This window comes from Hoplias malabaricus, chromosome 1, assembly GCF_029633855.1.
Source record: "Hoplias malabaricus isolate fHopMal1 chromosome 1, fHopMal1.hap1, whole genome shotgun sequence".
Lineage (NCBI taxonomy): Eukaryota > Metazoa > Chordata > Actinopteri > Characiformes > Erythrinidae > Hoplias > Hoplias malabaricus.
In genome coordinates, this window is record NC_089800.1 from 10,643,256 (window position 1) to 10,764,080 (window position 120,825).

At 37.7% G+C, this 120,825-nt stretch overlaps 3 protein-coding genes and 2 long non-coding RNA genes across 9 annotated transcripts in view; 3 read left to right on the forward strand and 2 right to left on the reverse strand.

Annotated features, from left to right (window-relative positions):
• The window catches only part of LOC136702866 (uncharacterized), a 5,857-nt gene extending 775 nt beyond the window's left edge, over nucleotides 1-5,082 (forward strand). For both annotated transcript variants that reach the window (XR_010803975.1, XR_010803980.1), the window contains exons 2-3: nucleotides 3,512-4,060; nucleotides 4,271-5,082. This is a non-coding gene — a long non-coding RNA (uncharacterized lncRNA). The remainder of the gene's footprint in view (nucleotides 1-3,511; nucleotides 4,061-4,270) is intronic.
• A 2,459-nt stretch (nucleotides 5,083-7,541) lies between these two features.
• Nucleotides 7,542-25,471, forward strand: LOC136668829 (uncharacterized). 4 transcript variants are annotated; one of them, XM_066646576.1, is made up of 4 exons: nucleotides 7,542-7,743; nucleotides 8,304-8,402; nucleotides 23,612-23,656; nucleotides 24,198-25,471. In XM_066646576.1, exons 2-4 carry the CDS (start codon nucleotides 8,382-8,384, stop codon nucleotides 24,933-24,935), a joined length of 804 nt encoding a protein of 267 aa, XP_066502673.1. In that variant the 5' UTR covers nucleotides 7,542-7,743; nucleotides 8,304-8,381; the 3' UTR covers nucleotides 24,936-25,471. The 4 variants fall into 4 exon arrangements, with proteins under 4 accessions (XP_066502673.1, XP_066502658.1, XP_066502666.1 ...); XM_066646561.1 differs by having other exon boundaries at nucleotides 23,612-25,471; XM_066646569.1 differs by lacking the exon at nucleotides 8,304-8,402 and adding an exon at nucleotides 17,465-17,666 and having other exon boundaries at nucleotides 23,612-25,471.
• LOC136667735 (uncharacterized) lies at nucleotides 11,245-12,963 on the reverse strand. Its single transcript, XR_010795425.1, has 3 exons — nucleotides 12,881-12,963; nucleotides 11,511-11,577; nucleotides 11,245-11,430 (listed from the first exon to the last, which is right to left on the reverse strand). It is a non-coding gene; the product is annotated as an uncharacterized lncRNA (long non-coding RNA).
• A 4,121-nt stretch (nucleotides 25,472-29,592) lies between the features above and the next one.
• Nucleotides 29,593-43,663, forward strand: mppe1 (metallophosphoesterase 1). Its single transcript, XM_066646587.1, has 9 exons — nucleotides 29,593-30,334; nucleotides 33,158-33,266; nucleotides 33,837-33,940; nucleotides 34,165-34,245; nucleotides 34,374-34,482; nucleotides 35,308-35,385; nucleotides 38,971-39,093; nucleotides 40,027-40,167; nucleotides 41,957-43,663. The coding sequence occupies exons 1-9, from the start codon at nucleotides 30,093-30,095 to the stop codon at nucleotides 42,137-42,139; spliced, it is 1,170 nt and encodes a 389-aa protein (XP_066502684.1). The 5' UTR covers nucleotides 29,593-30,092; the 3' UTR covers nucleotides 42,140-43,663.
• Nucleotides 43,664-46,009: 2,346 nt separating this feature from the next.
• On the reverse strand, nucleotides 46,010-104,598 carry gnal (guanine nucleotide binding protein (G protein), alpha activating activity polypeptide, olfactory type). Its single transcript, XM_066676298.1, has 12 exons — nucleotides 104,292-104,598; nucleotides 103,923-103,995; nucleotides 102,299-102,353; nucleotides 101,979-102,098; nucleotides 80,831-80,928; nucleotides 54,046-54,100; nucleotides 53,285-53,358; nucleotides 52,345-52,403; nucleotides 51,344-51,464; nucleotides 49,435-49,565; nucleotides 48,862-48,929; nucleotides 46,010-47,110 (listed from the first exon to the last, which is right to left on the reverse strand). The coding sequence occupies exons 1-12, from the start codon at nucleotides 104,428-104,430 to the stop codon at nucleotides 46,964-46,966; spliced, it is 1,140 nt and encodes a 379-aa protein (XP_066532395.1). The 5' UTR covers nucleotides 104,431-104,598; the 3' UTR covers nucleotides 46,010-46,963.
• Nucleotides 104,599-120,825: the final 16,227 nt, after the last annotated feature.

Genomic DNA, 120,825 nt, shown 5'->3' on the forward strand with positions numbered 1-120,825 from the left:
GGTGCCACCCACATGATGTACTACACCTGTTATTTTGGTAAATTTAACCCTTACTGACCCGTGGCGATACATTTTTCAGTATAAATTTCAATAGCTTTTGAACCTTTGATGATATCTTTTCAAAACAAGTTGTATTTGATCAAGTGCCACCCACATGACGTACTACACCTCTTATTTTGGTAAATTTAACCATTGCTGGCCCGTGGTGATACATTTTTCATTATAAATTTCAATAGCTTTTGAACCTTTGATGATATGGTTTCAAAACAAATTTTATTTGATCAGGTGCCACCCACATGACATACTACACCTGTTATTTTGGTCAATTTAACAATTAATGGCACATGATGATGCATTTCAATGAGAATACATTTCAATAGCTTTTGAATGTTTATTGAAATTGCTCAGAAAGAACATGTAGCTGTTTGAATGAAGTAATGGTGGGGTAGGCAATAATTTGAGCAGCTTTTTTAACAGGTTTTAAAATATGTCTGTTTCTGGGAATGTCTGCTCCAGCTTTCTTCAAATGTATCCTGTGGATACACCAACATTTTGCATACACCTACTGTATGTACACCTCTGGCAAAAGTTATGTCTCTCATGAGTCAGACAACTTAATTTTTACATTGAAAGTAATTTTTTTGGATTATAACTATTGCTGTTGTTTTGTGTGTATATACTTACATTCTGCAAAATATTGACAGTTGGTCAATAAAAATATTTTAAAACCTGTTAAAAAAGCTGCTCAAATTATTGCCTACCCCACCATTACTTCATTCAAACAGCTACATGTTCTTTCTGAGCAATTTCAATAAACATTCAAAAGCTATTGAAATGTATTCTCAAAAATGCATCATCATGTGCCATTAATTGTTAAATTGACCAAAATAACAGGTGTAGTATGTCATGTGGGTGGCACCTGATCAAATAAAATTTGTTTTGAAACCATATCATCAAAGGTTCAAAAGCTATTGAAATTTATAATGAAAAATGTATCACCACGGGCCAGCAATGGTTAAATTTACCAAAATAAGAGGTGTAGTACGTCATGTGGGTGGCACTTGATCAAATACAACTTGTTTTGAAAAGATATCATCAAAGGTTCAAAAGCTATTGAAATTTATTTTCAAAAACCCATCACCACGGGCCAGAAATAGTTAAATTTGGCAAAATAAGAGGTGTAGTATGTCATGTGGGTGGCACCTGATCAAATACAACTTGTTTTGAAACCATATCATCAAAGGTTCAAAAGCTATTGAAATTTATACTGAAAAATGTATCGCCACGGGTCAGTAAGGGTTAAATTTACCAAAATAACAGGTGTAGTACATCATGTGGGTGGCACTTGATCAAATAAAACTTGTTTTGAAACCATATCATCAAAGGTTCAAAAGCTATTGAAATTTGTAATGAAAAATGTATCACCACGGGCCAGTAAGGGTTAAATTTACCAAAATAACAGGTGTAGTACGTCATGTGGGTGGCACTTGATCAAATACAATTTGTTTAAAAACAATATCATCAAAGGTTCAAAATCTATTGAAATTTGTAATGAAAAATGTATCACCACGGGCCAGTAAAGGTTAAATTTATCAAGGTAGGAGATGTAGCATACATCATGTGTGAGGTTCGTCACCTTCGTTTTTACTGTGTAGTGTAGTTTGTAAACGGTCCCTTAGCTCTCGCGGAGATGGCGGCAGCCCATAGAAAACAATATATTTCGTGTTTTTTAAATGGCAAACATTTCTGACATAAACTGGGTTGTAGTTGCTTGTCTTGCATCCCAAAAACAATACTTTGCAAGTATTAAGTCATTTGCATGCACCGTTTGAGAGCTATTGAAGAAAGAAATCTGAATATGCGAATATGAAACCAACTTTACCGGAGTTGTAAGTCGTAAGTATTTAGGATTCAGAGCACAATGTGTTCATTGCACAGTTCTGTACTGGACAGGTACTGCATGATATGGATATAAATTAAAATCTCTATTGTTTACAATTTTACTTGATTTTTTATTACTTGTAAACGCCAGAATTTGCTGAAGTATGTAAAGCTCTGCATAGAAACGTGAATGAAGTGCATTCTTATTGACAATTATGACACACTGCATGTAATTAGCTGTAGAACATTGCACTTTTTTATTTTATATTCCAGTCATCACCTTAACCCCTAAAGTTTTACAGTTTCTCATCAAAATAGCATGTTTTCAATAATTAAATCCCTTAACATGTTAAAAGCAGTTTAGATGTCCTTGTACAGCTTTGCCATAATTCAGGAACACAGCCCGAATGGGGCACCAGTTCTTCACAGGGCGACACACACTCACACATTCACTCACACCTAACGTGTGTTTTTGGATTGTGGGAGAAAACCCATGCAAACACAGAGAGAACACACCACACTCCTCACAGACAGTCACCCAGGGTGGGACTTGCCTCTAGGTCCCTGGAGCTGCATATATTTTAGTTTTGATCTGATGATGAGTTTTGTCCCATGTGTTCCATAGCTCTCCCAAAGCCTGAAATGCAAACTGACAAGTTTGGAAACCTGGAATTCACAGCTTGTTTGTTTCAGCAAAACTACATTTTTTTTTTATTTCCCTTTGACTTCATATTATTGTTTTCCTAAAATTGTCTCTCTCCACAAGTGTATTAATGGGTCCAGAGTTATAGGATATATTTCCGAGGCTACATAGAAATGGTTGTATGGTTTGATTGTGTATGATTTTTTTATGACCAGTAATAATTACAAATGTGTGATAATTACTATACATTTGACTGTTTAGTGCCAAGTACATGAAGACCACCACCCCCTATTCTGACCACTTCTGGTTCCCCTGTGTGGGAGGACCATACAGTTTTTGTTATTATATAATATTAATTTTTTTATTCGGTTAATGTTGCTGGTGATGGTTTTATGATTACAATACTGATAGGAACAATACCCTACATTATGTATTAATTATGTGAATTCAGTCACAACGCATTTTTATGTATTAATATTACAAAATGTGTGTTTTAGCAATTTTCCCACTGGAAAAACACATCTGGAACCATTGTAGTTTGGACTACAATGGTTCAAACCAAAATGTTACAAAATGCTCTACAAGGTATTCCTATTTAGGGAAATGGCCATATGTAAAACGTTGGATTAACGATGCTATTGTTACGATTGATACGATTTTTATTTCAATGCTAGCCACAGCAGATTGATTCTTCAGGTTTGTGCAAAGTCTGTCCATCTGCATCCATGTTTTTTAAGACTTTGGAACACCAGTTTCAAATCAGAAATTCTCAGCTGTGTTGGTTTTCACTGTAGGGGTCTTTAAATTCTGCACTGCAAATCTTTTACCAAAAGTGTTGCTAATATACATAGATGTTCTTTTCATTTTTTGAAAATGTGGCTCAAGTTAAATTGGCATTTTATCTTGTTAAAATAAAGGATTTGGATGTCTATAGATGAGAACATGCTACACATCTTTTATTTTAATCTGTTTCCTTTATTCATTAAGGTTAGATCCAGTGGGGCAAGAGGTAACCGATACACTACAGAGCCAAATATACGTGGACAACCCTTGAAATTAACTAGACCATTTCAGCCCCATCCACTACAAACAGGTGGATAGAATCAAACCTTATCCATTAGACAGTACAATGGTTCGTGCTGAAGAGCTCAGTGACTTTCAGCGTGGCACTATCATAGGATGCCACATTTCCAAGAAGTCAGTTTGTGAAATTTCTACCATTCTAGACATGCCCCGGTCAACTGTAAGTGATGTAATTTTGAAGTGGAAACATCTAGGAGCAACAACAGCTCTACCCCGAAGTGGCAAAGCACACAAACCTTCAGAGCGAGACCTCAAAGTGCTGGAGCGCTTAGAGAGTGAAAATCAATTGTCTCCAGTTGCAACTCTGCCCACAGAGCTCCAGAACGCTTCTGGAAGCAACATCAGCCCAAGAGCTGTTCGTCGAGAGCTTCATTCGTTGGGTCCCTGTGGTCAAGCAGCAAAGCCTAAGGCCACTAGGCGCAATGCCAAGCCTGTTGTAAAAAATAAGGAAAGGTGAGATGCTCAAATCTGCTTTTCTTTGATACACGTTCGACGTGCATTTTGTTACATCTGTAAGTCTTTATATTCAGGTACAATGATTCTGCGTTAATTTTTCCAGTTTGTCTCACCTGGGGCCTGTCTCACAAATCATAACTATACATAAACATAGCTTGTTTTGTCGCTTATATTTTACAAATAGTAAACTGAAAACCTTTTTCTAAGGAACTCCGGTGGTGTTGAAGAGGATCATGGACAAACCGACCCCTCAACCTCATCTGAGCTGGTTGAGACCCCAGAACAAGGGAATTCCTCCCCAAACAACAACAACAGTGGACCCCAAAGCTGAAGGCCTCCATCACATCCTGCAAGAAACGAAAAGTGAATTCAATGTCACATGTAAGCCCAGATGATAGGAGATATATGTACTTTATACTGTCTATAGATATTTTTCATATAAGCTCATTCTGACAGTGGAAGTAAGTTTAGTGCCCAGTTTTTGAGTCTTGTTTCTTCTCTCATAATATTATTATACATGGACCCAGATATTTATACACTTCATGGAGACATTTCCCATATTCTATAGATGTCATTGGGGCCCTGAGACAACAAAGTAAAGGATTAAAGGGGATGTCTACGATAGTGGGGAAACGCTGTTCTCTTGTTTGTTTACATTCAGAAGCACCATGTTTATTTAAGGTGGAACTGTGTGTTTGAGGGGGAAAGTGTCTGTTTGTATTTGGCTGAAGTTTAACTTGTCTAAGAATTTATTCACTGTTTGAATTACAACAGGAACTCATTTTTGTATTTGAGTTCAGTTATTTGCAAGATTAGGTCTGTAATTACGTTCATGTATTTAGTGATCTCTTGAATTCAGTTGCTTCCATCTACAGCAAAAATAAGTCATTATTACCCACCTATGGAACAAGAACAGAGCAAGATTATACCCCCACCCCCCATGGAGCAGGATTAGAGCATATTCTCCTCATCTCAGTTCATACTTTTCAATCCTCCGAAATGCCACATTTTTTAATTTTTATAAATTATTAATTATTTTTTTTAAAGCCCTTAAGTATATCCTTAAATATATTAGACAGGGATTATCCTAGTCCTGGACTACTTAGCCTTTGGAATTGTGACTTTCCATTTAAAGGCGTACATAGTTTAAGGCTTGATTTATCTCTGTATGTTTTAACAGTGAGTGCACTACTTGTATTATAACACATTACTTTGACTTATCTATTTTTACTATTATTTATTATAACACATTTTTATCTGACAGATGCATGTAGATGTTTGTTTCCAGGACTTTATTGTAGTTGGAGAATGATGGGTCCATGAAAGATGGTTTGACTTTATGTACGGGTTCGTTTATGCCCATCTCCAACATTTTTCTGGTAGATGTGGCTGTATGGCAAAGTGGGCTAAATCTGACTCTGGAGATTCAAACCCTTCTGTGTTAGAGAGCTATAAAGCCTCCATCTTTATTGATTTAGTTGTTTTAGCTAATCTCTGTATTATATAATGTATAGTATTAAACTACAAGGCTGAATTAAAATCAATATTCTCCACTTTATTTTCAGAAATGCTGTCTATTATTCCATTTACAAACCTGTTCCCCAAACTTAAACTTCTCTTAATCCAACGAAAGCTATGTTTATTGTTTGTATATGCAACAATAGCTAAAATGTATTTTTGGCTAACTCAAGCATCCACTGTATTTGTGAAATACACTCTACAGAATATTTCCTACTGTTCCTTTAACATTTGGTGAAGTTTTTAAAATACTCAGTGACACTGGTCTGAGACTAGTCCACCAAGAAAAAACATTCACCATTCAGCGTCCTCTGGACGGCGTCCTGTCTCCACTGATGAAGGACTAGACGACCAACACAAACTGCAGCAACAAAGGAGCTACTGTCTCTGACTTTACATCTACAAGGTGGACCAAACAAGTAATAGTGCAGTGAATGAACAGACTTTTTAAATTCTGCACAGAACACTCCATCACCACCATCAAGTCAGTGTCACTGCAGAGATGAGAATGACCCACCTTCTGCTCTGTGGGGGTCCTGACCATGGAAGAGTAGGGTGGAATGGAAATAAAGTATGCAAAATAATATTATCTTTACAGTGGGCAAATAGCAATTTTGAAGGCATTCTTTAAGACTGTCCTTCCAATAAGATTGGATTGTGGGAAGGGCTCCTGGGTGTGTTCCTGCCTTTCGCCCAAAAGTGGATAAGCAGTTACAATGAACGAATGTTAATATGATAGGCTAATGGTATTGATACCTGGTGAATGGTAGTAAATTGTCAGTAAGTAATGAATACTACTAGATCTCATTGCTAACTGGCTAACCAGTTAGTTTCACCAAAGCTGACTAAAATTATAACGTACTGGCAACTACTGATGATGAGAATACATGTAACAGACAGCTCCACTGTCCGAATGGTGGTTGCACTTGCTGATTGGTGGCTGACCAACAGGCGGCTGCAAAATGACTGACTGGTTAAACACATCAGGTGGGTGGATGCCATCCTCTGTATTTTCTATGTTATGATTAGTTCTCATTAGACAGGTTAGATGTTTTGTTCTTTTTCTTTCTTTGGCAGAGTCCTCAGTCCAACCTCACGTTTAATTCGTCACACTGTCCTTGACCTATTCATCCTGGGTGTTCATCTAAACCACAGTGTTTGTGGACTGCACATTTCCTTGAAACATTAAAAAGAAAAGCATTATTTACTGTTCTCCTTGTCTTTCCTTTCCATCCATCATCACACGCCACATGTCCCAATATTAGCATTAGCACACATGCAGGGCAATAACAAAGTAAATTTAAATGCTCCACACTCTGGCCTTAAGCGAGGGATAAAATTTTGATTTACATTGATCGTTTTTAGGTTATTTTGTTATCAACACACACAGCAAATTCTCCAGTGGTAAATCAACACTATTACTGTTAACTGAGTGTGTTAAATATTTACACTGACAGTGTTAATTTAACACTAATAGTGAACACTGGTGAACTTACTGTGCACATTCCACTAGGTAATGAATAAAAAAATTCCGCTGGACTATTTCATTCATTGTGATCTAGAATGTGTTATTGTAGTGTTCAGTTTATTTATATATATATACACACACACACACACACAGATGGAATAAAAGGGCACACGTTAAATAATGGCATATTACGGGTATAAATCATGTTTATTAAACGCTTAAATACCAACACGCAGTTCTGTCTGTCTATGACAACTATGTACATTTGGTGAAAAACTTTGGGGGGGGGGGGGGGGGGGGGGAGTTGGCGGATGATTTCACGAGTCTGTCTGCGTTCCCACACTTGACACGGGTTCTGGGGCGTCCGATACGTTTTACTTTCACTTTGCTTCTTGATGATGTTGTACGCATGCTTCGTTTGAAAAAAAAAAAGTCGCAAAATAACCAAAAATGTTTTAATGGGAAGCTTAAAGATGTTTTTGCATGTTACTTTAAAGCATTAGTTTTCAAGAAAGACATACCATAAATGTCAATATAGTGCTCTACGCTTTGTGTGGGGGCTGGGTTTCCTTTTTTGAGGAGCGGCTGCTTACAGCGTCACAGAGAATAACGGAGCGAAGAACAAGGTGGAGGCAGAAGCTGTTCCTTATCTACTAAACATGAGCTTTTGACACATTTGAAGGGCAAAAAAGAGGTAAGCAGACGTAAACAGCTGTAGACGAGTGCGTTACCGTTTTCACAGAACAATCTTTGATTTGGTTTGAGTTTTAAACAACCGTTAAAACAAACCTAGGGTATTACTGCTTGTGGTTTACCAAGGAAATACTAATATACAGTAAGGAAACGTGCCTCACAGTATACCAACAAACCAATATTTAATTTATTTTTTACATATATCAAAGCTAAAATTAGTTTAGTTGCTTACTGTCGTTGCCTTTTAAGTTTACTGTAGTTACCCAGCCAGTAATGGGTTTAACATGAGCAAAGATTCTCCCCATGTGTATGGGGCTCACATGGAGACCAAGTGTATAATTTCTATTTAAAGATGTTGTGCTTTTAGGTGGGCTTCCATTGTAAAGTACAGATGGACCCAATGTTTAACCATTCCTGGTTCCATTACTGACTCTGGAGAACATATGTGGGGCCAACATTTAACCTACATGGCTGTTTTGTCTTGATGGCATGATCATGTCAGACTTCATTTCGAATTAACAAATGTAATAGGTGTAAAATAATAAATTATTGTTTTTGTAGGGGAAAAAAATTAAATAAAAGTCTACTGCAGTAAAGAGGCAGGGTAACTAATCAGAAGAAAAATTGCTTCCAGAAGAAATGTCCAAAAAGAGGAATCAGGTAGGTTTTATTCAAGTAAATATGATTTAAATAAACAAATAGATAGATAGATAGACTAAATAATACATAAAAGGAAAATTCCACCATTTTTAAACCATCAGCATAATTACAATTATAAAAGTATTTAAATTATAAAAGTAATTAAAATGCAAAAATACACAGAGATATAACTGTAAGAAATGTCTTGTAAATGTTACAGTAAAATACTGGCAGCAGAGTTCCCAGCCATTTACTGCATTTTTACAGGAACACTATTGTATTTCAACTTTACAGAATACTACTGTAATTGCATAATACAATGTTTTACTGTAAATATTTAAATGTACAGTAAATTCTTTCAGCAGATTTGCCAGCCACTTACTGCCTTTTTCCAGAAACTGTAACTTTTACAGATGAGCACTGTAATTAGAAACAATATTTACATTACATTCAATTCTTTGTTTACTGAACAATACCAGCGTGTAATATTTTTGTAATAAGATTATAGTGTTACTATTAAATAAGAAAAACAATCCAAAAACTGCCAAGCATGAATACTGTAAAAATATAGCCATTACCTACACAAAAGTCCAAATCTACATTTAGAATTAAAAGCATTAATGCACTTTATTAAAACTAAATATATGCAAAATGTGGACAAATTTCAGGTACTACATAACATGTTAAACTCATTTACATTTTTACTTGAACGTTATATTTTCTGCCGCTTATATTTGAGTAGGTTTTTTTTTGTAACCAAAAATACTTCACGAAATCAAATTATATTATTGCCCTTGATGGATTACAAGGTGCCCAAATCTTTGTAGTAAAACTTTACATTATATTACATGACTTTTGATCACACAAATAGTGACCATAATACATCATGAAATGTTTAATAAAAAATATGTAATCTGGATTACTAAAACTTAATATTTCAAATATCATCATTGATATTTACTGATCAGCCACGACACAAGTCTGTTTTGTGTTTAACATCACCCTTTAAATAAAACTATATTCAAAGTCCATCAGTTTCTTTTAAAGTGTGGATACACACAGATGCATTGTTCAGGACTTGCTCTTGACGTTGGCCACCCCTGGGGATATGTGCCAATGAGGCATCTATTGCAAAACATTCCATGTGGAAATAAAGTAACAAAAAGATCAGATGGCATCATTTGCAGGACAATTTTTAAAACTAAACATAGCACAAACAGCAAGGAAATTTTTGTTTGGTAGATTATATTTTTGTTGTAACAATGCTTCTTGGAAATGAATCTTATACTGTTGGAAGCCTGTTAATTTCTCTTTTAAATGGTGCCACATTTGTAAGGAACATTTGTGGGAGGAGCAGTAGAGTATGAAAAATTAGCCCAATCCTCTTGGCCGATGCTAAACAGCTTATTCTGCCATTGACTCATTTGGTGTGTTGTGGCTGGCTGATTGAAGTTTGAAGAAAAAAAAAACATATTGGCAATTTAACAATTTATTCATTTAACAAACAGGAGCCTCAGTAGTGTGTGAAAGAACCATACACAGCCACAACAGCCTGGCACCTCCTCCTCATGCTGTTCACCAGCTTGGTTACACACTGCTGGTCACACACATGCTTGCGTTGGTCACTGAGGCATGAACAGCATGCCCAAGCTGAGCCCACAAGTGTTCAATGAGGTTGAGGTCAGAACTGCTGGCAGGCCATTCTATCCTCTCCACTGCCACATTCTGGAGGTAGTCTCTGATAAACACCACTCTGTGGGGGCAAGTGTTGTCATTTTAGAGGATAGAGTTTGGTCCAAGACTGTGGAGATATGGAATTGCCACTGGTTGCAGGATTTACTCAATATCTTTCTGCATTGAGATTGCTTCCAATGATGACAAGCCTCGTTTTTCCAGCAACCCACATACTCAGCTCTACTGCTCATCCCACAAATGCATGTTTCTTACAAATGTGGCACCATTTAAAAGGCAAATTAACAGTAATGGTATAAGGTTTATTGGCAACAAAGAAATAATCTACCAAACACAAATTTCCTTAATTTTTGTGCTATGTTTATTTGTCTGCAAGTAATCAGAGGAAACGTGTGAGATAAAGGGTGAATTACGTTGATAATTACAGTTAGATAATGCAGCATGTCCTATTTGGTGCTAAAAATAAACACTTATACTTTGACATTGTATATTGTTATGGCTTTCATAATGTCATATCGTATCGTATATCTCCATTTATTTTAGGCATATCAAGATATGAATTTTTGGTCATATCGCCCAGCCCTAGTTGTCGCTTGCTCACACTTTTTGTAGTGAAGACTTAGTCTGAGGAGATATATTAATACAAACTCAACAAATACATTTTTTTTTCCAAAAGTACTGCGATTTCAGTTTGATACCTGATCTAAAAGCCATGTAGACTAATATGCTATGAAATATGTCATCATAGTAAACAGAAAATCCTGTATTTGACCTTTAATTTCACATGCAGTTGTGAAATTGATGCAGTTGAATATATTGCACAATATTCAACTGCATCAAATGATTTCCACAATGACCCTGATTAGAATTAAATGGTTGCAGCAGATTAATTAATGAATGAACAGTAACTGCTCTTCATAAAAATTTAATAAAGAATTATCCAACAAAAACGGGTCAAAATTTCTAAGCAGTTACCTTCAGATAATTTTAGAAATTTTAATCCATTTTCATACATGGGGTTTCTGCATCAGTAAAGTTATCATAATTGAAAGCTTTTATATTTATGAACACTTTTTTTAACTACAGGTAAGATAACATGAAATAGAGGCTAGAGGCTAGTTTAATTCAGAGAAGGAAGTAAACAAGTAGAGAGAGAAAGAAAAAATATTCAACGAATGAAATTTTTTACCTCTGGATCAACTCAATTATACATGAAATTTCCTGTCGATATTGGAGATTGAAATGTTAGTACAAGGAGAATAGGGCTGCCTTTCCCGAGATTAATGGAGGCTTGAGCAAACATAGGCCACTTGTCCTTCCGCTGTCAGCAACCATCTTGCATTGGTCAAAAATTCCACTGTAATAATAATTTAAATGTTTCTTAAACTTTTGTCATTCTGGAGTATTTTGACAAATCTTGCAATTATATATACATACCCAGAATAAACATCTGAGGACTCACAGGCAGGTTAAGGGTTTCAAAATCAGCAGCTGTGGCACTTGCCTAAATGATGAGAATATAAATTATTTTAAGTCTTCACATTTACCTTTGCAGTTTTCAATGACATGTCAAATTAAAATATACATGATATAGCCTAGGTCTAGTTTCAGTTTTGCTGTTTTTAATGATACCTGTAAATGTGAGCCTTAAATGCACCAAACTTCCTGAAAGTCATGGCACGATGAGACTCACCACATTTAAAACATATACTACAGAGAAATAAGATGTCATTTCATATGCATTACATAAACCAACACACTACATGTGATCACTGGTAGCTCAGCATTTAGTATTTAGACACTTTGAAAGCAATACTCTAACTAAACACTTATAAACAATTAAAATGTACACACACAAACACTTAGCCAAACTAATTAATTTACTAGTTTTGCATACCTGGCTAGCAAATAGGTTCTTCCCTTCAAAATCTGACTATAAATTAAATAACAAAAATGGGAGTCTCAAATCAGATTTGGAATGGAGCTCATAATTCTGCAGCAAAACACAGTAACCTATAATTCTCAATAGTGCACAAAGTAAAATAAAAAAACGAACACTTATTTCACAGCAAAACCTCCCCCCATCTTTTTCCCGCCTTCTTCCCCCTCACACACCCCTGACACTCCAAATATGTATCCATAAACTGGAACAGAGTTTGTAATTCTGTAGCTAACATTACATGTTCTACGTTTACAATTCTCTATTATAATGAACGTAGCTAATGTGACCAAACTGACCAACGTCAACGACCAGAATCCCTTTCCATTTCAATGTATATATTTCCCTCCGTTCTCTTCTTTAAAATGCATTACTCTGCTAGCTAACTAAGCCTCGAATATTACTCACAGAAGCCCAAAACTGGAATTTGAGTTCACAATTGTTTGTACAGTTAAATTATCTTTCTCTACCTGGCGGTCTCTGTGATGGCCCACTAAGGCTCCACATGTAAGAATAAGGAATGCAGTGTGTTTAGGGAGTAAAGTATGAATTTTAATTGGTTCAGCAGTTCAGAGTACATTGTTTATTGTTAGGTACATTGCAGTAATAGCCCAGCTCTGATTTTAAGATTGCCCAGAATGTACAATAGTTATATTTACTCATTTTAAAGTTAATGTTTTTAATTAAAAAAATCCTTTAAAGTGATTAGCTCATAAAATGTTAAAATTCTGTTCAAATCCTATACTTCAGGTAAATGGTCAATAATTTAACATCTTTTAAACTTATCTTTGCTATACTAGTTGTGCACGCTAGTAAAGAAGAGTCAGACCATAAGATGGGACAGTTTTAACATTTTTATTGATCTCACCATAACATTTCTGCTGACGTCTTTGTTTAATTCCCAGGAGCCATATCTGCAGCGTGGGCCAGTGGGTGTTGGTTTAGAGGAAGTGCAGGCTTACTGAGCATGTCTTTATAGAAATGCCTGGAATTCTGGGCAATCTGGACTGTACTACTTGGAACCTTTCATGTTTGTACAAAGAGCTAGTTGGTATTTTTACAACATTATTTCCATTGATAATTAATATTGAAATATTGTGATGGTTAATGTAAAGTGTAAGATTGAATGTGAAGTAGTGATGTCCAGCTAAGTGGAGTTCTTCACATTCACTGTTACTGGGGAATGTACCTTGAATGTTAAATGGTTTGATCCATGGTGTTAAAAGAGGACTGATTGTGCTGTCAAGGATGACTTTTTTCTGTTCTCTCAAGCTCACAGGCTAGAAGCTGAGCTTGTTGCATAAACTTTACATTTGCAAGAGTCAATACATGTCTAGACATGACTCCTCTTAGCCTTGTTTTTGGTCACCCCCTGACAAAGCGGTGGGATGTGTCCAGACAGGAGGCACAGTATCTTGGAATTTTGAGGCATTATGGCACCAAAGAAGCCACAGGCTGAGCAGTTAGTGGAGTCCATGTTGCTTCAAGAGGAAATGAAAGCACCCTTGGGAGCTACGGGTGTAGAGTGGTTGAACAGCGACTACAGGAAGAGGAAGAGACAAGTGATCTCAGACAAATGCTTCGCCAGTTTCTAGTGGAACAGCAAGCGAGGGATGCTCGCCTGGAGCAAGAAGCCACTCAACAAGAGTACTGGTTCTGTGATCACAGAACCAGTAGCTTCACATTTTTTATTCAGACACTTTGAAAGCAATATTCTAACTAAACACAGATAGATAATTAAAATGCACACACACAAACACTTAGTCAAGATAATTAATTTACTAGTTTTGCATACCTGGCTAGCAAATAGGTTCTTCCATTCACAATGTGACTATGAACTAAATAACAAAAATGGGAGTCTCAAATCAGATTTGGAATGGAGCTCATAATTCTGCAGCAAAACACAGTAACCTAAAATTCTCAATACTGCACAAAGTAAAATAAAAAAACGGACCCTTATTTCACAGCAAAACCTCCCCCCATGTTTTCCCGCCATATCCATAAACTGGAACGGAGTTTGTAATTCTGTAGCTAACATTACATGTTCTACGTTTACAATTCTCTATTATAATGAACGTAGCTAATGTGACCAAACTGACCAACGTCAACGACCAGAATCCCTTTCCATTTCTATATTTCCCTTCGTTCTCTTCTTTAAAATGCATTACTTTGCTAGCTAACTAAACCTCGAATATTACTCACAGAAGCCCAAACCTTGTGGTCTCTACTGCGCTAAATATTAATGCTACGACTGACCTGTCCTTTCAACAGTAGCCTGTTTCAATTGGAGCAGACCCCCCTCTTTGTTTTCTTCCTGCCTCTTCTCTCAGTAGGCCGGCCAGTTCGTTCGCCAGTTTTATTAGTGACGTCCACTTCGCCAGCGGCTCTCCGCCAGTTCCTCGCCAGTTTTGTTAGTGATCTCTCCGCTAGTTTTATGCTTTATTGGTGATCTCCGCCAGTGATCCGTCAGTTTTATTAGTGATCTCAACTGAACCATTAATTACGTCCACTTCACCGCACCCCTTGTCTCATCAGTGCAACGCAAAATATACCTCTCAGTTAACAACTAATAAATTAATTTTAAATATCTATAAAGCAATCAATAATAGCGTTGTTGATTAAAAAAATAAAATAAAATCTGCAGAGCCTGTAGCCTGAAAATATGTCACAGCCTCAGCATTCATCTGGAGATATTTATTAAATATTTTTATTATTAATAATTATTGTTAAATAATCTATAAAAGTTATCTTTATGGAAGCGAATCTGTCATCAAACTTTGAAATATTACCACCTTTGAATTTGTAGCACTGATTTTTTTTTTTGCACTGAAATTATGCATCTGAATTTTGTTGTTTTTGAATTTGAGTCTTCAGATTTCCACCTGTGAATATTTTGCTTCACAATTATGCATCCGAATTGCTCTTGAATTAAACTCGTGAATTTTCAAGAACATGTTTTCACAGTTATCATTCAAGGTTAATATATTCAGATAAAAAAAATCAAGCTTAAAAAAATTCAGACAATATATTTTGAAGTTGCTCAAATTCGACAGACCGAATTCAGATACCAAAATACGAGTTACAGAATAATTCAGAACATACATCCGGGATACAAAGGATGAGCAATCGATTCATTAGGATTTTCTGTTTCACCTTAAATGGTGCAGCAGCTGCATTCTGTTGCCGCTAGATGGCAAAATACGAACATAACTTCCATACCATGGAAAAACTACACATTTAGCTTCCTTCCGCGGATATTATCTCTTTATTTTCAGTGTCTCAAAAATCTGAAAGGCTCACTAAAGGCTCACACATTCTATCATGTCAGATGCTATGTGTCACATCCTGGCACTTTCTTGTTTGTTTTCCCTTTCTATGTGGCTCTCTCTTTGTTGTTATTCCTAGCTCCGCCCTCGTTTCACTCTAGCTCCACCTTTTGTTCCGCCTCTTTGTCATTGTCCCTCGTTATCCGTGTCAGGTGTGTCTTGTTTGTTCTGTTATTTAAGCCCTCTTCCCTCACTTCCTGGTATCGGTTATTTTGTTTTCGTTGTCGTTTGTTTCTTGTTTCTGGTTCCTCGTTCGCTCTATTACTCCTTTCATGACCCTCTAGTTCGTTTGTGTTTTGTAGTGTTTGTTTCTCTAGTTTTTCTCGTTTCTCGCCTCGCGCTTACCCGTCTCTCTTGCTTGTTTCATTGCCCCAGTCCTATAGTGTTCTTTCGTGCTCTTATTCTATGTTATTTCATGTTTCTCGTTAAGTTCGTTTATTGTGTTATATATAATAAATCATCTGTGTTGTAGCGAGTGTGTCCGCCTCCCGTAAATCCACTCATCATGTCCCCCGCGTGATAGAATGACCGATCAAAATAAGGACACAGCTAGCACGGACTACCCGTTTAGGAGATGTGTTATTCGCCGGACTCCGTTTCTCACAGGCCCCAGAGATCCCGTAAAGGAGGCTTTAAGAGCGGCTTCTGAATGGAGTCAATGGCTCTAGAACATTCCCGGTGCGGTTCCTTTCCCCCGAACAGAAGACTCGATTCGTGAATCAAGGGATTTCTCCAGCGGGAATCGACGGAGCCGGAGGAGAAAGCGGGCTGGAGTCTCCCCCTCGCTGGAGGATTATCCTCTCAGGTCCGGGGAGATTCTTGGGGGGGGTTATGGGTAGGGGCTGTTAGCCTCCTACCTCAGGACAACGGAGGTGAGGCTAACAGGGGCCTTTTGTTCCGCCTCTTTGTCATTGTCCCTCATTATCCGTGTCAGGTGTGTCTAGTTTGTTCTGTTATTTAAGCCCTCTTCCCTCACCTCCTGGTATCGGTCATTTTGTTTTCGTTGTCGTTTGTTTCTTGTTTCTCGTTTCTGGTTCCTTGTTCCTCGTTCCTCGTTCGCTCTATTACTCCTTTCATGACCCTCTAGTTCATTTGTGTTTTGTAGTGTTTGTTTCTCTAGTTTTTCTCGTTTCTCGCCTCGCGCTTACCCGTCTCTCTTGCTTGTTTCATTGCCCCAGTCCTATAGTGTTCTTTCGTGCTCTTATTCTATGTTATTTCATGTTTCTCGTTAAGTTCGTTTATTGTGTTATATATAATAAATCATCTGTGTTGTAGCGAGTGTGTCCGCCTCCCGTAAATCCACTCATCATGTCCCCCGCGTGATACTATGTTTATAGGGCTATTATAAACTATTAAAATTCCACAGTAAAATTTATATCAATATATTGATAATATCAATAGTCTGTTATATTGTGTCTTTAGTAAGCCTTTTACATTTTTGTGACACTTTGAAAATAAAGAGATAATATCTGCGGAAGAAAGCTAAACGTGTAGTTTTTCCATGGTATGGAAGTTGTGTTCGTATTTTGTAGTTTTAGTTAAAAGTTTATAGTTAATAGTTAAATGATTTTAAATACATGGCATTACTCCTAATTTCACTGGGTAAAACTAAGCAATATGTACATATGAGAATGATGTGATGAGAAGCACATTACCCTGGCATTTCCAATTCCTGCACTGTGTGTTAAAAAAAAAAAAAAAATACAAACCTTTCGCTTTTTTCATTTGTTCTTTTTAAACATTTGAAAATGTTAAGTGCAGCATAATGCAACAAAACAATGACAAAAATCACACTAAAGTTTGCATTATGAACTTTCATAATCACCTACTGAAAAACAAGTCAGTCAAATCTAAAACATTAAGTTAAGGCTTTTTTTTAATGTCATAGAAGTCTAAATAAACACCTAAACTCTCTTACATGTTGACCCTGGGGTTCCCCTTGTCTGGACAGAGCAACAGGCTTTGTGTTTTTTGAACCTGGCCTATATGACAACAGGAAATTGAAGTGACCAAAGAACAGTGCCCACCGAGCCTGCCAAGAGTTGTATATAGGCGAGGTTCTTGTGGTCAGTCCAGACCACAAATGGGTGCTTGGCCCCCTCCAATCAATGTCTCCATTCTTCTAGGGCCAACTTAACTGACAGGAGCTCTGTGTCCCTAATGCTGTAGCTTTGCTCAGCTGGAGTTGGAGGCAGTGGGAATAGTAGGCAAAATGGCGAAGCTTTTTGTTGGGCCCTTGGCGCTGGGAAAGCACAGCACCTACAAATATATCTAAGGCATCAACCTCGACAACAAATGGTTCCTCAGGGTCCGGTAACCGGTAGCGAGGTAAGCCGGAGTTTTTATAATTATTGTATCCTATTTTAATTCAATTCTGGAATTGTTTCTGTTATGGGAAGGGTGGGTGGACCCAAGAGCAGAGGTCTAGGTTTGTTTATTTTTTGCAGGTAACTAGTGAATGTGAACTAATATATAACAAGGTATGCAGTGTAGTGAATGTGCTCGTGTACTTTCAGTGTTAAATGTGTCTGAATCTGGATTTGAATCAGTAACTCAGAACTGGAGTTCTGAGAGCTGCTCCCAGCTGCTCTCTTACTGCGCTGCCATGGCCCCCTGCAGGTGGCCAGCGGTATGGCTTAACCTCTTAGAGGACCCCCTCTAGGGACAGCCCCAGATGTCCCCAGGCCCACAGCACGGCTGTGATGGAACTTGCGGGTGAGCTCTGGTTGACTTGTTCAGTATGACCGTTGGACTCTTGGTGGAAACCAGAGGACAAACTTACGGTAGTCCCCATGAATTGACAGAAGGCCTTCCAAAATCTGCTGGCAAATTGGGGACCTCAGTCAGACACCACGTCCTCCGGCATTCCGTGTACCCGGACCACATGCTGGAAATGGAGGTCCGCTGTCTCCTTGGCCGAAGGAAGTTTGGGCAGGGGCACAAACTTGCAGGCTTTGGAGAAGTGGTCCACAATGACCAAGATGACTGTGTTGCCTTTGGATGGGGGCAAGCCCGTAACAAAGTCCATAGATATGTGGGACCAAGGTCGAGCAGGAATCGATAAAGGGTGGCTGAGCCCTTGTGGCCGAGATTGGGGTGCTTTGCTTCTTGCGCACACCTCACAAGAAACAATGAAGGCATGGACATCTGTCTACACTCCTGTCCACCAGAAGCACCGGCAGAGGAACTCCAGGGTTCTTGTGATTCCAGGATGCCCAGAGAGGCATGCCCCCAGTGAATAACCTGCTGATGAACTGCTGATGGGGCTTTTGGCCCGGAGGACCACTCCCAGGGTCAGGCTCCTGCCAAAGTGCCGCCTGAATGAAGTCCTCGATTCTCCAGCGAAATTGAGCTGGGATCTACGGAGTGGGAATGATGGGTTCTGGCATACTGTCAGGCCCTGGGGTTCCCCTTGTCTGGACAGGGCATCAGGCTTTGTGTTTTTTGAACCTGGCCTATATGACAACAGGAAAAGCGACCAAAGAACAGTGCCCACTGAGCCTGCCGAGAGTTTAGCCGCTTGGTCTGTTGTTTATAGGCGAGGTTCTTGTGGTCAGTCCAGACCACAAATGGGTGCTTGGCCCCTTCCAACCAATGTCTCCATTCTTCTAGGGCCAATTTAACTGACAGGAGCTCTCTGTCCCCAATGCTGTAGTTTTGCTCAGCTGGAGTGAGGCGGTGGGAATAGGGTGAAGCTTTTTGTTGGGCCCTTGGCGCTGGGAAAGCACAGCACCTACACCAATATCTAAGGCATCGCCCTCGACAACAAATGGTTCCTCAGGGTCCGGTAATCGGTAGTGAGGTAAGCCAGAGCTTTATGTTGTCAAAGGCTTCCTGGGCTTCTGTGGTCCAACGAAAGGGTCCTGGGGTAAGTGTGAGGACGGTGAGGTGTGCAGCCACAGAACTGAAATTACACACAAAGTGTCGAAAGAAGTTAGCAAACCCCAAAAATGTCCGGTTCTATCCCATAACATGAAAATGTTTAGTGCAGCATAATGCAACAAAACAATGACAAAAATCACACTAACATTTGCATTTTTAACTTTCATAATCACCTGCTGAAAAACAACTCAGTCAAATCTAAAACAATAAGTAATTTTTTGCACTTTATCACTGCTCTACAGAAGAAATGGCAAAGAACATGGAAAACCAACTCAAAAGGTAGCGAGAAAAAAAGCAGGAAAGGCAAACAAAGGAGATGTAAAATATTGGCATGCTCAAACAAACGGAAATGTTGTTAACTAAACCAACACAAAATAATCCTCAGGGACTGGGCTGGAAATACACATGACACAAAAGTTTTTTTTAATAAAAAAAAAAAAAAAAAAAAAGTTAATAAATAAACTTAAATCATAAGAAGCTGAACACCTCTTTCAACACCAATTATTGTGGTCTATAATTATTTTCCTTTATTTCAGCTATATTTTCTTTTTCTCTCTCTTCATTTCTTTCTCCGTTTGCAAAGTACTTTACCATCTGCCCCTCTACAAAGGTGCAGCACAGAGCAATGTTTGTGTGAGCCTTTTATGCAGCACCCAGGCAGGTGCAGGTGTTATGCAGGTGTGCCTGATTAGGCTTTTGGGAAATAGAGTTCTGCTCCCAGCTGCTCTCTTACTGCGCCGCCCTGGCCCCCTGCTGGTGGCCGGCGGTATGGCTTGACCTCTTACAGTTTTTGGTCAATTTAATAAATATTTTCATATCTGTGGTCTTAGGTTTGTTTGTATTTTTTAAAGAATTTTCTACGTTGCAGAGGTGTACAAAGGTGTGGTCCTCCATTATATACATGTTTTATGAATCACATGTTTATAGCTATAAAAAATGCCCTGTTCCTTCATTAAATAAAATGGTTAATAAAATGTAAAAATAAAAATGTCACTGTTAAAATGTAATCTTTTCTGATCCTGTCATGATCACACATGTTTTCATGTGTAAAGCAATGCCATTACAGTACAGTATTGAATTACCAGAGACACTCATTTGTAACTCGACATGTTTAGTTTTTTAGCACTTTCAGTAATGTAGTTAGCCGTCTCCGGAGTTTGGAGGCATTAAGGTGGCTCAAAAACCAAAAAACAAGTCAGTCAAATCTAAAACATTAAAGCATTTCCACTTTAAGGCGCTTTTTTTTTACATCATAGAAGTATAACTACATATAATGAACACCTAAATTCTCTTACATGTTGATCTTCAGAATTAATACAAATACTTAAAGAATAACCCCATAAACAATACATATGCACAGAGTTACAGAGTTTTTATAATTATTGTTCCTATAAAGTTTTGATTCAATTCTGGAATTGTTTCTGTTAGGGGAAGGGTGGGTGGACCCAAGAACAGAGCTCTAGGTTTGTTTATTTTTTGCAGGTAACTAGTGAATGTGAACTAATATATAACAAGGTATGCAGTGTAGTGAACGTGCTCGTGTACTTTCATTGTTAATGTGTCTGAATCTGGATTCAAATCAGTAACTCAGGGAACTGCACTTTATTACTGCTCTACTGGAGAAATGGTAAAGAACATGGAAAACAAACTCAAAGGCAGTGGTATGGCTTGTAGAGGTGGGCGGATCGATCCAAATATCAATAATATCGAAACCAACGCTGGTATTGATATTGACCAATACTCATGTAAAAATATCGATACTCAAGCTTTTTTTTTCTCCCGCACGCACTGACCGCTGCACACGCGGATTCATCAAAGTCTACTTTCTGTCTGTAAGAGTAGCTCTGCACTGCATGTTTGTCCCTGTCTTTTGTTGTTGAACCGTCACGTGGCTCAGCGGTGCCAGCCAAACAGCCATGCAGGTAGGCTCAGCCTTGCCCGCCTTTCTTTATTTAATTTTCACTTATTGTTTTTAATATGTTTAAAGCCAGAAGTGAACCGAAGGGAAGAAATTCCTTATTCTTTGTATTATTTTCTTGTATTGTTCGACTTGAATAACAGAATAAGTTTGAAACTGTACAGTATTTGTTGAGCTGTGTTAATTTTGTTGTACTGTGGTTCAGCTCTCTACCTCAGGAGATTTTGTTTTAAATTGTGAGTGATATTTTTTACACTCTGTTTATTTTAGAAAAAAAACAGAATTGCACTGAAAGGAAGAAAATTCCTTATTTTTTATTGTTTTTCCTAAGACAAATTCTATTTGAAAAAAGAAAGTGTCACACCTGCTTCTCAGGACTCCATATCCCAGAATGCCCCAGATGATCACATGAGTCTACACAGGTCTCATTCACCTGAAATCTCAACATGCACACCTGTTCACGTCCCAGTCTTTGCTGAGTATTGCCACTGTCTATCTTGATATCTTGTTGCCTACTCCTCGTTTGTCTTTTTGGTTTACGCCTAATCCCTTCAGTATTGGTTTATCCTCTCCAGTTCTGGACTCTGCCTGTTTACAACTATGCTTATTGCTACATCCCTGAGGTACTGTTTGCTCCCTGTGTTTGACCCTTGCTTGGTTTTTGACTTCTCTTTTGGACTCGGGTAAATAAACTCTTTTCCCGTGATCCGCAAGTGTTGGCTCTCTGCCTGGTCTTGACACAAAGAAAGAAAGGACTAGAAAAGATGTCTAGTGAGGGGAGAATTTTTATTTTATTTTTGTATAGTGGTTTCTCCTTTTCTACCTCAAAGACTTATTTTCCTAATATTAAGGCAAATTTTTGTTACTGTTCCACTGTTTCTAAACAAAAATGTTGATTGTGATAAAGTATTTTGTTGTCACATACAATGTTTGGCGAAATTCTATCTTAGGTTTTTTGGATCCTTTGGATCTATGAAGCTTAAATATTAAAAAGTATCGATGTCAGCGATACTGGCCCTGCATTTACTTGGTATCGGATCGATACCAAAATTCCTGGTATCCTACACCTCTAATTGCTTGACCTCATACAGTTTTTGGTCAATTTAATTATAATTTTTTTCTTACTTTTAGATATTTTCTTCACATTCACACTTTTAGTCCTGATGTGGCATTTGGGGGCACGGAATAACAAGTGACAGCATAACAAAAAAGGGCTGAGGGCTTTGCCTGAATCACAGCTTCTTCAGAAACCCCTCAACATTTTTTTATTGATTGTACTGTGATTGGCAGTGAAACACTGACCAAGAGACAGATTTCTGTTTAGAAACTCCTGTAGAGCAGTCATTATCACATGTTTTGTGGTTTTGGGACACAGTGGACACATCTGAGTGCTATTAGCTTTCTGACGAATTCACCACAGCTTTTCTTTTAGGATCTCTGGATTATTAAAGCCACAACACCGGAGAATGAGTGGTTTGCTCACTATTTTAGACAAAGTTGTGGTCCTCCATTATATACATGTGTTTTATGAATCACATGTTTATAGCTATAAAAAATAAGTAAATGTCCTGTTCCTTCATTAAATAAAATGGTTAATTAAATGTAAAATTAAAAATGTCACTGTTAAAATGTAATCTTTTCACAAATCTTTTACACAAGCATGTGTTACACAAGTTTTCATTGTGTAAAGCAATGCCATTACAGCACAGTGCAGTCTTTAGTTTTATGAACAGACAATACCAGGCTTTCCATGTTCAGATGCTGCACTGATCTACCTGATGTTTATGTATGTTTATATCACTATGAAAATTAAATAAGAGGCAGAGAACAAAGCTAAAAACTGAGGGAAAGGGTAAAATGGGGCAAAATATGAAGACCATCAGATGGACTATTGTCTGAATCATAGATTTGATTGATCATGTGTGTTAGTTTAAGGTTTAGGAGCAGAGTTAATGCTGATTTTTCACTCTAAGAAGGCATTAGGAAATCACTATATTTTAAAAATCCTGAAAAAGGTCTTTTAGTCAAATGTTTTCTAATATTTTACTAATTCATATACACTAGATGGTGGTACCTACTCTGACAAATAAATATAATCAACCCACATGGTGAGATCGTGATGATATCTTTGGCGTGATTTATAAATGTAGAATTAAAAAAAAAAAATTCGTTTTGACAAGAGACTTATCCGGGCAGCTGCCTGTGTCGCCCACTGAACTCAGAACACCACTGAACTCAGTTAAAGGCTACAGAGAAGCAGTAACCACGTATTGTCAGATATTGAAAGTGCCATTTTTTAAAATAGACACAACCATTGTTGGATATGGTTCTTTACATAAATTATTTATTAGATTTAGACTGTCATTTTAAGATTTCTGTTTAGTTAAACTTGTATGTACTCTTACATGAAAAGATTTGAATAGAATATAGTCATAATGTGAAACATACAATAATAATATTTTTTCCTTTATAGGTATCAAGCAGGACTGTGGCCCAAGATGAACAGAACACATACCTTGTACGTGTTTCTCGTCATTTTGATGGTTATTATTATTTGGCTTTTAAATAGAAACAGCAAATATGGCGAAGAAACATTATTACAAAGTGTAGACCTTGGCTCTGAAAAAAGCAGAAGTAAAATCTCACAGAATCCAATAACCCCCATTAAACACACAAAACATTTTATGGTGTCTGCCTTCATGGATCACAGATTCAACGAGGCAATACGAGTTATCAGCATAATCAGAAGAGACAGTCTGCAGCCTCTTTCTTGCATTTATTGCTATGATGATATCTGCCAAGCTGTGAATGCAGAAGTGGAAATACACAGTGATCATTTTGGCTTTCCATTTGGGGCTTCAGATATTTTGTGTAAAGTGGCAAAAACACAAACTGCAACACGTGTTACTATTTCAAATGGATCCAGCATGTTAGACATTCAAAATATGGATTTCCTGCCCATAAGGAACACAGTGGAAAAGGAAACATTTAAGTTCAACTTCACTGTGTGTATCAGCAACCTCTTTGGGGAATACAATAATGTTCTTCAATTTGTACAGACCATGGAGATGTACAAGCTGCTAGGTGTGGAACATGTAGTGATCTACAACACCAGCTGTGGTTCTGACCTAGAGAAACTTCTACAGCAGTATGTGAAAGAAGGATTTCTGGAGGTCGTTCAGTGGCCTATCAACCAGTTCCTTAACCCATCTTCAGGATGGAACTATCAAGTACACAAAGGAGACCTCCATTACTACGGCCAGCTGGTAAACCTCAATGAGTGTGTTTATCGACACATGTATCAGTCCAGGTATGTCCTCCTGAATGACATCGATGAGATCATCATGCCTTACACACATAATAACCTTACATTAATGATGAAGAGTTTCGAAGAGAAGCAAGGAAGTGTGGGTGTATTTCTAATCGAGAATCACATCTTTCCCAAGACAAAATTTGAGGACAGTGGAAAGTTCAGAAGACCAGAATGGAAAAATATACCTGGCATCAATATTATGGAACATATTTACAGAGAACCTGATAGAAAGAATGTCTTTAATCCCACAAAAATGATTGTCAATCCACGGAGTGTGGTGCAAACATCAGTGCATTCCACACTCAAAAATATAGGCGATGTTTATCGGGTCCCTTTTGATATTTGTCACATTGTTCATGTTAGAGTACCTCTACAGGGTCATCTTCCCAAAGAAAAGCTTTATGTTGACAAAAGGGTGTGGGATTTTGAGCAGGAACTGATACCAAATGTTAATAATACACTGTGTAACTCAGGACTTTTATAAATTTTGAATGAATATGATTTTTGCAGTTCCTATTTTTCTGTCCATTTTGTCTGTGTGGAAAATGTTTTAAGTGTTAACCATTTAAGCACTCATCCTTACAATTGTAGCAATGATGTTTATAAGGGAAAAAAAACAAGGAGTGGTGTGAAAGTGTTTGCCCTTCATGATTTTTTATTTTTTTGCATGTTTGTCACTCTTAAATGTTTCAGATCATCAAACAAATTTAAATATTAGTCAAAGACAACACGGGTAAAGACAAAATGCTGTTTTTAAATGAAGGTTTTTATTATTAAGCAAGAAAAAACATCCAAACCTACATGGCCTTGTGTGAAAGTGTTTCTTATTGCGTGTACCTACCCAGAGAACGCAAGCTGTCCTTTTAGGTGTTCTGTAATTGTGTAATGTATTAAGCAGGTTAAGGGAACATACACTGAGTATTATTCCATTGGTGGGGGTTGGCAGGTGATGGGGTGTGTGTTTATACAAAAGCATGCAAATGTTATTTTTACAATATGTCATCTTTAAATAAAGTTGCTTTCAATGATCTTTGTGTTCCAACTGTGTCTGTTTTCTCCAGAGGCGATTGCTCTAAGACTGCAAGGGAAGCTCAGCTTCCCCTAAAATGTCAAAAAAAAATAAGTGATCAAATATATACTGTTGTGTGTACATGTCGTTGAATAAATATGCACTCCAACGCGATTAACTTTTGTTCAGAATCAGCTTCTTATCACTGGTAAAGACGCGGCTTTCCTCTCAATCATTCCCGCAGCTTCACAGTGCTTTAAACAGTGTTGACGCTGAGCGTCCACAGAGTTCAATGTAGAAGCAGCGAAGTGCAGGGAAACGAGACGAGTGATTGGATAAATGGTGGGCTTTGTCCCGCCCATCGGACACTCGGCGTCTCTGGGGGTCTATGGAGCAGTGGGCTGGCCTCGGCTGGCCCGGACGCTCAGCTTCTGCATGATGATTGGATGATCTGTCTGAGGCTGAATCCCTTTTTGATTGACAGCGAAATGAGCGAATCAGCGACCCTTTGGTGTAAAGATCCATGGGAGCATTACATTTTCATTCTGTTCTGCGTTATACCAGACTTTCTTAATCCTCTTAGCGGCATTTCCTTTGCTAAAAACGACTAGCGACAAATCGAGCTTCTATTTCTGGTGGGGTTTTTGTAGCTGCTTGTGTTTGGAGACTGACTTCTATCACTCTTTCTGACTTCTATCGCAGTTTCTAGCGGGTGCTGCTGAGCCCCTCCACCGTCACAAAGCACTCACAGGCGGACACACTTCACATGGGCCAAGGCCGTTGAAGCAGCCTAGCTCTGCTGGCCATTGAGAGGACACTAGTCAAGTCCCTGGAAAAGACGCCTTGCTGGTACGACAGGGTCACAGATCATTTTCTTGAAAAGGAATGGAGGGTAGAATTTACGTATAAATAAACTGACACATTTTATGATGTAGGCCGAAAATGAGCTTCCCCTCCTTGAAAGACCAGCATCCGCCACTGGTTTTCTCTCTGTGTTGATTCAAAAAAATACATTCGTAGGTGGACTGACTGTGCACAGGCTTTGTGTGTGTGTGTGTGTGTTTGTTGGAGGGGAGCTGCTTTTGCTGTTTAACTCATGGCCTATTGTGGCCTTTGATACAGGACAGGATTTTCAGGTTGCCAACAATTTATAGCAAGATAATTCTGCTTAGCTGCATATTGTTTTTTCTTTCATTCACATGTATATTTACCCTTCTTCAAAGGTTATTTATTTAAAACATTATATATGCAGAAAACACAAACATTTACAGATGTTAAGGCTATATTTTTGATTGTAACATCTATTTACAGTAACTAGTGGAGACAACCCCTTCATTGGTGATCTATTGTCTTAAACAAACAAATATATAAACACACACACACACACACATGCATAGGCTGAGATTAAACTTAAAATACATTTATTTATTAATATAGGCTGAGATTATACTTGAGATGAAACTAGAAAACTGAGATATATGCTTGTTCTACTTAACCTAAGTGATACTTTAGACCACAGTATCCTATTGAAAATTAGAAAGCATGGTTGGAATCTAAAGGAAAAAAGAAATCACCTGAAAAATTAGTACATGCTTTTATTACATAGAGATAAGATTATCGCTATTATAGCTATTATCTACTGTCAGGATGCTCCAGCTAATTCAAAATACTGACACCACTGCTCACCAAGACCAGAAAATTGATCATATCAGCCCAGTTTAATCATTATAAATCACATAAATTCTGTATTGAATGCAAAACTCTTTTACTAACGTACAAAGCCTTGTATGGTATTGCCCCTGAATACCTGTGTGAGACCTCATCACGCACTATGAACCACTAAGATTATTTAGATAACAGGACACCGCCCTCTTACTAGTTCTCAGATTTCATAAGACTTCAGCTTGGGAAAAGCTTTCTCCTACAAATCACCTCCAGCTCTGGAACATTCTTCCAGCTAGTCTTCGGGACACAGACACAGTTTTAACTTTTGGTAACTGACATTTTCCTCTAGATTAAATTTTTTTTCGGAGGGTTATGGATGCTGTACTCTACGACACTGTTCTCACAATCACTCTTTCCAGCCAGTCTATTACAATCAGATCAGCTGGAGTCACTACACTAATGAAAATATTTACATTTATTTTCTGTTGCACTTAATTAAACTAATTCCTCCTCTTTACTGTTTTCTGAGAAAATGGCAGCCCACTGATTGAAGATTGTCTGCTGGGTTCTCCTGCAGTCCACCCCAGACCAGCTGCCAGCCTCGGACTACTCACCATTACGCACCATCATCAATTACACTGATGTAGAAATGGAATTGGATTAGCAACATACTGATTGATGCTTCCAACTACTGTAACTCTAAGTACACTATAGTGTAACGACAGACTTGACTGGTCATACTGTTCATTTCTATCAGTTTGATCAGAGGAGGATGGGTCCTCATGATGGGTCCTCCAGCCTCGAGGGAGGTTTTTCTTCGCCACTGTTGCCTTTGGCTTGCTCACATGGGGCTTTCTGATTTGCTTTGCTAGTCCTGATACTAATTCTGTGAAGGTGCTTTGTGATAACATCAGTGGGGAAAAAGCGCTGATTAAATACATTTTGGTTTGATTCGATAAAGGAAACGTCTTGCCTGGTTCAAATATTAACTAACTGAACATTATCAGTTTGTAAATGTAAAAGTTCAAAGTTAAACCATATGTTAGCGCCCGCCCTCTCCGTTCCTCAAAGGAGCGCCAACTAACACGACCAACCCCCGTACAGGTCAGTCGAGGCTATTCTCATCTCTGGTACCACGCTGGTGGAACGAGCTTCCAAGCACTATCAGAGCAACAGAAACCCTCTCCGCATTCAAGAAATCCTTGAAGACTCAGCTCTTCCGAGAGTATCTCTTGCACTGAAAGTGTTTCTTTAATGCACTTATTACTTCCTGGCATATTGCACTCAATGTAAGGTAATTTATATAAATGTTAGATCCTCATTTGTAAGTCACTTTGGATAAAAGCATCTGCCAAATGCATAAATGTAAATGTAAAAGTTGTACCATCCAGTTATGCAAACATAAGAAGTTCCAAAAAAGACTATTCATCTGGCTGATAGAGTAGATTCTTAACATCATGCTTGTCTAGGTACAACACAGATTGATTATTTTGGATTAATTTGCATTTAAAATGTTGTTGGAGAACACTTGAAATCACTGGACACAAGGCAGAAACACACCCATGACTGCAGTAGTTCATCATAGGGCATCACATGTTGAACTAGACACTCATACCTGTGAAAACATTTTGCATATCCAATCATCAAGATGTTGTCGTTTGTTTTTTTTTGACTGTGGGAAGAAACTGGAGCACCTGGAAGTAACCGACACAGACATGAGGAGAACACCAAACTCCTTACAGTCAGTGACCTTTTGTGTCACTATGACACTGCAGTGAAACAGTTATATTAGCTAGTATTGCCTGAAGCCATGTCTGGTGCTTGGCTCCAAGTATATGCAATTATACCTAATGTCTCTCTTCATTAACCACTCTGCTGCTCACTCACAGTTCAAATCACCAGCCACACAACTTGACAGGTTGAACTGCATGGGCTTATGATGTAAGGAATGCTGGCCGGTTTAGCTTGTCTGTCTGAGATTTGATACACTGCAGTTTCTAAGTGCAAATATGCAGCCATAGCACTGTTTATTTTTCACAAAGTACTAGTATAAACAACATCACATGGACATATTAACAAGGTTAATACTTGATTTTCAATGGAGGGGTTCTTTAATAATTTCAAGCAAGGTTAAAACTGATCAAAACACACTGGCCCTCTGTCAGTTGTCTCTACTGCAGCAATAACACAAAAAGAACATTATAAAATTGTTTTGTATTTATTCTATTGAAAATTATTTTTTATTATTAGCCTAAAGATGTTTACTTAACTATATGCTAAATCCTGGCTTAGGTGATGCCAAGGTTAGCTTGATGCTAAATGAGACTAGAATCCACATTATCTGGCTTAAACACTTAAAGAAAAATAAATTACAAAAGATCTTGCTTTATAGGTTGTGTAGTGACGTGCTTGCACATCGCAATGACTTTGTGACTGTATGTATATGGGATCATTTAGGACAAAATGACTTAGCTCCGATGAAGGCCACACGGTGGCGCTGGCCGAGACGAGGCTATGTGGCGTTATGTTACGGATGACATCGATTCACACATGAGGAACCGGGACTTGTTCAACGAAGCGCCTTTCTTGCTCATCCGGTTTTTCTGCATTTTGAACGTTAGTGAGTAAAAAAAGGTCTATTTCATTCGATGAGCCCCTGTGAGAGAAAAACCCTCTCGTGTGTCTGACTTTGAGAGAGAAGAAATGGATTTTGTGGACGGACGCCGGAGCTCCACCGATAAATGCCTCAGAATCGAACGTTTAACCGCTTTTCGTTTGTATTTTTATGCATGTGTTTGACTGAAAATGATATCGCTATGGTACTGAACCGAGAGATGCTCTACATAGGCTAAAGGGACTAACGGACCACGCGCGAGACCTCTTCACACAGAGGACTCGCGCAGCGGAAGGCGGGCTACTATCTTGTTTCTCCTCGCTTTGACGCTGAGTTGGACCCGGTTCCGTGTCATGTTCGGTCTCGGCGGCAAATGTAAGTGCAGCTTGGCTCTGTCGCTCGTACTCTCCGCGATCTGCGTGTTCCTCTTCTGTGAATTTGGCATCTATTTCCCCGCCATTCTGCGCTGTTCGTGGCCGCGGATGAAGCCGAATGAACCGAGTGGAGACTCGAACCCTCCTGTGAGGGCTCTCTTCTTATCAGACACCCATCTCCTGGGAGCCATCCGAGGACATTGGTTCGACAAACTCAGAAGGTAAGATCAGGGTTTTACAGTCAAAGACACTGCCCCGGGTCATGACCCCACGTGATACTGAACAGTGCTCTGCTGCCATTGTTTTCTGATCTGATCTCATGACTCCTTGAGTGACTGAAATGGAGGAGGCTTAATGTGTTGTGGGCTGCTCCTCGTAAACAGTGTGTGTTATGCCTGTATCAGCAAAGGGTGGACCTTCTCACTGGAGAAGTGCTAAATACAAATTTTTAGCCAGTGTGTTCTGCAACAATGATGAGCAGTCAGGGCTTTTCTTTCCTTTGACAGAGAAAGAACATTTAGGAACAATTATGACTGGCTAAGACGTACATACTATTAATTTGGCAAATGCATGCCTTATTTGGCATATTTAATAGAATGTTCATGATGAACTGAGAGGTTTAAATTTGAGACATAATCTGATGCACTGCAATAAATCTATTAATAACAGGCTGAGAATTCCCAAAAGCACACACTTGATTAAACTCGGGATCTTGTGAAATTAATTTTCAAAGATCAGTCCTGAAAACACCACATTATTTTTGCAGTTTCCACTCATCTTCCACACCTAAATAGTGCCTTTAACCTAAGCTCCTTGTGTAGTATGTGGGCTGTTTTACAGTTTAGAAAAACACAAATATGTGTAAAAATATTTGTAGATACATAATAAAATGAATTTTTTTTTAAATTTGTATGGACGTTTTTATAATAGAAAACGTCAGAGTGTTACAGAGCCATATCCTGGCCCCTAATGAGCAAACCACAGCTGAGAGTGTCAGGAGAAATACTACAAAATAACAAGTAAGAAAGTGAAAGGAAGTTGGACTTAGGCCTAATCCCCATGTAACGCCAGGCATTGAACTTGTTTTTACTGATAAATGTAGTAAAGGTGTGTGTGCTTAACCATGCTCATGCTGAGCCATCTGGATCATGCAGATCCATAAATAAACCAATGACTAATGTTAAATCAAAAAGAAAGATTCAGCAGACTAGTAATTGTGTTATAATTTGAAAAACTTTTATCTGCCTGATGCCTGAGTCAATATCAACATCACAGTTCCAAGAGCTGAAACCAGTTTTACAATACTCCACAAAGATGTTATTGTTAGGGAAATGGCATTATGTTTCCTCGTTCTCATTTGTCTGATTCAGTCCTGTCTGAGACACTGTCTCAATTCACCCAATTGTGTTTAGACCCCTCTGCAACTATCAGTTTGGTTTTCCCCTAAAGACACTGTTCTGCATTTACTGAAACATATAACTTGTTCAAACATGCTGCCATTCTGTTCAGAACAGAGCAGTTCTGTATTTTCATGTATAGAAAGCATTGTGCAGTTAGTTTTCTATTATTTTGTAATATATTGGAAGATGGTAGCTGCACGGTGGAAAGAAAATTCACAAAACAGTATTTTGACAGGGGGGCGGCATTTTGGTGGCACACATGGAGTGTAACTGCCACACAGCTCCAGGGTCCTGGGGTTGTGGGCTCAAACCCTGCCTGAAGTCACTGTCCATGAGGAGTTTGAGGAGTTGAGTTTTCTCCTGCTTTTCTGGTCTCCCCCGACAGTCCAAAAACACATGGTTGTAGGCTGAATGGCGGCATGAAATTGTCCATAGCTGTGGGTGGCTGGACAAGGGTGTGATTGCTTTGTGATGGACTGGCACCCTGTTCAGAGTATGTTCCTGCCTAGCACCCACATTTCTTTTGTTAAATTAGTCAGCAAAGACACTGAAAATATTTTTTTTTATTTTGATTCTAGTTTTTATTGCATTCTGGTGGACGATGTGGCCCTAAAATAATATCACCACATTTCAGGGTATTTTGGTAATAACGATATTCTTGGCAATATGACAAAACATTGAAAATAATTTTATTCATTTCAAGAACACACTATTGCAACAAAACTCATTTTATATTAATATAAATACAATTTTTAATTTCGTATTTAAATTAATTACATTTTATCTTAGTATAAATCTAACAATAAGAAGAACCAACAAATAAATGTGTAAACATTTGTGTATTTTGTAAACAACCGTAACTTACCAAGATTTGGACATTTATACAAATATTTATAAAATTCAGATTTTATATCCAAACCACCTCCACACGACTGAAGTCACTTTTCTTTTGGAGGAAGTATTTGAGCGCAGAGTAAACGTCGTCGTTCCTAAATGACTCACGTAATGAATGTACGCCATATTACGTGTAACTGCATGACATCATTACGTAAACAAGTCAGAATATCACGATAATCAAAATATTTATTTTTTTATCGTTTAAAATCATTTTGCGATATTATTGCACATCCCTAGATTCTACAAAATGACACTGAGATTTTAATGTCTGCACTTAAGTGCAGATATTCTCACATTGTATTTCTTTCATTTGGTTTGGTTTCATTGATTTTTTTTTTTTAAATCAGCAGTCTGATTGCCTGTCAAGAGTCAAATGGACAGATTATGTGGATAGTACAGTGCTGACACGCTGAACAGGATAGCATACTCTCATATGTGTGTCCCCTTGTTTTGGTGCTGGCTGTTCTACAGTTTTGTCCCAGGAGTAGTGAACTGAAACAGCTTCACTTTAAAGTGTTCCAGGACCCAGATTTTTGAGATGTTTGGCTTTATATGTGGAGAGGATTCGAGTATGAGAGGAGAACGCCCATTTAAAATGAAGTATACAAAATAAAATGTGTGGTCTGCACCAAACAATGGAGGTGTTAAAGCAGCCACAGGTTTCTTCAATTGTTGTTCAGGAAATGATGGGAGAACAAGACTCATATGAGAGAAATTCACACTAATTTGTTGTTTTTGTCCCAATAGGGAATGGCAGATGGAGAGGGCGTTCCAGACAGCAATGTGGCTTCTGAGGCCAGAGATGGTTTTTATTTTGGGAGATGTTTTTGATGAAGGCAAATGGAGTTCCCCTAAGGTAAGGCAGTAGGACTGACATGTCAGACAAAATGAGAAACAAATGTACATACTGACAATGAAGGCACTGAGAACATGGAGTAAGATTACCCTGTGCATGCTCATTTACATCTGTACATATTTAAAGTGTACACAAAAGTCTGTTTTCACACATACATTTACGAATGAAATCACACACAAAAAAGTTGAAATGCTGTGTGTTTTGTATGAATACAGCTTCAAAATGTGTACAATAACAAGATTTACACCCACGACTTGAATTAATAAGGGTATGACTTGAACACAGATCAAAAAGTGAGAAAATGGTGTCAAGAATATGTCACTGGACTCACAGGCAAAGATGACCAATTGATTTGATATAGTGCATATGCATGGTCTTGTTTTGAACAGGTATCGGTGGCAGGGTAGAGCAGCTTGTTTATTTGTACCCTGCCACCGCATTATTTTGATTGGGAAGTGTTGGCGAGCTTAAACCTCGACACCTCATTGGTCAATCTGAGAGGTCCCGTTTTTTAGTGGCTCTCCGCATTTTAAATGTTTTGTCTGTCTGTTTTTAATATTTTACATTCAGGACTGGGAAGATGATGTTAGACGCTTCAAGCAGATCTTCCGTCACCCTAGTGACACTGAACTTTTTGTCCTTATCGGCAACCACGATATCGGATTTCATCACGAGTGAGTTTGTAAACAACCAAATAAAATAAACATTGGATCAAATGATTGAAAGAATACAAATAAAATCAATTTTACTGATTTCACACAAGAAACTTATAGATTCTCGCCAGAGCATACTCATTAGTGCGAGTTGACTTTTTGGAGATGTGTTTTGTTATTTAATCAGGGAGTGTACATGGGGTCATATGGTGTTTCTAAATTCATACTATTTTTTTTTTAAACAGAATGACACTCTATAAACTGGAACGCTTTGAGAAAGAGTTTAATGAGACGTCTGCTCACGTCGTCACTAAAAGAGGGGTCAAGTAAGCCATTTTATTCTGAAGCTTTCTTTCATTATTTAATTACTTGCAGTTTAGAAGATACATATTAACCATCTTTTCTTTGTTGTTTTTTTATACTTTTAACTGTGTGTGTGTGTGTCTATTTAAAGTTTCTTGCTGGTGAACAGTGTGGCACTGCATGGAGATCACTGTCGCATCTGTCAGAGCGTAGAGAACGAACTATACAGTCTCTCACAAGCACTAAACTGCTCTGTACAGGTAACAGGCTCATCATAATCATCATAACCTTAGGTATACTAATGACATCATCATAATTATCACTATCACTGGATATATCAGCAACCCAGCCCAATGCAAACTGCTTTTACAAACATTTGGGTTGCCCTTAGGCGCTCAGTGAATTTCAGCGTGGTGAAAGGATGCCACACATGCAATACGTACAGTTGTGAAATTTCCTCACTACTAGATGTTGCACAGTCAACTGTCAGTGATATTATAACAAAGTGGAAGCCATTAGAAACAACGGCAAATCAGCTACGTAAAATGACAGAAAGGTGTCAGCGGATGCTGAGGCGCATAGTGCATAGAGGTTGCCAACTTTCTGCAGAGTCAGTTGCTACAGACCTCCAAATTTGATCTGCCTTCAGATTAGTTCAAGAACAGCGTGTAGAGAGCTTCATGGGAATGGGCTTCCATGGCCGAGCAGCAGCATCCAAGCCTTACATCACAAAGCGAAATGCAAACCATCGGATGCAGTGGTGTTAAGAACACTTAAGACGTGTTCTCTGGCGTGACGAATCACACTTCTGTGATTCTGTGAACAGCAAAGCTTTATAACAGTTACTGTACTATTTTGGAATAGTTAAAAAATATAATTTATAAATCCTGCTTATGTCATATGTTATGGGTTCTCAAAGAAATATCCTTTAAAAAGTGAAAAAGTACTTAAGAATAGCACTCCTCTAAGAAAACATAAATGCTAGAAATGGATAGGGAAGAAATGTCCTGTGTCCAGAAATGAATGATACATGCACTGTGTAGTGTTGGATCAGGTACCAGGATAAATGCTTCTGTATTCCTCAGAGCCTTCAGTCTGCAATTATGAAGCATCACTGCAAAGAAATGCAGACCTATGCATCAACTCCTCCCATTTTACTGCAGGTAAGTGTGTGTAAGGTGGAAAGGAGCAGGGATAGGAATTTTTAAAATAGTCTGGTATTGCTGCAGTGGTTCAGGGCACTTGGAACTGTCATCAGTCCACAAATCATGCGTGTTTCACAAGCAGGTTTTTCTTGTAAGTTAAACTAGGTCGAATACATAGGCAGCCCTTTTGTACTGAATGCTGTAATTCACTCTGTAAGTTACTTTTTTTCTGTTTTATAAATGAGTGTGCAAGTACATTAGCCATTGGCAGTTACATGCTGCACTCTTTATGTGAAAGGGGCAAAAACTGCACAGTAATACTGTCAGCAATCCCAAGAGCTAATCATACACAAACATTTATGGTATACAAGCCACAAATCACAGTAAAGTCAGGCTAATCTAATATTAAATTGAGCTTGTCCATTGCCTCAAACCTGTAGTCAGTGCAAATATAGGTTAGATTAAATTCAAGAAGTACATGTTATAAAATGACAGGTGCTTTATATAATGTAAAATAGTTTTCTGTGCTTCACCAATTATAAAGCCAATGCTGTGCAGAAACATTGCACAAATATAAATTATGTAACAAGTCGGTCCATTAGCTTGTTGTTTCACTTAGTGAGGTGTACATCTATTGGTCCAGCCAGCATTTTTTTATGCATCTGACTCACCAGGTGTGAAATAACACCTGCAGGGCAGGTTAATCTTTAATCTCAGATTTGCTGCAGATACGCATTGTTAATTTATTGCAGATTATTTTTTCCAAATCCCATGCCACCTGCTCTGGATTAAGGCAGCATGCATTCAGGTCCCACTGACCTTAATTTCTACATCATGATCGGAGCCTGGGTGAAAGCATGAATTGATTCATATTCATTCCGGTCAGCACCTGTCAGTCACAGTACTGTAAAACCCATGCACTTAACATGGGATATATAGAGGCATCCATTTATTGCTCTATGCTTTAAGCTTATAAGGTGCTTGATAAGCTCCAGAGTGGGCAGCAGCATTGGCACTTTCCTCTGGATATTGCCAGTTCAATCCCTGATAATGCCTCTGAAATCCAAGGCCAGGAGACTAAGAGAGTGCAGTTAGCTTTGCTCTGGGTGGGTAGGATGGCCCATTTTCTCCCTTCATCAAAGTGTGCTCTGTGCTAGTCTGTGTGGGTGTCTGTCAGCTTATGTCGCAAATCGGCATTTGGTGCTGTTCTCCAGGATGTGGGGCTGTCTTTGGCTATACATTAGTGGTGAGAAGAAGATAGTGTCCTGTTTACTGAATTCAGCCACATGCTAATGACGTATATTTGATTCCCATCAAAACAGCTGGAAATGGGATAGTTTGCTAGAGAGCACCAAGGTTCCATTAATCCAGAACAGAACTAGTTCAAGAACCATAATGGAAAAGGGCTATCAGTGTCACTGCTGGACTGAGAATTGTCCACCAATCAAACATAACCAGGTAACAGCATCCTGTACGCAGCATTCAATGACCACAGGTTAAGGATTAGAGGATGACCAACACAAACTATGCAGCAGCAGACTATCTACAGTCTCTGCAGTTTTACATCTACGAGATATATGTGTGTAATAGAGTGGACAGAGAGTGGACACGGTGTTTAAAAACTACAGCAGCACTGCTCTGTCTGATCCAGTCATACCATCACAACACACAAATGCATAATCCACATGCCAAATTATACCTGCTCTATGGTGGTCCTATGGGCATCTTGAATACTGAATATCAGTGTGATAGCAGGCAAACAAAGTATGCAGAACAACAATTGGGCTATGTTATGGCAATTGTATATAGCAGTTGCATCCCACTCTTACGTATCCCATCCTGTTGTTTGTAGTTTTCCATGTCCCTTGAAATCTCTGTATATTATTTCATTTCCTATATCCTGTAGGGAGCAAAAATAACTGCTGCACCCGCTGCTTCTTATATTTAAGCTTCCCCATATGGTTTTAGGGACAAGGAATAACAGGGAAAGCAAGTCAGCTTGTCCTGAGATAGATAGAATGCACTTGCAAAATCCCATTTCTCCATTCTCTAAAGAATAAATGTGCAGACTGGGACATGTATTAAATAAGACCAAATATAAAGAGCAATGTACTATGTGTTATCTTATTATTCAAACATTTAAATCATTATACATACATAAATGTGAGTAATCATTTAACAAGGACTTTAGTTAATGATTAAAGGCACTGATTTGCCTTTTCCCATCACAGACTACAGTCTGTAATTTGTGGAACTACAAAGTTCTGTAGGGCTGTACAATAATTCAGTATCTCTTTGTTCTGGGCATTTTTATTTTTTAAGACGTGTGGCTTTTATGATGTTTATATAGCTAGCGGAATTATATCCTATTGCCTGAAATTTAGAAATATATTGTGATTAAGGCGGCAAATATCGAATATTTTTGGAATCAAATATTTTGTCGATATATTTCATTGATTATTTGAGTAATCGGATAACGTATACTTTTATTTTATAAATAACTATATCAAGTGTGTTATGCAACATGAAAGTCCTCTTAAAATGAGCAAGCAATTTGATTTTATTCCTCACAAAAGGTTTTTTATTAAAACTCAAAACTTTTATTAGATCAAAGTTTAAACCTTTGGCTTACTGTCTCTAACTACGCCCATTTAATCAACCTTTCTGTGAAAGTTTTATGATGTACATGAAAGAAAAAAAAAACAACAAATATGAAATGCTAATTCATATTAGCCTATTTGTCCTTAGTTTTATCTTAATTGTATCCAGATGAGGTAGGCTCCAAAAAATAAATGCAAAAACTGCACGTTCTAACAAGCGCCAGTGTTCATTTTTTCAGTTAGCAATCGTAAAAATACGTTACCTTAGATGCTCCGCGTCTGCGTGGAAAAGTGCGGTTAACGTGAGTATGTTTCGGTTCAGGTGCGGCAGCATTGACTAAGTATTATTATGGTAGGCCAGGTCCGTTTTAGAGTGTACTACATTTTCCGCCTTACGCAGTGTAAAATGGTCCCACACTTTGCCATAAAGAGCCAATAAACGGCGCCGCCTTAAATTTTTGAAATGCGCGTCAGTTATAACGGTCCGTGTAAAACAATGATACCGGAGCTGCGCTATCGGCTACAAAGCGGGAGTGATACGGTCACAGACATTTAAAATAGATGGACTTTTGTGAGAGGAATTAAACGAAGCCTCGAGGCAAAGAATTTGCCTCGAACATTTTCTTTGTAATCGAATTATTCGAGTTACTCTAATAATCGTTTATGCATTTACATATGCCTTAATGTGATATTAATTTTGGCCATATCTTCCAGCCCTATGCTTCTGTAGGGTTATTGGACATGGTAGAATGGACACTGGGTCTAGAAATATGGAGATGGTCAAAAAGATATGGTGTGTGTGCGTGTATACACATACTGTTAAATTTTTGAAATATATTTTGTTGTAATTATGTAAATTTAAATAAATTCAAATATGTATAGCTAAATTAAGTGAATTATCTGTATATTCCAAGCAGATATTTGAATGGCAAAAATGGACAAATGACCCATAATTATGTATCTTGTTATTGTTCTGAAAATGAAGTGTGTGCTTGTTTTGCAGCATTACCCTCTGTATCGAGCCAGTGATGCTGAGTGCAGTGGTGTAGATGCAGCTCCACCTAACGAGCGCTACAAGCGCTTTCATGAACGCTATGATGTGCTTTCTCAGGATGCCTCAAAGATGGTAATATAAATACTGGTTTAATAACGTATACAATCAAAATGATGTTATTCTCAGTGCTCTGATATGGTGGGCGCATTGGTACCAGTGGATCAGACACAGCAGTGCTGCAGGAGTTTTTAAAGACTGTCCTCTCACTCTCTATTCCATCAGTCCACCTTGTAGATGTTAACTCAGAGACGGCAGATTATTTATTACTGCACAGTTTGTGTTGGTCTTCTTCCAGTCCTTCATCAGTGGACACAGGATGCTGTCGGCTGGGTGTTTTTGGTTTGTGGACTACTCTCAATCTAGTAGTGACACTGAGGGAGTAAAAACTCTAGCAACACTTCTGTGTCTGATCCACTCCTTCCAGAACAATACACACCAGCACACCACGAGAGATGAATCATTTGGCAGCCACAAGCTCAACAAACAATAATCAATACAATAAACATGTTTTCAAAGGTTATTTTCTCTAGCTGCCTTTCTCCCATTTAGTCTATTTAAATACAGGAAAGGGTGTTGGGGATGTTGCCTCGCCCTAGAGCCAATCAGGGTGAAGCTCCCACCTTCCAACACATCTGGCATTTAAAGCAATAGAGTAATGGGTTAGAAACAAGTAAACAAAACGAACAAAAAAAACATGCACATTTATGTTGACATGCATTCATTTTATTGGTTTATTTTTTGTCATTGTATTGGTACCGAGTAATACATTTCTGGTACCGTGACATCCCTAAACTGGACATTGTAGAAACAATGTGTTATTAATGTTATGGCTCATTAGTGTACATATTTAAGCTTTCTCAGGTAAGTCTTCTTAAAAATAATCAGTTGTAAACTAAAATCTGGCAGTGAACAGAGCATTCTATAGCAGAATTTAAAAAAAGTCAGAAGCTTTTCTAGTGTAGTAAATGAACACACTGAATACAAACTGTTTTTTCTATTCCACAGCTGCTTTGGTGGTTCCAGCCTCGCCTAATTTTGAGTGGCCACACCCACAGTGGCTGTGAAGTTCTCCACGAGAACCACATACCAGAGATCAGTGTTCCGTCTTTCAGCTGGAGGAACCGTAATAACCCCAGCTTCATCCTGGTAATGTCTCCTCATACTAATTTGATTTAGTAGATCATTCATTCATTCAATTATTCATAAATTTACAGTAGAAGGAAAATACCTAATGTTTCAGTGGAAATCAGTGTAAAAAGATTTTATTCCAAGTAATTTTGGAGCTTTTCTATTGGTCCATTCATGTAAAGCTAGCGTGGAATGGGGTGGGTCTGGGACTTCACTGTTGAGCCTTCGGGGGATGTGTCAAGGACTTATTTCAGTGAAACACAGACGAGGGTAGGTGCATACATGATGACCCCTGTGAAGACATAGTGATGCAGTGGGTGGTTTTTTTGCTTATGTGAAGGCTCAATGAGTAACTTTAGTTGTTAAGGATAGCTGGTTGCTGATCGAATCATAAACGGCCAACATAGTTGTTAGGTGTGGGATATAAACCGATATAAAAGTACTACACACTGAAAGTGAGTGTTAGACAGGGATACACATGGTTTTAGTATCTGGAATACAATGCAGTTCCTCTGGTTTAGAGGAGGGTTTTAAGGAGATGAAAGTAGGTGGAGGAAATTTTTGGTTGTGTTATATATATAAAAAAAATCACCTACACAAGGTGTAATACCAAGTGTCTAAACTGAATATATTATTTTTAAAGAAAGGTGAAATATTTGTTTGATGACAGACATTTTAGTAGTATATATTTTGAGATCTCAAACATTTTATGTGATTAATACTAACGCAAAAGTCTCAAATATACAAAATATAAGAGATTGTGGGCAGCAGTTAATAAAAACACATACAGGCATTTCAAATTTGTTGCCATGGAAAAGGACGCGTTTCTCAGCTGCATTTGAAGGAGCCTTAGAAAATGGACGTGCACTTCTGACGCACTTGATCTTCAAACGCAGCCTCCCATGGATGTGCCCAGTGTTTTACGATGGCCCTCTAGTGGCGAGGGGTAGAATAAGTCCTAAAATAAGAATTTCCCTGGGTGTAAAAAAAACAAAAAAAAAAAAACAGGATAAATAGCTTCATAATTTTTTCAAACTGAATGAAAAGATACAGGAGTGTCTCAGAAGCCTGACATTTCTAATTGAAATAAATGTACTCTACCGCTAGATAGCGCTCTTAAACAATTCCAAAATGAAGAGTGCTACTGTAAATAATGCAACAGCGCATGTATCGGCAGGGTTCACACGTTTCTCAAGGTTTTCAGATAAATCCTTCAGACTGATCTTCCGTGTGCTACTCAAAATTCTGGAGGCTCAACATTTACGTTAAAGTTGGGTATTTTGTTGGATTTTGATGGTTACTTGGATTTAGTGATTGTCAGTATGGGTTTTAAATTATTATTATTATTATTAATATTTTTATTATTATTAATTTTTTTTGCCAGATTTAACATAAGATCTTAAACAAAAAAAAACTAAGAATAAAATCAAATAACATTGTTAGAGTAGGTTGTGATATTCTGTAGGTGAATGCTTTGCTTTAACTCTTTCCAAATCTTTCCTCATGGCAGTCCAGTGTTATTTGAGGTTATCATTCAGTACCTGGTTTAATAAATGTTTCATTGTGTTAAATCAAATCCATATGAGGAAGGAGAATATCTGGGGGGGGGGACTTGCTCAGAATCCATCTACTATTTTTTTTATCTGTATTCTGTGTTTTTGAATTTGTTGTAATTGTGTTGTTTTAGACAAGCATCGATCGTATTGAGAAGATTAATTATCTAAAATAATATTCTTAGACTTGCACAATACTGTATTTTTGCTGTTAAATTTGAACAAAATGTTCATGTTTTTTCCTCCCTCCCTAGGGTTCTTTTTCAGAGTCTGACTATGCACTTTCCAAATGTTTCTTGCCGGAGGAGAGCAGTGTTATTGCAGTATATTGTGGTAGTGCCGTGGCGTTGGCACTGATCACACTGGGCCACCTCAGTCTGTTCCGGGGACTGCCCCACTCAGCGCATGTCCTTCTGGGAAAACAAAAGGCTATATGACACACACAAGCTGTACGTGTATACACTCCTATGGCACATCGCGCACACATTCTGATATCCTATGAATATAACTATAAAATATTTTATTATGTCAAATTTAAAAACTATGACTGTTCTAGAAAGGCTATGGGAATTATGAGATCCTTAGCCGTCAAAACATGAATATTGCTGCATACAAGGTACAAGAATGTGCTTTCTCCATTTTCACTGTAAGTCTAATTATAGTTTTCTATATCACCACCAGCTGGACACAATGTCTTTTCCCAGTGTGACTAAAGTGATAAAGCTGGTTTGTGTAGGGAATTACTGTTAAATTCAATCTAGATAAGGGTTCCTGTATTTAATACTGTGTAAAATCAGGGGGAGTTCTTGGACTGAATCATTGTTTGAATTGCTTCATTCCTAGCTTCAGTGTTCTGTTATTTTATTCACTTAAAACCTTTACACTATTAAAAGTTAAAGGTTCTGACATGAGCTCTTTAGCAAACTTCAAGGAAGATCCGCTTTCAGTCCCCTACATTCACTAGAAACATCTGTGTTGATTGTTGTAAGTTAAAACGCTTTATTTTGCTGCAGCTGTTCCTCAATATTTGCATTAATTATTTAAGGAGAATTTGTAGTGCTATATATGAAAATGTTATATCTGTTATTTATTAAATATGTAATGTCAGGAAATGTTACAGATGGGTCAAATGTAGAAAAGCCATTTCCTCAAAGGGGGATCAATAAAGGTTGCTCCTCCTTCCTCCTCTTTCTTCTTCCTCTTCTTCTTCTTGACGCATCCAAGCCAGGAACTTTGCATTTAGGAACCTTTGTTTTTAACTGTATTACACTGATTCGAATATAGGTGGACTCTCTTTTAAAGGAGAACTGTTATATTTTTACCTTAAAAATTACAGCTTAATCATTGTGATGCTGCACTGACCTGTAATGGGGAGAGTCTCTGTCATTGCCACTCAGGGCTCAGCACTGCATTAACTGCATTGTGTAACTTTTGAAGGACGGTACCACTCCCCCAAAATTTCAGGACAGTGCTAGAGAGTGAATTAAATCTGCCACTGTTGGGGGAGCGCTGGAGCAAAAATAACAAATCCTAACTAGTATTCCTTTAAAGAAATAAACTCGAACATCTGGATTTAACTCATGTTTTAAATCGAACAAACGCAATATGGCTGTTTCAGTCCGATTGCCGTCCTCGTTCTCACCTTGACGGAATAAATAAAAGCCATGATTTCTTTTAGAGGTATTTTATTTGCAAAATTACATTTCTCCCGACATTCTCATTCTAAACAAAGACAAAGGTCTTCTAATGTGCCTCTTTATTAAAATAAAAATTAAGAAACAACAACCAAAAAATGTTTTAAGTCCTTGAAGGCCAGACACAGAGTTTTTGTTTATTTTTTGTATTTTATTTTTTTCCCACTCAGTCATCACTCATTTGAACATGTAGAAGCCTCAGAGGAAAGGGAATCTAGCCTATATAGCAGTGCTGTAGTCTCACTGTACAGATGCTGAATCAACACACAGCCTCTTCCACTCACCTGGACAGGATAGTCTAAAAAAAAAAAATAGTGGACAAGGGTGCTTTGGAAGTTATTTATGGCACCCCTCTAGCACAAAGTTAAAAGGATGTATCTAAACATCTCAACCACAAGTCGTTCAACACAGTCTTACAGCTGTTTTCTTGGTCAAGTCTGAATCGTGGAATTTACCTCGAAAGTTCACTGCTCTCAGATGAAATGGTCCCGACACACTTTAGTGAATTAACACGGATGGGGGTGGCTCTGACAGGTTTGTATGTTTTATAAATACATAAATAAATGACATATTTTGACTTGTGATCAGCTAGGTCTATGAATGATTGTAAAAGGACAAGTGCAAACAGAAAAGGATAGAATTCATGGGATAGATTTTAATGCTTTGGAAGTGAAAGGAATTTTCAGTCGATGTCCTTAGAGGTTAAGGTGGCCTTACACTGGATGCCTGAAATGATCATGAGTAATGCTGAATTTGAATGAAAATATAAATAAATATATCGCAAGTAATACAAAGTGACATAAGAACAGGCTGTAAAACAGATTAGTGTGAAGAGACACGCACTGAGGGGGGGACCTGGATGCTAAAAACACCTTAAAGCCTAAAATGTTATAAAATAAAAGGCCTACAAATGTGGTTCAAAAAAGCATACATTGCCAGTCAAAAGGTGGGACACAGCTGATTGTATTGGTATTCAAACACAAAGCATGAGTTTATGTCCTATTAAAACATGATAACAATTAGTTTGGACTTAAGTCACGTTGAGCCTTTACTGCAATTTAGACTTAAAGCCACAAACTTAACATCATCCTGATTACACTTGTCCAAAATGGCAGCCAATTCACCTGTGACTCTTCTCAAATTGTACATTTTGGTGATGTAGCGTGAAGCGATTGCCAAGACAGGTCCTGCACAAATGTGGACTTTAGTTCACTATTTGTAATTGGCCTCTTTTAATGTTACTCAGTGGAACGTAGACCCGCTTTAATGAATTTCATCCCATCAGTAGTCTTGTGGCAACAGAAGGGTTTGGGCCCCTCCTGTGATACGGCACGGATCTTTTGACTGGTATTGTATGTAGTTACGTATTAGCGAAAGAGGAGTAATCGATTCAGTCTTTCTCTCAAACAAGTTATATATTAAATTCGATTTTTCTATTGACTACCGAATAATGAAGTGAGGGGTCAGGCAGAAGAGGCTGTGGGATGCTGGGCAGCTGTGAGGAGAGATGGTTAGTGCCTACACGTCCTGGACACACGCGCTGTCCTGAAAGTTTAAGGGACGGGCGACAAACCACTGATCTCTCACGTCTTCCTCCCATCCTTCCTTCTAAATTATGCCTATGTATACACACGTCTGTGCATAAACGACCTTGCTAGACATTCATAAATATGTATACGTGTAGGCACACACATTCTATGTATAATTGTACATATATATTTATAGAATATAGCTTCTTTTTGTAACTTTTTATAAATGTATATGTACACATATAAATATAAAAATGCAGATGTACAACGTCTGGGCATAACACAATGTGTGGGTATGTGGGTGTACACATGCACACATGCATGCAAGCACACGCGCACATACACACATTTTCCCCGCCGTAACCCCGTGTACACGCCTCACATGCACACACGCACGCACGCACGCGCACACATACACACAGTTCATGTCTAAAAAGATGCTTCCTACTCAAAACTTTAGCAGGCTGCAAGATAGGACACTTCCTAGGATTTTTTTTTCCCCAATGGATTTTTAAAGCTGTCAATGAGTTTTAAAAAGGGAAAACTAAAACTCGAAGAAGGAAAAAAATAAAAAAAAAGGCATGTACTCTATATATCTGCAACTTCTCAACATCAGCAAGTGGTTAATTTTGCATATTGTATACAAGATTTTTTTTTTTTGCCTAATTTTTCTTTTTTTATACTAAAGACCATATCGTTTGTCAATATTTATAAACCAGAGAAGAAAAATGTTTTTCTACAGAGACAGCGAGAGAGACAGAGAGAGAAAGAGAGAAAAGAAAGGGAGAGATTCCCCATCAGCAGGCTGTGCTGCGGTTAAGATTTGACATCAAGCTGTACAACGCTGTCAAAAATTTACTTACATCTAATCCCCATTTACAGGTACAGCTGTAATCAAAGGCACAAGGAGCTTCTACAAGTCAAAGTTTTTGTTTTTGTCTCTTTTTTCAGTGAAGTTGTACAAAATAGCATTACATTTTGCAGGCCTGTACAAGATAAAGCAACCTTGCACATTCCTCTGTATAATAAAACAACCCCACCCCCCCGCCCCCCACCCCCTTCCCAAAAAATATATTATGTATCCATTTATTTATATATATAGGACTAGCGCCCACCATATCGAGACACCTCCCCTTGTTCTAAGAGAGGCATCGATCAGCCAATCTGGTGTGGTGGCTCTCCTGAGGCAGAAAGCAGCTACTGCCTGTTGGCCAAGAGAAGCAGAGGACTACATGTCCCACAGTCCACCACTCCTAAGCGTAGTCTGTGCTCACTGGATGATTCAGAAACCCCCTGCTATCCCTGCAACCCTGCAATCTTGACAGTAAAACTAAGCAAAGAAAGGCAAAACACATTGAAATGAAACAAATAAAGGAAAAAAAACACTAGATAGGAAATGTGACGCAATAATAAATATGGCGGTGCTACATAGTGAATTACGCTTCCTGGCCTTCATTTAAGGAACCTGATGCAAAGTGCATTTATCCACCCCCTATGTCAAGTATTCTACTTAAAAAAAAAAAAAAAAAAAAAAAAAGACCTTCACAAGATTTGCTGAGGAGAGGTCATAGGTCAGACTACATTCAGACTAACGTGCCTGAAGTTACCACAGGTTTCCGTTAGGTTCGCTGGTCCACGTCCAACCACAGCTAGCAGAAAGTAAAAAATGGGAAAAAAAAAATCAAGTCTGAGAAACTGAACAAAAAAAAAGGAAACCAGGAATGACCTTTGAGTGATCAAAAATTCAATTCAAACAGCAACTTCAGGTGTGTGCTCACACACGCACACACACACATACGCACGCGCACACACACACACACACACTCGCACACGCATACCTCATTCTTTTCTCAGAAATACAGGCTATAAATAAGAAGATAAAACGGGGAAAAAAAGCATCAAAAGAGGAAAAAAAATAAAATCACATGACAACATCGTCACTTGTCAGTAGTTCACATAGTCCTGCTGCAATCTGGGAGTGGAAAAAAAAAGCGATCCGATTGGAGGAGTGGCCATCCGTGACTGTGGTGGTGACCAATCACAAGAGCTCGTACTGACGGAGGTGCATCCTCTGGATGATGTCACGACAGTCGTTGAAGACACGACGAATGTTCTCCGTGTCCACGGCGCAGGTGAAGTGCGGGTAGCAGTAGTGTTTGTCCGAACCACTCGCTGTGCTGATCCTCTGCAGGAACACACACACACACAGCACAAATTGCTTAAACAGCTTAAATCTTATACACAGAATAAGATGTGAAATATCCTTTGCCAATCCATTAGAGCTTCACACAGGGCCCAACCCATGCTCTTCCTACCTGCAGCCACACAATGTCTCAAATCCTACACTTAACCATGAAGTTTGCTGTGGCCATTTATGATCCGATCAGCAACTGGCTCTCCTTAACCACTAAGGTTACTCATGACCAAGACCACCCACTGCATCACTAGCTCTTCACAGGGGTCATCAGGTCAGCACCTTCCCTCGTCAATGTTTCACTGAATTAAGCCCACTACTCAGAAAGTCTTTCTTCCAAACTATGACCATCAACCTCTCCAAAAACCTCAGGTGCACACTTGTACACCATGAGGCCCTGGAGCAGAACTCGCATTTGCATGGTGCACCACATCTTAAACCTCACACAATTTTGGTGGGCTAACCTGGATTTGCTGTTCCATCTCCCCTAGTGGTGGAATATCTTGTGGCAACTCGAGCTCATTTGCTTTATTCTTTTCAATATACACACCATTACATGCTCCTCTAATTCCCTCACTCCAACTTTTAAACTCCAGGATTTCTTAGATTCATTTAGCATTCATTTCTATTCATTTTAGTGGAAGAAATAGTTCATATTTCAGGGGGAAAAAGCATCCAAAAACTGTGAAAATCAGACTGACCACTTAATGTCAACATGCTTAGTGCCAAGTGTCACCAAGAGGGCTATAAAGCCCCATTGCACTGGGCTGTGTAGCAGTGATAAAACAGCTTCCTATACACTTGGAATAAACTGGTAACTGGCTTCACTCTTATGCTCTTGTGACTGAATGCCAATAAATCTTTCAATACCTAGTGCAAAGCCTTTCTAGAAGAAGGGATGCTGTTACTTCAGAAAAGGGACTAGCTAAATAATACTCTCAATTTAAAAAAAGGTAAAGATCTTCGGCCATATTATTAGCCACAAAGCTGCAATGAAAATGTATAGAATCAAACTTTAGATATCCAAGTCATGTTTGATCAACTACATTAGTGGAAATAGTAAAACTATAGGGCACTATATAAGTAAACACAAAGCATGAGGGTTAATCCCATCCATTATCTGTAAGCGCTTATCCAATTCAGGGTCACGGTGGGTCCAGAGCCTACCTGGAATCATTGGGCGCAAGGCAGGAATACACCCTGGAGGGGGCGCCAGTCCTTCACAGGGCAACACACACACCTACGGTCACTTTTGAGTCGCCAATCCACCTACCAACATGTGTTTTTGGACTGTGGGAGGAAACCGGGGCAACCGGAGGCAAACTCACAAGGAGAACACACCAACTCCTCACAGACAGTCACCCGGATCGGGAATTGAACCCACAACCTCCAGGTCCCTGGAGCTGTGTGACTGCGACACTACCTGCTGCACCACCGTGCCGCCCAGGGTTAATCCCATTACTTAATTTTACTCCTGCTCCTTGTTTTTGAAAGTTATCTTTCCTATAGGAACTAAGTTACAAGTTGTAGTAGTTCAAAAAGACCAGCATTTCAGTGGTCCTAACCCTAGGACTAGAAAACAGAGAAACACAGACAAAGCAGACAAACCAAATATTTCAAAACACTTAATTGTAGAGCTTTCTCTTGTATTAACATAAATATTCTATCAAACATCTTGGGATAAGAGACACATGCGTTCTATTAGAAACAGATGACAAATGTTCTTTATGTATGGAGCCTACCAGAAATTCATCCCGAATGAAGAACTTGGCCCTGGTCACTTTTGGGTCCTCCCCAGGGTCAGGGGTTGCTGTGCATAATAGAACAAAAAGCAAAATTAGTTCAGTGTGACTATGTAGGAAACCTGTCCCGCATTTTCCATACTTAACATAAAGCATATGAATGTAGAAGCACTCTGTGAATGTTTTTGTCACCCCCCCCCCTCTCTAGCCACCCCCATTCCAACAATCACGTACATATCTATTGCTTCCAAACACCACTGTAATTTATATTAAACATTGTAATTCTTATAAAAAGGCAAGTTCTTAGTAAACAAATCAAAGTAAATAATGACACGCATTATGTATCTCATTCATGTGGCTTGCTGTGTCCCTTCCCTGCAACCTCCCCCAGCCTTTATCAAGCATCTAGCTGTTTCAGGGGTGCCATCAAAAATATTTGGGTGTTGCTGACATAAAAATAAAAAAGACCATTAAAAAACTTTATTGTGAAAATGCAGCTATAAAGTCAGAACAGTGATGTGGCCAGAAATAAAATTATCCCGAATCATTATGACATTTTGCTTATACCCTTACCTTCAGGCGGGATTGAGTAGCGAGCATATTCTGGGAAGTAATCTTCAAGTTTGGATTTACCAGCCAAAATCTTCTCTGCCAACATATCCTGTTTGTTCAGAAAGAGGATCACTGAAATAGTCCGTAAAAACCTGTAGGAAATAGACAATCCAGTCAGAATCTACCAACATACAAACAGCTATGACTTTTCTCTCTCTAGCACTGCTCAAAAGTCTCTTTTTGAAGAAAGAGTGAGTCAAAATATGGTTCTTAATATTAAAACCAAAATTTGGTGCTCTTGAGTGGCCCTAACATTGGGAGACTGTAATGGTGCTTTTCCATTGCATGGTACCTACTCCACTCTGCTTGGCTCAACACACTATTCCCGGGTCACTTGTTCTTTTGCACAGCTGCCCCATGAAATGTAGCCGGTCACAAATCCCCGTCTCTAGCGGGAACTGCAAGCTTTAAAATCTACAATGGTGGCTGTAATTTTAAGCACTGTTTATTAAGCACTGTCATGTATTCGTGTGTTTACAGATGACTAGTTTGTGCTGGAGGTCTGCGTTTCATAATGATTGACAAGTCTGTCTGGCCAATCAGCGCTTTGCAAGGTTTACATATCACTTATAATTTCGACTCGGCTCGTTTGGGACCTGCAGCGAGCAAGCACTAAAATAAAGTACCAGGTCCACGTACCAGGGACCAGATTTGCCTAGTGGAAAAGCAAAACAGCAGAGTCGGGTAGATGACATGCAGTGAAAAAGTTTCCTTGCAGTCTTTGAGGTCGTTGCCATCCAAAATTTGGGGAAGAAGAGTGTAGAATTAAGTGTATAATTACAATCTGAGTACGCAGGATGGCCTTTTTTGACAGATCCTAGCCAACATTTGTTAATTAATATGATCAAATTGGGTGGCTTTTGTTTTCCTCCACTGCATGGAACCTTCACAGCTCAGCTCTATTCTCTCTGGTTCATTTTGCACAACCTCAGCTCTCCCCCAAAATGTAGCTGTGATGTCACAAAACACCATCTCTAACAGAAACATTAAACACCATCTGTAACGGCTTTGGAAGCCACAGTGAAGGTGGAGTTAAGCGTCATTTACTCATCTTGTATTGTGTTTTTGCGACTGAACACGGCTTAAAAGCACAGGTTGAGAAAGACCAGTAGAGTTTTTCATTCCTTGATGTACCTTCCACCAATCCAAGGAATGTTTGAATCTCTTCAAAAAATCATAATAAATAGCACAAATGTACAAGCTGAGTCAGATAAAAACAAACTCGCTATTGTAACTGTGAGCAAAAAGGTGCCTAATGTAAAACAAATAAAAAGTAGGGTTGAGTAGAATAGTTTAAGTACCATGCTGTGGTTCAGCGGAATACGAGTGCAAAACCCCAAAGACATTGCATTTGATGTAGTTTTAAAATATGCATTGGCGGGCTGGATTTGTAAATGAGGAAGCATGTGTTAGCCTTCACTTTCCCCAAGCCAGCTTTTTAATATTGTGGGATTGTGTGAGCCCTAAAGGGGGAACAGATACTCTTTTCACCAAAGTTTGTGAAAGTTTCTTCAGCAACATTTCAGACTTAAGTGGCACTGCAAAGGCAGCCCGGGTTCTGTAATCAATATATCCATAATCCAAAAATCAGTTTAATTGTTAAAAGAACACTATACAGGAAGTGGCTTTTTGTCTCCGGAGCTCCCCCTACCTGCTGCTGAGTGTTATACACATTTACAGTAATGTGAAATCAAGTCGGAAGACCCTCACAATCATTCTGAAGCTGTCATTTTTAGGTAAAAATAATTCATAGTGTTCCTTTACTAACCACTTTCTATGTTACTGTAAAACAGTGGACATTGTGCATGCAAATACAGAAAAACGGAACAACATAAAAGAGGGAAACAAAGACAAAAAATTAGGGTGGAACCTGTTATTCCAGATGCTGCGGAATAGGTCTAGGGACTCGCGCAGACGATTAGTGCTGTTATCTTCTCTGATCACCATGTTGTAGCTGCTACTGGCTGCCACAAAGATGATGGCTGTCACATCTGGAGGGACATTCAACAGGAAAATATACCATTTTAGTTTTTTCATCTGAATTTGAATCTGAATGTTTTTTTAAATCAGACGTTCATATGTGGCAATGTGACTCTGTCTGAACAGCCAGAATTCATGTGACTTTTTATGTAACTCCAGTCATTAAGAATGATCTGTGGACTCCGGTCCAAAGCATTTTCGTTTTAATTTGAGGCGATTGAGATTAGTGACAATTCTAAATCCAGGCTCCTGTCTCTTATTTATGAGAAAATAAACCTTGTGGAGAACAGCTTCTTTCTAAGTAGTTCTAAATCTGTTTTATATTGTTCACGTTGTTATGAAGCTGCAAAAATGTGGATCATTGGAATATTAAACTCATGTTGGCACTTGTATCCTTCTCTTTGGAGAACCTGTGTTTTCGAGACATGGGAAATTTTCTCTTAAAGTGAAAGAAACTTCAGTTCACGTTTTAATATTTTTTTTTTTAACATAGAGCTCATTTGGAATAAAGGAAAGGAAGATTTTGTGATACAGCAGTCTGCTGCAATTCCTTCAATTCAAAATGAAAGTACTTTGTATGGAACAGGCAGACATTTCCTTCTGGTCAGAGCCTGAAGCATCATCTTTTGCGCATGCGGGTCAGTTTAGGAGCATGATCTGTACAGACTGATGTGAGATATAGACATATGGACAGTAGAGAAAAAAAATAGATTTGATCACAAAACATTATTCAATTTGATATCAATGTTTTTGTATATTTCCAGTATTTACCCTGTTTTGACTTTAATCTTCCTGTGATGATATATGTATTGTTTTGTAACATAAACACATCTCATCAACTGCCTCATTTTTATGTAAATCTGAAATGAACTACATATAAATTAAACTCACCATTAAAGCACTGAATCCACTTTCTCCTCTCATCCCTCTGACCTCCCACATCAAACATGCTGAGAGAGAGAGAGAGAGAGAGAGAGAGAGAGAGAGAGAGAGAAAATGACAGCAACACCCAAAGATTAAATCACGTTGGAAACAAATTATTTTAAAAACAGTTCCTCACTGAAAATCAAAAAAATAATAATATAGAAAATAATCCTGCAGTTGAAAAGGCACATAGAGAGAATAGAAATTATCATTATAGATATTATACAACAGCAAACCCATGTGATCAGAAAGGAAATCTGCAGTTGCATTATTCAATTAATAGTCCACTGAGGTCATGTTGTCATCTTGTAGTCATTAGGACTTCCAGGTCTAAACTGAAGGACAGAAATGAGTATCTTTGAAAACCTGATACTTGTTTCTGGTTCAGAAGTGTTACCTCCAAACATTCCCTGAATAACAAAGTCATTAAGAAGTCAAAAAACTCATTTTGTTATAATCTAGCTCACGCTGCATTCAATCATAATATATGTAACATATTCAAAATACTCCACAGACGATAAAGCATTGTGTAGCTTTTCAGATAAAAGCAGCATTATTTATCTTTTTAGCTGCCAAGTTGAGTCCAGTTACATTCAGATAAAAATAAAAATACATAGGACACAACGTATCAAATTTAGCACCAATATCTGTGATGTTTGGACAATCTATTAAAGTTTAGTCATAGAAAAATTAAACTTAGTCAAAGAAGTCACAATATGGGCATAATGCCAACAACAGAAGATAAGGCTTTTCCATCACGACTTAAAAGGACCACAGACTACACCTACAGGCTCTGACAAAACAGTGATGACATAATCACAATCCACAAATTAGAAATGTTACATATTCAGGTTAACCATCATTCACAAAATGAAAGGAAAGTGTGCATCAGTGCACTGCCACTTACTGAAAGTTGACTTTGTCTACTTGGAACCGTGTCTCAAAAATCCCTGAAGTCAAAACTCGGCACCTAAGCAAATCCTACATAAGGGGGCGTTGGGGAAGGGAAAAATAGTCATTACCTACAGTTTCTTAAACACACACAGTAGTGTTCATTTTCCTTTAAATTCAAGGGGCCAATTAAAGGGTTACACACAGACAGATTACTCTGTCTGTTCTTTGTTATAATAGTCATGGGACCAAATGCATAGGCTTCATAACGATTACTGATTAGATTATTAGTATAGGTATGATTACTGCTACTAACTAAAGACTACACCTGTATCACTTAATGTGTACATTGTCCTGCTAGATAAAAATAGGTAAATATCATTTTGAATTATGATTATGTCAAAAGAAATACTGGGATTAAGTAAATAAATCATGGCAGGATAAAGATACCAAATGTAATGCCATTTTGTTAATGTAACCCTGTTTTAGCCCGAGATAAAGAATATATTTTGCTTGTTTGCTTACCATTATGTTTCCTTTTTTTTTTTCTATTAATGCATGTAGCCTTTGTACAACTATACACATGCATTACCTTAATCCGGCACTAATATGTTTTTCCTTTTTTCTTCACAAAACAGTGTTAAGTGCCAAAAAAATGACTAGACACACAGGAAGCCTAACTGAAGATGGATACTGCTCTTACATGATTAAAAGGTTAATATCAGCATTAGCAAATGAGTATAATACATAAATACAGTAAATACACAGTGCCTCCACCTGGTCTGTTGGTGTGTAGTCATTCTGTCGTACTGAGTCGATTCTGTCCAAGAAGCTGTAAGACACAAATAAACGCAAAAGATTTTACAAAGTACAACTCAAAAAGCTCAGAGTGTAACAGAAGTAAAGAATACATACAGATGCATAATTTTAAACACCAACAGATAAGTTACCCAACAAAACTTTTTACCCTAGTTGGAACTCATCTGTGAGAATTAAATCAGCATTAAACTTCTGGACCACAAACACCACTCTCATCCCAGAGGTAATGGATAGGGCCCCATCACTTTACAATATGCAGTTCTACTGATCCATAGCTTGAGCTGGTTGGCTTTATACCCCTCTACCTGACACTTGGTCCCTGAGCATAGTGAATTTAGGCTAATGTGTGGCCAATAATACCCAATTAATACCCAATTAATACCCAAGAGCATCCCGATTATTTTATTCATACCAGTAATGGTAATACCTGCGGTCTCTGCATAATTAGACATCTGATTTTACAACGGGGCCCCCCAAAGTAGCTAAAGTTGACAATTAAAGGTGTGTCTAATAATTAGGAAAAATTGCGTTTACAACACATATTCATTAACAATGCTTTCTGTAAGTAAAACACATGTTTTGGCCATTCCTGAAGGAGAATTCCACCAATGTTGACTGCTGCATTTAAACATGATGTTTAAATGGCCTTCTGGAATAACCCCAAGGTGGGAATTCCCTGGAATTATGGGGAGTGACATAGTTATCTGGACCTACACACTGACCTTTGGACCCTTCCTCTTACACATTTACGCCTTCATGCTGTGTTGTCATGGTAGTGTGTTTTGTTGATATACACGGTGTATCTATGTGTGTAAGAACACACGGGCATGCTATACGACTCCTAAAATATATATATATACACACATTATCTGCTATAGTAAATCCCTTCCATCCATCCCTTCCATCCATCCATTACCTGTAACCGCTTATCCAATTTAGGGTCGCGGGGGGTCCAGAGCCTACCTGGAATCATCGGGCGCAAGGCGGGAATACACCCTGGAGGGGACGCCAGTCCTTCACAGGGCAACACAGACACATTCACTCACACCTATGGACACTTTCGAGTCGCCAATCCACCTGCAACATGTGTTTTTGGACTGTGGGAGGAAACCGGAGCACCCGGAGGAAACCCACACAGACACGGGGAGAACACACCAACTCCTCACAGACAGTCACCCGAAGCGGGAATCGAACCCACAACCTCCTGGAGCTGTGTGACTGCGACACTACCTGTTGCGCCACCGTGCCGCCCAAAACTGATATTCAATACATGACATTTTTTATGTCAATAGGGTGGTCTCACAGTGGAGGGATGAACAGAAGCACTACAGATCTGAAGTAAGAGAGGAGATAACACTTAAAGCTTAAATCTTTGTTTATCTGAATGTTGTAGTGTTCTGGTATATTTTGTCAAATATATTTTCTTTATTAAAAGTATTAGTTGCTGGTTAATTGACTATACAATGCCATTTTCCTTTATTTTTAAATATGTGTAATTTTAATAAAAAACAAATAAAGTGATTTCTGACTTTTCTAACATATCTTTTACAAAAATAAAAATTGCTGATTAAACTTTAGTTGTTCTTAATATTTCTATTAAATTCACGCAGGTTAGATTTAATACAAATATGGTTTCTCCCTCTCTGCTCAGCAAGGCCACCATTAATATCCCTCGTTGTTGCACTATTAGCACAGCTAAACACAGGACTGTTCCACCACCACCCAGCAGATGGGGCACACACACAAAACCACACAGGAGTTGCTGCCTGGCTGTAACAGAGGGTCCTAGTTGCTGCTCTGCAGTCAGATTTGCATGTGGTTTGTAAAAATAAAGGTTATAGTTTGGCTAGCGGTGGCTTTTAGCAAACATGTGAGGATACAACAGAGAGCTTTGTCCTCTCCAAGCTCCAGCCTGCCCTGCTGATCGGAGACACGTTAGGCATGGCCTTAATAACAGCCGCAGTCAGGATCTATGCAGAAAAAAAAATCTACACTTGCTTTGTCTAGTAAGGATCGGATGATATGAAAATTTAAATCAATTATATCATTATATCTTTTGTACGCTGCAAAAAAAAAACATTTTATCTATGAAAATTTTACTCCACTGCTGTGAAACACATTGTTTTTTCAGTGTAAATACATTTTAAAATTGAAAAGACTTGCTGTAGCACGTAGAATTTCAAGTCTAGTTCACATTTATAATCATCACAATAATATTAAAATCATAATCATACCATGCTGTCAGATTTAATGGTTGGTTCTGATGTTATGTGATGTCAAAGTCTTCAAGATACACTATAAAATATAAAATAGTAATTCCTAACAAGAACTAAAATGCATCTTTCTTCCACTGTAAGCAGTTATCCCTGAAACTCCAGTGTGTCCCCCTTTTGGACTTGTGTCAGTGAACTGTGGGACAGACAGTATGCCGACCCTTTCGTACAGCTGACCTGGTTCACCGGACCAGTCCAACCTTTATTAAAAGAGTGGTGCCTGTTAATTGGCTGAAGGGAAAGTGCCAATCAATACTTTCCAACTTCTGAATGCCCGTTATCATCAGAGTGGCCTAGATGCTTGCTGACACACAGGGCAAATAATTCACACAGGTGCAGCTTCCTCTTTTGAGGTACTGAAGTATTAGTATTGGGAGATATCTAAAGAAAATACGTTATATTACTGCTATAATCTCATTATCAAACCTTAAACTTTGCCCCAAGTCTTTGCCTTTGGATCTTTGCCCTCTATTAGACTGCAATCGTAAAGATAGACATGTTCTACGTTCATAACACAATGTACCAACAATCAAATCCTGTGTTCATTAACGGCCAAAAAAAATCTCCTGTCCGAACACAAGCTTTTCTTTTTCCACAAATATTTACATTATGCAGAAAGTTATCTTATAAGCAGATATGGCATAGACTACATCACTTATAGTCTGATGCTAAGGTCACTGTATATGGGCTTATGATTAACCAACAATTATATCCTTGTAGGTGCACTGAATAATCCATTACACAGTACATCTGATGTAAAAGTCTATAAATATTATGTAAAAACAATAAAAAAGTAACCCAGCGCTAGCCTAATATTTAGCGAGGTAACCTAACCAAGACAGGCAACGGGACAATATCTTACTATATTAGGATAAACTTTTGTGAGCCTAGTGTGGATATTTCAGTAGCTACAAGCTTTAAATCAAGCATTTTGCCAGTGGCCTATTATTAGTGTGTGGCCCTGGATATTGAAACTTCTCTTTAAATACTGTCAAAGTATACATACTCATCAGGCCAGAAATGTGTTGGTTTGTAGAATCTGTTCGGTCTGTATGCTAACTATTGCGATCCTATCACGGCATGAAAAGATAATTCATTTATTATTGAGGGATTGATTTTTTTTTTTTACTGTAATTCATATTTCTGTTCACCTGTTTAATTAAAAAGCTATGCATTATTTTGTACTTGTGAAATCATGTGTTTAGCAAAGCTGATTTAACAGTCAAAAAGGCCAGGATTAGTAATTGTGTTAAAGGGAACGTCTACAATTGTGTGTAAACGCAGTTCTCTCTGGTTGTTTACATTCAGAAGCTAATCACCTTTTAAGGTGGAACGGTGTGCTTGAGGGGGAAAAACAACTGTTGTTAGAAGTTTAACTTGTCTTTAAGCTATACTCGCAGAAACACATTTGTAACTTGAGTTGTTTAGTTTTGTAGCACTTTTGGTAATGCAGATAGACAATTAGAGAGAGAGAAAGCCTCGCATACCTGACTGAGACTCATTCACAGCCGCGGGGGCTTCGGAAACACATTAGACCGGTTTTCAGCACGCAAACAGACTGGAGAGCAGCAAATGGTGAGAAAATATTTTCTGAATTTTATAAGAAGTGTTTTTTGATTACAATCACGGATGTCAAATTTAACACTGGCCAACTCCGGGACTTATCACAAGCTAGGGATACTTCGGTACTACTTCAATACCAAAAGTCTGAAAATGTACTGGAGATTGTGATACCACTGTTAGTAATAATAGCAAGCTATCATTAGCTTATTAGCTAGCAAATAATAAAAAATAAGTATAAGTACTGTATTTAACAGAATACTGGGGACACAGAGTGCTACACACTAACACATGGTGTTAACAAGAGTGGATAATCACAGTGGAGTGATATGTCTGGAACTTGTTTAGACTACCAGTCATTTTACTAGGCGGTTAGCAAGCTAAAAGGAAAAAAAAACAGCATGCTGGTCAATCAACTCTGTCTGTCTTTCATAATCAATTTACAGTATAGTGTAAAAGTCATTGACCATGTGTAAAAGATCAGAGCATATGTACGACTACATGTACAGAAAAATACAAATACAAATCATTATAGTTATAGGTTTGAAAACAAAATTGTTTGTCCTATTTATATTACATTTTTCCTTTTAAAAATGTTACTGTAATATTATTCTGTTATTATTCTACTATAAAATTATTACCATTCTTATTACACCTGGCATTATTATTTATATTTAAAATTTCAGGCAGCTGGTCACTGCAACAGAAATACTGTCACCTTAAAGTGCATTTATTTATCGTGGCACAATAATGTTTTGTTTAAAATAACAGTTATGTCTTACTGTGTTTTTTCAAAAGAAGAAAAAATGGAGCATAAAATTCATTGTTTTATTTTAAGCTGTGGTAACATAATTGTATACACAATAATATAAATCACACAATTTTAGTGGTACTGGTTTGGTTTACAATATATATATATATATATATATATATATATATATATATATATATATATATATATAGACTGAAATAACCATTAACAATTTTAGCCACTCAGATTTCAATGCAGAAAGCACTGTAATTATGTACGGAAGAAAGTGCCTCCTGAGACAACAACTACTGTTACACGACAAGTATCACTTCCTAGGACTTTCCTACACTTTTATCTACCTACCCATCTATCTGGACATCTTTCCAGGAACACTAACATTTATGATAACATCTGTGAGTACCCATGTGATATACAGTACCACTACGTCCGCATTATGTTTTTGATGATCTGATATTGTGAGCAGTCAGTGGAGACTATGTTCAGTGGAGACGGAGAGTCACAAGTGTTCAGTGGTAGACAGTGAAGGAAAGTTCAAAGGCCATGAGTGGTATCTCAGTAGATCTTTTGTTTCAAATAAAACACCCTACTCTTTTTATATGATTGTTCGTTACTGGGCTGCCTTAAAAATTTGATTTAAATAATTCAAATAACTGATTTTTGTTCTGTTAACGTACAATGAGAATTATAATTAACTCCAAGATTTATGGCACTCAGGTAATTTTATTAAAGTAAAACATAATTTTCTAAAACTGTGTAAGTAGAAAAGCATGTAAACACAGTCTAAGTGTTTGAAATAAGGCTGACTGAGCAGGTTCCCACCAGAAAATTCCCACTTTCTTCAGTGAATGTACCCCTATACACGATAAAACTATAACTCAGTGGCTCTCAATCACAAGATTTATTATTTGAGATATCAATGATTCATTTAATAATCATTAATCAAGGGTCCAAACCCTAGCCTACCACTGCCCTGTCTGTTTTTAAGTTTTTTTCAGTTCCAGGATGCCTGGTCCAACTAATCGGCTCATTAGCAAACCGTTTCTGAGTTTGAGTGGGTGAGTTAAAGCAGGAAACACATTAAAATGTGCAGGGAAATGGTAATCCAAGACTATTCAGTCCAGGTATGCTTTCCGATGTGAAGTGGACATAAAAACAGAAACAAATCTAAAAATAACATATAATGGATGCTCAGTTAAAGAAAAACAGAGCTGCATTTGAGAATAATGTATCATCTTATACATAAATACACAGGCTAAACTAGTGCACTAAGCGAATGAACCTTTAAACTATTGACAACCACAAAGAGCAGTGTACACTGTTTTATTTTTTAGAGGAATTTTTGGTGACTGGAAAACCTGTCCCTTCAGATAAGCTAATAATTCTAACTCAAGCAGCCATAGTTCTTACATTCTCTCTCACATTTAGGAAAAACACACACATATTTAGTCGTGCATTCTCTCAGCCGCATTGACCACACAGGAGCACTTTTAATTCTACAGTTACAGACTGTAGTCCATCTACTTTCATATCCCCTTTTCACCCTGCTCTTCAAATATCAGGACCCCCACAATGCAGGTATGGTTCGGGTGGTAGATCATCCTCAGCACAGGTGGCATCCTGTATCCACTGATGAAGGACAAGAGGACAACCAACAAAAGCTGTGCAGCAAGAGGTTTTACATCAGACTTTACATCTACAGGATGGACCAGGGAGATAGGAGTGTCTAATGCCCCTTTCACACATGAACTGTAGAACATTTCTAGAGAGGCGTGGCACACAGCTCTTGTGCAGTATGTGCAGGAGAAACTCCGGAACACTTCCTGTGCCGTTCTCACATGTGCTGACTTTGACTTTACCCAGAACATTTATTAGGGCTCCAGGAGGATGAAGTCCTTTACACATACAGCCCCTCCGGGCAAACTCCGGAACATGCCTGGATTACAGTGCATGTGTGAAACGGGTGTAACAGAGTGGACAGTGAGGGGACACAATGTTTCAAAACATGAGCAGCACTGCTGTGCTAGAAACCTTACTTCAAACAATATTGGTTGGCCTTTAACTGTACTATTTCCTTTAAACATCTGTGGAGTAGTGTAATGAAGTGATGCTTAGAAAACAGCATAGAACAGTTAAACACTTTCTCAAGCAACTGTGAAAACAGATACTTTAAATCAGATTTTGGTAAAGCTAGTGTGTATCCATGTGTGTGAACATGTGGTTTGTTTTGAAGAAAACAAAGCAACTGAGGTGTCAATTACTTAATTCAACTACAATGAAAAAAGCCTTTGCAAAACAGTGTGATCAAGAAACTCTGAGGTGGAAGTCCGAACTGAAACTAGAAAAAAAAAGAAAAAAAGAAAGAAAAAATAAAACACATGGGCTGCAACAATTTCCTGTCACTAGTGCTTAGTCAGCAGTGACCAACCATATCGCAACACAATCTCAATCTGCTTTGCTGTTGTCTTCCCTGCTCTTTTCTTCTACTCCTCTTTCACTTTCTCAAACTCATCACTTCTGCACAGCTTCTGTCCCACTCAACCCTTTCTCTTTCCTTTTTCTTTCTTTGCTGCTCATTCCCTCAATACCCCTTCTTTGTTCCCCTCTTGTTCACGCCTTCTATCCTTTTTGAACTCTGCCTCTTTTTCTTCTGGCCCTGTGAGGATGGTTTATGTGAGAGGAGACAAGACCATTTCACATCCTGACAGCTACAATAAACAGACGAATCCAAAGCACCTCCGAAAAGAACAGCCTCTCTCTCTCTCTCTCTCTCTCTCTCTCTCTCTCTCTCTCTCTCTCTCTCTCTCTCACACACACACATATACAGCTGCAAGAGCTAAAAATAGGTCTGGGAATGGAGACACTCACACCAGTCCTGAGGACATAAACACACAGGCACCAGTGAAGTACCTGCCCAAGATGGCTGCCGGCCTTCTCGTCATCCAGCACTGCTGAAACTCTGTGTTTACAAGTGAAGGGCTTCGAGGAACAGATGCTCGCTTTTAGTCTGGAACTTTTTTCGAGGCGATATTTCTGGCCAGCCCTTGATCCTTTAGTGTATACACACTGCTGCTAAAAATGGCGCCGAGGTTTTTTTGGCTGGAGCTGCGCTCGATGGCGGGAGATACCCGCTGTTTTGGCCCTGAGGGAATCCAACTCAGAAGTGCAAATGTAAACCCCGCTATTGTAGCAGACTATACACATAGGCCTGGCCATCTGGATTTTACGATCTCATCAAAATACTGACAATTATTATGGTTTGTTTTTATTTATCACAAACAGCTGTAAATACTAGTTATATGGTAGAGTATGAGAAAAGGTCATTTACATCACTGACAGAGACAGAGAAAAAGAGAGGAACACACAGAGAGAGACAGAGACATAAACAGAAAAAAAGATGGAGAGAAATGAGAGAGAGCATGAGATAGAAGAACAAAGGGAGGGAAGAAAGGGAGGGAGAAAAACCTGAAGATGCAATAGAAATATGTGAAAGAGTGAGAAATAATGAACAGAAAAGCAGACTAACTTATCTTAAGATTTTAACATTAATTGGGAAATGTTTTTACAATAAGAGAGTGAAAGAGAGAGAGAGAGAGAGAGAGAGAGAGAGAGTAAGAGAGAATAAAGACAGAAAGAGGCCCATAGACTGTTCATGGACTCCATAAGTTATAAATGGCTCTTCCTGTGCATGGTCTGGGATAGTAGACTGTATCAGAGTGTATCTGGATCTACACTCGCTGAGCTAAATCTCACAGGATGAACCAAATGTGCAGCTGTTGAACACACAGAGAGGGAGAGAGCAAGACAGATGAGGGAGGAAATAAGAGAGGGCAAGAGACAGAGAGAGAGAGAAAGCAAGAGAGAAAGAGAGGGAGAGAGAGAGAGAGAGAGAGAGAGAGAGAGAGAGAGAAAGCAAGAGAGAGAGAGAGAGAGAGAGAGAGAGAGAGAGAGAGAGAGAGAGAGAGAGAGACTGACCGACCATGCTGGCTAGGACCTGCAGCTGGATCACCATGGTAACTCTAACTGGTGGGTCAATAGTCAGAACTCCTCCCCTTCCTCTCTTTAATTGGGCAAGAGCAAGAGAGCACCCGCTTCACACACACACACACGCGCATGCTCGCACACACACACACACACACACGCACGAACGCACACTTACACGGCATCCGGTTGGAGAAACCCTTATAAACATGCTCCATAAACTCATCTCAGCACTTTCACATTCTCAGCACTGCAGTGGGCGTTGTCCTGTGTCCACTGATGGACTAGAAGACAACCAACACAAATGTGTGCACCAAGTAACGAAGCTGCTGTCTCTCACAAATCTGTGGGCTACATTGTACCCAATGAACAAACAAGATATGTGAGTTTATTAGTGTGAGCAGTGTTTAAAAACCCCAGCAGCACTGCTTTATCTGATCCACTTAGCAGTGCAACACATATTTGCTCACATCATTACATCAGTGTCACATACATGCTCTGTGGTAGTCCTGACCACTGAAGAACATAATGAAAAGAGTGGGGGTTGGGGGACGAACAAAATATGCTGAGCAACAGATGTACTATGTAGTATTACTGAAAATGTGTATGTACGTTTGATACAGTACGTGATAATATACATCACATTTGCAAGAACCCCTTATTTCTCATAAAAACCTTCCCAAAATATATATATTAATATTAATGAGCATTCATGTAACAAAACGTCCATATCCATGCCATCAGCAACTATATTTTGCTTTATCAGACACTACCCAGCATTTTCCCCATGTTCTGCCCAATGTAGTTATTTCAGCTGTCACCCACTAACTAGGATTTCATCGGTCACACAGTGAAACCAAGCTGGAAGGCCAAAAGCCAGCACATGCTTTTTCTGGAACATATGAAGACAGCCATTTCTTGTTTTCAAGTTGTTGAACAGCCCTACATGCTTGAAGGAGAACACTAACTTCCCAGATCTGCTATGAGAACAGACCAGTGACCAGCGAACCGACAGCTACACTCTCTAGCACTGTGCTTTTAGGTAGAAAGGATCAGAATCTGTTATATATTATGGAAGCACAGAGCTTGAGTCGGTGGCTGGTAGAAAGCAGTCCTTAATACAGCTTTGTAAGAGCAGCTAGCAAAGTTGTTAATAAGGTAAAACTACATTATTATTGCCATCATAACAAACACTGTACAGCTGTAATATTCCAGATGGAAGAATGTTCTTGACAATTTTACTGAAACTAATTCTATTTTATAATTTCTATTTATCCATAAGTCATATTTTTTCTTTTTTTTTTTTACACAGTGTAATGGACTGCTAACATTTTCATATTAATTAAAATAGGAAAACCCTGGAAACTGGATATACACCTTATGTAGACCAGTAATTACAGTGCCTGACAAATATAAATTTTTTGACCAACAGTAACACATTTAATATATTAATGTGGTAGTGGCTGATATAATTCAATACAATCAAAATTGCTAAAAAAAATATCAATAGTTTTCTGTTGGAAGTCTACGTCGGAAAATATTATTAGCCAAACAGTATTTCAGTCAGGCCCTAGTTGCAATATATTGATACATAACATTATTATTATTTAGTTAATTTCTAAAGTAAAATGTCATTAATAATAATATGTTTAAATTATTTATAAACTTTCTCACACTCAGGGTGACTTTACATAAGTATAGACATAATACGCACATCAATATTCAAGAGAGAAAGAGGGAAATAAAACATTCAGTTGTTTACAGGAAGGAGCTGATGAAAATGTAGACGAAAAAAGGTGTGTTTTCAGTTCAGATTTAAAAGAGGAGAAAGCAGAGGAAGATGAGATTTTGAGGTAATGTGTTCCATAGTTTAGAACCATGATACAGAAGGATCTGCCCCCTGCAGATTATTAAGTGTAAATAAAACTAGCGCACACATATCTGGCTCCTCTATTATAAGAAGCACTGGGATCTGCCTCAGTGAAGTGTAATTTCAAAGTACAGACAGGATACCAAATAAGCTGTTCTCTAGGAAAATATTAACATATGACTGTATCATGTTGTTAATGTTGCAGACATGGGTCTTTGAATTATGATGAGTTTGCACCTTTAGCGTGATACGTAAAATGACATCAGTATTTGTGCATTATGCCTATTATTCATACTCCTTGAACACTCAAAACTTCATGTATAAAACTAATTTCTCACGTATTATAGAGAGCTAACCCCATGTAAAGACATTAACTACACAGTAACAGGCAGCTAACTGAATATCAGCCTATGATCTCATTGTTATACCAGTTTTTTCCTCTAATCTTTTGACTTTTGCACGATTTAAGGTCACAGCTGGATTCCACCAGAATCAGGGCAAAAACCACAGAATGAAAGCAAATGACATAAATGTGCACAGAGAAAAGATGCCAATATTCATTTATTGAAACAAAGAGACAAATGCTGATTGTAATATCTCACCTCAGCTAATGTAACTAGCCTAGTTTAAAAAATTCTATTTAAACTCTCAAAAAATATACATAAAGTATACATAAATCCTCCTACATCAAAATAACCGTAAAATTGTGAACAGTTCTGTAGCTGACACCAAATTCACTTGTCTAGAATAATGAGCTCAGTGTTGTTATTGTAAGGCACTACATAGTAGAGCTTGTGGAGCATTCTCGTAACAAGAAGTGAGTGAGTGAGTGAATTGTAAGCCTGTGTCATGAAAATGAGACAAGAGACAAGAGCCTTTACTGAAGAAAACACAGTAGTTGCATAGCTTATCACTAGAAGCGTGTCTGTGGCATCTGTCATCCCAGTGCACCAACACTTTCAAATTCCTTATTAGTAGTATAAACATTTTTAAATGAATTATTATTAAAACTGAGGTCAATTACCACGGTTTGAAAAATTCATGTAAAACATCAACAGTCTCCCAGAAGCAGCTGCAAAATTAATAACCCCAAGTGAGCAAGCCAAAGGCGACAGTAGCAAGGAAAGACTCCTTTGAAGCTGGAAGAAAAGTAAGCTCACTATGCTAACGTAGATGATGTTGATGCTTGCCGTTTAGCGTCTCTGTAGAGATGTACTGGTTTAGTCTTTTTTATTAATTCATAAAGTTGTCATTGTTGTTGTTCATCTAGGTCAATTTTTGAAATGAATACACAGTGCTGTGAATTTTAATTGTGTTGTTTGTATAAAAATTGCTGAAATGATTTTGGTATTGGTACGTTTTTTACTTTTCTGCACATTGTAATATGATAATATGATAACTCATGATATTAAATTTTCATAATCCTTCAAGTCTATTCAGCACAGACCTTAACAAAAGGCCTCCACAACTCAGTTGCTAACACTACTACTACTTACGCAGTTTTAAATTAAAGCTCCTTTGTTTATAATTTGCTTGTGAATTCTGCCTCCTCCCAAAGTTTCTTCCTCTCCCGGTTCTAGGGAGTATTTTCTTGTCACTTTTACCTCTGCCTCGCTCACATGCGGTTATTAATTTAGTTTTGTTTTAAATTTGGATATCTGTAAAACTGCTTTGTGATACCATCAGGTTGTAAAAAAAAAGACATGACGATTTTGGACTTGAATAGAACATAGACTTAACTAAGGACTTAAACAAGGACACTGGGTAAAAATGCACACACCTGACACCTGTGAACAAAAGCTCATGTGACTCAATAGGTCAGGTCATGTCAAAGTGAACAAAACAGAAACACCACAAAATCACAATTGATGACATAAATGTACACAGAGAAAGAGGGTAATCAAAATTCTTTATGAACTGACAAATTCTAATTGTATTTTCATCTCAGCTAGATTTCAAGTTTGTAAAGAGTTATTTAGCTGATACATAACTGATACATTCCCTAAACACTGTTGAATTTTATATTCCAATTAAATCAAATTAAATCAAATTTCAAATGAACTTGGGCTTGTTGTCCAGGGTGTCTTAGCCAGCTGCAGTAGTTGTTTCCTTCACTCTTAAAGTATAGGTTCAACAAAAGGTTCTTTGAGCAATGCCATAGAAGAACCACTTTTGATTCCATAAAGAACCCTTTTTGCTTTTGACTGGGTAAAGAACCTTAAAGGCTAAGCACCACTTAATGGACCTCCATGAATATTTCACATTATTGTAGTTACTGACATATATAAGTATGAATTAAAATGAAAATAGCAGCTTAATTTGCTTTAAAACTGACAATTTTATTAAATTGACGGAAAAACCCGAGCTCGCTACAGAAATTCTTGAACACAACCGTGACGTCACTGGTGGACAACAGCTGAACAACGCCGCGGTAAAACACCGTTATGACTGACTTTTATGACAGTATCTAGCTAAATAACCAACATTATTCATGACAATAGCCTAGCAATAAGCTAAACTCAAATTTAGAGGTACCGTTATTCTTGTAAATGTGATCGAAGTCGAACTTGAATTCATCCGACACTATAAACTTCCGTAATGCAGCTACGTAGCCGAGTATAATCTGAACCACCGAGTTTAGCAAGTCAAGCTAAAGTTAACTAACACCAACTAAAACAGGCGAAGTAAGTGTCCTGTTTACCTCCATGTTACAGAGGCTCTTGAACACCTTTCGTTGGTGTCCTTACATGCCCATATTGTTGGAAAAGCGCCAGTGAAATGAGCACTACAGATAACGGAGTGAGCGGATTGGTCCTTTCCAAAGTGCCCGTTTAAAGTTGACAAATTTAGTTAATTTTCTGGACATTTTGGGATCTTTGGGCCATTTGTGCACAGATGTCCCACTGTACATTGAATTATTGCAGCCAAAACAACACACCATTTCATTATTTTGCATTAAGTTAAGTGCAACTTCTAGAGTTGTTGTCCACCATCTACGTCAGAGGCAAGACGCCTATTAGAGTTTCCGAACACCGTTGGGGTGGGGGGGTAAGAAATAACATGTTTTCTGACTATCAATAAACACAAGTTAGGAACTCAAATTCCACTGTATTTATTTGTTTGACACTTTCATGTAGCTGGTGCTTAGCCTTTAAGTATGAGTGATGGATTTTTAAACCTTGACAAGTTTCTTCACATTCACACATCTCCTAAACAAACACGGTTCTTTATGAAACCAAAAGTTTGGGAACACTCAAAAACCCTTTGTATCACCTTTATTTTTAAGTGTTCTTGGAACTAGCCAGTCTTTGACTAGATATATAGTTTAGCTCATGTTTTTTTTTCTTTAATCTAAATATTTAAACATTTTGTGAGAAACTAATTTGCATATCAGCTATGTACCATTTCATTTATTACTTTTTTAATAATTTACTATTTAGACTTTAATTTTCACTATTCGAATACATGAAAAGTCGGACTGCTATATTTCTATATTTGTTTATATTTAACAAATATATGTTAGCCTTTGAAAACACAAATTATTTTCTTTTTATCTGTTAATTAAAATAAAAAATTACAGATTTTAGGTTTTATTGCATTTTTGAAAATCGTCCCAACTTTTTTAGAAATGTAGTTTGTATAACTCTGCAAATAGTGTGTACTGTGAAAATGTTCTGAATTGCAATGTTTATATATATATATATATATATATATATATATATATATATATATATATATTTGTATTTTTTTACCATGTCTGCGTATTTTATGCATGATGAATCATGAATCATAGCAATGCTCAAATCACTGGAGATCCACACATGCTTGTTTATGTATGTACACAAACGATTAGGAGGGGGTTGACTGGACAGGATGGTTGAGCATCTCTCTTTGCTCTCTCTCTCTCTCTCTCTCTCTCTCTCTCTCACTCTCTCTCTGCTGCTGACCTTCCTTTGTTCACTGGCCATTGGCCGGATTCTCCCTTTGATTGGACCAAGACCATGTGATCGAAGCCTGGGTAGAGCTCCACAAAGCGGAGCTAAATTTAGCAACGGCCTAGCCCAGCTCCACAGCTAGTTTACATATGCTTACAGAAGGAGGAATAGAGAGGCAAAGAGGGAGCGAGAGACAGAGAGGGGTGGGGGGTTAGAGAGAGATAGAGAGAAAGAGAGAGATCCTAAATTTAGGCTGAAGCAGTGTTTCCCTGTAGCTACAAATACACAGCCATGACAGTGCTAACTTTTTCCATTGCTTATAATGTTAGAATGACATTTGCTTAGTGAGTCCCAATGCCTTTCTGCATTCTCTTTCCTACTGCTTGTTTTACCACTCTCTTCATCCTCGATACAACCCACAAACCAGTAGCTGTCAAACAAAAATAGATGTAGCTGTTTTTCTGCTTGCTGTTTTAGCCTGTGAGACAGCATGCAAGGCTAGTTAACTCACTAATGGCCAATTCAAAGCAAGCCCTACTTTTCTGCAACTCTCCTCAAAATATTCTCCATGCCAGAGTCAAGAAATCAACCTTCAATCAAACCATGAGACTTTACAATATATGGATTGTTGAGCATTTTTGCAATATTGGCTTTTTACATCAGTATGTCAGTAAATAACTACATATTTATTGTTTGCTTTGAGCATCCTGAGCATTGTTAAAACACCATGAAGTAAAATTAAAAACAAAAAATTATATTAGTAACCTGCCTATTATTCATCACTAATTGAGGTTTTTAGAAATAATGTAAAAATAAATAAATAAATTTTAAAAAAATGAAATGCCAAGGGGGATTAAAAAAAAAAAAAAATCAAATGGATTTGAAAAACAAAATGAGATGCGTCCATTTACCTTCTGTGGATTTAAGAATGCTAGAAAGAGGTTTCCAACCAATGCTGAGCAAAGATATAGGCCAAATAACAAGCCTTAACAACTGTAAATACATATATATATATATTTTTTTTAAGTATGTAGCAGTTCCATCATTTGCAAGTATTATCTCTAATCAGTTTGAAAGTGCTCTTTTCAGTTGTTTCAAAGAAATGTGCTGGAATATAACAGCATTTGCTGAATTAGTACATTTAAAATAGTAAATATATCCAAATATCCAAAGCTTAACCATGATGAAAACTTGGTTTTCACAAGTTCTTAAAGACCAAAATATTTTCTATGATAGAAAAAAACCCCAAAGCCAGTTAATGGAAAGCAACAAGGGGTAAAGATTCTTTTAAGGCATTGGCCAGTGCTACAATAACTATATGTAAGACAGAGCTTTCCAAAGTGGTCCTCTAATCCCACCTTCTCACCCAGGAAGAGAACACATATTTAGGTACAAGATATTTGTGCAAATTTTAGTAAGAAAAGATTGATTTTTTTTTTGCCATCAGTCCAACACAAAATGTCCATCCAAGGCAAAATGTGCCCCTGGTATAAGACTTTATGACATTTTGGCTTTCTAAATAGATAATGGTCACAAATTTTTCACAACAGTTGGGCCCTAGCATAAATATGTCAGATAGGAGTGAATCATCTGAACAAAGCTTTAGTTATTCAATATCCATTTTTTAAATTAACTATTCTGTTTATTCGGTAAAGAAATATACAATTTTTTGCACGTTTTTTTTAGCACAAGTTTTTCTGAGGTATTCAAATGATCACAATCCTAATACATACATTCAGATGATTAATATTCATTCTGTACACATCTAGTTTGTGAGTATCTATGGCAGCAAGCTGTGTGTTTATTGTATGCCTCGTAGCTCCATTTGGAGAACAGTGAGCCCTCTGTAGTCACGGTGAGCAGAACCGGCCGATTATCAGCCTCCAACATCTACAATACTTCCTATTGAAGAGAAGTGCAAAAGGGAAACACAGGATTTTGCCACACTGCCATTCAGGGCAACAGAAATATAACACTCATAAGATCATATTAAAATGCAAATCACAGTCTGGGTGCTACTGAATCTTTAACTCTCAGAGTTCAGGACAGAACAATAAATGGAATAATATCATTCACTGTTATTTGAAGTGTACTGTTTTTGTCATTGGAAAACCTTAAGAATCTCTTAATCATTCATTATTTGAGAATTGCAGCTGTAATTTGAACTCTGTAAACTTTTGACACATTTATGTAAGCACACACTTATGTACACTGATTTGAATCAAATATATAAAACCATTTTGTTGCAGATATATATAAATTCTAACACTATGTTATTATTCTATTGCACAGCTTTATATATTCAAATATATTTCATATTCAAGAAAACGTTAGTTGTGTCCAAAAGCAAGAAGAGACGTGTAGGTAATTTTAAAATTAAAGGAAGAAAACCACCAAGAATTCAGTTATCACACTTATTTTTTTCTAACTGATTGTTAACTATAAAAGGAGAGAAATATTCCTAAAATAATCCAGAAATGTAAATGCATTTATTGTTTATAAATTAATACTTTTTAAATCTTCCCCATGGTTTTCAATTAAAATATGTACAATGTTTAATGTCAAGCATATTTTTGTTTACATCTAAGTTACTTTTTAAATAAATAGCAATAATAGTTTTTCATTTGTAAAATTAACATCCAAGAGATGTTTTGTTATACCAATTATTTACAATTAATTATTCTATATTATTTATCAATATTCAGATATTTAATTATAGCATACATGTCTATGTATATTCTTTTGCAACAGATTTTTAATAAATATACGCACAGAAAAAAATCTATACATGATAATGTCTAATTCTGAGCACAATACAACATCTATACAGAAACATACCTGCATTATAGATTAAATATTTAGAATCTGCATTTCTTACAATTTGTTCGTTTCAATGAGTTACAAGTAAGGAACAGAAAACAGCAGCAGTATTACATCATGATAATTTCTAAGAATTATCCATCATAAAAGGTCTACACCGAAGACTACAACTACTTCCTATAAACATGCAGTTATTTAAACTAGTGAAGTTAACGAAGGGCCCTGACGCGAGTGGTCAAATGAGTGAGTCAGGAGGGTCTATATAAAGCAGCTGAGGAGCCATAAGATGAGCTGAGTGCTGGAGACAATATCAAATGTGAATGAGTGCGTGTGGTGAGTACAAACGTAGCCCTTGGTCAAGCATTCTCCAGGCTCCTATGCCTTTTCTATTGCATTACAGCACATTTGACTTTGTACTCGGCATGTTCCAATGGCCTGGAATGTGCTGCCAAATATAGCCCTCAATCAATTCAAACACAGACACATATTCCTAGCCCTGAGAGAGAGAGAGAGAGAGAGAGAGAGAGAGAGAGAGAGAGAGAGAGAGAGAGAGAGAAAACGCAACAGAGATAGAGCGAGTGAAAACAAACTACAAGATACAGATTAAGTACAAAACAAAGAAGCACTGACAAAATGGAAAGAGCAGGATTTCAAAGAGCAAGACTGAAATAGCAAGGGAAATAGACACAGAGAAAGCATGAGAGAGGGAGAGTGAGTATAAGTGAGAACAAGAGAGAGAGAGTGCATAAATATTCTCTACTTGGTGACTATTGAACGTGTATAGGCCAGTTCGATATTGAAATGGACATCCTCTTTGACACAGCAACTTGAAATAATCAGCCAGTGTTTATTTCCAGGTCTCAATGATAATCAAGCTAAGATAATTAAAGTTCTTTCCAGGCCTGGCCATTTAGCCACTGACTGGACCAGGCCTTATTGGAAACACACACAGATTTGGGTTCTGCAATGTTTCACTGGCACACACTTACAACACGGACAACAAAAAAATGCCTCAGATCTCAACTCACTAAGGCAGAGTTGTTTATGCAATCACAGTGCTAAGAGAGTAAATCTACAGCTAAATTATTATTTTACTATTTTATTTACTCATTCATTCCTTGTCTCGATACTTGGAATTAAAATGTAGGGAGGGTTGTGTTGGCTTACAAAGGAAGGAAACAGTTAAATTACCTCCTTAGTTCTTAGCTATTTTAATGATCCACATCAGAGACACAGCATGCATCTGATAAAAGGTGAATACGTAATTGTATAAAATGGCATGCGATTTTACCGTACATTATAAAACACAGTTCTCTTTCTAAGAAGACCTCCACTTTATGAAATGGGGGGCTTAAAACTACATTTTAAAACCACATCTTTCAATATGTACACACCACATTCTTACATATGTAGTGAGGACACACCTACTGAAAATCTATCTGTTTATTTCAAGATTTAAATAAAAAATTGTTTTAAAATATTTCAGATTTTCAATACATTCTTGCATCTAGCTAAATGTATTTCATAAATGATATGTTCTAAATGTATGTTCTAAATGATAATGATTAATAAAATATCAACGATTATTAATTACTATTTGTGATTGCAAACTTTATGCTAATATTAATGAGTCTTGTTAAAGTTTATTCCATAACAGCAGTAGGCCTTGGACCTAAAAAACCTCAGTGTTTCAAGAGTCTGGCTGCAGAGGCACTGTCAGGTCTGGTAGCACAGTGGTGATGAAACTGGCGTAAAATATCAAGAGTCATGTGTCATTGTTTGTGGAACTTTTAAATCACAGAGTGCTAGCTCACAGAGTTATTTTCCACAATATTTACTGATCCCGGAATCCAGATGTGCACTGGAGCGTGACTGCAGTTTGAGGGCCACTAAATGTTAAGGTAAGGGAACTAATGTATAAGGAATTTAATTAAACTACTTCGGATACTGCATTTTAATAACTGATGTAATTATTTACACTAATATATTTAGCTCAGTAAAATCAGAAATCCTCAGTGGAAGATCTAATCACAAAAATATAATATGAGACGAAATTTAGGCCAAATTCAAACTTATCTCTCACACACAGCATCAGACCTTTCATATTTTAGCAATCTTCTCATACAAACCATTAACTCTCTTATACAAACACTATCAACCCCTCTCACACATACCCCCTTTGTTGGAGTTTATTAGTGAATGTGAGGGACTATGATGGTCGCATTTTCTGATTGGCCTATAAAGTTTAGTTTAAATTTTCTGATTGGCTTATATTCAAATATACCCCTTCCCCATATTCATTGGAAAATGCGGTAGAAGTGAATATCCCAGTCGCCTACGTTAAATAGAACCCAAAGCTCAGACCCAGATTAACGAGGCTATGGACTTGTTAACAAACATAATAAATTCACTCAGTGACATCTACACCATGCTAGATACGTTGTGACATCGGAAACAACCAGCAGCCAACGCAACTCTTGATGAGAAGACACATCATTTATTTAACCCTGCAGGAGGAATTAATGGTCATGCCTGAACAAACCAGATGCTGGGAAAAAAAAACAGCCAAATGCAAGTTTGAATTTTGGCCAAAATGGCCTCTCATAAAAATGCATTTTGTCTCTCTGTCTGTCCATGGGGAAAATAATAAACAACGTTGGTGTTTATAATTTTTCTTACAGAAATGGAAGAGTTTCAACAACAAATCCTTTTCTAGTTGTGTGAAAATATATATATATAAAAAGGCGTTTATAAATTGGCATTGATCTTAAATGCAAACTCCACATACAAGAAAGGATTCACATTTTGTTGTCTGTTCAGGGTCATCTGTGAAATGTCTTTTAAAAATGTACAATGTTACACATTTTTCTGTAACTAGTTGTTTTTGAATTTTATCAGTAACTTCAGTTTCACTCTAAACATTGATCATTAAGGTATTTGAGTGTGATTTATCAACTCTAATTTGGTTCATTTTCCTTTCAGTACATTTCAATAAAATTGCATGTGGTGTAATTTTACAAAGGAAAGAAACAACCTTCTTACATTTCAATGGAAGTCAATGTAAAAAGATTATATTCTAAGTAATTTAGAAGCATTTCTATTGGTCCATTTATCATGAAATGTTCACCCAGTGTGAAGGACAGCTGCTGTGTTCAAATGATGTAGTAAACTAAACATCCACAAAAATGGTGGTACATGTTTTTTTGATTGGACAGAGACTATATACATTAAATAACAAAGAAATGCCTATAGATTAAAGAAGTACTGATAATCAGATGTACATGCAGACCAGAACAAACGTGTAATAATTCATAAGCAAACACAATTACCTTAAAATTTAAACAAAGTAACAGTAAAAAATATAACAAGTTTATGTATATTCTGAATTTGCAATACATTTGTTTGTGATTTAGAGAAAACCTCAGCATTGTAAATATGCAAAAAACAAACTTTCCATTTATTTGATATACAAATTTTATTTACAGAAGCACTCCCAGAAATTATTTAATGAGCAAGCAGTCTGTCAGTTAGATGTTCAACAAAAACGTGAGGTGACACCCGACATCAAATGTCACATTTGTGACCACAGTGCGCCCAGCCCTGACAATATTTCTGCAGCCAGATTTTTCTCAAATGTTCATTAACAATGTTAAAATAGAATTAGCAGCAACAATAAGTCCATGGACTAACCAGAATGAACTATTTGCTGCATAAATATTAACACACAACATCAACCCAAACAACCTACAACCCAAACGCTAAGCAAAAAGATGATGCAAAAATAAACTGTGCTGGTGAAGTCTATTAGTGAGCCTTCAGTGTTCTCCTTCCATTCCCTACACATCCTGAAGTGTTCCCAGGGGCAATTGAGCTTTAGCAGGTGTTATTGGAGCACATCAGACCTGATGTAACCAGGCCCTTCGGGGAGGGATCCGAACAAACAACAACCCGGTTACGAAGCAAACACTGTAATCACTACAGCCCTCATGAGCCAGCTACTCTGTTACAATGGAAATAGCTAAGCATTTACTCAACAATGCACATGCAAATGTAAAAAAAAAAAGGCACTGAAATATTTAATCTTTATATTTTGGTATTCATTTATTAAGCAGAGTGGAAATTCCATGTTACAGAAGTGTGAAAGTTGTCCCAGTCTAACATAATTTAAAAATGCAACATCACCCAGCCTGTAAAGTAAATGCATGTGTTCAGGGCAGGTAACTCCTTCACATTCCTGGGGAATGTCCAGAACACTCAAACAGGACGTAGTCAGAAAGGACACAGAACAGAGCAACCAATGTTGAAAAGAGCAACCCATTTAATAAAAATGTATTTTTCAACTTTTAAAATGAACAAATGAAACAATCTGGCTGGAATCAATTTTTACTTTTTTAAATTTCAAATTCTATTGTCAATAAGACATTCTCCTCCAACAAATCAATAACATAATATCTTATACTACAAAGCTAAGAGGGTGAAGGCTAATACACATTTCCTCCAAAACAAGCGATGTGATGTTGTTTTGAACAAAAACTATACATACTTTAAGACATGGGCGAAAAGAAAAAACACAGCACCTGCAGACCGGTATAGTGATTTTACAATGCCAGGGTTTCCAGAGTTGACTCCAACTCTTGATTCCAGCAGTCAGGGTTGTTCACTGACTGACGTTTAGAAATGAAAAATTGCATCTTTGGGAGCTGACTCCTCAAGCTGTGGAAGAGCCACGCCTCAGCAAGCTTAGTCTTGGGTGATTGAGTCTACCTAATGGTTACTGGCAACATCATGAAATGTAATAAAAAATGAAATGAAATTAAAGAAAGTTAGATTTATTATTTCAAATCTGAGATTAATGCAATGAAGTGAGCTAGATGTTTTTCAAAACATTGTACTAATGCTAGCTTTGTAATAAAGACTGGATTTAGTGCTAGCATTCATCTTGCATTCCCGGAGCTCTATACTTGTACACAAAAAGCCCTATGACATCCATAGTCTTGTGCAAAATACTGGACACCAATGTCACATGCGGTATTGGTTTCTAAGCGAATATTAGATAACATGCTCCACAGGGAACGACCTTCTGCACATTTTAATGCACATTTACTGTTTATTTAGTGAATTTCACATATTGGTGGGGGAGATGTGGCCTGTGCAAATATTGGGGCAAGCTTAAAAAAATAAATAAATACAATTTAAACTGTTTTATGTTTTTCCCACTACATTGAGATACAAAACAGATGGTCTGCACTAAGAAGAACTTTCTAAAAAATACCATACTGAAATTGGTGCTGAGTAATGTTTCATTTTAAACATGGAAAACTGTCCAAATTTGTAGCTGTAACCTACAAAAAACACACATACTGTAGACTTCCTATTTCAGTTTTCCCAGTATTGTATAAAAGTAAAATGATAATAAATACATAGCTAAAAGGCTATGAACTGAATGAGGGATACAATTATGACCAAAGTCTAAGCTAAGACTTTCTGAAAACAAGTACTCCCCCTCTTATAATCTCAGTACTTGGATGAGCAATATATCCAGAGAGCAGTGTAGTCATAACTCTGGAAATGATTAATACATTTACACTGAAGAAGTCTGTTTAATCCTTGACCATTAACAGTTTATTGGGTTTGAGTTATAAGCATCCTTATTATTGATATTGGTGGAAAAATGTTGATATTCCTCGGGCGATAGTCTTAATTCATAGCATGGATACATACCATGTGTATGTGTCTGACTGTAAGTGTACGTCAACATTTGTGTTTGTTCCAATCTACATCCTCATAATGTGGAGCTTCCTGGGAGAAATGAGGTGTGACGTTTAACTGACGTCATACATCACAAAAAAAACACACAATCTGAACTCTTCAGCACCATGTCATAGATTAGGAGAGGACAGCCTGTGCATGTCTCATGGTCAGTGTGTGTGTGGGTGAGGGTGTGTGTGTATATGAGAGAGAGAGAGAGAGAGAGAGAGAGAGAGAGAGAGAGAGAGAGAGAGAGAGAGAGAGAGAGAGAGAGAGAGAGAGAGAGAGAGAGAGCTCTAGGCAAAGTGACAGTAACTGAGTTACAGATAAGGAAGTAATCAACATTGCACAAGCTCACTCAGATCAAATACACAGAAGTGTGTCAGCTTTTGTTGCTCTTTGTTGTCTCTCTCTGTTTCTCTTTAAAGCACTTACATTTCAAAAATAAACCTGCCCCCACCATAACCATTACAACCTGATCACTCCTAGTAGACAGGACAACACACTTAACCAATTGACAGTATTTATAATATATATATTTATATTTATATAACATAAAAACCTACTGTACAAGTTGTACTTCTCACTTTTTCCAAAGTAAACCTGATTAACCTTTTCAACATTATTAGTTCCTCATCATATTAGTTCATCAAAGTTTATCAGTTCTCTATTCTTCCATTAAAATTGAATGACTTTAGATGATTTTTCTTACCACTTAAGTGGGCAATGAACAATAACACTAACTTCAACTTCTGCTTTTACTACCCCACCTGAGATACAACTCTTAAATAGCTCAGAGCCACTCATAATTAAGGTCTGACCAATATGGGAATTGTAGGCAGATTAATAAATGCCAATGTAATTGTCAAGACATAAAAATATATATAATATTGGGGCACCCAAATGCCACAAAAGTTCATCTGGAGGTTCGAATCCAGGTAACCCCTACAAAGCCAGGGGACCTAGAGAGCTCTCTGGGAGGGCAGAAAAGCACTCCATCTCCATCTCTGCTAATCATGCTGGCTAGCATGGATGTCAGCTGATATTACAGCTCTGGAGAGTTAGCAGTCTCCTGCAAAGGCCTAAACTAAGTGTTGTTTCATCAGTGACAGGAAAAATAAATAAATAAATAAATAAATTACCAAACAAAAAGATGTTTGCAGGAATAAGTATTTATATATGTTTATGTAAGTTTCCATCAGTTTCCCTGAAAGTCTAATATGAGTATCATGCATCTCTGTGAATGATGACCTATAGCAAAGTGTTACATTACCATTTTAGGGAACGTTTTGTGAGAAAAGTGACGATAAGGTGGCGCTGACATTAACAACAGCTTTTTTTTCAGAGAATATACTGTATATTGCATCTGAGGGCAATGTCCACCAGCTACTCTTTCTAGCATTTCTGGGCATTTCTTACTTAATGAATCAGAAACGGAAAATCAGCATGAAGTGCTAACAACTCATTCATGCTCAATTTTGCTTTTTAACGCTTACTTACAGATGATTTTTAATGCTTACTTTTTAAAATCTTGAAAGTCTTGAGATACACTATATGGCCAAAAGTATTAACCCATCCAAATAATTTAATTCAGGTGTTCCATTCAATTCCAAGTGCCTAGGTATGTTGACTGCTCCCTCAAACATTTATGAATGAATGGGTCGCTCTCAGGTGCTCAGTGCACAGAGGTCGCCAACTTTCTGCAGAGTCAATTGCCACAGACCTCCAAACTTCATGTGGCCTTCAAAGTAGCTCAAGAACAGTGCGTAGAGAGCTTCATGGAGCCTTACAGCACCAAGCGCAATGCAAAGTGTCAGATGCTGCGGTGTAAAGCATGCCACCATTGGACTCTAGAGCAGTGGAGACATGTTCTCTGGAGTGATGGATGGACGATGGATGAGTCTGGGTTTGGCGGTTGCCAGGAGAATGGTACTTGTCTGACTTCATTGTGCCAAGTGTAAAGTTTGGTGGAGGGGGAATTATGGTGTGGGGTTATCTTTATGGAGTTGGACTCAGCCCCATAGTTCCAGTTAAAGTAACCTTTAATTCTCCAGCATGCCAAGAGATTTTGGACAATTTCACTCTCCCATCTTTGTGGGAACAGTTTGGGGATGGCTGCTTCCTGTTCCAACATGTCTGTGCACCAGTGCACAAAGCAAGACCAATGATGACAAAGATGAATGAATCTGATGTGGAAGAAACTGACTGACCTCAACCCAACAGAACACCTTTGGGATGAATTACAGCAGAGACTGACCCAAGAAATCGAGAAAAAAATGTAATATCCATGACACACAAGGCATGAGAAAAAAATTCTTCACTGTAGAGCCCCCTTAGGCTGATTTTTTGCACCTGAGTAGTGGGAAGGACTACTGCCTACTGGTCACTTATCAAGTCTCTTGACCTCTAGCCTTGTTTTCTGAACTAACATAAGAGGGTTTCAAGCACTGCATGCTTGAACCTCTAAAAAGTGCTAGTAAATAATGACAGTCTGGTGACATACAAAATACATCTTTGGTAAAACGTGTGCATTTCACATTATGCAACCTGAGCCTAATGAGATAAGGTGTATTAAAAGGTGTGATATTGACTCTCCTGTGAGTGCACAGCTAACTGATCCATGGGGATGTCGGCTTATGATACAACAATTACCTCAGTCTCAGAGTGACAGCACACCTATGAGTGTGTTAATCTCCTCCTCCAGCGCTACAGCATGGTCTGCCTTTCAAGAGCATAACACATGGCTTTCCATTGCAACACATGCAATGGAAAGCCAAAACCGCGCAGTAAATACCACCAAACCCAAAACACAGGAGAAAGGGAAGCGGGGAGAAAGTCAAAGGAAGCGATAGAGTGGAACAGAGTGGCGGTGGTGTGGGGGGATTAAAACAGGAAGGACAAACTGACAATACAAAGAGAGGGAGTTTGGCTAATTGAGAAAGAAAGAGTGGTCAAACAAGAGGGGCGGGATGGCAAAGAAAGAGGTACAAAAGGCCCTCAGGGAACACTTTACACAGAAGTGTAAAGAAAACCAAGGGTTTCTCATGAGCTGTTCCGCAATGTTGAAGTACCCAATACTGTCCAAAGTGCAAATCTCTCACTTTCCCCCATTCATCACACCTGTGAATTATTAAGCTAATAATCAAGAAGACTAGAGGCAGAGAAAAGAAAACTGTGCAGGCACTGCATTCTCTTCATTCAACCCTTCTTCAGCAGCTGATAAAGCTAAACACAGTAGACATAGCTCCCTGTGGTTATGAACTGAATTTGTTTGTTTAGTCTAAATTTACAGCTGCAGGGTGAAAAGGTATTATATATATATATATCTGCATAATGTAAGAATTTCAGCATGTTGTGCATGGGTCTTCGGACTGCTAGAGAAATGATGTGACTTTGAATATGCACATCATAATGTTGAGACTAATTTTAATACTAATAATCAGATATAAATACAGCTAGCTCATATATACATAAAACAGATTATAATCTATATTTTATTTATTTTTATTTTTTTATGCCATATCTAAGATTCCCATGATATCTCCCATATTTTCCCCCTCAAACCCGCTGTTTTACTATATTTAGTTTTCAGTATACACACCTACTTTTAAAATCATATATTGCTTGTCTATTAACCATTACTACCCCACAGATATGTGAGAAATCTGATCACAGAAAACTATATAGAATGTGAAATATGTCAATTCCTTATTTCGTCACAATAATAAATGGTATGTGCAATTTTTCCACAAATCAATTTTGTTCCCAAAGAGGAAGAAGTACTCACTACTGTGCACAGTCGATGAGCTGATACTCGTTGGAGCGTTCGAAGCAGGCCTTCACACCCTCGTCATCCCATAGCTGTTTAGCATGCTCAAAAAACTCCTGTTAATAGAGCAAAAAACATTAAAAAAATCAGGTAAATGTGCCTGCCATTTTAGTGAAATAAAATCATTTTCATCCCTATATTATAAAATAATGGTGTATTTATTAAATATTTTTTAAAAAATTATTTTATTTATTTTTGGTGCATGTTTGCTTTCACTTAAAAAATGTACATATTGTATAACATCAAAACAACTATAACAACAACTGCAATATCAATAGCAATGAAGGTTATCATAATAATGAACATTTTTTTAAATCTAATATCTTTAGTTACGTATACTCCCAAACGTCCCTAAATATCTCTATAGCAGGACTCCACCTGATTTACTTGTAAAATACAATGTTTATGATTATTCATCACACTTGTAAATTAGCACAAGGTCTCTTTTCACTCTGTGTGATACATTTACCAAGCAAATGTACAACAAAGCACTCTGAGGGAGGAAGAGAGGAGCTGCCCCGACAAAAATCAAAGCATTTAAGACTACTGATGTGAAGTGATGCAACATGATCATTTTGGGCTAATGACAAATGCTTGTGTTTGTAGAGTTTATTCAACACAAGTCATAGTAACCAATAGAACTGCACTCAGCAAATCTCATATGAAAATGTATTAAGTCATCTGAAATGTATCTAATAGTAAAATGTATTTTCAATATAAAAGTAATTTCAAACATATTTTCAATCCACGACTGGCTGAATTGTATGGTTGAGTATTTAACTTAGGTTCATAACCAGTTATTCTAAATAATTGTTTACAAATCTCCTTATGTGCATTTGTAAGTCCAACGGGACAACATACAGGACTGCAAACCCTTCATATGAGCATTAACAAAGGCATTCCATATATCATCGATTTTAACACATGCTTAAGGGATATTTATTTATGTTGCTAAGTATGTTTTAGATTTGAATATTTGTTTTAATTTAACATTTCAAATTTGTGTTCAAGGGGGAGCTCATGAATTATTAGAGCTTGTAGTCATCATTTCATAAGATATTTACATTCAACTAGTTGTTTTTTTAATTGGATTATGAATTTATAGGGACTGCATTTTGAGTACAAGTATTGTATAATTATTGAGTGCATTTGAGAACGCATTTGCTCTCTTCTACCTGCATGAAAAATGCTGCCAAAATGTTTTTACACTGCATTGTGGACAGCAATTGCACAAAAGCCACCATCTCCTGATTAGACCGACACTTTTTGTTGTCCGGATTCATGTGTGTAAAGTTCAGCTTGGTTCAACCTTCCGCTGCATGTTATCCCCAAACTCGATCTGCAAGGCGCTTCATGAACCTCATGGCCTGGTCTAATGAAACCAACACATCCCAATCAAAATGAATAGGATCCGTTGTGTGATCAAGGCAGAGCAAAGTAAATGCAGCATTAAAATTGTTCACCGAGGTGAATGTCCACTTCCAGGACAGTCAGCTCCCCAAAAAAAAAAAAAAATCAGGCCATTAAGAGGTGATGCATTTAGCCAATCATTCAGACAAACTCATCCTCAAACTCCTCCCCTATATCTCCCTCCAGCAAAAAAAAATGACAAGGGAAGCAAGTAAGTTGGAAGACAGGGAATGAGAGAGAAGGGGAGAAAGGCGGGGGTCTTTCTCAGAAAGAGACTTGTTTTTCCCTGCCTCTTCCTTGGAGAGTAGAGACAGCTATACAGTAATTAGGCCCCCAGTGAGGTTCCATCATATAATCACCACAATACAGCAAAACAAATGGCTACAGCGACGCAAAACAACCCAACAAGAAAACGCACCATGGCCTCTGAAAAGGGAGAAAAAAAGAAAAAAAAACCCTTACCACATTTCACAACCTTTCATGCTCAAAAATGCCAAGTCTACAATTTGTCGTGATAAAAATTACAGTAAATAATATTTCTTTTCAATGAACTTCTTTAAATTTCTGTAATATTGTAGGCTAGAAATAGCAAAATCAGATCCAAGACCAGTTACAATGATATAAAATTTACATCTAAACAAATATACACAGAAAATTCACGTTTGCCAAAAAGGCTCCTGTTTCCACTTATATCACATACCTTAACCCCAGCCAGACAGCCACTGGGATACACCTTTCACCTATTTCACACCTTTCACTAAACCCTCACATTGCATTTGCTCTTTAAAAAATAATGCAGCCCCTCAATTCCCCTCTTTCCACCGATCCTAGGTGAGGTCCACTGGTCCACTCTGGCTTAAATCTCTCCATATTCACAGATTTCCTGGTCAAGGAACACTGATCCAACTACTCCACGGTCAACAAAATGACCAAAAGTAATGCCTAATGAATGCATTAATTACAACGTAGGTTAAAGATGCCAAATTTAAACCTTAAACCAAATTTCAATAATCCGCCAAGATATTTTTAGTGTCATACTGTGTCTTTAGTTTCACATTGGAGCTACAATGCTTATGACGCTAACATGTAATCTGAATACCTAATCCATCACAGATTTCCTCAATTTGTGACATGTAATCCAGCCAGTGTAATATAACATGTTATATGCAACCAAAAAAACATACAAACACAATACAGACAGCAGAAATCCTCAGTCAAACATGTTTGCAACCATCAAACATGGCTGACTTGCTACTTTCAGGGTGAGGTGAGAATTATTCACAGCACTATTCCTTTCTTTATCTTTCTTGATTTTCATAACGTATGAGGAGCAATATACACCTTTACATTTGTGAAGTTGTATTTTAAATATTTTAGCCTAAGCCTCTCTGTATTACCACTATTGAAAGCTCCTTAAAGATGGAGATTTTTTTAAAATAGCAACTCTCATATAGCATGCCATTTTTCTCAAACTGATACTCAAAAGTTGATTCTGTGAACTTGTTACATTTAGTGAACCAATGCTAGCATTAGCAACTAGCCTGGTCAAAACACACACACACACACACAAAAAAAAAATGACACACAAAATAAGCCAAAGGTAGTGACGGTGCCTTTCAATTTCTAGTACCGTAAAGGTGGTTGAGAGCAGTGCGCCCTGCTTTTCTCACACACACTGCCACAGTGAGACATGAGGCAATCCCATTGGAAAACTCGGCATGACAAGCCAAGGCATCCGGGGAGCCCAAACGAAAGGAAAACATGAAAACAAACCTTAACGACCATTAGTGGCCTTTCATTCAGCAGAGCCACTCTCTACCTTAGGCCTTCATTAGCAAGTAGAGAAGGCAAAATAGTCATTAAGCGAGAGGTAAGTAGGGCCACCAGGGCGCTCTAGAGACGAGCCTAATGACAGCCGGTGTTGCTCTGGGCCTCCCACATGCCCCACTGTACTGTCTCCACTATGAACTCCATGGGAGCCCAGGGATCCAAAACACTCTAGCACACCTAAACACACATACGGATACACAGATACTAACACATGCACATACTGTGGGAAGACAGGTTGTTCAAGCACTGACCCCAACATAGCAACACCAGCCACACACCAACTGGGAACTTCTACAAAACATTTCTAGATAAACATTTAATTCTTACTAATAATAAGGTCTTCATTCAGGACAGGGCTGGACAATAATTCAGTATCCGTATATCACAATATAAAATGTTTCAATAACAATTATATATTATCTAAACAGATTTTAATATTTCAATATTTACAGCATCTTTCACTGATTGATGTTTTTTACAGGGTGAGGTCAGTCATTGCTCTTAATTTTAAATTCAGTTTAAAATGTTAATATTGACAAAGTCAGATGATTAATGTTTGATGGTGATGTCATGTTATTTGTTCTTGGCCCGTTTTTCTGTGGCTGTTTAAAGTTTATATCAATATCGGAATTATATTGTGATATATACTTTTGCCAGTTTTTTCACTGACAAAGTAAATTACACACTGAAAGCATTTTTCATACTATAAGATACGTATTAAAGTACTTTTTCAGAGGTTTGTCAAATGAATTTAACAAAAATACTATTAAGCGCTATACATATTAAGTCTATATTAAATCAGGGTTTGTGAAAACGACAGAAGGAAAGAATCAAACGTACCGATTAAAGTAACAGCGGGAACAGTATATAAATTACTATAGACATCTACTGACTGCCCTTGTTTGTAAACACTCTAAAACTTATTTTATGATTTAAAGTGCTAGAAATAAGATTCCCAACCACAAGACCACAGACCAATATATGGCTGGATCACTGGTTACAGGGCTGCAGCACTGCAGAAGTGTGCAGAAGGGAGTGACTCTACTCTGCCATAGAAGACAATAACAAAACTTTATGGAGAAGAATAGAAAAGGCATTATTCAATTAAAAATATGATGACACCTGCAGAAAATACAGATTCTTTGCCACTGGGGATGCTAATGTGTGTGATATGCAGAGATATGAGGACAAACCTTTCCTTAACAATGACCAAACAAAGTCTGTCAAAACCATTTTGCATCACATTGTTACAACGGCTGAGAACTGTTATAGACGTCCTGTAAATAACCAATGTTACACTCAAAGGAAAGTGTAATGTGATGTAATTTTTTGGGAAAACAATAAAATATTATATTTCCGTATATTCTTCTAGAGATAAAAGATCATTCTGCCAGGTAAGTAGTCCAGGTACTCAGCCCCAAGCCTCAGACATAAGCCTTAAACCTCAAAGTAATGCCACGTTAATGCAAAACTAAGCTATGGCTAATCATATTAGTGTAACTTGTTTAGAGTAGATTTTGTTAGTACTGCTTATACACACACACACACGCGTGAACGCACACACACACACACACCAAATCTTATTGTTGCACTGTTAGGAAAAGTGTGGCTAAGATAAAATCACCACTGCACAAAGGTCATGACAATGTACAACAATAAAAAATGATAAACACAATTAATCATTGATTAATCATTTCAAACGTAATAAATCTGCAATTATTTTCTTTTTACACATTGCTATGATGATAATGCATAGTTTAAACTTTCTGAATACACACCTATTCATTTTGTTTTTAATCAGCAATTGTTGCTTCCATATGCTTTATAAAATTGTCCTAGTTTTGAAAGTATGAACATGTATTTTTTATTGTCAGTTAGATAAAATTAATTTAAAATTTTTGCATTTTATAGCACACAAAAAAGCTAATTACTGGATCACTAGCTTAACGATTAAATTGACAGACTTACAGTTCAATGCAACGCAGTAAAACTGGTTCTATTCTAAACCAAACAACTAATGACTAATGAAGGTCCAACAGTCTCAGATTAAAGGGGAATTTAACTTATTTCTAAAAAATGTATTCATTAAGCTGTAAAAGGAAACCGTGTTTTTAAGATTTCTCTGCAGAGTTGGTGAAAACAATGAGTGACAAAACAATAGGTGGACTTAAAAGGTGTATATATGTTAATGGAAAACTAGTACAAAATCTGAGTAACTAGGAACAGATTTGCCATACAATGCTTTAACTAGCTTTTCAGAGATTATAAAAAACTTCAGACTTGTGTTTTTATCACCATCATTCTGACTCTGTTTACATCTTAATAGTTTAATTCTGATGTTTTAAAGAGCAATGATATCCCCCTTAAAGAACACTGATCTGAAATCAGATTTCATCTGTCCATGTGATTTGATTCAGTGTTATTTAAAGCTATCACAGATCAGTTTTCTCATTCTGAGAAAGTTTGATATGTGTATCCATGTTCCACTTGGAAGGTGTTGACGTTTGCGATTTGTCGGCACACAATCAGACATGAATCACCTGATAACATTGAAAGGGTGTAGTTCTAAACTTTGCAAAATTACTCCATTTGTATCACTGAAATGACCAAATGCATAACATGCAAGCAAGGTGCACAGAGCATACAACAGGGTGTGTTTTACTCTTGCCAATCATACACTTTCAGACAGGGGATGAAAAATAATAACCATATAAAACAAACAAACAGCAGAGGTACAGTCAAGTAAAGAATGCACCTTAGGATTGCACAATATGAATTTGTTAATCATTACTGTGACGTTAGGTAATATACCTATTAATAGAAGTAGGGTTAATCATATTTTGTTCTAAGAAATTTTATTTCTATATTAAAATTATAAATGTAAAGTAATAATACATAAAATGCCATTGAGTGAACATTAACACTACAGCTACAAGCTAATATTAAGGTACAGCCCTAACACACTAATCACAAGCTAGCATGCTCTGAAATATACAGAGACACAATGCAAAATGTTGCAAAAAATATGATTCATATTGATACCTTCCTAAGTTTCAAATTATAAAAAAAACTTTTTTAAAATGAAAGTATATAACATTGCGCTGAAGAAATGAAGGCCAACATTCACAAACATGCTGAACAAAAATCACAAGATACATATCATATTCACAAATCACAGTAATAATACTGCAGCAAGGGTCCATATATAAATCCCTAACACACACATTATACGCAAAACTACACACATTCACAAGCAGACACACACACAAACACATTCTCCTCTGTGCTCATCCATCCATCACTGCTATCATCCATGCTAAAAATTGCACCCTCCGCACTGGTCCTTTGTGTAACATGCTTGTCAGTTTCCATATCGAGAGGAGGATCTTTCTGAAAAAAAAATAAAAATAAAAAAAAATAAAAAAAGAAGAGTACTAGTCCTTATGAGCTCAATTATATGCTTAAATGCTCACACATCCTTCAGAGTGACTGCTAGTGCCTTATGAAAGTGTGTGTGTGTGTGTGTGTGTGTGTGTGTGGTGTGTTACAAAGAGAAAAGAGCGAAAAGATCCTTGTGTTTCCTTTCATCTTTAATTTGGGTAAACTATTGAGTAACCACATCCGGCCTTAAATCAAACACAACCTGTTCTCACCTCTCTCTCCAAAAACAGAGTTGACTAATTCTCTCTAAATCTACAGCTTTTCTTCCGATACACGTTAGTCGCTTTCATCACTGGCAATGCATTAATATCTCTACCTTTATATAACAACAAACAAGTGGAAAAATTCACTAAGCTTCAAGTAAAATGAGATTTGAAAACATTTAAGCATAGCATTGCAAACATGCATTGGTTAAATAAATAAATAATAATATTAAAATTAAATATATTTTTTGATGAATTTGATGTCTCTGATGTCCTTATGAAGCTTTATCGAACATCTACTTGAGAATGATCAGAATTTAGTTACTGTTTCCTTTATTATCAACAACCAGCAAATCAGTGACCTAGTCATGTGTCCCCAAGACTCTCCTGTGCGCATTGGAATCAAAGGCTAGCCTACCTAGTCTGATCCCACAGAAGAAATATTCCAGCCAATGTTTCTGAAAACATTAATGCTGGCAATAACAGAAAGTTGTCAGAACCTGGAGACTGATATGTGTGGCCACGCTGACCATAGTCCACAGCTGAAGGCACCCACAATGGACATGTGAGCATCAGAACTGGATTATGGAGCTATGAATGAAGGTGGCCTAGTCTAATATCTAATATTTACATCATGTGGATGGCCGGGTGGATATGACACAATTGTTTGGGTAAGAGATTGTACTAGGATGCACTATAGAAGAAGATAACCCAGTGGGGACAGTGTGATGTTATGGGCAACACTCTTTTTGGAAACCTTGGTTCCTGGCTTTTACATTGAGGAGGATATTACTTTGACACATATGACCTACCTAAACATTGTTGCTGACCAAAGACCCACGTATGGAGCAGGAACAGAGCAATATCCTCATCTCAGTTCTTGCTGTTCAACATTTGCAGGTCTTTTCATTGTCTAAAAACCTCCAGATGCCATTTCTTTGCCATGAACTGAGAGAGAGAGTTGATGCTTTCAACCAATCAAACACTGGTCCTGTTCACCCACAAGACGTTGGGTTTTGTTCATGTTTGTCTGTCTGGTGTGGAAGGGCTCTTCTGAGTTGATAGTGATGTTTTGCTGCAGTTTACCAGACAGGAAGTTTACCTTCTTCTTCATGTTTAGCTACGCCTGCCACACATAAGGCCACAGTGAGTCATCAACAAAATGAAAGGCCTATTTTTAGCAACTGATAGTTTGATGGGGATGAAAAAAGTCTCTAAACCTTGGATGCCAAAGCAAAAGGCAGGGAACAAAAGCAACAGAGAGAGAGAGAGAGAGAGAGAGACAGAGAGAGAGAGAGAGAAACTTGAATACAGCATAAGAAGAACAATCACCTATCAACTATGCTGTCTATGTAGATCCAAACCATTCATTTCTTCATGTGTAAGAGCTTTAAGTATGATCCACTGTTTTGAGCTCAGTTCTTAAGTTTTGCACTGGATATTCAAAGCTATTTATAACACTTTTTATAAAATTCTGAAGATGTTTCCTCACCATTTGCTGCTCTTCAGTCTGTTTTCCTGTTCAAAAGTCTAATGTCTTTACAAACCCCACTGTCAGTAAATGGCTAAAACTTTTTTATTAATTTTTATAGTCTTATTTTTGCTGTTTCAGATCACTTAAAAGTGGAAATGTCTAAAAATGACGGCTAACTGTATTACTGCAAAATTCTACAAAACTAAATAACGCGAGTTACAAATGAGTAGCGATGCACCGATTGAGTAATCAGGGCCGATGCTGGTATCCGATATTATACATAATGATTAGCCACATTCATTTACCTAACTGTTCCTTACAGAGACTGGTTACAACTTTACAAGTTAAATTCAATTACAGATCTCCTCAAACTAATAAAAATATTATTGATTGATAGATGAATATTAACATAACGCAAAGGATTAAACACAAATAAATTCCAGTAGACCTGTAACATGTAAATATTCTACAATGCTATAATACAGAAATAAGAGATTCAGCACTGCCGTTATGCTTCTCCACATGGTCACAGGGGGAAAAATATGTGCCAATTATTTTCTAGATGTTCACTCTATTTTTTCTGATATCATCATGCATCATTACAAATGAGTTTGTGTTAATTCAAACTGTGAATAAAAACTTTCAGATATGGTAAAGTTCAGCCATGTCATTTTTTCCCTAAAATAAACTGGTTCTCCTTAAAAGATTCTGAGCTTCTGAAAGTAAACAAATCACAGAAAAGAATTTCCCCATATTTGTAGATGTCCCTTTTAAGTTATTAAGTTAAACTCTAATAGGCTTGTTTACAATGTTTTCAAATTAGTTTAAAATCTGATTATTCAGGTTTCAAGATGGCTGCTGCTACTATTTTTGGGCAGTCTACAATAGCCTCATAGTTTCAGGATAGATATGCAAATGTCTGACACCAAACATCACTTACAGTATATAATCAACTACATCTGTGGTTGGGGGGAAATCGTGTACATTTGTACATTATCCAAGACAGCCCACGGTGTTTCCTCTCTAGTCATCCCTTTCCTGATATGGAAGGAGGAATCTCCCTCAGTTTTGGGTCTGATCCACTGCATTAACCAGCACTGAGCCAGGGCCTGTAATGCAGCAGTGGAAGTGTCAGGAAATGGAGATCCAGACCAAAGCAAAGGAGCACAGGAAACAGGATCAGCAGGAAAGTACAACAGGGGAAAGTGAGCACAGAAACAGAGTCCCAAGAGCGGACGTTTCTTTTACCGGCAGTGAAGGACCTGTAAATTACTTAAAACTCTGTCCCTCATAACATAGGGATAGAGGCCAGCATTGTTAGCAGATCTGGCATTCAATCATCTGTTGGTAGGTTAACCCTTACAAGTCACAAATACATCTGTACTTAAAATTGGAGACTCTAAATGTTTGATCAGTACTATGCTGTTTTTTTACAGTATTAAAATATAAAAATCTATTTTCTATTATGTGGTTTTGCCAAATGAAAAAGCTTGCTTTATATTTATTTTTTATTTCTTAATTGCTGACATCTGGACCTACAGAAACAAATCTGAGACTGCAGTCTCAAACCATTCAATGCAATATTATGAATATAATTTCTCACATATTTAATAGTCAAAATTAGCATGCAGTTTATTAACCTCATGAAAAAAATAGAAAGTAAAACCTCTGATAATTTGAAAGCGACTTCTAAGTTTAAAAGCAGAATTCCACTTAATATTCAAAAATTATTTAATAATAAAATATGTATGCAATGTATTGCAGTGTGTTTTTGTGTGTGTGTGTGAAATGTACAACTCTAGAGAAACTTAGTTAATCAGAATTTTTCAAGTTCCTGATAGAAGCCAAGTCTCAGAAGCATTTAACAACTCTAAAAGTTATTACATGAAATGGATTTGAATAAATGGCCTTATGTCTGAGACACTGCTCAGGCTTAAATTTTATATTTCTACATTCACTGTGCATGCAGGGCATTTTTATTGTTAGGTTTTAGTACTCTTACTATTGGCAACATAAAATAACACATTTGTACACTGACTGAATGGTTTGAATAATAAATTATATTCATTCATTCATTGTCTGGAACCGCTTATCCAGTTGAGGGTCGCAGTGGGTCCGGAGCCTAATCACTGGGCGCAAGGTGGGAACACACCCTGGAGGGGGCGCCTGTCCTTCGCAGTGTGACACACACACACTTTCTAATAAATTATATGGCTATAATAGTTCTTGTAAACACTACCTGGTTCATATTACCACCGAGGTAAAGAATCCTAAGGCGACAAGATTCTAACAAATTCGCAATGATTTTGTTTGCATCTCCACAATTTTAGGTATATTAAAACAATGTTTATCATTCTACAATAAACAATAAACATTTACAGCATGATTATACTGTTTACTTTTGGCTACCAAAGCAAATGACCCATTTCAGAGAGCAACTTCAGATGCTGTGTGCTCCTAACTAGGATAATCGAACTTGTAAACCTATCTAATCGAAAGAGTAGCCTATCCATGAAGTCCCTAGTCCAAACACCACTTTCTCATTGACAAAATGCCCATTCTAGGAATTCCAGTTCTGTGGAAGTGCAAGGGGGGACCAGTGCTTTTCTGAGTGGATTGATAATAAGGACGGTAGCATTTGCAACTGCGGTGTGGTCACAGTGTAATGCTTGGCAATTTTGCATAATACAACATGGCAGTAGAGCATTTTGTAGTTTTTGCAAAATAAGGATGTGCTACTGGTCCTGTCTTTTCCTTTGTTGCTCTCTCTGTCCTTCATTCTGTGCATGCAAGAGGTTGTGCAAAGGAGATACACATATATAGATAGATAGATGAAGAGAGAGAGAGAGAGACACAGAGAGAGACACAGAGAGAAACAACGAGAGATAGGGACAAACTCCTGAGGGCTCAGGCTCAGTAAGGCTCGTGATACAGTGTGAATGAAAGCAGTGTGCGTTTTACTGCCTTGAACACACAGAGGAGAGAAAGAAAGTGCAGGAGAAAATGAGAGGGAGGAAAGGAGAAAGAAACAAAATGGGAAAAAAGAATAAGAGAAAAAGAGAAAGACTTGGAAATGGTCTGCTTAATACTAAGAATGACTAAAAGCTAACCTAGACAGAAGTCATGTGTGGTCATAAATTTCTTTATTCTTAAACTGCATTAAACCTTATATGCTAAACAATAATATTATATATAAATTCCACCATCTATTACTAAACAGACTTAATGCATCAATAAACACCAAGCCATGTCCATGGAAGAACAAATAATAAAGTCTATCATTAACACCCCCTCCCACCCAGAAAAAAAAATAACCTATAATTTAAGTTAATCCTGAAATTAATTCAAAAGGAAAAGAAACAATAAAAAGAAAAAAAAACAGAAAAACTTTCAAATCAGAATTTTTAAAAATAAATTCATTTTTAAACAGAGACATTCAGAGTGGCTTGATGCAACAATGCAACCATCTAGGAAAATATACTGTTAAAATTTTTAACATAGGTAAAGTTAACATAGTAAAGTTATATAATGAAATGGGAACAAATGCGCTGCCTGATGCCTGTGACATTATTTTAAAAAGTTTTGAGATTTTTTTATTCAAGACACACAAATTTACAGACTGTTCTGGATAAATAATTAAGTGAACTCAAGATTCCTACCAACTCTGCTGAGAAATTCAAGTCTACAAATTTTTCTACAATGAACCATTTATTAGAATGATTTTGTTTATATCTCAACAACTAAATTTTACCAATATTATAAAAAGTAACCCTTAGGGTTAATAATAATGTAAAAGAATATGTAAAACATAGTTGCCTATTTAGTTACAAAACCCATTTACAAAAAAGTTGGAATGGGGCAACAGAAGACTGGCAAAGTTATGTAATGCTACACAAAACGCTACATTAGGTTAATTGGCAGCGGGTCAGTGACAGGGTGAGTTTCAAAAAAGCATCTTAGAGCATTTTCAAGGGTTGAGCCTTAGCAGGCTGGCTGTGACACCCAAGCCCAAAGGTGATAACGACTTAATTCTGTAGTAGAAATCACTTCAAGAGCTCAGAAACACTTTCCAAAACCATTGTTTGTAAATCCAATTAATCACTGCATCTAAAATTGCAAGTTAAACCTCTCAAGTGCAAAGAAGAAAAAATATGCACACAGAATCCAGAAATGCAGCTGACTTCTCTGGGTATGAGCTCAGTTAAAATAGACTAAACAAAAAGCAGAAAAGTGTCCTGTGGTCTGACACATCAAAATTTGAAAATGTCCTTTTTCGAAACCATAGATGCCAGTTCCTCTGGGCTAAAGAGGAGAGGGGCCCTCCAGGTTGTTATAAGCACACAGGTCAAAAGCCCACATCGATGATGGTATGGGGGTGCATTAGTGCACATGGCATGGATGAACTTCATATCTTTGAAGGCATCATTAATGCTAAATGATATATACAGGCTTTGGAAAACTGTTACAACTGAGTCCCTGAGATATTGAGCAGCTGATATCCTATAACAAGCATAAAATGTGAAAATCGTACACTTTCAAATCTTCAGCAATTAATCTCCTCAGTTCCCAAATGTATATAAATAAAGAGTCTAAATTTTAATTAATTTAAAGAGATACAATAAAATGGCAAACATGCCCATGTTGCTAACATTAAATAGCAAAAAGTAGCAAATGTTTTTCAAATGTTGCCTGTAGTGTATTCAATTTATTATAGGGTTTAAATGATTTGCACAAAATTCCATTTTGTTTGTATTTACAATTTGCACAATGTCCCAGCAATTTTAGAAATGCTGGGCTTGTACATAGAACATTATGTAAAACCATCCACACAACAACTTTTACTCAAATTCAGATCCTAATAAAACAACTTCTACTTACCAACACAAATGTGGTATTGATTTAGTTTTTGGTAGAATTTCTGAGCTATGGCTGAGGAAACAACACATATGTTGCACATCATGTTTTAATTATCAATGGTGAAAAGGGTGACTTCTATTTTGCAACTGCACTTTATACAACGATTATACCAGAGGAGTGTAAGAAGCCTTTGTTCTGAGGCTTCAGTTCTGAAGTCATGAGAATGAAGCTACGTGGAGCAACAGCCAGCCAGAAATGCATCAACACTCATTAAAGCAGTGTAAATAATCTTGGTAACTTTTGAGTTTTGGGGCCATTTAAGCCATTCAATTGGATATTTATTGGATATTTAACTGGGGACAAAAAAAATGTCTAAACCTATATTTTACACAGTTCTATAATTCAATCAAATATTCAACTCACATTCTATGGAAGAGAATGTAATGTACCTTTAGGGATCACAACTGGACTTTAATAGCACTCATGTACCTTTAGTGACAATAATGTACCACTACCGTACCTTTTTTCTGAGAGTATATTGCGCTATAAACCAGTGCACATAACTGCAGACAAAAAGGCCAGGCACAGATGCCGCATGCAAAGGTGCGTAGGTTGTTTCACTCAAAAAAGTGAAGCAAAACATCCAATTCACACAGTGACATAAAGGCACCTCGATCGCTCATTGGGTAGAGAAAAAGATTGAGAAAATAAGCTTGGTGAGTGGACTGGAAGAAAAGTTGGCTGAAAAGTTGTGAAAGTAGAGGCATTTGTATGTTATTATTGTATTTACACTGGGGTCTGTGCCTTTGTTCCATGTTTCTATGTTGTAAAAAGCAGCTTCGAGTAGCACTACAGCGCCACCCTAGCTCTGACGTAAAAGTACGCAATCGTCAGGGACAGTGGCACAAGAGGTATGAACATCTAGCAACACAGATAGTCTGATGCTACGGTATGTGCACTGTGCATCCACGTTCGCAGCTTGTATGGACCTGCAAGAATATTTTCTTCGTGCATAGCGAACATTTACAATCACTAAACTACACTGAACAATCACTGGATTACACTCACCTGCATTGTGTCTACACTCTTTGTCCATTTTATCAGCTCCACTGACCACACAGGAGAACTCTGTAGTTCTCCAATTACAGACTGTAGTCTACCTGGTCCTCTGCATACTTTCTTATCCCAATTGCACCCTGCTCTTCAATGATCAGGACTGTGGATTAGACACAGCAGAGCTACTAGAGTTTTTAAAGCCCTGATTGTCATTTCTGGACTGAGAATACTCCACCAATCGAAAATATGGGGCTAAAGTCTATAATCGTAGAGCTACAAAGTGCTGATAAAAGGTACAGCAAATGTAGATACAAGGTACAAGTTCCTAATCCAGTTATCTGTTGTTCTTGTATCTCAAACAGTGTGAGACAGTGGATTATAGAAAAGAGGTTTATAAAATAATGTCTGACGCGACAGTTGACATGCAGAGACCAAATGCATCAGTTATTACTTAATTACAACATTAAATACATTTTATAAATGTCTAAAATAAAAGAAGATAATGTAATCATTACTTTGTAGAGGGTTACAAAAGCAGAAAAACTAATTAAATGCAGGAATTTATTGCCGCCACCTAAGCTTTGTATGCCTCAATACTGTAGTAATGTGGACAAAATTAAATACAAGTAAGCCACCAAATATTAGTTTGCAATATGGACAAATCTAGTTGTCTGACTGATGTTGAAAGTTTTAAATGAATATCTCCCAATACCAGTATGCTCTTTAGACACTATGACAAATATAAATTCACAAGATGTGTCCAGACAGCTTTAATTCTCACTTTACAATACAAGTACAATACACTGTTAAGAGTATATAACAATACAAAATATTATATTTAAAAATTGCAAATTTATCTTTGTTGATTCATCAAGATGCATCATTTTAACAGATGAATCTTATTACTTTTTACTAGACTGCAAACAGACACATTGGGTACTGGTTCTCTCTCTGTCCACTGCCCAGTCCACAGCTAACATGTTGACCAACAAAAATCAATACACCATTACACAATAGACCTAATTAATGGAGCTACAGCCACAGCTAGACACATCTCACTTCCATTGTCCATTTATTTATTTTATTTTTATTTTTTTTTACAGTATACAGTATCACCAGTCATTTAAACACACTCTCCCTCACAAACACGTACAGACCAGGGATGGCATTTAACAACTACAATGTCAAAATGATCCCAACTCACCTGACCCTAAGATATCTTCTTTTAACTAATAAACTAAACTTAGAAATGTTTAGGAATTAGGGAATATCAAGGAGCCAAACGATCCTTGTCTAACATTAAGATGCAAACAATAGTTAAAATTTTGCCATACGGAAAAGAATTTTTGAGGGTAAATAACAACAGTTGTTCGTAAATGGCTGAAGTTTAACTTGTCTGTAAGTTTTTATTCACTCTTTGAAAAATACCACAGAAACTCATTTGTAACTCTAACGCACTTTCGGTAATGCAGCTGGCTGTCTCCCGAGTTTGGAGACATTTCCACCTTAAGTGATTTGAAACAGCAAAAATAAGTCAATATTACCCACCTATGGAGCAGGAATAGAGCAACAGCCTTATTTCGGTTTGTGTTTTTCATGGAATTTGGGAGTTTGAAAAAAAGATGCCTCTGCCTTGAGCAGAGAAAAAGACTAGCATAACGACACTGAGGCTTTGAAACACATTTGGCCAGTTTCAAGCACGCAAACAGACTGGAGAGCTAGCGAATGCTGAGACATCTTCTGAAGTTCATAAAAAAGTGGTTTGAGATTACAGTTGTGAACTATGCCTTTAAGTGTGAAACTCTTCTAAGAATTCTGCAAAGATGCTACTTCTGGATTTAAAAAAAAAACTTTAGTTGTGTCTTCCACCACAAGGAGAAAGAATGCATTACACAGCAAACAATATACACAATGAACAATGCAGTGACAAACACCAAATACAGCTACAAAAAAATTGAACAAGTTTGTTATGCAAATTGGACACAAATTTGGGAATCATTTGGTAAAAAATAAAGGGCAGAAGTTTTATATAAAATGTAACTTACATATGATAATTATGTAATGTTGTAATTATAAAATACATAATATAACTAACTATGTAATGAACACTGCTGGTGTTATTTTTTCTTCTAATGGTTAAACATCTTATCTTTAGTCCTCGATAGGTGTGTGAATTGTTAATCTTTCGAAAATCAGTTGGGTACAGGATCAAATTAAGGTTTTTGGATAAAGTTACAGTTAGGGTTAGGTACAGAATTAGGTATTGATTTAAAGTTACTCTAATGTTATCTGCAGGTTTGGGGTTAGATCTTATAGAACACATACAACTTTACATTTAACTGTATGTAATACACACCCTATTTCCAGACAAGTTGGGACACAGTGCAAAATATAAATAAAAACAGAATGCAATGATGTGCAAATTGTATAAGCACTGGGAATGCCCAGATGAAAGTGAACAGGAGAAGGGAAGAAGTTACGAGCTGTAGGCCTGTATGTGTATGAGAGAGAAAAGAGACCTTTTTATATCAGCTTCTGACATTCGAATGAGCCATATAAAACGCATGACATCCCCACTTCTTTCTAAGACTCAATTGAAAGGGTTTTTAATTAGATAAGAGCACCACACACACACATACACACACACTCTCCACTCTCATCCGGAACATCAACCCTGGAGCTGCAGTTACCAAATACAAACTATTTTAGCTCCAATAGAAGCAGCTGTTTAGAAATCTTTCATAACGTCCCATAAGCAACAGCTCCAGGCTTGTCTTTCTGTATCTGCCCTATCAAACCTTCACACAACTAAATAGGTGCCATACATGTAAATATCCAAATGCAAAATTACTATAAGTTGCATAAGTTCCTCCTAGCTCAGCTTAGCTCCAGCTCAGGGTGCTGTATCACGAACAGAGACAACAAATTAAAGCTTAGTAACATTAACACAGCGAGACAGTCTTTCACAAGGTGACTTCAATTTTGTCCACTGTTGGGCTGGGGACAATAAATCATAAATCAACAGAAACCATAAATTGTCCAGTAGGCCCTGAGCCTATAGAACATTTTGTTATTGTTATCATTTTTGGTAGCATCTGATATATGTAAATGAGCTATGTTCTGACTGGCTGCTCTGTGCCTCACTATCAAACCAACACTTACAACTTCAACAAGAGCGTGAGGAAGTAAACAGTTGTGTAAAGGATGTATGTAAACTATATACATATGATTTAAAAAACTGTTTCACATACAAAGACCAGCTCTTGTTTTATTAAAGGCATTTGTTTAGGCCCAAGAAAAGTATTTGTTTTAATAAAGGCTCTCTTGTGAAATATATTAAAAACAGTTAATTACAATTTTTGTGAGATTTATATAATGAATGGACTATGAAGTAATAGTTCTATAAAGTGGAAATTCAGTAACATTTACTTTAATATTGCTTACATTTAAATGTATTCAATTTTGATTTAAAGGGTCTGTAGCTTACAAAAATGTCAGCGATACAGTTGTTTACCACAATCCTAGGTCCCTGTGGAATCCGATTAGTTAAATTGTGATTTTTAACAGATGTTTCTTTAAGAAAATAACTTTCATTTAGACATGCTTCTAAGAAAATATATAGACAGAATGTACCAAATGTTTGTTACTATACACTATTTACATTTTTATTATCATACCGTAATATCCATGCATATAGTATGCAAACTACTCAAATCCACAAGGAAAGATTTCACTGGAACAATGAAAATTATTTTGATTTCCCTGCCCAGATCAAGAAAAACTCACTTCTAACATAATTTCCTTACCATTAAATAGTTTGAAGCTAAAAAAATAAATAAATAAATAAATAACAAGAGGAAGAAGTAGAGATGATACTTTGTACAAGTTTCTGTGCTCGATTTCTGAGAGGGGGTCACCATATCTGATCATGCAGCACACCATTAGATGCTTATCTGCTTACGGTAAATGAACGTCCAGGCAAAATGAGGCCCAAACACAGAGGGAACAGGACACTATAACATATTTAATAAATATATTCTAATTCATACACACAAGCACTTGAATTAAGCTTAATATCATCATGTTTACATCTTCACATGGTCTCATACATTCATTTACCATAATAGCGTGAGTATAGTGTGCTGCATGAAGAGGCTGATTCCCCTGGTGGTGGTAACGGGGAACATAAACTAGTGTTTATTAAACTCTATTGCCCAAAGCTTATCATCGTTATCAAGCAAAAAATTTTTCGCAAAACATATCAGGATCATTTTATCACCCAACATTACTCCCATTAAACCAATGGCACTTTTGTATTTTTAGCAATATCAACCTGGAGCCAACTTTGGCATCCCTCATACCAGACTGCATGGCTGCATCACTCAAAACTAAACATGGTGGATTGTGTATGTTTGTAAAGAAAACTTTGGGTTTTTAAAGATATTCTAATTCTGTACGTTTCTGTTTTATTATGCATTTATTCCTTCTATTCCTCCAAATCCGTCGTTATGCTCCAGTATTCTGTGGAAATCATGCGGCTCATTCCTTAGTGGTTTCTTTAAAGTATTTACCTATGAGTATTTTTCTTCATAGAAAACTGTAAGCTTTTGTTTATACGCTGTGATTTGTTTTGGGATTTTTTTGGCTTAAATTTACCAGTTCAACCTGTTTTGCTATATCAGAGCTGAGCAAGCGGTGACTCATGGCTTACCAGTCTTTGGAAAATGGTTTTCCTCACATCAGAAACCATTACAATACACACTTAAACACTAAATGCTGGTTATACAATATCTAGAAACCAGCAAGCCCTAAGCATCAGTCCATATTATTGGCCAAGTGTCATATGTGTCCGGGCACGAACAGAAAACAACAAAAGCAAAATCTTACTTTTCACACGTCTTATTCCGGACCATCAGAGAAGCCCATCATTAGAACACTCATTACATCCACAATGCAAATAGACAGTTACATATAGGGAATGTGTGCAAGTGTAAACAAATCACCTAAGGCAGCTGGTGGCATAGCTAGAGTTTAAATTTCATCTGATCTTATTTTCTACACTGGAATTCAAAACACAAAGCAAAATTGATAAGGTTAGTACCTTGGTATCTTCCCCTAGGCTAAATCCATGTTTTAACATGTTAGAATTACAAGACCTTCAATGTGACTATAGGAGGTGATGATGTTCAACTACACCAGTGGTTCTCAATAAGAAGTCTCTCATGCAGGTATATACACTATATTGCTAAAACTATTCGCTCATCTACCATCACATTCCAAATCCATAGGGGTTAATATGATGTCGGCCCACCCTTTGCAGCTTCAACTTGTCAGGGAAGTCTTTTTTGAGGTTTTAAAGTGTGTTTATGGATATTTTTGAGCATTCTTGAGGGCAGGACTCTGTGAAGGCCGCTCAAGTTCTTCCACACCAAACTCAGTCATCCATGTCTTTAGGACCTTGCTTTGTGCACTGGTGCACAGTCACGTTGGAACAGGAAGGGGCCATCCCCAAACTGTTCCCACAAAATTGGGAAAATGAAATTGTCCAAAATCTCTTGGAATGCTAAAGCATTAAGAGTCCCTTTCACCAGAACTAAGGGCCAAGCCCAACTCTTGAAAAACAACCTCACACCATAATCCAACCACCACCAAACTTCACATTTGGCACAAAGCAGTCAGACAATTACCGTTCTCTTGGCATCCGCCAGCTGCTTGGCCATGGAAACCCATTCCATGAAGTTTTCTACTTACTGTTCTTGAGCTAATCTGAAGACCACATGAAGTTTGGAGGTCTGTAGTGATTGACTCTGCCAAAATTTGGCGACTTCTGTGCAATATGCGCCTTAGCATCCACTGACCCCTTTCTGTCATTTTACGTGGCCTACCATTTTGAGTTGCTGTCATTCCCAATCATTCCAATTTGTTATATTATCACTGACAGTTAACTGTTGAATATTTGGTAGTGAGGAAATTTCATGACTGGACTTGTTGCACTGGTGACATCCTATCACGGTACCACTCTGGAATTCACTGAACTCCTGAGAGCTGTTCATTCTTTCACAAATGTTTGTAGAAACCATGTGCATGCCTAGGTGCTTACACACCTGTGGTCATGGAAGTGATTGGAACACATGAATTCAATGATTCAGGTGGGTTAGTGAACACTTTTGGCAATATAGTGTACCTAAATACTATGTATTACTGATATTACTGACCAACAACAAATCATCACAGAGGGGATAACATCCACATAGTTTTGCATGATCTCTTTTTGTTTCTTGTGGTCCAATGACAGAGCTTGTAAAAACATTCCTTAACAACAGTGACATCACTCAACAAGCAGTTAGTTTTTCCATATATGCTTGAGACAAACTGCTTACCAAATCAAAAAATGTAGGTTAATATCACATTACAAAAACTAAAACTGTGGCTTCAATACAAATAAAAGTCCTTGGTGAAAACTGTTTTCTCAACCTCCAAGATTTACCCCTGTGTACCCTTGAATTACACATTCAAATGCTTTCAGCAATCTTCTAGCTTAGCATACATAAACTAGCATAGGAAGGTAAAGTATGGAACAAAACTGGAACTGCAACCAAGCTGTTAGCCACCATATAACATATACATACCTCAACGCACAAAATCTCATTTATCAGAATTGCTCAATTTAACAGTCTGAAAGACAATGAAAAGACACCTTGTGCAATTTCTGCTCAGTGCAGCACCTTTGGACAGAAGCCACTGTAAGATTTCCACCCATTTTCAACCACACAGGCCAAAAGCCGGGCACAGAAATGCTGACTGCTATCAGCTGTATAGATCAGAGACGCCTTACCTCTGTGTAGTCGAAGTCTGAGAGCGGGGCTATACTCTTTATGTAGTCAAGTCGGAACTGGTTGGCCGGGTTGCCGAGTGGCACTGGGGGTATTAAGGTGCTCATAGCCGATACTATCGTCTAGAAAGCGGATGAAACAAACAAAAAAAAAAAAAAACACAGCACTAAGCAGGATAAAAGTGGCATAAATCACAGGCTAAGCTCCACTAATCATCCAAATGGGATTGCTGGATACAACAGCCTCATGGGGTGCAAAAATATAAACATTAGTTTTTAATTTGGCAAGTCCAAATTGTTTCAATTTCACTTAAGTTACTTACCACAATGGCGTCCTTCACATTTTTTCGGATATCCAAGATTTTCTGCTTTTTTTCTCTGAGTAAAGAAGGAAACAAATTAATGAGTTAACAAATTATGAATGAATTAATTAATGTAACAGTAAACAAAGGCAACAGCATTGCAAATCACCATAATTAAACATGAAATTCATTTAAACATGAGCTTCACATGATAGACAATGATACATATGATGTAATCAAATTGCATGTAGACCTACCAGTACTCAATCAAACTTCCAAATGAGGACAATCTGTAACAGTTAGGCCTACAATAAACCAGCTAAACATTAATTATAATTATATAAATATTTCTAGTAAAGGGATAATAAAATAACATGATCTTTTTAGGCCTTGCTCTGTATCTACAATCAGGCCAGTGACACAAAATTAAGACATTGCAAATAGAGGGGTTAGTTAAGGAACCGGACCCAAACACAGCTGCATTGTACTGAATATAGTTAAGTGAAGCAAATACATAAAGCTGTGTATAGAAACATTTGTGGTGCGTTATTAATTGTAGTATGTCCATGAATCTACCTGTGAGGTACTGAATACGCCTAAATCAAATTAAAAAGGCAGTGTGCACAAACTTTGTTGAATGATACTAAAATAAATGGAAACACCTGTGTACACACACCTAGCTTTATGGTTCTGCATACTGCAAGCTGAACACTGCACAGTTACTAAAGGTTGCGTACATGAACGTAGCCATATGATAGAGGACACAGTGAGTTGAAACTATTTCAAAAATCTGGGTAGATTTTTTGTCCAGTGCTAACAGTAGAAAGAACAGTAAAAGATTGAGTACACAAATTTAGCTCTATGGAGAAACAATGCAAAATCTGTATACAATCCTAAATGGGAAGTACTGAACACGTTTAGAAATGCCAAAAGCAAATAACTTTCTACACAAACTGGCTCTGTACTTACATAATTCAGAGTTAACTTAAATAAATGACAAAGACATGTGTGCAAAAACATATTTATGTGGAAACGTTACAGAACACAGCTGGCCCAAACTTCTATTGAACACAGCTTAAAAAGACCAGGCAAAAATGACACAATCTTAGCTGTGTGTTCCTGAACACAACTTAACGTTATATAAACCTAGCCGTGTCAAACACAGCTATACAAGACTAATTTAAGCTAAAGTTAACGTTAGCTGAATCGACTGGAAGAAGCTAGCATACATTATATACACAGACCTAGCGGTGTGGTACTGAGCACAGTACGTAACGTTAGCTGCAACAACTGCAAATTCTGTTTCATAAGCCACAAGCCAGTAACGTTAAAACCACTGGCCTACGCTCTAAAGACAAGAACAGTTTCACAGACGGTTGCTGAAGTAAAAAAAAAAGAAGCTCTTTAGCCGCAGCCGGAATCAGTGAATCTAACTACCGACATGCCCATATCTAACATGACGGCTTTATCTCTGACAGCTATTAGAAAATCAGCTGGACACAGCCATGTCGCCATGCTGGCCCAATGTACGGGCCTGTAACGATAGGCTACACGAAATACGATATGAGACAAGCCCCAACTCAGAAAAGGCGAATTAGGGTGTAAACTATGTATATTCCGCTGTTAAAACGAAGCTCAGACTCACTCTGCGTTAAAGCCATTGACGTGCAAGATCCTCATCTGCTTGACAATGGTGCTCTTTCCGGATTCTCCAGCCCCTTCACATGAAAACAAATAGAAAGCAAAAATAAAATAGTGTTAGTGTAACGTTAACGATAGCTACAGAGGGTCAGCCACTGTCAAAGCTTCAGTCCCCACTGAGTAATAGCAAAAATATTAACAGTAAGATGATATTCCGTGTCTCATCCGTCCGCTGGCCGTTTATATCCAGACCTGTCAAAGGCGGGATGTGGACGGAAGGCGAGCTGGAGAAAAAAAAACCACAAAAATGAAAGCCTCCCGAGTCTTGATGCGGCTGTGAATCCGCCAGCAGGTCCATGTCTATCGGTCTTACCTAATAAGAGAAGCCGGTGTGTGGCTTTGTAAGCCTGCCTCTCCTTCTGGAGCTGCTTCTCTATCTTTTTGTTCGCTTCTCGCTGAGCCTTCTCGTCGATGCGCTGGTCTTCGGTCTTGCTGTTGCCCAAACAGCCCATTTTCCGCCAAAGCGCTGCTTCTCTTCCCGCAAAGCACGGTCTAAAATACACGATCTAGAAAAAATGGAGCTGCAACTGTAAATACGTGAAGGCGAGCGCCTCACCAAAGCAAAAAAAAAAAACGGGAGCGACCAAAAAAAAAATCCGTGCGCCACTTCTCTTCTCCGTCCGTCGCCACCAGAGAGAGAGAGAGAGAGAGAGAGAGGGAGGAGGAGGAGGTTTGCCTTTAACCCCTTCGTACACAGCAACTAAAGAGAATCCGTGTGAATATGTGCATCATCACACACACACACACACAGAAAGAGTGAGAGCGAGACAGTGCAGGCAAGCAGCAGGAAATGGAGCAGGACTGATAGATCTGTGCAGTTGATTACTCTTCTCTTTCTCTATCTTTCTGTATTTTTGTACTTGTACTTTTGACCTGGAAACGTCCTCAATTACAGGGTATGTGATTTTGAACAACTGAAGATTCTTTTGTTGTTCCTCATTTGAAAATATGCTAAATATGTTTTAATAAATAAAATATATATTTTTAAATTGAGGTTAATGTTAGGTAAGAATAGTTGTAGTTTAACAATAATACAGAAGTCCTCTATGGAAGTCTTTACCATTATTTTGAGACAAGCACAATAGTGTGTGTGTGTGTGTGTGTGTGTGTGTGTGTTGCGAGTTGGTTGTGAGCTTCAACTCAACAGTCTATTCTATGGTTAGAGGAAGTAGTCACTTTTCTCCTGCTGCCATGTTTGGCACAGCTAATCTCGACTAAACTAAGATTTAGGCCCAGCCTCGGATTAATACCAGGCTCATGTTCAATCAGGATCAGACTAAATGACTTTCTACTTGATTTTAGTAGCTGCAGATTTTGGTTCAGCAGAAGTCAACAATCATTGTGGTAAGTTTGCCATCGAGGTGCAGTTGAACTGAGTGTATATCAAACATTTGATTCTGAACTGATCTCCTCCCCAATTCACATCCTGGAGAATGTGCTTAGCAACTCGTCTGAGAAAACTCACTTTGGCCATTTGTATCTGCAGTCACTTTCTCTCTGTCTTTACCCCCAGCTCATGATCCTAGGTGAGGGTGGAGATGTAGACTGACAGGTAAATTGGAGCTTTGTTTATGGTTCAGCTCCCTCTTTACCACTACACATCCACATTACAGCAGAACGTGCACCTGCACTATGGTCAGCCTCACGATAGCTCTTCCCATTGCTTGTGAATGAGACCCTGAAATTCTTGAAATCCTTCACTTGAGGTAGGTTCTCTCCCCGTACCTGAAAGGAGCATGCTTTATATCTTTATAGAGAGAAAAACATGGCCTCAATTTTGGAGGCGCTGATCAGCATACCGACATCTTCACACTCGGCTTCAATCTGCACAAGTGCATGCTGGAGGCCTCCACATGAAGAAGCCAGCAGGATTACATCATCTGCATATAGCATAGATGCTAGCCTCTGAGCCCAACATCCACAGTGAACAAGCCTGACTTGCAGGAACACTAAGTAAGACCTGGTCATTTTTTGCCCCACGGCCCCCATTACAGATTTAAAGTGTATTTAACTTTTCCAGCACTGTCCGGAAATCAAGAGGGAAGGGGGGGGGGGGTTCCCTATCTTCCTGCATAGTGCAGTTTCTGTAGTGCTGAGCTCAGAGTAGCAACAACAGAGTTTCTATTCTCACTATTACACTTTAGTATAATTATTTTAAAAATAAATAATTAGAGACATTAACACAACTCACACTCTGAGCATTCAAGGATCAAATGGGTCGCATCAGCATCACAGCATTCTAGAAGTGTTACACTATTTGCCAGGGCAGTCTTTCAAAGGATTGCCAGTCACAGACCATTTTTATTAAAATGTAAGTGTGCAGAAGAGTTCAATGTTTTTGCAACAGCACCAGCACCAGCACCTGCACCAGCACCATACCAGTGGGAATTGGGTCTGCTTCAGCTTCAGATGAACAAGAGCTTTCAATATGTAAAAAAAATGTCAGGTTGTGTAAAATACCCAGCAAGACGTGAAAACTTCCCTCATTAAAAATAATGTAGTGTACACAAAACCTTAGATTCAGCTCAGACACAGACTAATGCTGCTGTCTGGAGCTCATTGGAAGGTTTTTATGGTTAATTAGTTTAAACAAAACATATTTGTCAAAAGTGATTTATTATTAATTAATAACTAATCACTTTTTCAGGATATAAGAAATCGGACCTTAAAATGATATCTGTAGAAACCACACACACACACACACAGTATATATATATCGACACAATACACAGGTAAGTTCCACTTTTTCTCTGGGAGAAGAGGAAATATGTGTATGTATGATCTAGAATACTGAGTTTTAAGTCAGAAAACTGGTATTTCCTAGTTTCTGAAACCACTCAAATGCAGCTGGCCCAGAGTCAGCTCTGTTTCAGCATTTCACCAAGCTACTTTTAATGTAATTTCATTGTAGCAATCAAAACTTCTTTTTAAATAATGATATGAAAATTCATAGTGGTAGGCACCCATCATTTCAGTTTCGTCCCTTTACATGGTCATAACAGTTGTCTTAAATCTTAAATTAGCATTTTTCTTGTCTTGAGGTTCCAATAAACTCAACAGTGTATGTTATAAGACTGTTTGGCTCATGCAAGCACTGACCCTACAAGAGCCTCAGTCATTGCGAAATAATAAACTGTGACTAAAAAAATTATTGTTTTTAGATGTGAAAGGAAGACAGACTTTAGTTTTTAAAGTCTTTTCAAAGTCTGGTTAGAATAAGCTAAGCTAATACTCAGCTAATAGCTCAGTTCTGCTCAGACGCAGCCTTGTCAGAGCTCATGTCCAATTTGAATTAGACTCAGGCGTGTTTGTGTGTGTGTTAGTTTGAAAGTTTTTGTATACAACATTTTGTAAATTGATTTCATATGTTACCTGTTAATCTATGTATCATGATGGCACACATACTTGGTTGACATCACACATCTCCAGGTTCCTAAAGTTGTGGGATTAAACCCCAACTCGGGTCACTGCGATGAGTTTGGTGTCCTCATCTTATGACACTGAACAGCATGGCGCAGTTACAAAAATAAATGAATTGATTAATTTTTACAATATTTAGACTTACAGACTTATAGACTTACAATATTATCACAGTATAATAATATATTAATTTACTATGTTAATGAGCTATAACATTAAAGCCAGCCTTTCTTTCTACACTTAGTGTCCATTTTATCAGCTTCACTCACCACATAGGTGTCGTTTGCAGTTTTACATTTACAGTATGTGATATCTCATCTGTGGCTCTGCATACTTTTGTTAGCCACCATTCACCCTGTTTTTCAATGGCCAGGACCCCCTCAGGACCAACACAGAGCAGGTATTACTTGGGTAGTGGATCATTTTTAGGACTGCAGTGATGCTTATGTGGTGATTTTGTGTTGATGCAGGACTTAAACTTACGAAAATTGAATATTGCAAAGCTATATTTATCACAACTGCCAAGAGAGGCCTTTAGGTCATTCATATTCACCAGTGGTTTATGGCCTTACTGTACACAGGCTGATATTTCTCCAGATTCCCTGAGTAGTCCACAATATTATGTACAGTAGATGCTGACGGGCCTAAATTCTTTCCAGTCTTGCATCGAGAGATGTTATTTTTTAAATGTTTGACAATTTTCTCATGAAGTGAGGATCCACACTCTTTATTTGCCTGCAGAGACTGAGCCTTTGATTGAAGCAACACTTATATCCAATTCTGACAGCCTCATCCATTACCAACTACCTGCTTATAGTGGGATGTTTCTAAGTGGTGTAAATTATATTAGTATATAAATATTTAAGTTGAATCTTTTTGGTCTTACTTTGCTCAGGTGCCCTCTTTTTAATGTTTCGCATGCATCACACTCAAAATGTGTGCATTTGTTTTGATGCAACAAGAAAACAGCCAAATGCAAATAACTTTCCTTTTTCCCAAGGATTTCTATTGAAGATAATTTTCCTTCTCTGTCATTGTGTCAAGCTGCTAAGTGTGTGTCAGGTGCCTAAATAAACATACAACACATTTGCTTACTTAAATGGCGCTCAGGAGAGCTGGAAGCCATCCTTAACCCAGTCTTCACCTTTGCAAAATGGAAACAACAGGACATCAGCTTGGCCAACTTTACCTCTAATAAAAAACAGGCAGGTTGCAAATACGGCAGATGTTATGCAAATGAGGCACTAATTTTGCATAGCTGTGCTCGCATTCCAGTTGCTTTTCGGCTAGAGAGGCTGAGACCTGTGGTTTGACTTGCAGCCCAGGAGAGAAAAGACCTGTTTACACTCATTTAATGGCATGGGTCATCCTTTGGTGAGGTGTACCACGTCAATAACTGATCCCAGTGAAAGTTGTTTTTGATATGTTTGAAGCTAATAGGTACATAAAGACAAACAAAGGGCTTATAGAATTCAGCTCAGGACAGATTTTTGTGATAAATCTTCAGAACTGATTGATCATAACCTGAGGGATGTTAGAGATGTTAAGAAGGAAATATATTGATTAAAAAAGTCATTTTTGCTCCACTAAAATCAACAATCAATACATACATAATTTCTTTTAACATCATTTTTAAAGTACAACTCACATAAAATATTTTTTTTAAGAAAAAGAGAAGAAACCTTTGTTTTTTTCTGCCTGAATCCGATTTGTTCTGTAGAGTGGGTGCCACACACAGAGGTGGCAATGCTTAAAGTCTTGTACAGAATCTGTGATACATCTAGGCCACTGTGTCAGTGTATAAAGTGCAAAGGCTTCATAATATTAAATAATTAAAAAGATTCTTTTAAAATATATATATACAATTTAGATTGATTGGATGTGAAATAATGTATCAGGCAAGGAACTTACCAACTCTGAAGTGACTTGTGGTGACGGGAACCAAAGGCCCTAATGTTTAGAACACAAATTATGGCATTTTATTTAATACTTAGAACTAACAGTAAACTGGCTGTTCTAGAAAACTCTTGAATCTTATCACCTCCACTGGCACAGCTGGCCACCTAACCAATCTATTGTAACCCTGTCCCTCAGATTCCTTCTTGTACATTTTCCTTAATAATATGCTGAAGTATTAGATGTTAGATTTAGGTGGCAAATGGAGTCTTATAATGTGCTTCATGATTTCAGTGTTGCCTTAAAGGGAGATTTCAGTGTTAGCTTCAAGTGATGTTTAGTCTTCAGGTTTGTGCACATGGCCTTTGATGTCATGTGCATCTGCCATGACTAGTTTTGGCAGGGGTGGGTGTTTGTTTGGAAATAGCATAACAAGCTAAGCGAAGAATGCTGGTGGCCTTTGTGTGTTATGAAGGAAACACAACAACCGTCTAAAAACTACTGTGCCATGAGCTGAATTAGCTGTTGTTCATCAAGGCCTGAAGCTTAGCTTGCCATTAGCTTGTCAAACACAAACAGGGCCCTTAAAAAGGATCTGGCTGTTTGGAGGCTTAGTTGGTTCTTATCTAACCTTGATAGAAAAGGACAGTGGTGTCGTATGAACAATGGAAAAAAATTCCAGTGTGAAAAATGGAAATGAGATGCAAAGTTGATCTTAAAGCATTTTAAGGCCATGGACTGGCTCCAGATCATGCAAATCAACACGGGCCTGTGGCATATAGACACACAAGAGGCGAAAAATAGGTTTCATGCAAAGGGAGTGAGACGCTTGCCCTCATTGTGGAAGGACAATTTGGCAGGAAGCTTTGGGCTCCCCCTTGCGGTCGGTAACAGGCAGCGCAACACATCCATTCTCTCGAATTCAAGGAATGCTAAAACTTTTAAATGGAGAATTAAGTGGAAAACTTAAAGATTTTTGTCATGCTTATTTTTGTTGTGCTCTTTTGAGTCATATAAAACAACAGAATGTATCTGTATCTTGCAGCTCAGCAGAGCAGTCACTGAAATATCTTCTCACCTGTTTTACTTTAAGCATTTTACCTTTAATAAACGTGTGTAGATAAGAAAACGTATAATAGTAGCCCCGTCCAATAATCTAATCCTGAACCCGTTTGTCAAGCGCGTGTACGCTCCTTCTCATAGACGAGTCTCGGTTTTTTATTAGGGTGTTTTTCTGTTCAGAGAACTCTTAAACTTACCAGAATTTGTATAAGAATTTCCTGTTGCTCAGTTCTTTTGAGTATTTTTCCCTGAATCATTTATCTGATACTAAATGTGGTCATTTTGTGAAAAAAGACATTAAAAATACTTACGACCAAGTGAAAAAACAAAACAAAACACATAAAACCCACAGCATAACATGTATATGAACTATATGTAGTATATACATACTGAAAAGGTTCGGTGCAAGGATTAATATTTTGGCTAAGAGCGCTAATATACGAATTTAAGGCTTAAATTCGGTCATGTATTGATTCATGTTTACAATTAACGGATTTAAGAAGCCAAGCCAAGAACTACAAATCCCAGTGAGCTGTGCGGGTGACGTCAGCCGAGCATTCATCCACTCAGCGCAGCAGCAGAGAGCGAGAGAGAGAGAGAGAGAGAGAGAGAGAGAGAGAGAGATGCACATGAAGCTTGTTGGCCTGTGTAGTAAAGATTTTAATACACCTTCTGGTACACATGCAAGAGAAAAACTATTTAAAAATAAAATGATTATTAGTTATTATCATAAGTTATTTCATTAGTTATTTTAGGGTGACCAGACGTCCTTTTTTACCCGGACATGTCCACTTTTTTAGACTTAAAAAAATGTCCGGGCGGAATTTCATAAACGTCCGGGATTTTGTTTTTCTAGAGTTTACATAGAACATAGAAGCGTTTCGTTCACAAACTAATCCCGCCCTCCCCTACTCCGATTGGTTCGCTTGAGTGAGAAGGGGGCGTGGTGAAGTAGCCTAAAATCTTCTGATTGGACGGTCTGACTGTAGAGCTACCGTTATTGGTCAATGACCTTCTCTGTAAACATTTAATTGGTCAGTCTGCACGTCAGTAGTCCTTGTTTACGTCAGGCAAAGCTCATGTACCTACCCTCATCTCGAGCAGCTATGCCGAAACGTAAATGTAAGTTCTCGGATGAATTAAAAAAGAAATTCCCATGTTTTGTGTAGCAAATAAAGGTGTAAAGGACCTAAAAGCACACATAGGTTCTGCTAAGCATACAACGGCAGCGAGGGGCGAGAGCTTGGCGAAGTTATTTTGGGGATCATAAATAGAAATCATAAAAATAAAATGGATATTAATTATTAGTTAAATATTTATTAGTATCTAAAATTATTACCCAAAAAATAAATGTTCGTATGCTATATTTCTATAGTTGATAGACTATGTCCAAATGTTTCATAACATCTACTTATACACATTTAATAATCAGTAATGGATTCTAAAATATGCTGGATAATTTCTGTGCATTTATCTATGAGAGCCATGAAGGCCTACTGCTGTGTCCAAATCTAAAAGCTTTGACACAATATTTATGGGCAAACAGGAATATTAATGAATTAATTAAAGCATTTAGTGTTTCCCTGTAAATATATCAGTGGATTTGTTTCTGTATTTTGAAGACTCCTTGTATATTGAAGTAGCAGTAAAGATTTGCATATAAGAGTTTTATATGGAATGCCCCTTTGAGACAGAATCCTTATTTGGATATAAATATTTATTTAGTGACAAATTGGCAGTAACTTTGCTTATTCTGTTGAATAAATGACTAAAACATGACTACCATGTGTCTTTTGTTGTGTGTGTGTATGTGAAGAGGGAACTTGTTTTGGTTCTGTAGAACTTTTCCTCTGAACACATGAGATAAGCGTCTACAGGACGACAACGAGGGACAGATTTAGAAAATAAGAGTGAGAGACAGAGACTAAAAACAGGAAACAGGTGTGTAGCAGGCTTGAATCACATCTGAATATACAACATGAGCCCTGCAGCCGTTTCCTAAAAAAACCCACTCAGATGCTCACCTTTCACCTCTTTGACCGGGACTTGTACTTGTCATATAAAAATTGGATCGCAGATAAGATTGTTGTAATTTGGCAGAGTACAACTGACCTTGACTGTTAACTAAATGGGGATTTTTTTCCTGTGGTGGATATTGCCCTATTACACATGTATGTGAATAGGTGGAGGGAGGTGTCTGTGTGTGTGTGTGTGTGTGTGTGTGCTCAGAAGTTGGGATATTTCAGTCAGAGTATAGATTATAGTCTGCAGAACCCCAGGCCTCCGTTTTTTGTGATGTTTATAACAGTGGCAAAGAAGTCTCTAGTATCAGTCGACAGTGGAAAATATATGATTTTAACTTTTTTAGAGGCAGCATGGTGGCGCAACAGGTAGTGTCACTGTCACACAGCTCCAGGGTCCCTCACTCATGGTGACTGTCTGTGAGGAGTGTGGTGTGTTCTCCCCGTGTCTGCATGGGTTTCCTCCGGGTGACTGTCTGTGAGGAGTGTGGTGTGTTCTCCCCGTGTCTGCGTGGGTTTCCTCCGGGTGACTGTCTGTGAAGAGTGGGGTGTTTTCTACCTGTGTCTGCATGGGTTTCCTCCGGGTGACTCTCTGTGAGGAGTGTGGTGTGTTCTCCCCGTGTCTGCGTGGGTTTCCTCCGGGTGACTGTCTGTGAGGAGTGTGGTGTGTTCTCCTTGTGTCTGCGTGGGTTTCCTCTGGGTGACTGTCTGTGAGGAGTGTGGTGTATTCTCCCCGTGCCGGCGTGGGTTTCCTCCGGGTGACTGTCTGTGAGGAGTTTGGTGTATTCTTCCTGTGTCTGCATGGGTTTCCTCCGGGTGACTGTCTATGAGGAGTGTGGTGTGTTCTCATTTCCCGTGTCTGCGTGGGTTTCCTCTGGGTGACTGTCTATGAGGAGTGTGGTGTGTTCTCCCCATGTCTGCGTGGGTTTCCTCCGGGTGACTGTGAGGAGTTTGGTGTGTTCTCCCTGTGTCTGCGTGGGTTTCCTCTGGGTGACTGTCTATGAGGAGTGTGGTGTGTTCTCCCTGTTTTCGCATGGGTTTCCTCTGGGTGACTGTCTGTGAGGAGTGTGGTGTGTTCTCCCTGTTTTCGCATGGGTTTCCTCCGGGTGACTGTCTGTGAGGAGTGTGGTGTGTTCTCCCTGTGTCTGTGTGGGTTTCCTCCGTGTGCTCTGGTTTCCTCCCACAGTCCAAATACACACGTTGTTAGGTGGATTGGCAACTCAAAAGTCTCCGTAGGTGTGAGTGTGTGAGTGAATGTGTGGTGCCCAGTGATTCTGAGTAGGCTCCTTTCCATAGTGACCCTGAACTGTGCTTACAGACAATGAATGAATGAATGCATTAATCTTTTCTCATAGAGTCCTACATTTCGATTAGGTGGTGGTGTCCAACTCTCATTTCTTTTACAGCAATTCGACAACCAGTTTTTGTGGAGTGCTTGGCCACCTGCAGACTGCCAATTTTAATTACATTTATTTAAAAACTGGAAGATAAATAAAGAGAGTTTATATACTTGTAATGTGCTGATTAATTTGTTTTTGTTTTTCTGGGGAGATTACTCTCTGAACATCCATATCCACAATGGGTGAAATAGAAAGATGCCAATTTCATTCATTATAATTTGTGTTTTCATATATTCAGGAAATCCATATATTTTAGCAAGAAAACATATTCAGGAACTACACTACACAGGAATACTAATAAAAATAATAATAATAAACCCAGACCAGCCTGGAAATAATCTACAGTATAAAGATGAGCCAGACCAGGTGAAGAAAAGAAAATGGCAAAGTGTTGCAAAAAAGTGAAGCATAGGGGAGAAATTTTGCAGAAGCTTATATAGAGAAGACTGGGTGTGGTCCATCTCGCAAATTTTGTCATAACTTCATATTATTTACCATTTTTAATTATTTTTAACAGCGATTTCAAAAGTATTTTGAAACGTTGTCTTTCAGCTTCAAGTTAAACTGTATTTTCCCATCCAAAGCGATAAGAATCTGTTCTTGTGCGACTGGAAATGACTACCCAGGGGTGCTGCCAAGACAGCTGCTGAACAAACTTTCCACACAACACCTTTATTCATGACAGCTGAGGAGGGCTGCGGTAAAGGCTTGGCACAGCAGTTCAAACAAAGTTATCAAGAGCCTTGCAAATGTGAAACAGTGTGAAAAAGAGTTAGAAAACAAAATGAAAATAACAAATACTAAATTTGAAACAACTTGTAAAATGGTTCACTGTGGAGATTCAGATCTCGTTACAGTGGTGGTGACGGGAACCAGGGGTCGTCATGTGCCTTAGTGTCTTTTGAGTTTTTCCTGTGTTTTAGGTGTGGAGAAAGAACCTGGAATACATTTCTAAATGAATTCACATTTAAATGCATCTAAAGAACTTGTTTCAAACTACTCCTGCCACAGAGAAATGATTTCACATCTTATAAACTGCCCCACCACTTTTAGAGCCATAGTGTCACACTTGGTTATATTTATTTCTTAATTTATTCAGACGACATTGGCACAGCCCTCATCATATGACAATATTTTGCATATATATACATACATATGTTATGCGTAATATAATATGTATACATAAATATATCATGCGACTGTAAACTACCCCAGTCGCATACTTTAGTAATAACATAAGCTCCAAAGCACTCAAAGACAGCAGGAATGTCTCAGAGAAAGAAGCAATGAGGAGCTCATTCTCAGACTCAAAACAACCCTGTTGACAAACAATGAGAAAGAAGAATGGTGAACAAAGCTAAATTAAGCCTGCAGCAGGATGCGGGAGCAGCTCTGTTTAAAACCATTTCTAAGAATAATGCAGTGGGAAACCCATTCCAGTAAAATGCTTGTATTTGGGATTCCCCTCCTCCAAGGAAGTTCTATATTTGGATGATGAGGGCATGGCTTAATGCCTGTTTGACAGAGGTGTAGAATAACATATCATTATAATATAACGTAGAACAGAACCGAAAGGAGAAGTTCTTACAGTCATGTGTAAATAACATGGACTCCTTCCAAAATGAACATATTATTGTTGTAATTACCACCATTGTGGTAATAGTGTAATAGTTCTGTAAGTATTTGCTTGCATTCAGCCACACAAGCAATAGTGAAGTCATGTCCTAGTGTCAAATTATTATCAGGATGTAATAGGTTTCCTAAACTTAACTTAAATATCAGGACCAAAACTCAAACATTTCTGAGTCTTCAAGGCACTCTTTCACTCCAAACACACAGGGATTCTGGGGGTCTTACATCCTTCCTCTACTGCTGTTGGCGTCTCTCTCTCTCTCTCTCTCTCTCTCTCTCACCTACCGACCTATGCACACACATTTGCCCTTGCACATATTACCAGATGTTTCCGTTAATTAAAAAAAAATCACAACTTTTATTTTACAGTAAACAAGACTTCATTGTGTTTTGGAAATGAGAATGAGGCCTGCAGGACACTAGAGTCTAGTTTTGTCACTGAATAAAAAGATAGCAGTCATTTTTACCACCAAAAGCAGTAAGCAGTGTTTATAGAAAGTGATCATTTTTGCATTATTTTTTCACACGCAAAACCCTAAATTATTTGTTGTTACCGTTTATTTTTTCCTAAAGTGTGTTCTCTATTTTTAAATTTAAACATGGTTTGGAATGAAACCTCGGATATATCCAGGCCTCTAGGTGTCAGTATCATGGGTTGTTTCAGTTACAGGAAAAGCAATTTTTGGAGAAAATACCTGCCTGCCACTTTAAATGAAGTTTAAATGAAGAAACTCCTGAGACATCCACTGTATGAATTTTAAATTAAACTGACTGAAAGGGTAATTCCACCTAATTTACATAAATCAATATTTATTTCTTAAACTAATTCACTGTCATTTATTGTCAATTTAATTTGAGCCTATTTAAAAATATCTTTACAGTATTAGCCATTAAAGTTAGGTTAAGGATGTTTACAAAGCAATCAAAGTCTCTTTATTTACCCTCCATAAGAAAAACCAGTTAACCTACACATCTCACTGGTGTAATATTGATACAACAGGCCCAATGGCCCTCAGCTATTGTTCTGTCACGAAAACATTTTAAGCAAAAAAGCTTTTGACAAAACATCAGCAATGCCTCAGAAACAGGCATTTTCTTTTTTTTTTTTTTTACATTTAATTAATTTTTATATTTGTATTAATATAGGGTGACCAGATCTGAGATGGTGAAAAAGAGGACACTTCCTGGGGGGGATTAGGTCTCGCCCCTCGCTGCCGTTGTGTGCTTAGCTGAACCTATGTGTGCTCTTAGGTCCTTTACACCTTTATTTGCTACACAAAACATGTGAATTTCTTTTTTATTCATCCGTGAACTTAACATTTACGTTTCGGCATAGCTGCTCGAGATGAGGGTAGGTACATGAGCTTTGCCTGACGTAAACAAGGACTACTGACGTGCAGGCTGACCGATTAAATGTTTACAGAGAAGGTTATCGACCAATAACGGTAGCTCTACAGTCAGACCGTCCAATCAGAAGATTTTAGGCTACTTCACCATGCCCCCTTCTCACTCAAGCGAACCAATCGGAGTAGGGGAGGGCGGGACTAGTTTGTGAACGAAACGCTTCTCAAAGTTCTATGTAAGCTCTAGAAAAACAAACTGCCGGACGTTTATGAAATTCCGCCCGGACATGTCCGGGTAAAAGAGGACGTCTGGTCACTCTATATTAATATAGTGCTTTAACACAGGCAGGAGGAAAAAATACAGCTTATAAAAAAGCACACACTTAGGGTGTGGTGTGGGGGACAGTTCTATAGTTTGGGTGCCATAATGCTGAATGATCTAACACCAGTATCTAAACTGAATTTAGACCCAGACGAAAGACTGGTCGTGCAGGACAATAGAGGTGTAGAGTTTAGATAATAAGACTGGTGCCAGACTGTACAGAGGTTTGAATGCAAAAAGGAGAACTTTAAAATATAAATGTAGTGTAAGAGAGAAAAAAATTTAACCAAAGCCCTAATACGAGGCTCAAAATAAAGGAAAATATCAGAGTGGACCCAGATTGCAATCTCTGGATAAGATTTTACAACAATGCCAACAAAAGGTAAGATTTATTTAGATAATGAGCAAAACTTGGATTAGTTTTGGTGCTCACGTATATCTGTGTGTTGTCGGCATAACACTGGATATTAAGACCATGTCTACAGATGAGTTGACCAAGCAGTAGAATGAAAATGATCAACAGAAATGGGCCTAGGACTGAGCCCTGGAGGACTCCTTGTGTAACAGCACTAGGGGAGGGTTTATCTAGAGCAACAATGTGAAATCTATTATAAAAGTAGGAAATAAACCAGGAAAGGTCAATGTCATTAATACCGATATCTGAGAGGTGGGAAATAGGTATTTGGTGATTAACCATATCAAAAGCACTTAAATCTAAAAAGAGGAACAGTGAAAAGCAAGTAGAAGACATGATATGTCTGAGTGTGTGTAGATGTTCCCAGTGATTAAATTCAGTATGTGAATTCAATTGCAGGTGTTCACCTGCACACAAAATTTTATAATCAAAAAGCACTGAATATGGAAGGAAATGTTTCAGAGAAGCTGCAACTAAATACTAATGCTCAGGACCAAGTGTTGGCTAGACAGGTTGTAAGTCCTTTAACGTTAAAGGGAATGTCTAAGATTGTGGGGAACTGCAGTTATCTCTGGTTTGTTCATTGTCAGAAGCTTGGGTAATAAAGTAATTGGGTAATAAAAAAAAAAAGTAAATAAATAAAAAAACAATATCCTCATCTCTTTTCATGATTTTCAACATTTGTAGGTCTCATGTTGTAGTTATAAAATGTAAATATTGTATATAGTTCCTGGCCTAAGGAATGTAGGCCACATTTTTTCTAGTGAAAAAAAAAAAAATTATATATATATATATATATATATATATATATATATATATATATATATATATATATATATATATATATATATATTATTATATATATATATATATTATTGTACATCTTAATGACACTGATTTGTTTTATGCCTAGATTTCAGAGGAACTGCCAGGTTTGCATTTTTTAATCAATGAATTATTCCACCAACAAATGTTTGATATTGTCCTTGACACCAAACATAGAACTAGAGGGCACCCAGGGGTTACAAGTTCACTAATAGCCAATAATTAGCTGAACCAAGGATGAACTTTACTCATAGCTTATGTTGATAAAATTACTGTGGCCACTGAGTTTTAGCTGCTGTTATGTGATTATAATGTTTATTGCTGAAGCCTGAAAGCTGCCTATGAGATGCATGCTCAATGGTGTTAAAGTCTATGATACATTATTAATAAAAGATAAGAGAGGTTCAAAGTCCATCAAGGACTGGAATGCACCACATCCATGAAGTGTTCCTGTTTGTCACCACCCTGCTGACTGATTAAAGTCTCTGTTTATGCAAAACAGGTGAGCAGATGTGTCATGAGCAAGTTGGTATATTCTCCTAAAACAATGATTGCTTCATTGCAAGAGGAAGTGCTACTGACACAGTGCACTAGAGGGCGATGTTCTCAACAGAACTCACCAAACTCAATGAAAGATGTACTGTGTGTATACATGTATACATGTGTGTACATACATACATACATACATACACACACACACACACACACACACACACACACACACACACACACACATATATATATATATATATATATATATACACACACTCTGACGACCGCAACTGTAATTGGCAATGGGATTTTGTAATTTACAAAATGTGTAAAATTTAGACTCATTGCAGCACTGGGAGAACAAAATCCCTATCAATACCCTTCACATCAGGAGAAACACTGAGCACCCGTCCACAAACTTTTGGCCTTATAGTGTAAGTCAACATTGTTATCTGCCTCTGTGAAAACTATACTTCCTCAGCATGTGTAAGCAGTGAATGCTAAGAGTAGTTTATTTTTAGTCTGTTATGGTTTCTATGATATTGTCTGTAAACATTGCAGCCATAATATTATAATTTCGTCTTATGGCAACAGTGGCCACAACAAAAACAAGCCTTTCTGAGATTAAGAGTGGAAATTAAGAGGAACCAAAACTCGAAAGGCGACATGTCGGGCACGAAGTAGGGGAGCTAAAGTTTGACACTTCATGAAGTACGTTAGAGATAAGTGTATATAAATAATGTACATAAAGAAGGTAGTATGTAGTCTTCAGTGAAAGCAGTAGGGAACAAGTAGGGTGACCAAATCTGAGATGGTGTAAAAGAGGAAACGTCTCCGGGCGGGGGGACGACGACTACTGATGTGCAGACTGATCAATTAAATGTTTACAGAGAAGGTTATCGACCAATAACGGTAGCTCTACAGTCAGACCGTCCAATCAGAAGATTTTAGGCTACTTCACCACGCCCCCTTCTCACTCAAGCGAACCAATCGGAGTAGGGGAGGGCGGGACTAGTTTGTGAACGAAACGCTTCTCGAAGTTCTATGTAAGCTCTAGAAAAACAAAATCCCGGACGTTTGTGAAATTCCGCCCGGACATTGTTTTAAGTCTAAAAAAGTGGACATGTCCGGGTAAAAGAAGACGTCTGGACACCCTAGAATAAGGCAAGTGAGTTTGTGTGCAGTTCTCACAGTTGTTCATTCAACATTTCCCTCCATCTTTGCTACAGGTGATTTCTACTCTTCTGTGGCTTTGTGTTATTTAATAAATTCATTTTCTTTCATTCATTCACTGACCCCCACGTCAATGTCACTGCAGCAGGGTGAAATGGGGATGAGAAAGTATGCAAAGCAACAGGTGGACTACAGTCTGTAATTGTAGAACAACAAAATGCTCCTGTGTGGTCAGTGGAGCTAATAAAATGGACAGTGAGCGTAGAAACAGTGTAGGTTATTCTTAATCCAGTGATCATTCAGTGTATAGCAGCATAAAGGTGGAAGGACAGATTGTAAACAATAAAACAAAGACGGGCAGAATAATGTTGCTAAAATATTATGTGGACACTGTCTAAAACCAAGCATTCCAGTCCATATGTGGAAACTACTTATTTTGAAATAATCTATATTTTCTATATCACAAAACATGCCTATTGTCTTCATTTTTGATACATGCATTTATACAGCAGTTTATCCTGGTCTATACACTCTGAAGTTAAAAGGAGTGGTAAAGCTTGAACTCATTTTTGAACAAGGCACACAATACAGAACGAACAGACCCCATCCACATGGACACAGCAGCACTGCTGGATATTCTAAACCCCTCACTGAGAATAGTCCACCAACAAAGTCCTGTGGGCAACATCCACTGATCATAGATGAAAGTCTAGAGCATGACCGACACAAACTAAGCAGCAACAGAGAAACTAATTTCTCACTAACTTTACATCTGCACAACAAGATAGGTAGTGTGGACAGTAAGTGGACACAGTGTTAGACCTCTGACAGTCACACTGTATGTGT

Coding starts and splice junctions, on each gene's coding strand:
- LOC136668829 (XM_066646561.1), top strand. CDS start 23,637: ATGAACAGAACACATACCTTGTACGTGTTTCTCGTCATTTTGATGGTT.
- mppe1 (XM_066646587.1), top strand. CDS start 30,093: ATGTTCGGTCTCGGCGGCAAATGTAAGTGCAGCTTGGCTCTGTCGCTC. Junction 34,483..35,307: donor CACTAAACTGCTCTGTACAG/GTAACAGGCTCA, acceptor TGTATTCCTCAG/AGCCTTCAGTCTGCAATTAT. Junction 40,168..41,956: donor ATAACCCCAGCTTCATCCTG/GTAATGTCTCCT, acceptor CTCCCTCCCTAG/GGTTCTTTTTCAGAGTCTGA.
- gnal (XM_066676298.1), bottom strand. CDS start 104,430: ATGGGCTGTTTGGGCAACAGCAAGACCGAAGACCAGCGCATCGACGAG. Junction 53,359..54,045: donor ACTACACACCAACAGACCAG/GTGGAGGCACTG, acceptor CCCCTTATGTAG/GATTTGCTTAGGTGCCGAGT. Junction 48,930..49,434: donor CTACTCAATCCCGCCTGAAG/GTAAGGGTATAA, acceptor TATTATGCACAG/CAACCCCTGACCCTGGGGAG.